Here is a 127,502-nt window from a genome sequence, read left to right on the forward strand (position 1 = left end):
ATTTGAACATCTTCTGAGTGCGGACATGCTCCGGAACGCTGAACTTATCCTTGACCGTGAAAAATAGGTTGCCGGGGATCTGTTTGAAGTCGGCCTTCACATTTGTTTCGTCGTCCATGATGCAGCATTCAACTTTCGTCAACATGTTGAGGTACAACTTCCGGGCACGGGTTTTGGCGGACTTGTTCTGCTTCTCGTCGTGATTAGGGGCCTGCCTATTGTACCTTTTACGTTCAAAGCCCAGCCTTAGTTTTGGACAAAACTTCGGCTTAGGTGCAGGTTCTTAGCCACATCCCGAACGGAGGCGTTCGGGTTTCGGTTGAAGGCCCCAACTTCGCGGTTGTGATTTTTGGTGTTGTACGGAATACTTTTCCCTTCACTTCTGGGCTTCCGATCGGTGGTCAATCGTTCCTCGAACCGCTTAACCACTCGCGACACCGTGGAATTCTCGATTCCCAACGTTTTAGCGATGGAACGATGCGAGAGATCCTTGTTCTCGTGATAAATGCGCAAGATTTTATCACGCACGAGCTGTTCTTTCGACTCCATTTCCGCGAGATTTGATCACAGGACTTTAAAACTTGCAGGATGTAAATAATGCACTATGAACTAAATCCACCCAAATTTTCATTAAATTCTACCCAACGGTTTAATTTAGAGAAATTTCATAGTGTGGCAATTTCATCGTGGACACCCTTTATTGCTATAATTTTCAAAACTTCGCATTTCATCTTGCCCCACCCGTTTCAACTTGCTCCGGTGTACCTTACTCCGGAACACAAAGTTTTAATTAACAAATGTAACAGGTCGTAACATTCAAAAGTATAATATTTGATAGAATATTTTACGAATTGTAAAGGGCATTTAATTTTGAATGTAACATAACGTTTTGATTCATATTAGGGACAGCTTCAAATTCCGCCTTTGTATGGTAGTACATGGTCGCTTGTAGACATCCTGGGCCCATAGTTGATGTTGGTAGTGACTCAGTTGATTTATACAACATTTTTGTTTTAGGGCCAGTCTAGTAGTGAGGTGTTAGGTGGCGATACTTTCGAAGTAGTTGAAAAATGTGTGTACCTTAGAACTCTAATGACTTGCAATAATGATGTTACACGCGAATTAAAAAGGCGTATTGCAGCTGGGAGCAGTTCCTTTTGTGGATTTTGTAATCAGCTTAAGTCCCGCGGCTTACAGACGAAGACCAAACTTGCGTTGTAAAAGACTCTAATTCTTTCGGTTGCACTGTACGGACACAAATCTTGGACGTTGAAAGAGATCAATTTTTGAGGTATTTGAACGTGAAATGCTGCGAACAATACACGGCAGTAAATGGATAATCGGCGTCCATGAATCACTAGTTATACCAAGTCTATAAAAAAAATTGATACATATTTTTAAGCGTATAAAACACGGAAAACTGCGGTGGGCTGGACATGTAGCTCGCATGTCAGAGGAACGTCCAGCTAAACTAATATTCAGCAGAGAACCATGGAGGTGCCGTGCAGTTGAGGAGGGTTGAGGAGGGTTGAGGAGGGTCGCGTCACGTTCAGGAAGACTGGAGGCGATTGTTACCGAACCGAGTTCAATGGAGAAAGCTTCTTCATTCGATGCAGATTCATTGCAACAGGAATTGTCTCAACGCCATATCTTTATCCAATATTTGACAAATTATTCTGATTTTTCTAGATTATTTTTTTTATATGAGCCTCTGTACGTACCATAAATTCTTTTGTTCTCGTGACTTTTACTGTACGCCGTGTGTTGGTGCTGTCTCGCTCTCACTCACGGGCAACAAACAGGGCGCACAGATATAGTCAAATGTATTATGCATAGGCTCATAGATTCTAATCATGTGCTATAAAATATGTTTATGTATAGTCGGTGCTTCACCGATGAATCCACCTTTTTACGAGCGCTACTGGCCGCCACAAAAAGCTCACTTTCTGGTAGGGACTAGGCGATCTGACATTTAGCTTGGGCCGTTTGATAGCAAATCGATAAGATCGATCAAAAAACTTATCGATTAGCTATCAAACGACCCAAGACAAATGTTAGATCGTTTGATCCCTACCAGAAAGCGAGCCTGCATTGTATGTTTAAATTATAAAAACACAATCAAAATATGAACACTTAAAACACAAAAATCATATCGGATGCTATTCTTTATTTTAATTTATACCGTTTTGTTTCAAATTCCAAACACACTCATATTCCGAGTACTCGGTTTTTGTATGGCGATTTGGTTGAAATGTTTCGCTGAAATATGTCACCTATTTACCAGGAAATTGCAGCCAATTTCAATTCAATATTAAATTCTTTAAATATATTTCACACTTTGGGAGTTGTGATGATTCTCTAGTTGGAGGTTAGTAAAACTAACTCAGATCAATGTATTTGCAAAATTATTCATTTGAATACGATTTATTCGTGCTGTTCGGAATTTGTATCAAGGTGTTCGGAATATAAGAAAGAATTAACAGTGTTCGACATTTGAATCAAAATGTTGTTCCACGCTATTATATAATACAAAAACAGTTCAAATCAATATGTTTAACCGCACACTTAACAGCTAACAGTTAGACTATGCCAAAAAAAATTGTCGCAAATATCTGCTAATTTAAGCCTACCGGATGCATTTGAAGGCATTGCTGATTATAAGTTTTCGGAATATGAGTCAAAATGGTACCATACTTGAGAGTTGTTGAAACTAGTTTTACTAGGATTTAATTTAAAATAATCAGGCCATAGACTACCATATATCAATACACAGTGTTCTTCGTAGCCAGGATGTCCCAGGCGATAAGTGAATATCGCCCACTGTCAGTTGTGACAGTTATGAAAATATAGACCATTGTTTTGTTTAATGTTTGTTTAGTTTGATTGTCAATTTTTGATATCGTTAAATTAGCGAAAAATGCACTAAAAAGTTTAAGCATATTCAATATTACGATAGTTTTAGAAGGAGAGCAAACATTTAGGGGAAAGTGTAGCAGTTTGGCCTCATTGAGGAAAAGTCGATTAAACTGCTGGAAATATTATGAAATCTTCGGACTTTTGCCTGATTTCCTACAATTTTTAGATCAAAACACTAGATCCGAATGATTTCCGTTGTCTCATAAAGTTCACGGATAAATTAATGATTTTTCAAAATTTGTCATTTTTGGAGTCGATTTTTTACCGATGGGGTGATATGATTATCCTATTTTTGGGTGTAAAATTATCTTATATAATCTAAAATTTAAATTTATTTTTTTCACTACACTTGAAATTTATAAATATTTATAAACACTCCTGTGGCATCCTGGTTTGAGTTAATAGATAGATGGGGGAGTTGAGTTGAGTGTGTGAACGACGGTGTAGAGGGAGGCAAATATTGTGCATCCCGATAAAATTCAGAAAAAGAACTTCGCTCATTTTCCTCTTCTTTATCAACAAACTTAAGGTAACACACGATAGACTCATCGTGGCATCCATGAACAATCTATGTTCAAACTATCGTTGAAAAGAAAATATTTCTGGTGTATATCATATCGATCATTCGGTGATCTATCCGGATCATATGCTTGCTAACAACAGGCATGTTGATGCACTTTCAGTTCATCTATGTCCTGTAGAACCGATATCACATCCCCAAAACTACAAAATTGATCATCATTTATGTATAGCAAACAGTTGCACCTTAAGCACCGCCAACACATTTTCAATCGGAAGGATTTTGGCGCGCTCGAACTGACAAATCCTCCGTTGTGGTGAAACTTCTTCCGTCGACGTGATGTTGGACAGTTTTCTAAAACAGTCGTGATAAAAGCCGAGCCGGCAGAGCAATGACAGTTAGTTCGTTCAAAACTTCGCTTCGGAAGTCCAACCGGCGAACTCCAGATTGGTGCTGCGAAGTCAATAAAATGGACATTGTTCGAATGTTTCAAGTTAATTCTTGGTTCTGTTATTAGTGAAAATACCGATTATCACATTGGCGATCCTAGCCATGACGATCAAGTGTTCTGGTAGTGAATAAGTAGGTGGAATTTCGTCTGCAGAGTGAAAAAGGTATTTCGAAAGTTTTGATTAGGAGCAAAAGCAAAACAAAGCGTTGAGCCGGTGTAAGACCATGGCCAACAATCAAGATTTTTAGTCGGTGTAAGTGCGAGCCCAAAAAAAAAAAACAAAATCCAAAGGAAAACGTTGAGCCGGTGAAAGACCATGGCCAACCAGAAGATGTTTGCATCCGCAAAAGATCGTTGCCAAACGATTAGATAGGAAGTTGAGTCGGTACAAGACCATGGCCAACGATTTTTGAATTTCTGTGACTAGAAACTAGTGACTGATACTGGAAAATGTTGAGTCGGTGTAAGACCATGACCAACACTTTTTCACAATTTATTCATTTAGGAAGCGCAAAAAAAGGCAGTTGAGTCGGTGCAAGACCATGGCCAACGTTTTAATGCAATGATGCTTAAGATAAGGTACGGTATACATAAAATACAAACTACTGTGCGGCATACGTGACTTTCCCTATCAGGTTAGTAAAAAAAAAGTAATGGATAAATCAACATACAACCATCATGCAATTACTGATTTACTTATAAGAGAACTTTTCTATTCTACATACTATTCTATTCTATATACTATTCTATTCTACAAGATGAAGAAAATAAATAATTGAATAATGCCACACCTGTATACCTATACCTCTTTGCTAACAAGATTGTGGATCCTACACGGAGCCACTAATCAACCTAAATTTGACTTCATTTCACCCAACCCGGCTCTTCTGTGGGATAACCCAAATTTGGCTTAACTGGCATGTAGTATTGAGTAGGTAGTTTTAGATTAGTTACGTGCGACATTTTTTTCTATCCTGAGTTAACTTTCGAAGTCTACCTAGTGGTTTAAAAAAAAACTTAAATATAGGAAAACTCGATAAAACCCTAATTTTACTTATTCGACGGGCATTCATCGCTGAGTCTCTCTGCTTATTTTAAAACATTGCTATTGCGAGAGAGGTGAAACATCCCAACTGATTATAAAAATTAAATGCGGTATACTAAAATCTGAGTTATTTATTTTTTTGGGTTGTTTGTTTTCTCCGTGCTTGTTTTGCAGATAATAACGTATGTCTGGTGTTAAACCACCAATGTTTTTTTATTTAGCTGTCATCTTCTTGCATCATAATCAAGAACGAAAAGTGAGAAATTGTTTGGCAAACGGTATTTTCTAGTGTATCGAGAAATTAGATTAAATTCACGAAAAATGAGCGGTCATTGGCACGAGAGTGATGTTTCATCCTCGGATTCCGATCTGAATGGTAAATCAGCAGCGGTTACAACGAGTGAAGGAAAATCCAAAGCATTATGTGTTGCTGCTGGCTGCTCACCAAACGATGGGGGTCAAAAGCGAATGAAAGCAGAATGGTTATCCGGATCATGGCCATTAAAAGTTTTCGACGGATCTCTACCTACACATAAACGGAAAGCGGAATGGGTGCGATTTCGGGACCGAAAGGATTGTCTCGTGCAAGGCCACTGTGGATCCTGTTACCAAGCTGACGGGTATGAAGATTTTTGCAGGAGATTCTCTGTTGAACATCATTGAGATGCAGGAGAAGCTGGTGACAGAACAGGCAACCGATGTTTATGCAGGTACAATTAAAGCTCTTGATAAGTTCTTCAACCAGACGTGTGATACCAGCAAGGAGCGGATGATTTTTCGTAAGATGCGAATGGATACCACCGAACCTTTCGTCGATTGGGTGCTTAGGTTGGAGAAACAGGCTAAATTCTGCGAGTTTGGAGAAGAACAACGAAAAGAAGAGTTCATTCAGGCACTCATAAGGCGATCAGTTCCTGTGATTGCTGAAAAACTGTATGAAATGTCGCACATCTGGGATAACGATATGGAGAAGATTGTGAACTATGGAAAACATTTGGATTATATGAGAGCTGAAATTAAGGAAGCGAGTGACAAGGCTAAAACGAGCTCTAACGCTAATGAGGCAATGGATACTGACAGCGAGTCCCCGTATAAGGCAGTCAACGTTTTGCACAACCGAGGACACAAGGCGTTTTCGAATCGCTTCGAGCCATATCGTCGAAGGGAAGTCAACCGTTCGAGTATTCTTCAGCGTAGGACGAATCTACACACTGGTCGCAGAAGTGATTCAAGCCGAACTTCAAGATGCAACAAATGTGGAACATCTCATCGGCCCGAGACTGCAAGGCGTTCCGAGCCAAGTGCTTCAATTGTGACATGGTGGGACACTTTGCTGAGTTCTGCCGGGAATTATTTTGTGGCGTTGAATACAATGCATAGTTCTGCTAAACCAGAACTGTTCCCCAAAATACCTATTGATGCGGTAAAGTTCAAAGTGAACGATTCTGTTACGCCGAAACAAATTATCAGTAACAACATTCCTAAGGCATTTGAGTCGGCAGCGAATCTACGATTGGCGGATATGGAAGCACAGGGAATCATAGAGAGAGCTGATAAGGAGCAAGACGTGATCTCTTTTGTGTCTCCTCTTGTGCTGGTTCCGAAAGGATCGACAGATTTTCGCATTGTCGTTGACTACCGCGCTGTAAACAAAGCCATAGTACGAGAACCCTATCCTATGCCGAGCTTGGAGAAGATGTGGACAACGATTCCGAACGGAGAAGGGAAATTATTTTTTACGAAATTGGACCTGAAAGACGCCTACCACCACATCGAGTTACATGAGCAAGTTCGGCACTATACAACATTTATGACAGCTAATGGTTTAATGCGTTTCACGAGATTGCCGTTCGGACTATCCTGTGCACCAGAGCTCTTCCAGCGCACTATGGAAAGATTATTAGCTAATTGCAAAAATGTTATCATATATCTAGACGATATTTTGATTTACGGTAGAACCTTGGAAGAGCTGAGGAGTTGTGTGGCGGCAGTCAAAGTTGTTCTAAGAACCAGCAGTTTGACAATCAACGAGCAAAAATCGCAATACGACAAAACCGAGGTCGACTTTCTGGGATTCACTATCGATGGTACTGGAATTCTTCCAATGAAAAAGAAAATCTCGGATATTCTACTTTTCAAGCGACCCAAGGATACTTCCGAGTTACGCAGTTTCCTCGGAATGATGACATTCATCAGTCCCTTCATCAAAAACTTCTCGCATCAATCGAAACCACTTCGTAATCTCGTCACCGCAGATGCCCGATTCAAATGAGAAAGTTTCCACCAGGAAGCGTTCGAGAGCTTGAAGATGGCAGCTGAGAACCATTTGGTGAAAAGGGGATATTTTGACGAACGGGATAAGCTGATTCTGTATACAGATGCGTCACCGTGGGGCTTGGGGGCGGTTCTAGCCCAAGAGAAAGACTACCCATATGAAAGACGAATTATTGCCTGCTCATCAAAAAGCTTGACGGGCGCAGAAAGCCGATATCCACAACTACATCGAGAAGCTTTGGCTATAGTATGGGCCATGGAGAGATTTTCTTATTATCTGCTGGGACGAAAGTTTGTATTGCGCTCAGATAGCGAGGCCCTTCTGTTCATGACTTAAAAGGATCATAACAGAGATATTGGAAAACGAATACTATCCAGAGTTGAGGGATGGCTACTGAGAATGGATCACTACCAATACGAGTTTGAGCATGTGATGGGTAAGGACAAAATAGCTGACGCGGCTTCAAAGATTGGTGGTAAGAGAGAAGATCAACTATTCGATAACGGCGAAGAGCTGCATGAAATTTGCGCTGTAACAGCCGACACGAAGGAAATCAACAGTCAGTTGCTGGCATTGACGAATGTACAGGTTAGAGAGGAGTTTTCTAAGGACAATGAGCTTCAGGAAGTCGCTCAGTGGATGAATGAACTGAAGAGATGGCCCAGCAACATTGCCAAGTACCAAGCTTTTCAGTAAGATCTGTACATGCAAGATGGACTACTTATGAAACGAGAAAAGATAGTGTTACCAACTGAATTACATAGTCGTGCTCTGTCATTGGCACACCGTAGTCATCCAGGAATGTCTACGATGAAACATTTCCTAAGGCAAGGACTCTGGTGGATGGGTATGGATCGTATGGTTGAGGAGTTCGTAGCGAGCTGCCCAGAATGCCAATTGGTTACTAAAACAAGCAAACCGCTTCCGATCAAGATGACTGAGCTACCGAAGAATCCGTGGGAGTATGTGTCTATGGACTTCGCATCGGCATCAGATTCCCACAATTGGAAGGCACTGGTGCTGACTGATAACTATTCCCGGTTCCTCGTAGCTATACCGATGGACAAAACCGATACTGATGCCGTAAAGAGAGTACCCAGGAGAATTTTCAATACTTACTACGTCCCAAAAACCTTGAAGTCTGACAATGGGCCGCCTTTCAACAGCACAGAGCTTAAAGAGTGGCTGAAAGACCATTGGGGTGTGAAACTGATCCACACTACACCATTGAACCCGACTGAAAATTGCCTTGTTGAAAGAAGCATGCAAGGCATAAATAAAATAACGGCTATTGCACATCTTCGGAAGGATAACTGGAAGGAGGCACTTGCTGATTACGTGATGGCGTATAACTCGTGGCCCCATCATGTCACCAAAATACCACCGGCCTAGCTAATGTTTGGAAGACCAGTAAGAGGTTTGCTACCAGATATACGGGCTGATCATCAGCAAATGGATGATGACGAATTACGCGAACGTGATCGAATAGCTAAGTTTGGCCGGAATATTCGAGATGACATTCGCCGAGGAGCTCATGATCTACAGATTAGTGTTGGAGATACAGTTCTTGTAGCCCACCAGAGGCAGTGTACAAGAATGCGCTACATAAGGTAGTTAAAATAACTGGAGAAGGTCGAGCTACACTGGGAGATATGACGACGAACAAAACATTTGATAGGAACGTTAAGCATTTGAAGAGATTCATGGAAAGACCCCCAGCAAAGGAAGTAGTAGATAATGTCAAGGGTAAAGTATGATAATGATTGTTACTTTAAAGCATGGTCCTAATATTAGAGATATCTCATGTGTTTCCATTATTTTTTTTTATCCGCAGAGACACCTGAAAAACAGAAATCAAGCGACTCGGTAAGGCGGATGGATGAGAGCTGTGAAATGGAGGAAGGAGAAGTGGTATGCGATACAACGGCCGAGATTCAGGCTGAAGAATCGATTCCTAAACGCCGAGCATACCGGATTATCAAGCGTCCGCAGCGATACCTGAATAATGTGAATAATTTTGAAAATATGTAATACTTGCAAAACCATTTCATTTCTATTTTGTTCATGGGGACCCGACTAAGGGTACATAACAAAATTATATCAGCATATGTTATTATGTTATAAGTTTTTTTCGAACATAGGTTGTTACAAACTTGATGCAGGATGTTGTTAAAATAACTAAAATTATAACAAAAAGTGTATGAATAGTAACATAAACATAACAAAATGTGTTTTAATTCTATCAAAAACATATCAAACCAAGTTATAATGTTTGATACAAAGAATCAAAATTATAATACTGTTCTATATACGATAATATTGTATATAATTGAAATGCATATAACTATCTATTTATTTCGTAATAAAGTTGTTAAAAATGAACAAAAAAATATCTTAAAGGGAAATAAAACACATTATGTTATATTTCTGTTTTATTATATTCTATGGATAACGGAGCCTAACAAAATTATATCATAATATGATATGCATATTATATTCTGATAAAATTTTATTATTTTTTTGTTACAAGCCTCTAGTCGGGGAGGATGTGGCATCCTGGTTTGAGTTAATAGATAGATGGGGGAGTTGAGTTGAGTGTGTGAACGACGGTGTAGAGGGAGGCAAATAAAATGGACATTGTTCGAATGTTTCAAGTTAATTCCTGGTTCTGTTATTAGTGAAAATACCGATTATCACAACTCCGTGGAAAAAGATAATATTGTAAGGAACATTTCAATAGTCAAACATCAACATTCTAAAATGATGAAATTTAAAAGAGCCATTCGGGGCAATATGGGCAGTTTTTTCGAACATCATTTTATTTCTTTGAGTTTTGAATATTGACTTATAACATGCCTATTGCTTCATTCCCTTGTCAGCTTTGGGGTTGCATGTTATTTCAGGAAAAATTTGGAGTTTTCAAAGTGTGCTCATTCCACCCTATTGGTCAAACCGCCCCGACTACCCCCAAATGCATCCTGCAAGCCTCTAAGCATGCAATAAGTTATTTTATTTCAACGCTTTTTCGATTACGGATCATAAAAATTAAACAAAACATCGCTTTATGATTGCACTCTCGATTAAATTTACCCAAAAATAGGTAAACCCATCAAGATGTTAACTACGCTAGAAGTCGTCCCTTGTCATGGGCCTGAAAATAATACACAACTGGAAACAAAACATACACCCAACCAGTGACTGCAAGCTTTCAATAAAATTCTGCATGAAACCCTTACAAATGTTGTATAATATCGTTGCAAATACAGAAAATGCATGGTCTTTATACAGTATTTGTATTGATATCTTACATTTTCTGTAAGAAAACTTTGCAATTCCTGTATTATCAACGATCTTATATAATTTTTGTATTGGGTAATGAGGCTTTTGATGATGCCTACTTTTTGTGTTAACATTTTTCTACCAGACACGCCGTGATGCAAATATGTTTTGGGGTGAACATACGATTTCACGACGCACTCCTTGCGGGAAAATCGATTTTCCACCCCTATTGCCTGTACGGCGAGAACAGCTGAAGCGAGAACAGACTCGGGGCAGGCAGGAAGCTGCGCGGCGCTGCTGCCTGGAGTGTGATAACCGACACCAACACGAGATTTCGAACGAGCGGGCGCTTGCACTAGTATTGGTGTGGTCCCCCTGAAATCTGGAAAAAGGCTGAGCCTTGTTCCTGATTTTTCTTCGGCACCGACTCCAATCCAGTGTATATTTTCCAGCGCTAGACAAGTTGATTTTTCGTCTGTTCGTGCATCATCTTAATTTCGTTATAATTTTTGCAATAGTAATATTTTCCAGTTTCGAGTGCAAATTTCGAGGCAAATTTCGAAGCGGAAAGATTACAACGTTGAAGGAAGTTGAGCCTGAAGCTCGAAATTTTGGGTTTTAGAAGGCAAGAAGTCGTCTGGTGGCCGGGATTTTCTCGAAATTTTCGGAACGCGGTCGACGACGGAACCATTCGAGCAGCCGGGGCGTAGCGCGACTTGCGAACAAGGCGAAAAGTGAAGATTTTCCTGTTTATTGGAATACAGAGCGCACACGGGGCGGAAGTGGATTCTGAGTGTTCACGGTTCTCAAGTTTCCTCTAGAGAAAAAAGCAGTCCTTTTAAAGTGGCAAAAGTTTTTTGAAGAGAAAGTTTGAAAGTTTTCCGTTTTCCCTAAGTGACTGGATTTTGAGTTCCTCGCGTCTTCTTCTACCACTGATCAATCAATCTACATAGTACTACCAATACTACTACTACTACAACTACTACTACTACTGGCTACGGCTACTAGCTATCGTTCCATCCGTGACTTGGTTAAATTTTCCATCGGTCCGGGAGTGAGAATCATCGACGACGACGGCAAAGACGTCGGCCATCGAGTGTTAGAAGATAAAACAAAAATTGATACATATAGCAAAACCAATTCCACCTTTTTCTCTAAACCAAAGTATTGTAAGAATCTAATCGGAGGTGCTTCAGAAAATAAAAGAACGAAAGCGCAGACGACGGTCCGGGAATTTTCCGAGGCACACACGCCCTTAAACCCGAGCAAAACGAGACGAGACAAGCGATAACACCAACTAAAACTACCAGAGTTAATCACGAAAAGCAGTTTTCTCCATCCCAGAAATTTCCCCCTGCGAAGAAGAAGAAGAAGCGAGACGACGCGGTTCGAGCAAAGTTGTGGAAAATCTCGGAAAATTTTAGAGGAAAAAACGGGATCATAGGTGATAAGGAAATTTTACATCTTGTAATCTTTTGGATGCACTTTCATGATATAATAAGATACTAGGGAAGAACAAAATACAACCACGAGGAAACATTTTTGGTAAGTACCCAAGCTATCGATAACCGATAAGAATCCGCCCACTCGCATTTTCCGATCCCAGAACCAGGACACACAGGAAGCATCACTCTAAATATAGCTAGCAGACCCCACCCTAGAAGTTCTTTTTTTTTTGCCTTCATCCTTCACCGACCACGCTCTCATTTTCCATCGAAGAGCCCACGTTTCTCTCTTTCCATCCGCATCAGCATTTCTCATTCGTCGAGAAGCGATCCCAGTAGCTCAGTGTACCTGTCACCCTGTCAGCTGTCAATCTTCAAGCAAGCAGTTTTCCTTTCCCGCGTGTCTAGAATTTTTTCTTCGATTCTTGGAAGAAAAACTTGGAATCCCCTAGACATGTCCTACTACTACCGTTTCGATCGACGATATTCGGGTTTTTTTGCCCAGGCGGTGTGCACGTTGCGTTTTCGGTCATTATGCAGCACACAATCCTCACGCCCTATCCCCATTAGCCGGCAACACTGGTTCACACAGTTTGATAATTTGCGATAGAAGTTAAAAGATTTTGGTCCACTCATTTTTAATTTGTTTTCAAATTATTTGTAACACGTACACTATTACGAATCGCAAGTGGAACCATCTGTAAAATCAGGCATTGAGAATACGGACTGAGTACCGTTTTGATTCATATTACGGACAGCTTCAAATTCCGGACACTCTCGTTTGTATGGGAAACATTTCACACGAAATGTTTCAATTTTCGCCGTCCAAAAGTTCTCATTTTCGAGGCTCGTTTTATTAGGTTTTTTTCCATAAATATCATTGCAAATTTATAATGCCCAACTACCTTAGACGTCTCTTAAGTGGTTGAACGATTTCAATTGATGATTTGACTGTTCCATTAATGATTATCATGAGCTGTCCGTAATTCGAATCAAAGCGTCCGGAATATGAGGCAAAAATGAGGGAGCGTCCGGAATAAGAATCATGAAAAGGCCACACGTTTTGATTTATTTAAAATTATTCAAGTTGCGGACGCGTATTCTTTACCCACCATCCGAAAGTTAAGGGCTTCCGACGCTCGATAACACTAAAAAATCATACAGAATGATTTATTTTGTATGGTCTAAACTGGGTTATACTTCACTGAGGCCTTAAGTGTCCGTAATATGAATCAAAACGGTAGTTTACACACTCGTTTTCCATACGAATATTCGGAAAATTCAAGATGATGGAAACATGTTTGAATTTTAACGCAACTTTCTCAATTGGCTTTTCGAGAAAAATAAAAGATGACCAAACCACGTTTCATATTAGTGTTACACGGCGTGGAACTCAGAAGTGGAACTGATATGCGATAACTTTTCAAGGGGGACAATCCGACTTGGTGTTTTCTCCTATTTTTACCGAACAGAGATAGGAAGATGAGACCCGTTCAAAATTTAAAAAAGTTTGAAAATTCAATCTCCGACATATTTTTTACCATACGATAAAAATAGTGTTCTGTAAAATTTTCAGCTTTTTCGGTGATGATTTACAAGTGGCCAAAAGACGATGTAGGTTTGTATGGAAATTACTATGGAGAAATTTTGGAAAATGTTCCTAATGCGTTTGTGTTGTAATGTTAGTAGGTACAAACTCTTAGGGATCTATTTTGTATATCGAGTGGATTCGTGTGACTTGTCTGTAGTCACTGTCGATCAAAGTAAGCATGCATATTTCAGATGTCACCCGTCGACCCCCATAGTAATCCAGTCACATAAATTCTTGAAATTTCATCTGAAATAACATGCAACCCCAAAACTGATGAGGAAATGAAGCAATAGGCATGTTATAAGTCAGTGTTCAAAACTCAAATAAAAAGAAATAAATGATGTTCGAAAAAACTGCCCATATTGCCCCGAATGGCTCTTTCAAATTTCATCTTTTCAGAATGATGATGTTTGACTGTTAGAATGTTTTTTTTTTTTAATATATCTTCTTGCACGGAGTGTTCATAAATACTAATATCTTTCAAGTGTAGTAACAAAATAATTGAATTTTTAGATTATATGAGATTATTTTGCAATCAAAAATGGATTGCTCATATCACCCCATCAGTAAAAAATCGACTCGAAAAATGAAAATTTTTAAAAATCAATCATTCATCCGTGAACTTTATAATACAAAGGAAATCATGCGGATCTAGTGTATTCATCTAAAAATTGTTGGAAATCATGCAGACATTCGAAAAATTCGTAATATTTTCAGCACTTTTATCGACTTTTCCTTAAGGTGGCCAAACTTCCTCACTTTCCCCTAGAGTGACAACTGTTGATAAACTGTTGACAGAGCCGAGCCGAACAAAATTTTTAGTCGACAGTGACTCCAGACGAGTAGTTTTTGGTCAACTCGACTTATAGAATAGGGCCCTTAATCTCATAATGAAAACTTATTCTTCTAACCACAATAAAGAAAGTTGCTGAAGCCACAAATCTTTTTTGAGCTAGTTTTGTTAGAGATTCTCTAACTAGAAAAATTCTCCAAATTACATGAATTTTTGACGAACTATTCAATTTACTTGACTTAAAATTGATTTATCCTAAATTTCGGGTTCAAAACACTTATACAAAAAAACCTATTGATAAATTTCAAAGTATTTAAACCAATTTGCTATTGAATCGTCTCCTTGATGTTACAACTATAATGTGACCAGATGTGTCCCGGAAAAATCCGGGACGCTTGTCAGAACTCATCCCCAATGAAGCACTGCCTACATTTGATGTGAAATTAACATTCATATTCCATCTAAGACATGTATTATATACTAAGTTGATTCAAATAAAAAGTATTAACACTATACTGTCAAGTTGAAAATTGCTCCGTCCCGGATAATCCGGGACCTCTGGTCACCCCTAGATAACTCTAAAATCCAAATTTCGAACTATTCAGCATTGAAAGTTTGATCGTTTCACAAGGTGATGGTTAATCACAATATGATTGAGAAGTAATCTTTGACTTGAACCACACGTTTATTTATCTTTGACTTTGAACCACACGCTTATGATCTATGAATATCTGGTACATTTAATCCTAGATGAATTTTTAAAATAAACCTCATAAATATGTCTGGCATGAAAGAAAAAATCGACAGATAAGTTATTGTAGGGTTTCTAGCAAAAATGCCGAAACGATTTTTTTAAAACTTTGAAATAAACTTTTGTAAAAGGATTTTTTGGAAAATCTCCTAAAAGTTACTACTAAAAAACATATGAAGGAAATCTTAGATGATCGTTAAGTTTTTTTTAGATTAATCCATGTGAAAATTAATGGAGGTCGTAGCTTCGGAAGGATTTTCTGGACCAAATCCTAAAGAAATTCCTATAAGCATCTGTTGAAAAATCGCTGATAGAATTCCTGGAGAAGTTTCCTTTTAGTCTTTTAAATGTATTCAAGAAGGAATCTCTGGAGAAATCACTAGAACTCCTGAAGCATTACGCGGGATTTGAAAAAATATAATTTATATTATTTACTAGTTGTCCCGGCAAACTTCGTCTTGCCATCAAGTAGGCTGCGTTACAACGTCATGTAATCTCCCATACAAAATTACACAATAGTCATCATTCATTTTCCCGAGAATTCCGGAGACTTTTTCAAACTTTATACTCGCACAATTACGTCACATTCCTTGTCGAGTGTAACAGTGAAAAACTCACGTCAATCCGTTGACCTGTTCTCAAGTCATTTCGTGACATACAAACACCACTCCATTTTTATTTATATAGATATATAGAAGATAGATAGATATAGACCAAACTGTGGGTCGCGACCCCCAGGTGGGTCGTGAGCCCATGTTAGGGGGGTCGCCTAAAAAACTAATTTTATATTTTTCTCACAAGGTTCGAATGGTACAGGAAACATTTTATTGTGTAATTTTGACAAAATAGTTTTATGTTTCAGAAGAAAAAGTAGATGGCATCTACTGTTTGTTATTCATTACTTATCTCCCTATTTTCTATTTTCTCTATCTAGCAAGTGATTTTAACATTTCGTAAATAGAAATTGTCATCCCTTGTGAATTCTTCAATCATTCAGTCAAAAAATCATAACCCCAAGGAAGAAAATTTTATCTTTTAAAAGAAATATTTACTTAGAATCTTTGTTAAATTTTCACCCTCGTTAGGAGCTCCTTAAACTAAATATTTCAACGATATCGAATTCGTCAGATATTTATGAATATTGAACAATACCAATCCAGTCTTTTAAGATTATTCTGTATGTCTCGTCATTTTTTATCTGTAAATATATTAATGAAATATAAAACTATTTGTCTTTAAATGTATTTATAACCTCGGAAGGCGAAGTTGAAATTTAATTTCGAAATTTCATGGAAGTGCCCAAGTAGCTCTGCACCCTATTGTTTCTCGTTTTGTTCTTTAGCTGGAAGACAAATATCTGTCTGTCGCTAAATCTTATTGAAAAAGGCGTACAAATCACGATCAATCGTTTTCCATTCCACCTCAACGATAAATATGAAAATTTCAGCCTTTTTACTCGAAGTGATTTGCTTGTCCTAAGAATCAATACAAAAATTTAAGCTTGTCCAGAAAATCCCGGAAATTCTAAGATTTTCAATAAAACATTTTTTTTAAATCGAAATCAAACGACAATATAATGTTTTTATGATGAATTATGGAAAGAAAGTAACTTTCAAGATACAAAAAAAAACAGATTATAACATTGTTTTTGCAATTTATCATAATAGGCTGTTTTATTTTTTATTACGCCAAAATGTCATGGAACAGCCTACTTTCTTGCACAGAATTATACACACTTAGATTTTTTTCACGAGCTCGGCTGTGCGAATCTCGGTTTCCCGATTTTAACCGAGACTCAGCTAACAATTTGTCCGGTTGCTTAGCAACAAAGCACGATTTACTGATACTCTGCTTTTATTTACTGAGATCCCAGGAAATTTGTTTGCCGACTTCTCGGCTGTGCGGATCTCGGTTAAAATTAGCCGAGATTCGGCATTCTAATTTAAGTGTGTACAGTGTTGTAATATGTACTCATCACGCAACTGAAAACAGCTGGATAATAACTATTACGTAATGTTTTTTTTATTACGGAACTGTTTTGAGTTGCGTAATTAACCATTACATTACAATTTTCGGAAATTGCTAAATGATGGTGAACGCAACCTAATATATCAATAATTGTTGGTACCCTCAAATAGTCTTCCATGAAATTGCAAAAAAAAAATGTTGCACGCAACTCATTGTAGAACTCAATTTATACAGCACTTGTAATTAAAAATGTACCGCAATCCTGGGGCAAATTGATTACTCATAACAGATTGATGTGATGGGAAACAGCCTATTACGATGAAAAATTGCAAAAACATAGTTTGATATAAAAAAAGATAATGACATACTAGGGCGAAATTGATCACCATATAACAAAGCAGGTTTAAGAATAAAAAAATCCCTATCTACTAAATTTGGGTCTCCTGAATCTGAAAATGATGTCAAAATTCTTACAACTCGAGTATTTGACCATTTTATTGCAAAATGAAACTTTAAAAACCTACCTGATACGCCTAAATGTAGGCAATTTCCCTGAAATATGGTTTTATGAGCAATGAACTTGCTATGCATGATATCAAAAATGAGTTCAGTAGTTCATACTCAAGCTTACACAACATTTTAGACACTTAAAGTTGACATGTAGGCATAGCACCAGTGGATTTCTAACCAGACATTTCTAACTGTATTGCTTACACCATCAAAAAGTGTGAATATTTGTATGCAAAACTGACCCAAATAAAAATGAAATAGTCGAACTAATCATCATTAGACATCTATAAACAAGAAAACATGGAATGTCTGTGGTGCCAATGAAACCTTCAGCATCCTTGAGACGAAATGTTTTTTGGTACCAACCTGGTCGAATTCGCCTCAGTGATCAAATTGCCCCCGTTATTATGGTACGACTCGTGCTGTTAAAATAATCATTTTGCTACTTGTTGCGTGAACTACTATTATCTTATATTTGACTGTTTCATTCAGACGAAGTAAGTAAAATAACAAATCTCACCTTGTCCAATGAGGGGTTTTCTGTTTTGATTTTCAAATTCTTTATAATATAAACGAAAATGTAGTAAACATTTCACATTCCATTAAAAAAAATTGCAAAGTCCTCAAAATTGTATATAACAAAAGAAACATTTAAAGATCATTGAAAGTATTGTAGTGCTAAAATACGATTACTGAAAATTGTCGACTTAAGTTCAGGTTTACTATCAAGGGGCTTTCTCAGCCTTGGCTAATGTTGAAGTGAACCACAATAAATATCTTTTACAACTTTTTTTTTGTATTTTTATTTTTCATAAAAATGACTCCCTATTAATTCAATATCATTTTTTTATTGATCGAAATAAGCTTGAGTCTGAGAAAAAATGTCACTGTTTTTCATTATTTCTTACGATGTTTTACATTGATATTACGTTTTCATCCAATTTAACGTTTATTTCGGGAATCCCTCCGTCAGAGCTTATATCCCGAAATTTCTCAAATTTCGGTATTTCGATTTTGTCACCTGGTGCAATCGGCCAGCGTTGAGTAACTTCTAGATCTGCGGGCCCCATTCTCCTTATCAAGGGTCGCCCTTTACGGGGGGGTTTGCATTGTAGTGGCAGGTGACAGCAAGCTTGGTGAAGCAGGAATGGCAAGCCAAGCAGCTCCATAGCAGCCGATTGTTGTGCCCTGTCCGGATCAAGTGTATGTGTGCGAGAGCTAAAAATATTCGCTCGTTCTCTCTCTCTCTCTCAGTTCGATTGGAGACTTCAGAACCAAGCGAAGCCTCGGGGTCGATGGGGGAGGGAATGCTTCACTGAATGCCACCACTAGCTGGGTCGAGGAAAAAAGTTGCTGATAAGTCTGCGACACTTTTCCGATCCGGCTTGGGTTTTCCTGCGGGCTCGTTAATCGCAAACGTGAGCTTGTTATAGGATGGGAGTTGCGATTATTGTCGAATCATCATTATTCGTAGATTGAGGGATTACAACAAATAGAAGTTGGGCCCAAAAACATGGCAAAAGAAGTCACGTGAGGGTTTTTCTTCAAGGAATAGCGTCATCGAAGATAGATGCTTTATTGCTTTAGACTCACAGAACGTGTCAAGGGAAAATCATTGTTCTATACCAGAAGATGTGATTTAGAAAAAAAAACATTACAAAATTCCTCGTCTGAAGTCGATTTAATGCCAGTCAGCCGATACCGACACAAATAATCATCGAGCGACTTCCAGAGTCTATAAATTTAACAGGATAGTCGTTTCGAACTGTTGAATTGAGCTGATACGTAAATGACCCGAAAAGATCTTCGACCAGATCTTACTAATGTAGAGTAATGCGTGGCATGAACCAACAAATTTTAAGGTAAATTCCATCTGAATATATTACCTTCAAAACGAAATACACGATTATCTAACATTTAATTTCTATTACAAAGATGCGAATACTGTGCATTATTTATCGCGACGGCGATCTTGAAAACTTCTTAAAATGCTTGTAGATCGTCGCAGCTACTTCAAATCGGTTTGGTGTCTTCTGCACGATTATTCTTGATTCTCCAAGGCATGATCGCGCAGAAGACACAAAATCGATTTGAAGTAACTGCGTCGATCTACAAGCGTTTTTTAAGATCATCTGCGTCGATCTACAAGCGTTTTTTAAGATCATCATTTTTTTCGCGCCACGCATAATTTTATCATGCGTGTAAAATACGACAGACTTCAGTGGGCTGATCACTTAGTGCGAACGTCGGAAAAAAAATTGCGAAAATAATATTGCCCAAGGAAGTCGAGGAAATTTCCATTACGAAAAGATCCTAGACCGACCGGGAATCGAACCCAGACACCTTCAGCATGGCTTTGCTTTGTAGCCGCGAACTCTAACCACTCGGCTAAGGAAGGCCCCATCTAACATCCAGTATTACACGTCAAATGCGAACTTTTATCCCATGGTGGGCTTTTACTATGGTTCTCTAAATCGATATCGAGATACGGAATATCGAGTAAGGGAGAGTTAAATTCCGAGTATTTATCCCACAGCGTCTGAGAACTTCTGCCCCAAAGCCGAGGTAACAACTAAATTGTCTCCTACAATGTACATAATTTTAATGTCAAATAAAATGCATCCTACAATCAATTATAATAAAAAAAATGTAAGAGGTTGTTTTCAAGATACGACCGCCAAGTTGCCGTTGGATAACGTTAGCCTCTTCTATTTCCTGACTTGAGACCGTCACGAACTTATGAAAGACTTCTACTGCTAAAAATCCTATTAATTTTCACACTATTTGTAGCATATCAATTCTGATTTATTATAGACATTGTGTGTCATTATTTTGTGTTAATTCAAAATAATCACTTTACATGTATTGAGCAGGTTAGGCCATTATATTGAAGAATTGATTTTTCAGTGTATACTTAATCATTGTTATTTGGAGCAATTAATTCAAAATAACATTCTCAAATTGTCGTTTTGTCAATTATTCATAACTAATCATATATTGTATGATGGTACGAGATGAATTATAGCAAGAATGTGGTAAACACATTAGCAAACATTACACAAATAACTCTTTAGTACACATTTGTTGGCCCTGAAAAGGGCCGAATGAACTGTGACAATCGAGTAACACGGACACATTTTGCCAGCGAACAGGTTGAAATCCTCCTCGCCCGATAAGGTTTACGATGGCGATGACGATGGGCGCTTGAACAAGCGGCTTGGGCTGATTTGATGGAATTGATTATGTTTATATTTGTGACCAGCTGACCTAAGAAGGTGTCAAGCCCGCATAGTGTTGCCCCAGTGTTTTTGTCTCGTGTGCTGAAAAGACAGTGTGCGAATCTTTGCTCCAAATTACTTGTTGAATAGCTATGTTTGTACAGCTACGGTTAAATGAGTGTTCTCAATTTCTTGCCTTAATGTTCAATGCATCGATATAAATCCAGGCATCTGAACCAAAAATCCCCTCTTTGACGTAGACGTGGTAACCAAACCGAATCAAGAAGCCCACAATTCATTCTTCTCTAACTATCCATGCTGATTCTGAAGCCAAATTACCAAAAGAAGATGTATTACAGAATTCTACAGGAAAGATGTTAAGATGTATAACAGAAATTACAGGATTGGAAAAAATCCGTTGCCGTATTCATGAACAAAAAGTAATATTAACATTTTATGTTTCATGATTTCATGACTACAAGTCATGAAACCAAGTAACTGTCACTTTTTGTCTTTGCGATCGGTGGTGTACACTGGAGGCCACGCTCTTCGGAAGCTTAAAGTTAAATATCCCTAAATATCCCTTTCTGGCGTAACGTCCCAACGCTTTTTGGAACTTTGTCATCATTTCGATGACATTCTTTGCAGCATTTTCAAGAGTTTCCAAACTGTCTCACGACTGCATTAATCTACCGGTGCAGGTAGATGCTCCAAAATGTACTTCCAAGCTTTTATCATGACTAAGCAGTCCCGGCAATGATTTTTTTTAATTCAAGGCACTTTGTGCTCGTGGCAACTACTGTGCCGGACTCAATTGATCTGTAGCTTCTTTACCGATACAGATCTATTTTCAACTTATCTATATTTACATCTACTTTCACTCTCTCCTACTCTTTTACTCTCACACCGAGCAGGTAGGAGAGAGCTCTGCTGTTAATGAGGCTAGCTGCCTGCGAAGAGGGTCAGTTTGTCTCAGTCACAGTGAATCAAATTATCATCAAAATAGACGAAAAACAAACAACAAAGCAAGCTCGCTCACAACCGTTTGTCACATCTGTTGCGGATTAGGACACAATTAAAAGCAGAATTGTCATGACAATCACAGATCGCAATATTGTTGCAACCTTTTCAACTCGCGATTAATCAGTAATTTTAAACACAAAACCAAATTTGTTTTATGGATGCTGTTTGATAATGTGTCAATGTTTACCAACACGGAGAAAGTTCTCGAAAATTGCAAAGCGAAGCCCAGAAAATCGCCGCGCATGTGGTGATCGATCTTTGTCATATTTTGTTCAGGTGATGACAAACTCATGTTGCGGAATAAAATTGTTGCAACAAGAATAGGAGGTGACAATGTCTTTGTTGCTGCGTGTTGGGTGACAATTTATTCACTGCTCAGTCACCATCTGGTACTGACGGAGGGCGGATGTGCTCCCCAAAGCACGGTCCTCCGTGAGGCGTCTTCTGGTGGCTGGACGGGTTTTTTGTGGAGGGGCTGGGAATCGAACCCATGACCTTCCGCTTATGAAGCGAAAGCGTAACCTCAAGGCTACGGACCCCCTTTCCCGGCAATGATTGACGTTAAGCAAAAATTTTGCTTGACAAGCTCGTCGGCGATTACAACTGTTCGGATGTGATACGCCCCCTACGGTCCAGTTTACTTCGCCAAAACAATTGACCAGCATTTTGTGAGCCCAGTTTGTCACTTCAATTGATGTTTGAAGTAACTAACATTTTGCAACAAACTTAAGCATTGAATATTCACGTTTCTGCTCAAGATATGGCACTCTTCATGGCACTAGTTTTGGTTGATATTTTTGGAATGTTTTTTTACGATTTATTCCAAAACTACCGGCACGAAAGTCGGAACGATTTCAATCTGCATGTTACTTGTTTGACAAATATGAATAACGAATAATGTTTGTTTTCATTAAATGAGTTCATGATTCAGCATCCTACTGCAAGATTCATGATTCAACTTGTCACTTTTCATAACCAAAATCAGAATCATAAATAACAAGTATCTAAACTCATGATTAGGGGTTATGTTTCCATGAACTGTATTCATGAATCCGGATCGAGCTTCATGACTTCATAACCTATATTATCACTTTTCATATCAATAATAATTAATGATTTTCCGTTTTTTTTTTTTGGTCACGGTTTATTTTCATTTTATAAAAACACACGTTTCTCCTGAAATCATGACTCTACCCCCGTGTAGAAGCAATAACATTTCGGTTCACAGCTCATCCCAACGTAAAATTTGCCAATCAAAGCATCTAAAACTTAGAAAATATGCTAATCAAATACTAAAAAAATGTTTGATTTTTATGAATTTACTGAAACGTGTTAACTATGTTACGCCACTTTACTCGGTCCATAGCTGCATCCCTCCAACTTAGATTTTGGCCCACGCTCTCCAGATCCTGTTGCACCTCGATCGTTGTGCTCCACGCCTTCTTGTACGGACCGGATTCGACGCGAACACCATCTTTGCAGGGTTGTTGTCCGGTAGTCTTGCAACATGACCTGCCCAACGCACCCCTCCGGCTTTTGCCACCTTCTGAATACAGAGTTCTCCGTAGAGCCTGACGAGCTCGTGGTTCATTGTCCGTCGCCACACACCGTTATCCTGCACACTGCCAAAGATAATCCTAAGCACCCGTCGTTCAAACACTCCAAGTGCTTGCAGGTCTTCTTCTAGCATAGTCCATGCTTCATGTTCATAGCAGACCACCGGTATTATTGGCGTTTTACATGCGGTACATATGAAGCGGAGGTGAATCTTTCTCAATAGTAGCCTCTTCTAGAGCTCATTGTAGACGCGACTTCCACTCCGGAATTTCACGAGAACGGTGTTTTCAGCCGTTAACAAGGATCCAAAGTAGACGAACTCATCAACCATCTAAAAAATAGCCCCGTCTATCGTAACACTGCTTCTGCCTTTGCATGCCTAAGTACATGCTGATACTTTGTTTTTGACGCATTCATGCTGTGAAATTCATACATTTTGCCTTATGATTATTGCAATACGAACGTATTATGTATCGTTTTAGCATCACTTCACATCAAGGCGTCGATAGGCACGTGGTGTACGTATGGGCATATTAATCGCAAGGTCCTTGGTTGGATTCCAGGTTGCCGTGAAAATATTTTTTTTTTTTTTCAAATTTTGGTTTCATAAGGCAAAGCTATGAATTTAAACCCGATTTATTGTGGCGATTTTTCATAGAGTAAAGTGGGGTAAAAGTTCGAGTGGGGCAAGAGTTTCTTTTTAAAAACTCTAGTTGATTTCAAAACAAAACTTATAAATGTCTTGGTGGTTGTTTCGAATGCTATTCAAGTAAGATACTTTCACTGCAAGTATAATAAAAATCGATTGAGATTTGGAAAAGTTATGGCTATTTGTTGTTTTTTGACATGAAAATTGTAATTTTTGGTCGAACTTTCAGCGTATGGAACCAAATAAAGATAAAATCTTATTCAACTTTTTATGTTTGGGCGTTTCTAGGCCCTAGGATGCTTTGAGGTGTATTAGTTTTTACATAAATGCTTGAAATCAAGTTTTGCCCCATAATTCGAATCAGCGGTGCAAAAGTTATGGCCAATGTGTTGAAGGTTCACTGTGTGGTATTTATTTCTTTTCAACTGCTTTTGTTTCTCTGGAAATTTTGAGTATACGACTAGGGTCGAACTTTTGCCCAACCTTACTCTAAATGGTTCCTATGTATTTCGATAGTCTATTTGCCTGAGTGTTCACCACCAAATCGACTTTCGTCGTTTCACGTTTCAGGCGGATGTACAGATCTGCCACCGTTCCAAATGTTCTGCCGACAATATCCATATCATCCACGAAGCAAACAAATTGGCTGGATCTTGTGAAAATCGATCATTAAACCCGGCTCTCCGCATGACAACTTCAGGCACGAAAGTCCATCACCCTGTCGAAGTTCGCCCGAAATCTACACGTTATTCTGCATACCGTCCATCGTTGCTCTTATTATCCCCGGAAAGCTCGTCCATGACTTTCCATAGCTCTTTGCGGTCGGATATCATAAGCCGGCGTTGGGTCTTGGTATTCATGGCATTTTTGGAGGATTTGCCGTACAATGAAGATTTGGTCCGTCATTCTGGGATATCACATGGTAGGCGACATTCATCGCACGACAATTTACACATTCCAGTCTGCCGCCCTTTTCATAGACGGGGCATATGACCATTTGCTTCCACTCTTCCGGTAGCTGTTCCGTTTCCCAGGTTCTGACAATGAGCCGGTGCAGACAGGCGGCCAACCTCTCCTGGTATATTTTGATGACTTCAGCTCCAATACCATCCGTACCAGTCGCCTTGTTGTTCTTGAGCTGGTTTATGGCATCCTTAACTTCTCTCAATATGGAAAAAGATTGGTTCATCCACCGAACTGACGTCCTCCGATGTCGCCATCCTCAGTGCCTGTGTCTTCCGTGCCACTCAGGTGTTTGTCATAGTGTTGCTTCCACCTTTCAATCACCCACGTCCATCCGTCTTATTCCTACATATTTTGGCTCGTCGTATTTTTGGAATGCGTTAAACTAGTCGTAGAAATTTCGCGTTTCTTGTGAACGATGCCACTTCCTTTAGTTAGCTGCTTTCAGTCAGCAGGTTTTTTGTCTTGATAGAATTTTGAGAAAAATAATTGAAGAAAATCCTTAAAGTAAATAAATAACTGCATAGTAAATACAATTTCTGAAGTAATTTCAGGATTTGATTTGAAGTAATCCCAGAAAGTTTTTTTTTTCTTCGAAATCATCAGAATATTCAAATAATCTGCGGAATTTCCTCGACAAGTTCTTAAAATAATTCCTGTACAAATACTTGAAGGTGGTCATGTCAGGAACTCTGGAGTGAGTTAAGTAACTTCTAAAGAAAATCCTGGAGGATTTCCCGTGGAACTATTGAGAAAATTATTACAGAAATCTTTGGATAGATTTCTGATGTAACCTTTGGAGTTTACATTATTTTCCAGAAGAACCGTGGAAATATCTTTGGTAATGATTGAAAAATATGTTTGGCTTCTTGGTGCAGTTAATCCTTGGGCAGTGTCGATTTATTACGTAACGTTAATATTGGAAATTTTCACTATCAATAATCTTTTTTTTTGTATGAGCCGTAACGCTTTAGCTTTCCCCTCCTCTCCTCTTCCAGCCTTACGTAATTTTTAGATGCCGCTTGTAGGTATTCCTAAAAGAATTTCTACAAGAAACCCCTTAGAAAACTTTTTTGATATATTTTTAGATGCATTTCAATAAATATCTCCAGAGAAATTATTCATGAAAGGAGGCTTACATGTAGTGTGTGAAGAAATATTTTGAAAATTTCTAAAGGATCCATTTGATGAATTTAGAAGGAATTTGTAAAAATAATCTTATACTAATTCAAGAAGATCTTTGGAAGTACAGTCGAAGCGCGTTATAACGACATCGCAAGGGACCATCGCAATAGAGAAAAGTTGTTCTAGAGAATAGTTATAACATCGAAATGTTTTTCATGGGACCGAAAAATATCGCTATAGAGAGCTTTTGTCGTTATAACGAGCTTCGACTGTACATATCTCTGTAACCTTTGAAAGAATACAAAAAAGTTTTAATGCTTTTTGATGAAGTAAAACTCACTAGTGAAGCCCAAGCAGGACAGTTCGGTTTTGCGTCGTCCGATAGATTTTGCTCACGGTTTCGCGCGTGTTTTCGTCGCCGGAGAATTTTTTTCCCTGTTTTGGAGCGTCTTGCTGGGTAGGTATTTAGGAAGGCCCAAGCAAGACGGTTTGTTTTCGGGACACCAAGAAGTTTTGCTGTCAGTGTCAGTTTTGTGTTCAGTCAAGAATGGATTACCAACTGGTGAGTTTGTTTCATGCTTATGATAACACATTTTTTCTTGAAAGCGTAACTTTTATGTAATATTAAACCAAACTTTGTATGGTTCGTCACTATAAGTGTCGGCATTATGCTTTTTTTTATACAATTTCAATATACATATATTTTTCTCTTTTTGACATTATTAAAAATTATCTTTTGAATTGTTCGACATTGTGAATGTTGACGTATTTTCTACACTACAAGTGTCGGCATTATTCCTGTTTCATATAATTTAAAATATATACATGTAATTTTCAGTTTTCGTCATTAATAAGAACGTCTTTTGAATTGTTCGACATTATAGATGTTGACGTATTTTTTAAAGCTTCTACCAAAAACTTCTCGAGACAAAAATACAAAACTAGCTTAAAATATAAGTCGTATACTTCCCCCTTGTCCATGGATCGCATCACCGACCAGAGGTGCCTCCCAGATCTTTTCCTCCTTCACTAATAAACACCCTTCCCGTGGTGATTGTGGAGATGCAGAGGTATTTTCGGTCTCTAGAAGCAACAATCATTACACCCTAACATTCCTTCCCCATTCCAACTGACTGTAAGGACTTTGCCGGCGCCGTTATTGATCAATAATATTAGATCTGCTAAAATTACACTTCGAGAGTAAGCGGAAACTCCCATCCCTTATTCATTTGGATCGCAGTGCAATTCTTACCAGTTCCGATCAATCACGGAGTAGTAACCATTGACATGTACAGTTAGTATATGCTATGCTATGCTATGCTTTTTGATGTAGTAAAACTCACCAAGAAGCATTTAAAATAAATCATTCTTTATGATGTCTTCACGTTATCGAGCCTTCAAAACACTTAACTTTTGAAGACAAGTTGTAAACCCTTTTTTGAAAATTATGCAAATGTAATTTATAAACCAAAGCTACTAAAGACTTGTTGAACTCCAATTTGGCTCTGATCTTCATATATTATACACTGGTCCCACAGTTATGAATCATTAAAGGCTATGTTTAAATTTGAAAAAAAATATAGAGAGCAAAATAAACAATATTCTTTGACGAAATCAATGCCGAATGGTGAAGTGGGATATATACCTGCAGTTCATGCACAATGTTGTCATTAAAATTGTTGAAAACATTTGAAATTTTCATTTATTTGAACATGGTCTAAAACCACAATTTATGAATCGGCTAAAAAGTTGTCCACAAACGTGAATCAATATGAACACGATTTATGAATCATTTGTTTACTTTCAATAAGTTTGCAATTAAATGCAATATAGTTCATATGTTTATAAGAACACCTACTCGGACAACTTTAATTAGATCCGGGGATAAACCGGAACCAAGTATTTCAAGAATCTGCATGACATTGCTTGACTTTTGATTTTGCTACTGAGCGGGCCTAGTGAACATTGAATTTGTGGATTTATTCTGGAGCATGTTTATTTGGAGAATGATGGCAAGTAGTGTAATTAGTCAATCATTAGATCTAGATGGCAGAACTCGTAAATGCTTGGCTCGTAAATGCTTGATTCTTCGACTGCCTTTACTGAGGATTCCAATATTATATGGCGATTATATGGTGGCACATTACGCACGTGAAAAAAAACGATACTACATGACCTCTGATTTTATGATTTTCTAAAAGTGTCATTACTTTTTTATTTCTCCATGTGTCTGATAGAAAAGACAACAGTTCAACCTGCGAGTTAATCTAAAGAAACTTAAGTGCAACATAAGATATCATAAAAAATAACAAACAATTGATATTGATATCAATCAAGAAGGATGCAAACCAGTTCTTTTGTTTCCCACTCATTGCTTTTGGCCCTTCTACAGAAGCAATACCCCGTTTTATAGCAAAATTTGGAAGAACCTATCAGGTGTAATTATTTGTTCCTTACAAATTTAGGATTTTTTATTTGTCCATAAATTATTGAACATAATAATCTTTGAGGCCTTACATAAACCACGTCCACAGTTTTTATGGCCAAATAAGACTATTTGGCTATTATATTTTTAAAACAAGTACTGGCACCAATTAATTCATAAAAGTATACTGTATGTTGTTCTTTGAAACATTTAAGCACGTTTAAAAAAATGTTTCAGTCAGTTTTTTGATTTTGCTGATATGGGGTAACATTAATCACTCATCTAAATAATGATCGGTAATATTCATAAGGTCGTTACATACTGAAATCATGGCCCCTGAAGCCGAATATGATGTCCAACCTCTTACAAGTTCTTTACTTTTTTAGTAATTTGAAAGCTCCTTGAACTGTGGAATACGCCTAAAGGTAGGCAATTTCTTAAGGAAATTTATCATTCGTTATAATAATTTATTAAATAAGCTTAGTTGAACATACTTATAAGAGTTTTGACTACGGAATCATTTTCGGTGATGCCATTTTTAGTAATAACCGCAATTTCTTTGACCGTGTCGTTTGCAGATCTCAAGTGAGACACGAATCTTCGGTAGTGTAATAGAATTTGATAGAAATCATTGTTTCTAACAGTTTAAAATTTTGCGTGTGAATAACCCTTGATTTTCGCAAAAACACGAAGCACCTTCATGCTTTGAAAATATTACATCAATAAATATTGAAACGAACCTTTTATGAGAGGAGTCATTCCTATCAATTTTACCCCGGATTACAGTACAGATTCAGATTCCTTCCTCTTGGCATTAACGTCCCCACTGGGACAGAGCCTGCTTCTCAGCTTAGTGTTCTTATGAGCACTTCCACAGTTATTAACTGAGAGCTTTCTTTGCCATAGTTGTCATTTTCGCATTCGTATATCGTGTGGCAGGTACGATGATACTCTATTATGCCCAGGGAAGTCAAGGAAATTTCCATTACGAAAAGATCCTGGACCGACCGGGAATCGAACCCAGACACCTTCAGCATGGCTTTGCTTTGTAGCCGCGGACTCTAACCACTCGGCTAAGGAAGGCCCAGTGTCCTTTTCTACAAAAAAAAATTGCGTAGTTAATGAACGGTCCCAAACCACTTTTTGCTCTCCCGTAACAAAACTTTACATTGGGAATTATTTGAAACTAAAAATCATTTTAAAAAATACTGAGTACTATAGTTTGAACGCTGACTCATAAATTGTGACTAGTGTGTATATTTCCCACAATTTATTAATCAAGTATTTTACTCAAAAATCTCAGCCAAATCCGTGAAATTACGCATTTATCTGTCATAGCTATGTTTACTGAATCTATAAATGTTGTCTGGGGCTCATTCTCTCACAAAAATCTTTGAAACAAACTTTTAAACGTCGTTACTAGCTAAGCGCCAATAGGCACACGGCTTGGCCAAAAATGCAGCTCAAATAGCCACAAAAAGAATTTAGTAATATTGTTGGTTCTTACCGTGATCAAGAGCTGTTTTACTGAGATAAAAAGTCTTGAAATGGCTGAACACTTTGTGTTGCTTATCAGTAAAAATGGTTCTGTGATGTTTTGTGGTAAATTTGATATTAATTTTGTCTTTTGAAATCAGCTGATTCATAAATTGTGGGTGATTCAACTGCGTGGGGTGACTGTATCAATATAACTCTAATCCAAGAGGAAACCAAGCGCAAAATCAGGATAATGCATAACTATCAGTTAAACTGTACGGAAATTGTTTTTTTAGTGATTTTGGGACAAAATTGGGCATATTAAACACTTTCTGCGTTCACTTTAACATTTTTTTTTCTAAAATCTGTATGAAACGTAGAATTAAAGTAATCAAGAGGGATTGTGCTACTCGAACCATATGTAGTTCAGTTAAATTGACTCATAGTTTCTGCAATCACAATTTAGTAAAAACTAATTTATCACAAAGATTTTGCAAACAATAGTTAACTGTAATTTACCTAAATTTGATAATTTTCGTATTAGTGGAAGGATTTAGATTTATTTCTCAGGTGTATGGATTTTAATTCCCCACGGTAGCAATTTGATTTTACTGAAGCGTTTTTCTGAGGTCGCACATAAATCCGTTTAATAGCCTCAATTTCACCTTAAATGTCAGCCACCGCCCTTTTTCCACACTCTTGAGGTTGTGCACCAAGAAATGCCAAAGGAGTAAATTGGCTAAATGATGTAATTATCGCGCGGCTCTTGGTATGTTGCCTCATCGACGGTTATTCTAGTGCACTCCAAGGATGCACACTACCTATTACAGCTGCTACAAGTACCACCAAGCAGAAGCCAGCTCTGCAAACGACGAGATATCCCTGTCGTTGTCGTTGCGCTTTTTCTTCTACATGTGAAGATGTGGTTTTCCACGGCGAACGATGCTAGACCGACAGGAACCGCGCTGTCTCTGGCTAGGATTGACCTATTTTCCTCGGTGCGAGAAAGGGAGTGCCACTGCTAGGCACTATTTCACCATCACCAGTGTGCATCTTGGCTACTGCTGCTACTGTGCTGCACTAACGAGGCTGTCATCCTAGGGCAATCAATCCCAAAATGGTGGAAATCCCGATAGCATTATTCAAATTATCTACCTTCTGAACAGCTACAACAACAACGGATCCTGGATTAAGTAACCATCCCACATTGCATTGGGCGTCTATCAGACACAAAATTTTCAAGCCAATTTTCGCTGACCTTATCAAAGCATAATCACGCACACCCAAGCCCCAGGCGGCGACACCTCGTTTTCACATGCAACCTTGCACGTTCGTTCTTCTCAGTGCGAGAATGATTCCCTCGCGTACGATTTCCACCTTCATTCGCTTTTCTTCGCCATCCACCTACAACCACCCACTACTACTACTACTGACTGCTGCGACGGGTGATTACAGTCGGGTCTCCTATTAAACGCATTCCTATAACGTGCACTCCTATTACGCTCACTCCTATAAGACACACCAGAACGTTATAGGAGACCCAGGGCTTATGGGATTTCATCACTTTGGGGGTGTCGTTGAATATCTCGTATGCCAAAAGAGATAGCACAGTACTGTCTTCGGCGAAGTTTCAGTGCTAAGTACGATCTACCTTTACGAGTTGAGGATCATCCTTTTAGTTGAGAACTTGGCCGGTAGGGACGCTTTTTCTGATTTGCACTATATGAACCATGAGGGATAAGAATGCAAAATTTTGTATCATATGATATCTCTAGATCCTGATGTTTTGGAAGGTTGGTGTCTTCGGAAGAGTTGTTCAGTAGCTCAAGGGCTGACATGCGGTGGTCATTCTGATACGGAATTATGCCACCAGGCGGCGCTAGTGGACATGGAATTTTTGTTTTGCGCATTGCTCAGTAGCCTGACCACTTAGAAAGATGGCGTCTTCGGCAAAGTTGTTCAGTATCACAAGGACTAACACTATTTGAGTCGAAGGTTTCGAAATTTTGCCACTAGGCGGCGCTAGTGAGCAAATAATTTTTGTTTCGCGGATAGCTCAGTAGCCTGACCACTTAGAAAGATGGCGTCTTCGGCAAAGTTGCTCTGTATCACAAGGACTAACATTATTTGAGCCTAAAGTTTCGAAATTTTGCCACTAGGCGGCGCTAGTGAGCAAAGAATTTTTGTTTTGCGCATTGCTGAGTAGCCTGACCACTTAGAAAGATGGCGTCTTCGGCAAAGTTGCTCATTATCACAAGGACTAACATTACTTGAGCCGAAAGTTTCAAAATTTTGCCACTAGGCGGCGCTAGTGAGCAATGATTTTTTTGTTTTGCGCATAGCTGAGTAGCCTGACCACTTAGAAAGATGGCGTCTTCGGCAAAGTTGCTCATTATCACAGGAACTAACATTATTTGGGCCGAAAATTTCGAAATTTTGCCACTAGGCGGCGCTAGTGAGCAAAGAATTTTTGTTTTGCGCATAGCTGAGTAGCCTGACCACTTAGAAAGATGGGGTCTTCGGCAAAGTTGCTCATTATCACAAGGACTAACATTATTTGAGCCCAAGGTTTCGAAATTTTGCCACTAGGTGGCTCTAGTGAGCAATGATTTTGTGTTTTGCGCATAGCTGAGTAGCCTGACCACTTAGAAAGATGGCGTCTTCGGCAAAGTTGCTCATTATCACAAGGACTAACATTATTTGAGCCGAAAGTTTCAAAATTTTGCCACTAGGCGGCGCTAGTGAGCAAAACATTTTTGTTTTGCGCATAGCTGAGTAGCCTGACCACTTAGAAAGATGGCGTCTTCGGCAAAGTTGCTCATTATCACAAGGACTAACATTATTTGAGCCGAAAGTTTCAAAATTTTGCCACTAGGCGGCGCTAGTGAGCAAAACATTTTTGTTTTGCGCATAGCTGAGTAGCCTGACCACTTAGAAAGATGGCGTCTTCGGCAAAGTTGCTCATTATCACAAGGACTAACATTATTTGAGCCGAAAGTTTCAAAATTTTGCCACTAGGCGGCGCTAGTGAGCAAAACATTTTTGTTTTGCGCATAGCTGAGTAGCCTGACCACTTAGAAAGATGGCGTCTTCGGCAAAGTTGCTCATTATCACAAGGACTAACATTATTTGAGCCCAAAGTTTCGAAATTTTGCCACTAGGTGGCTCTAGTGAGCAATGATTTTGTGTTTTGCGCATAGCTGAGTAGCCTGACCACTTAGAAAGATGGCGTCTTCGGCAAAGTTGCTCATTATCACAAGGACTAACATTATTTGAGCCGAAAGTTTCAAAATTTTGCCACTAGGCGGCGCTAGTGAGCAAAACATTTTTGTTTTGCGCATAGCTGAGTAGCCTGACCACTTGGAAAGATGGCGTCTTCGGCAAAGTTGCTCATTATCACAAGGACTAACATTATTTGAGCCGAAAGTTTCAAAATTTTGCCACTAGGCGGCGCTAGTGAGCAAAACATTTTTGTTTTGCGCATAGCTGAGTAGCCTGACCACTTAGAAAGATGGCGTCTTCGGCAAAGTTGCTCATTATCACAGGGACTAACATTATTTGGGCCGAAAGTTTCGAAATTTTGCCACTAGGCGGCGCTAGTGAGCAAAGAATTTTTGTTTTGCGCATAGCTGAGTAGCCTGACCACTTAGAAAGATTGCGTCTTCGGCAGAGTTACTCAGTATCACAAGGATTAACATTATTTGAGCCGAAAGTTTCGAAATATTGCCACTAGGCGACGCTAGTGAATAAATAATTTTTGTTTTGCGCATAGTTGAGTAGGCTGACCACTTAGAAAGATGGCGTCTTCAGCAAAGTTGCTTAGGGGCGATCCATTAATTACGTAAGACAATTTTCGGGGTTTTTCAACCCCCCTTCCCCCCATGGTAAGATTTTTTGTATGAAAATTAAAAATAAATTGTAAGGCGTGTATAAAATCTCAAACCCCCCCTCCCCCCATAAACCCTTACATAATTAATGGACAGCCCCTTAGTATCACAAGGACCAACATTATTTGAGCCGAAAGTTTTGAAATTTTGCCACTAGGCGGCGCTAGTGAGCAAAGAATTTTTGTTTTGCACATAGCTCAGTAGCCTGACCACTTAGAAAGATGGCGTCTTCAGCAAAGTGTCTCAGTATCACAAGGATTAACATTATTTGAGCCGAAAGTTTCGAAATTTTGCCACTAGGTGGCGCTAGTGAGCAATGATTTTTTGTTTTGCGCATAGCTGAGTAGCCTGACCACTTAGAAAGATGGCGTCTTCGTCAAAGTTGCTCTGTATCACAAGGACTAACATTATTTGAGCCCAAAGTTTCGAAATTTTGCCACTAGGCGGCGCTAGTGAGCAAAGAATTTTTGTTTTGCGCATAGCTGAGTAGCCTGACCACTTAGAAAGATGGCGTCTTCGGCAAAGTTGCTCATTATCACAAGGACTAACATTATTTGAGCCCAAAGTTTCGAAATTTTGCCACTAGGTGGCTCTAGTGAGCAATGATTTTGTGTTTTGCGCATAGCTGAGTAGCCTGACCACTTAGAAAGATGGCGTCTTCGGCAAAGTTGCTCATTATCACAAGGACTAACATTATTTGAGCCGAAAGTTTCAAAATTTTGCCACTAGGCGGCGCTAGTGAGCAAAACATTTTTGTTTTGCGCATAGCTGAGTAGCCTGACCACTTGGAAAGATGGCGTCTTCGGCAAAGTTGCTCATTATCACAAGGACTAACATTATTTGAGCCGAAAGTTTCAAAATTTTGCCACTAGGCGGCGCTAGTGAGCAAAACATTTTTGTTTTGCGCATAGCTGAGTAGCCTGACCACTTAGAAAGATGGCGTCTTCGGCAAAGTTGCTCATTATCACAGGGACTAACATTATTTGGGCCGAAAGTTTCGAAATTTTGCCACTAGGCGGCGCTAGTGAGCAAAGAATTTTTGTTTTGCGCATAGCTGAGTAGCCTGACCACTTAGAAAGATTGCGTCTTCGGCAGAGTTACTCAGTATCACAAGGATTAACATTATTTGAGCCGAAAGTTTCGAAATATTGCCACTAGGCGACGCTAGTGAATAAATAATTTTTGTTTTGCGCATAGTTGAGTAGGCTGACCACTTAGAAAGATGGCGTCTTCAGCAAAGTTGCTTAGGGGCGATCCATTAATTACGTAAGACAATTTTCGGGGTTTTTCAACCCCCCTTCCCCCCATGGTAAGATTTTTTGTATGAAAATTAAAAATAAATTGTAAGGCGTGTATAAAATCTCAAACCCCCCCTCCCCCCATAAACCCTTACATAATTAATGGACAGCCCCTTAGTATCACAAGGACCAACATTATTTGAGCCGAAAGTTTTGAAATTTTGCCACTAGGCGGCGCTAGTGAGCAAAGAATTTTTGTTTTGCACATAGCTCAGTAGCCTGACCACTTAGAAAGATGGCGTCTTCAGCAAAGTGTCTCAGTATCACAAGGATTAACATTATTTGAGCCGAAAGTTTCGAAATTTTGCCACTAGGTGGCGCTAGTGAGCAATGATTTTTTGTTTTGCGCATAGCTGAGTAGCCTGACCACTTAGAAAGATGGCGTCTTCGGCAAAGTTGCTCATTATCACAAGGACTAACATTATTTGAGCCCAAAGTTTCGAAATTTTGCCACTAGGTGGCTCTAGTGAGCAATGATTTTGTGTTTTGCGCATAGCTGAGTAGCCTGACCACTTAGAAAGATGGCGTCTTCGGCAAAGTTGCTCATTATCACAAGGACTAACATTATTTGAGCCGAATGTTTCGAAATTTTGCCACTAGGTGGCGTTAGTGAGCAAATATGTTTTGTTTTGCGGATTGCTCAGTAGCCTGACCAAAGTTGTTCAGTATGACAAGGGCAATCGATTTTTCTGGCATTGTCATGTTTAAGTAAAAGTGCCTAGAGAAAAATACATACATTATATTTTACATTCGGATAAAAGTGTGGCTAGTTTCCTAGTATTTTCGACGGATTGGGAGAATTTTTGATCAATTTTTTGATATGAGAAAGAGCGAGGATCCGTTTACTACTTAAATGTGTGATCGTTAGCTATTTATATGAACCAAAGAAAAAATATGTATTTTTATTTTTATTTCGTCATTGTATGAACTCCACATTTTCCAAGATATGGATTGGATAGAAATGAAGTTAGGTTGGAATGTCAGTCATTACTTACAAATTGGAATTCAATTCGCTAATAATCTCAATGAGATAACTAGGACTGGCCTTATCTCTTCAGTTACACAACACTCTTGTTTGAATATATATATAATATAAACCTTCTTTTTCATAACAATAAATCAATTCTATAAAAAAAAACTTTTTCTCCAGATTTCTTCGTATATATAATACAGTAATGACCCGATTTTGTCTGCCCCCGTTTTTATCTACCCCCGATTTTAGTACCTTTTTAGACCCGATTTTGTCTACCCCCGATTTTAACACCCTTTTGAACCGATTTTGTCAACATTCAAAAAATACATTATTTTAATGTGGAAATATTAGGTACAACCATATTGTAAAAAGTCAGATGTGACATTGGCCACGTCTATACGATCATCCAAAGTATGAATTCACTTTGTATCACACTTGTCACAGAATGCAGTTACGTTAGGGATCTTGTATATTATTACGGTTCATACAAAAATATAAAAAAACGCTGTAAACATCAACAAAAACATTAAACGAAGTCTATGGATGAGAATAAATATAAAAAGTAGTCGAATTTTTTTTCCCGATTTTAGCTTTTTCCCGTTTTAGTCAACCCTAAATGCAACATGGGGCTGACAAAATCGGGACATTACTGTATCTAGAAACTCTCGGCTCAAGTAATGTTAGTGCTTGTGGTACTAGACAACTTTTCTGAAAACTTTTTTTTCTAAATGATCAGGCTACTGAGCAATCCGCAAAACAAAAATTATTTGCTCACTAGCGCCGCCTAGTGGCAAAATTTCGAAACTTTCGGCTCAAATAATGTTAGTCCTTGTGATACTGACAACTTTGCCGAAGACGCCATCTTTCTAAGTGGTCAGGCTTCTCAGCTGTCCGCGAAACAAAAATTCTTTGCTCACTAGCGCTGCCTGGTAGCAAAATTCGAAACTTTCGGCTCTAATAATGTTAATCCTTGTGATACTGAGCAACTTTGCCGAAGACGCCATCTTTCTAAGTGGTCAGGCTACTGAGATATCCGCGAATCAAAAAATCTTTGCTAACTAGCGCCGCCTAGTGGCAAAACTTCGAAACTTTCGGCTCAAATAATGTTAGCCCTTGTGATACAGAGCAACTTTGCCGAAGACGCCATCTTTCTAAGTGGTCAGGCTACTGAGCTATCCTTGAAACAAAAATTATTTGCCCACTAGCGCCGCCTAGTGGCAAAAATTCGAAACTTTCGGCTCAAATAATGTTAATCCTTGTGATACTGAGCAACTTTGCCGAAGATGTCATCTTTCTAAGTGGTCAGGCTACTTAGCTATGCGCAAAACAAAAATGTTTTGCTCACTAGCGCCGCCTAGTGGCAAAATTTCCAAACTATAGGCTCAAATAATGTTAGCCCTTGTGATACTGAGCAACTTTGCCGAAGACGCCATCTTTCTAAGTGGTCAGGCTACTGAGCTATCCGCGAATCAAAAAATCTTTGCTAACTAGCGCCGCCTAGTGGCAAAATTTCGAAACTTTCGGCTCAAATAATGTTAGTCCTTGTGATACTGACAACTTTGCCGAAGACGCCATCTTTCTAAGTGGTCAGGCTTCTCAGCTGTCCGCGAAACAAAAATTCTTTGCTCACTAGCGCTGCCTGGTAGCAAAATTCGAAACTTTCGGCTCAAATAATGTTAGCCCTTGTGATACAGAGCAACTTTGCCGAAGACGCCATCTTTCTAAGTGGTCAGGCGACTGAGCTGTCCGCGAATCAAAAAATCTTTGCTAACTAGCGCCGCCTAGTGGCAAAATTTCGAAACTTTCGGCTCAAATAATGTTAGTCCTTGTGATACTGACAACTTTGCCGAAGACGCCATCTTTCTAAGTGGTCAGGCTTCTCAGCTGTCCGCGAAACAAAAATTCTTTGCTCACTAGCGCTGCCTGGTAGCAAAATTCGAAACTTTCGGCTCTAATAATGTTAATCCTTGTGATACTGAGCAACTTTGCCGAAGACGCCATCTTTCTAAGTGGTCAGGCTACTGAGCTATCCGCGAATCAAAAAATCTTTGCTAACTAGCGCCGCCTAGTGGCAAAACTTCGAAACTTTCGGCTCAAATAATGTTAGCCCTTGTGATACAGAGCAACTTTGCCGAAGACGCCATCTTTCTAAGTGGTCAGGCTACTGAGCTATCCTTGAAACAAAAATTATTTGCCCACTAGCGCCGCCTAGTGGCGAAAATTCGAAACTTTCGGCTCAAATAATGTTAATCCTTGTGATACAGAGCAACTTTGCCGAAGACGCCATCTTTCTAAGTGGTCAGGCTACTGAGCTATCCTTGAAACAAAAATTATTTGCCCACTAGCGCCGCCTAGTGGCAAAAATTCGAAACTTTCGGCTCAAATAATGTTAATCCTTGTGATACTGAGCAACTTTGCCGAAGATGTCATCTTTCTAAGTGGTCAGGCTACTTAGCTATGCGCAAAACAAAAATGTTTTGCTCACTAGCGCCGCCTAGTGGCAAAATTTCCAAACTATAGGCTCAAATAATGTTAGCCCTTGTGATACTGAGCAACTTTGCCGAAGACGCCATCTTTCTAAGTGGTCAGGCTACTGAGCTATCCGCGAATCAAAAAATCTTTGCTAACTAGCGCCGCCTAGTGGCAAAACTTCGAAACTTTCGGCTCAAATAATGTTAGCCCTTGTGATACAGAGCAACTTTGCCGAAGACGCCATCTTTCTAAGTGGTCAGGCGACTGAGCTGTCCGCGAATCAAAAAATCTTTGCTAACTAGCGCCGCCTAGTGGCAAAATTTCGAAACTTTCGGCTCAAATAATGTTAGTCCTTGTGATACTGACAACTTTGCCGAAGACGCCATCTTTCTAAGTGGTCAGGCTTCTCAGCTGTCCGCGAAACAAAAATTCTTTGCTCACTAGCGCTGCCTGGTAGCAAAATTCGAAACTTTCGGCTCTAATAATGTTAATCCTTGTGATACTGAGCAACTTTGCCGAAGACGCCATCTTTCTAAGTGGTCAGGCTACTGAGCTATCCGCGAATCAAAAAATCTTTGCTAACTAGCGCCGCCTAGTGGCAAAACTTCGAAACTTTCGGCTCAAATAATGTTAGCCCTTGTGATACTGAGCAACTTTGCCGAAGACGCCATCTTTCTAAGTGGTCAGGCTACTGAGCTATCCTTGAAACAAAAATTATTTGCCCACTAGCGCCGCCTAGTGGCAAAAATTCGAAACTTTCGGCTCAAATAATGTTAATCCTTGTGATACTGAGCAACTTTGCCGAAGATGTCATCTTTCTAAGTGGTCAGGCTACTTAGCTATGCGCAAAACAAAAATGTTTTGCTCACTAGCGCCGCCTAGTGGCAAAATTTCCAAACTATAGGCTCAAATAATGTTAGCCCTTGTGATACTGAGCAACTTTGCCGAAGACGCCATCTTTCTAAGTGGTCAGGCTACTGAGCTATCCGCGAATCAAAAAATCTTTGCTAACTAGCGCCGCCTAGTGGCAAAACTTCGAAACTTTCGGCTCAAATAATGTTAGCCCTTGTGATACAGAGCAACTTTGCCGAAGACGCCATCTTTCTAAGTGGTCAGGCTACTGAGCTATCCTTGAAACAAAAATTATTTGCCCACTAGCGCCGCCTAGTGGAAAAAATTCGAAACTTTCGGCTCAAATTATGTTAATCCTTGTGATACTGAGCAACTTTGCCGAAGATGCCATCTTTCTAAGTGGTCAGGCTACTGAGCTATGCGCAAAACAAAAATTCTTTGCTCACTAGCGCCGCCTAGTGGCAAAATTTCCAAACTTTAGGCTCAAATAATGTTAGCCCTGGTGATACTGAGCAACTTTGCCGAAGACGCCATCTTTCTAAGTGGTCAGGCTACTGAGCTATGCGCAAAACAAAAATTCCATGTCCACTAGCGCCGCCTGGTGGCATAATTCCGTATCAGAATGACCACCGCATGTTAGCCCTTGAGCTACTGAATAACTCTTCCGAAGACACCAACCTTCCAAAACATCAGAATCTAGAGATATCACATGTTACAAAATTTTGCATTCTTATCCCTCATGGTTCATATGGTGCAAATCAGAAAAAGCGCCCCTACCGGCCAAGTTCTCAACTAAGAGGATGATCCTCAACTCCTTAAGGTAGATCGTATTTAGCACTGAAACTTCACCGAAGACAGTACTGTGCTATCTCTTTTGGCATACGAGATATTCAACGACACCCCCAAAGTGATGAAATCCCATAAGCCCTGGGTCTCCTATAACGTAGATTCCTATTACGCCCCCCAACCATGTGTCTAATAGGAGACCTGACTGTATCAAGAATTCGCCGGATTTTCATTCAGTTTCTGCGAGCCGAGCCGAATTCGCTCCCTCTCTCTCTATCGCAGTCACTGAGCGCCGTGCGCTCACAAATACAACCGTGAGCGAGATAACACCGAACCAACTCACTCACACTTTGATGGCTTGGCAGCATAGAATACGGGTGCTGAAAGAACGTCGACAAGGATAAGGAGGAAAATCGGCATACCCGCCTAACTCCTAAAAGGTGCGGCTGTCAAGGAGAAAATCGATACCCAGCCGTTGTCGCTGGCTCATTTGGGGCGATCTCGGTCCTCTCGATTGGGAGAACACCCGGACTCAGATTTCAGTAGTTTGAGTGTGTGCTTAATTGACGTGGGAGTTTTCTGCGACATTTACCAAAACGGGCGGGCATCTGCCGGAAAAGGTCGAAGTTCAGCTGGCAACTCTGGTTATAATAGTAAATTAAAGTCTCTCATAATTTAGTATAACGCCCTAAAAGCCTTTGGTTATCACATGTGTAGCTAGACTGCTAGACATTTCAAAGTAGGTAAATTAACGTATTCTTGACAGTATAAGCAAATGCAGCGCTTCACTTGCAATTATCTCTGACAGACGAGTGCGCATCGTACCTTCCTGCTGTGCGTACACAAATTCTTTCTGCTCTCGGAAGTTTTTAAAACTAGCTAAAGCATTAAAAACTTACTTCTCAGTGCTACAAATACAGTACTGTGCAGTACTATTTTCTCTACTATTAATCCCGTTGCGATCCTTGTTTGAACCCGTGCATTCGATTTTTCGTTGGACCCGTTGGCGAAATCTTTCTTGGACACCGTCTTGGGAAAAAAAAAACCTCTCGAAGGTCACGTCTTCTTTCGTTTATTCATTAAACATTGTTGCAACTACAAACAAAAGGAAGGGTGAATCTCTGAATTCACAACTTCCTTCCAAACAAGTGGGATTTAAAACTGTCACTACACGTGGCAAGAATGGAAGAAATGACGTTTCTCCGGAATGCGAACTTTCTTCCAAGGGTGAAATGGATATTGTTGATAATTGCATCGAAATGAGCAATCAGTTCGATGCGCTAGACAAATTTTCCGAACACCAAATCGAAGCAGCCTCTAGCCCAGGCTCTTTGATTCAAGTGAGGAAGCAAAGAGTGCCGCCTATCGTGGTCAGTCGTGGTTGTTCCGAATTTGGTAGATTTAGGCAGGAGATCTTGAACTCCATTAGGGGAATCAAGATCTTGTCCAAATCGCGAAGAAAGGACACTGTCGCGTTTTGCCGGAAACACTTAAAGATCGTGAACTTCTTCTCAAACATCTTGAAGAGAAGAAGCACATTTTTTTTACTTATTACGACAAAACTGAACTGTTCAAGGTCGTCTTAAAAGGTCTCTCAAGTCACTATAAATCACCTGAAGAGATCAAAAATGGAATTAATGATTTACTTGGATGTTCATTATGAATCATTATGAAAAAAGAGAACCCAATCTGGCATTGTTCGGAACGGGCTTTCTCAAGAATATTATTTAGTTCACTTTAACAAAAAAGATCTGAATAATATTAAAGCTTTAGAAAAAGCTAGCCTTATGTTCGATGTCCGTGTGACATGGGAACATTTCCAGAAACCTTGAGGAAATTACCAGAACCCCATTCAGTGCCGTCAGTGTCAAAAATAGAGTCATGCTACAAAAAATTGTCGCATGGATGTTAAATGTATGATTTGCGATGGTTCTTCTCACGCCAAGGACGTTTCCAGTGAAGGAAGATACCGATAAGTTCATATGTGCCAATTGCGGGGGCAATCATAAGTCCATTTTGGGCTTGCCCTTCGCGTAGGCGAGTCGTCGAGGCTCGTGCCATGCAGATGAAAGATAATATCCGTTACGATTACGGTCGGTTCCGAAATTTGCCTGGTAGAGAATCGAACAATGCTCATTTTTCAGTTAACGATCGCTTGATCAAGAATCATACCCATCAGGAAGATCATAATCATGCTCATTGACAAACTAATTTGCCAACACCGTAGCAGGTAATTTGAACTCCTCCCCTATTCGTACTATGAGTACCCATTTTACTTGTTTCTAATCAAATGGAAAAAAAAACCCTGCCGCCACAGGTAACTCTTACTCAGCTTCTTCGTCTACCGAAAATTCTAATGGGAAATCATCAAATGGACCCACTACAAGTGATATGTCTGCCTCAGATTTTAATTTTCTAACTGAACAATTGAATCTAATGATTGATGCAATGTTCAAAGCCACCACTATGACTGAAGCAGTCCAAGTTGGTGTTAAATTTACAAATCAAATTGTTATTGGATTACGTTTTTCTAATGGATCCAAATAATCATTTAAATATTTTAAATTGGAATGGTGGTTCTCTGAATGGTAAAGAGGACGAGCTGTTTAATTTTCTTACAGCTAATAACGTGCATATAGCAGTTATTACCGAAACTTATTTAAAACCTGGATCCAAACTAAAAAAAAGATCCTAACTTTTTTGTTTATCGTAATGATCGACTAAATGGGGCATGTGGGGGAGTTGTAATCATCATTCATAGGCGTATAAAACATCAACTGTTTTCGTCATTTGAAACTAAAGTTTTTGAAACTTTGGGTGTTTCTGTTGAAACACAGCTTGGTAAATATACTTTCATAGCTGCCTATTTGCCTTTTCAGTGCTCTGGACAACAAGTAAATTTGCTCCAAACTGACTTGCGAAAATTGACTCGCAATAAGTCAAAATTTGTGGTCATTGGTGACTTCAATGCCAAACATCGGTCATGGAATAATTCTCAAAGTAATTCCAACGGCAGAATTTTATTTGATGAGCGCTCTTCAGGATATTTTTCAATTCAATACCCTGATAGCCCTACATGTTTTTCCTCTTCTAGAAATCCATCTACGATTGACTTGGTTTTAATCGACTCTAGTCATCTTTGTAGCCAATTAGTTACTCATGCTTTTTTTTTATTCTGACCATGTCCCGTTTCAAATATCCCATGAAGCGATTTTCAATCCTATCAGCTCCACTTTCAATTATTTTCGAGCCGACTGGAATATCTATGGAACGTATATTGACTCTAATCTTGATGTTAACATTTCTTTACAAACAAAACTTGATGTTGACAATGCTCTTGAAACTTTAACAAATTCCATTATTGAAGCCAGAAGCATTGCAATTCCAAAAAGTAAAATTTGAATCTGTGATTATAGACAATGTTCTTGAACTCTTCAACGTTTTTCACAATTAAGAAACAAAAATTTTCAAAATAAAATTTCTCAATTGGACCCTGGCTCTAAGCCCTTTTGGAAATTATCTAAAATCTTGAAAAACTCTCAGAAGCCAATACCGGCACTGAAAGAGGAGAACAAATCATTACTAACGAATAGCGAAAAAGCTCAAAAACTTGCTATGCAGTTTGAAAGTGCGCACAATTTTAATTTAGGACGTACTAGTGCAATAGAAAATCAAATTACTCAGGGCTTGGAAAATATTCTCAATCAAGAGAACGTTTTCGAAAATTCCTGGGAGACTGATTTGGAAGAAGTGAGAACTATTATTGAAAAATTCAAACATATGAAAGCTCCTGGCGATGATGGAATTTTCTACATCCTCATCAAGAAACTTCCAGAAAGTAGCTTATCATTCTTTGTTGAAATTTAACAAATGTTTTCAATTAGCATATTTTACTGACAAATGGAAAAATGTTAAGGTTGAACCAATTTTAAAACCAGACAAAAATTCTTGCAGAAGCTTCTAGCTATCGTTCAATCAGTTTGCTTTCCTCCATCAGTAAACCTTTTGAAAAGATTATTTTGAATAGAACGATGGGTCGCATCAACGAAAATTCAATTTTTGCCAATGAACAGTTCGGATTCCGCCACGGACATTCGACCACTCATCAACTTTTACATGTAACAAATTCGATTCGTTCCAACAAATATGAAGGCTACTCTACTGGTCTTGCTTTTCTAGCTATAGAAAAAGCAGTATTTGGCATGAAGGCTTGATTAAAAAATTTAAAAACTTTAATTTTTCAATATACATTGTTAGAATAATCTAATGTTATCTGTCAAATCATATACTTCAGGTTAATTATTAGAACTCCAGATCTGAAAGACTTCCTGTAAGAGCTGGTGTTCCTCAAGGCAGCGTTTTGGGACCAATATTATACAATATTTTCACATCTGACTTACCTGAGTTACCTCAGGGATGTCAAAAATCCTTGTTTGCGGATGACATAGGCCTCTCCGCCAAAGGACGATGTCTGCGTGTCATCTTGAAACATTGAAACAAATGTCGAATAAAATTATCAATAATTTTCGACAAAAAATGTTGCAATCTTCTACTACCACGATAAATGCTGTATACTTTTAGACTGATGACCTATGGTTGTAATATTAGATTAAAGCAGAACCAGATCCTTCTAGAATCGAGGGTTTATTTTTTTGAAACACATTGCACTTCCAATCAATTTACATTTTTAAGCGATTCTGAACTGATGATACCAACAATGGAGAGATATATGTACCCAACCGAACGAAAAACGGAGTGGTTGATGGGTAAATCGCGTGACGGAAACCAGTTTGATACGAGCGAACACACCGGGTGGTGAATTTCACCGAAAGGATTGGTACAGTACCTACTTAATTAATAATCGAATATCCTTCGTCTGCATGGTGCAAGGCGAGCCATGTTGGAGTGTTCATTATCACGATGCAGACGATGCGACCTATGGGCGAAAATTAGATTAGGAGGTTTAAAGCATTCATATTCAGGTGCATCACTCTGAGGGACCCCTTCTCAGGATTCTGAGCGATCCCTTTTCAAGATTCAAGGGAATACTTCTCAAGATTCTGAGGGAATCCTTCTTAGGATTTTGAGGGAATCTTTCCAAGGTTCCAAGGGAATCCTTCTCAGGATTCTGAGAAAATTCTTCTCAGGATTCCAAGAAAATCCTTCTCAGGATTCCAAGGGAATCCTTCACAGGATTCTGAGAGTATCCTTCTCAGGATTCTGAGAGAATTCTTCTCAGAGTTCTGAGAGAATCCTTCTCAGGATTCTGAGATAATCCTTCTCAGGATTCTGAGAGAATCCTTCTCTCAGAAGAAATTCCGAGAGAATCATTCTCAGGATTCTGAAAGAATCATTCTCAGGATTCTGAAAGAATCCTCAGAATTCTGAAGGAATCCTTCTCAAAATTCTGAGAGAATCCTTCTCAAGATTCTGAAACAATCCTTCTCAAGATTCTGGGGGAATCCTTCTCAGGATTCTGAGAGAATCCTTCTCAGAATTCTGAGGAAATCCTTCTCAGAATTCTGAGGAAATCCTTCTCAGAATTCTGACGATATTCTTCTCAGGATTCTGAGAGAATCCTTCTCAGGATTCTGAGAGAATCCTTCTCAGAATTCTGAGAGAATCCTTCTCAGAATTCTGAGAGAATCCTTCTCAGAATTCTGACGAAATCCTTCTCAGAATTCTGAGAGAATCCTTCTCAGGATTCTAAGAGAATCCTTCTCAGGATTCTGAGAGAATCCTTCTCAGGATTCTGAGAGAATCCTTCTCAGGATTCTGAGAGAATCCTTCTCAGGATTCTGAAAGAATCCTTCTCAGGATTCGGAGAGAATCCTTCTCAGGATTCGGAGAGAATCCTTCTCAGGATTCGGAGAAAATCTTTCTCAGGATTCTGAGAGAATCCTACCCAAGATTCGGAGAGAATCCTTCTCAGGATTCGGAGAACCCTTCTCAGTATTCGGAGAGAATCCTTCTCAAAATTAGGAGAGAATCCTTCTCAGGATTAGGAGAGAATCCTTCTCAGGATTCTGAGAGAATCCTTCTCAGGATTCTGAGAGAATCCTTCTCAGGATTCTGAGAGAATCCTTCTCAGGATTCTGAGAGAATCCTTCTCAGGATTCTAAGAGAATCCTTCTCAGGATTCTAAGAGAATCCTTCTCAGGATTCTAAGAGAATCCTTCTCAGGATTCGGAAAAAATCTTTCTCAGGATTCAGAGAGAATCCTTCTCAGAATTTGGAGAGCATCTTTCTCAGGATACGGAGAAAATCCTTCTCAGGATTCGGAGAGAATCCTTCTCAATATTCTGATGGAACCCTTCTCAGGATTCGGAGAGAATCCTTCTCAGGATTCGGAGAGAACCCTTCTCAGTATTCGGAGAAAATCCTTCTCAGGATTAGGACAGAATCCTTCTCAGGATTAGGAGAGAATCCTTCTCAGGATTAGGAGAGAATCCTTCTCAGGATTATGAGAGAATCCTTCTCAGGATTCTGAGAGAACCCTTCTCAGGATTCTGAGAGAATCCTTCTCAGGATTCTGAAACAATCTTTCTCAGGATTCTGAGGGAATCCTTTTCAGGATTCTGAGAAAATCCTTCTCAGGATTCTGATGGAATCCTTCTCAGCATTCTGATGAAATCCTTCTCAGGATTCTGAGAGAATCCTTCTCAGGATTCTGAGAGAATCCTTCTCAGGATTCTGAGAGAATCCTTCCCAGGATTCCGAGGGAATCCTTCTCAGGATTCTGAGAGAATCATTCCCAGGACTCTAAAACAAACATTCTCAAGATTCTAGTATTCTTAAGGAATCCGTACCTATATTCTGAAGGAATTATTCTCAATATTTTGAAGGAATTCTTCTTCCATACAATTTACGTTAACTAAAACTAGTTTAGGACATCATGACATATTAAAAGGGATAATAAGTATTGGTCCTGCAGGTGTAAACCGAAGGAGCATGTATTTCATCCACCTTAACTAACGATGCTATCGATTTCAGATTTATATATCACAATCCAATCTCCATAACGCCATTTCCCCCATTCAAGCAGATATTATCGTTTATTAACCTTCCACTCTGTACGCACGACGGCACTAGAGGTCGCATGAATAAGTCATGCACTCTTCATTTGGGAAACGAATGGAACACCCTTGATGTACGCCTACCTGTACGGAGCAATATTATGTAATACGCATTTCACTTTCATCTCGATCAATCCGCATGGAAATCAGATGATTTCGCCTAGCCCTTCTAAAAATGTGAAAATCTCAAGCAGTACGAAAAAAAATCAGCTTTCAACCAATACAACCAACTGGAGAAACACATGTTCGCCTCGCTGCGTGACTTCGAATCTCACCGAAGTCTTTATCCGCAACTCTACGCACGCACCGTAGGCTGCTTTCGAGAGCAGCAAGGACATCAGGAGTTTAGAGTTTCCCCCTTCTTGCGAGTGTTTGCAATGCCTATTTTCACCCCGTCTCGTTGGGCAGACGAGGACCAACATCCAGAGCCATCAGACATCATCCCCGAGCAGAATTTGATTTTGAAATCTTATCAAAATTAAATCAGATTTTTAATTTTGTTAAATACATGAAATTATAGGTATAGTAAAACCTCCATAATCTCTTAGTCACTATGATGGTCCATTCAAACAGCTTTATAAAGATAATCTGTTCCACATTCTGTTCGATTTTTCCCGGAGTCGATGGGTTTTTCGATACCAACTCATGGAAGTTTGACTGTGAAAATGGATTCTCAAGAAAGTGTTTAGTCAAATTTATCCTGAATGTTGTGTTGTGATTACAATTGAGGAACATTAAATCTCAATATTTCCTGAAATACCTACATTCCATCATAAGGATTATATAACAAGATTTCACCATTGAGCTTGAGTTATCAAATTAGTTTTCAACTAGTTATCATTCCCTACTCGGGACGTCGTCATCCCCTGTCGGTGTGTTACGTCTGGTTCGAAGTCGCACAGTCAGTCGCAAAACAAGAACATCTTCCGAACTTGATACAAGATTTGGGTGGTTGCTGCCGCGGGTAACAAGAGTGGGTGGGGTTCACTTTCACTCTTCAGCCAGATAGCTAGAAGGGTGGTGTTCAATGTGTTCAATGGTTGGCGAAGTTTTCCGCCCAGATGGTTCTCATTATAAACGTTCAGAATCGAACCATGATGGCAAGAGGCTGAGATGTTTGGAGCCCGACTAAGAACCGTCGACTTAGTCCTGAGTGAACAGCGACTGGATGTCACGGTTGATGATGTCGATGGGAATAATGGTGGTTTGTTTAGGGGAAGATATTTCAGAACGCATCATAAGAGTGAAATGGCCTACGATGGAGAGTTTCAACTTAAGTTTCAGATTAATTTTCCATCATATGAGCTGTACACAAAATATCTATTTAATTTTCTCGATTTCCAGCACATCCAGTAAGTGAACTCTTGGGGTGCCTTTTTCTCGACACAACTCAAATTGCTATTCATTAGTCATAACTATCATTACAAAAATCTTGCTTGAAGTGTATACGAGAAAAACTATTCCAATTAAAGTTTTGACCATAGGTGGCGCTATAGTCGATGATTTTTGTTTTCGTTAGCGATTTGAAAATTCTTCAATAAAATAAGATGAGCGGCAGCAACAAATAAAAACAAAAATATAGGACCATAACGACACTTACGACGAGAAACTGTTGTCTATTCATTGATTTTGAATACTTTTCAGATTATTCCGCAAAAAATTCGTGAGTTCTCTCCAAAGAACATAATATAACGAATCTAATGACACATTGTTTAAAAATTTTGGTCGATCCAATGCTGAGGAAATTATGGAAGGTCACCTCCAATGGGCTTTTCCCTGATCCATAAATGAAGAAATAAAAAAAATAAAAATAAAAAAATTAGCTATATTATTTTAGCCTATTTTTTTAAAAATGTCAAAACTTTAAGTAAAAATTTAGTATACAAAATTCAAAAAATGTTTTTGGAAAAATACATACGAAGTGAGAATAACTCTTTGCTCTTCGAATGCGGCTTGAAGAGTTTCAATTGGACGTGTAATCACAGAGATATGGACAGAACACTTTTGTATGTTTTTGAGGGGTTAAACCCAAAATTATGCACGGGAGTGTATATAAATGAAAAAAGAATAGTGTTTGTATGTCACGAAATACCTCAATAACGAGCCAACTCGATTTCTTCGCAGTTGCGTTCCTCATGTGTTGCGACGTATTTGTGGAATAATATTAGCGAAAAACTCACCGGGAAAGTAGGAAAAACGGGAACTCAAATTCTACCTTTTTTGTAGGGATTTTCCATGGCCCACTCCAAAGCCTACTGGGCAGTACGAAGTATGCCGGGACAACTAGATAAGAATAAAAAGCTCATTTAGGCAACTATAGCACTTATAAGAACTTCCTCGTGCATTACACAACGTATTAAACTAGTTATTTTGTTTTTATTTTCTTCAAGAATTTCATCAGAAACCAATTGGGTCCTAAAGCCGCTTAAGTTTAAGCCAGAAACATATGTTTTCTAACGATTTTCGCTGATTTAAGGCCAAAAAAACATTTTTTACGATTTTTGAGATTTTGTCACATCCTTTGGCTATAAATCACATTTTGGGTATATTTTGTTTTCCGTGTTCCTTCCGAAATGTCAGACAGGAACAACTCCAGTGTTAAAACTAAAACCCCTGTGGTATTTTTGTCGACAAAGTGAACGTCAGACATGATCAAAACTGTCAAGGTTCATATTTGGAACCATTTTTAAAATTAAAGTTAAAATATGTTATAGCCGTTGTTTGAGCTGGAAAAAATGCTAAAGTAGTTGGAAGAACATGCTCTTTCGTATTATTAAAAAAAAAGAATTCATTAAACATTTTAGGACCCACTTCAGGCATCTGCCAAAAATTACGTTCAGCTATAAATCCGAAGTTTTTTTCAGGAACCTATCCAGTGATTCTTTCACAATTCACAATTCAGTAGAGCTTCCAAAACTTTCGTGTAGAATATCTTTAAGAATTCAACGAGATTTTTTTAAGGATATCCAGAAATCACTCCAAAGCTGAATGATGAATTTAAAAATGTTATAATAAACCGAAATTTCACGGATATCACTATTATGAGATATGACAAAATAAAAGATCAATATCAAAACTGACCAGAAAAATCGGTTAAAAACAAATAATGTCAACTTAGTAATAATCAATATACCTCCTTTCGCATTGATGATCGCCTGCAGTCGTTTTGGCATGCTTTTCACTAGGTTTTGGAGGTATCGGGAATCCAGTTCGGGGATCAATTGTTGGTTACGTCAGTTTTCTCCACTTTACTATCCAGAATCTTCCATAGTAGATTCTAGAGCGGGTTCAAGTCAGGGCTCTGAGGTGGCCATTTCAAGGGTTTAATGTGGCAGGATTCTTTTTTAGCCGTATGCTTGGGGTCATTCCCAAGTAACCAATTATGATATCAATGGTTCAGTCGCCACGACTTGATGTGTCAGTGAATCATAGATTTGTTCTCGCTGAAAACAAATCGATGATTCCCTGACACAAGTAACCAATTAGCACTTTAGTTCATCCTTTGTGCTAATATAGGGCTATTATAGAACTGACATGCCCTTTAGCTGTATACCAGCCCTTTCAGCCCAAAAAGGCGATTTAGCGGGCTGGTGGTTATGGTAGCTAGAGTTGATATGTTAGGAATTTATCTTTGTTGTCAGTGTACAATATATTGGATATGAATTTTTTGAGCGTGCTTTTGATAGACAGATCGAAAGAGAATGAGCGCGAAAAACGATTCGAGCTTCATCGCGTGGTCGAGAACACGAGAAGTCAATTTAATGAAGGATTTTGTCGCGGATGGTTGTGCTGGTTCAAACCCAGCTCATGTTTATTCGGCCGATTCCGCCATCGAGTGTGTTTTAGAAAATTCGGTTACTTGGGTTATCTTGCTGAGAGGTGTAGTTGTTTTCCAAACCTATTTTCAGCAATGATTCCTCCAGGTTTTTGTTCAGAATATCGATGTAGCCAACTGCCATCAATGAAATCATCATTGATTAGCGCCAGGTCTCCCACTCCAGACCACGTGAAACAGCCCCAGACCATAAAATTACCTCCACCGTGTATGGTTGGCTGGAGATGCTTGTCCTGCAGACCTTCATCACTTTTGCGCCACACTCTCTGCCATCGTTTCCTGTTAAACAGCTCAAACTTCGATTCGTCCGATTATACAACATGTTTCAAGAACTCCAGGGATTCATGTAGAGCCTGACTTTACTTTGTTGACCTTGATGATAAACGGACGCATCCAGGCAAAATTGCTCTCCAACTCATGCTCAGCGATGCGTCGACGAATCACACGGTCAGAAATCGAAAAATTCAATTTTTCTTTCGTTTCTCGGATGGTGACCAACGGATTTTTTTTTTGATCGCTCGGATGATTTTGCGGTTCTCTCGGTGATCTGTTTTACGTTTTCGTCCACGTCCAGGCTGATAAACAACAGTTCCAAGCCTCTGGTGCTTCAGAATTAACTTTTGAACTGCACCGCGACTCACTCCATATCTCTCATTAATTGCGTGCTGGATATGATTCCTGTTGCAATCACGTACGATCAGGTTTCGGACCTGCAGCGAAATGTTTTTGCCATTCATGCTTAACACTTTTAAAACGCTGGAAAACCTGGAATTCTCAGGGAATTTTATTCAACCTGAAAAAAACCTGGAATTCTCAGGGAATAACACTCAGGGAAATAATTTTTAAATAGTAATTCATGGTTGAATATGTTTACGATTAACTATTCCAAAACTATTTTTGCACACTTTATTTCATATAAAAAATTTCTTCTGCGCCGCTCAATTGCTACTTGAACGATTTAATTCATTAATAAACTTGGAAGTTTTCCGTGAAATGCTTTCAAATTATTCACCATATATTTATCATAAAGTACTAAAATCATCGATTATTTGTAGTTCCGAAAAAAAATGTCTGTTTGTTGCAGGTTATGAATCTGTATGATTAAAATTTTCAAAGGTAGCAGTAATATTACGCAGCTTAACAAAGATAACATTTTTGCGTGTCTCAAAGATCAAATCATGTGCCTAGTAGGTAAATTTGTAGTAAATGTTCCAGCACATTACAATTTTGAGCTACGGGCCCTCAATGTTTTAAAAAATGCTGTTTTTTAATGTTGAAAGTTAAACTATGATTGGTATAAGTATAGTGATCTAACCCACCAATAATCATCACAGGATTATGTAGGATTCAATTTAGTTTGAATACACGAATAAAAATAGTTGAATAAATCGATTGTTTCAACATGCCGTCATCGTTATACAAAATTGTTCGTTCCCATTATATGGCAAGATACCATTCTTTTACCATACTTTTGAGATTTGAAAGTATTATGTAATTTGTTGAAAAGTATTCTCTAACTCATTAACTTTGAATTATGTAGTAAACTAAGCAAATAAATCTTCATATAAGCAGGTTCTTGCATGTAAGTTGACTTTAGTCGTTAAACAATGCATTTCAACACCCAGTATCTCAAAAACAAGAAAATAAATTTGAAAACGGCCATGGTTTCAACAACTCTAATTTATGTAAATAGCAGTATTTTGATGCTTTTTTATTTTCTTTTTTTTTCTTTTTTTTTTCTTTTTATAAGGCACTCTGTGCTCGTGGCCACTACTGTGCCGGAATCATTTGATCTGTAGCTTCTTCTTTATCGATACAGATCTATTTTCAACTTATCTATATTTACATCTTACTTTCACTCTCTCCTACTCTTTTACTCTCACACCGAGCAGGTAGGAGAGAGCTCTGCTGTTAGTGAGGCTAGCTGCCTGCGAAGAGGGTCAGTTTGTCTCAGTCACCATCTGATACTGACGGAGAATAGAGGTGCTCCCCAAAGCACGGTCCTCCGTGAGGCGTCTTCTGGTGGCTGGACTGGTTTTTTATGGAGGGGCTGGGAATCGAACCCATGACCTTCCGCTTATGAAGCGGAAGCGTAACCTCAAGGCTACAGACCCCCCTATTTTGATGCTTGAAACAAAGAAAATGTTGCGCAGTGTAATCTATTAATGTAAAAGATTGACGCATACACTAGTAAAATGAATACTTTTTAATTGAACTTTTGAATTAACCTTTTTCTTCAGACCAGACTAGCTGTTAAGAGCTCGCTCTCAGAATATATTTTAAGCATTCCTGTTTGTCTTAGAAATTCTAATGAAATACAAAGTTTTATGTCCTTTGCAGAGTTGGTAGCTGGTCTCTTTTAAGATAATTGGTGCCTATTTCAATGCATGTTTTGGAAAGGTTTCTATTTTTGAAGGAAGATCTCTTAAGTCTCTGTTTTGAACAAAATGGTCTTAAGGCGAAGTAGGCCGTCATTGAAATTTGTACGCGTCGTTGATGATTGTTGCTAATTCATCTCACGATTTCGAATCAAAGAAAATCAGTTGGTTTTGCCACACCTGAAAAAGTATCAGCATACTTTATACATGTAAGCGTGTACAGTGATACTTTTTCAAGTCAATATAAACTATCAAGGCTGAGTTTTGTCACTTTGAAATGCAAGCAGAAAAGTCGTCATTGTTGCCATAACGAATGACGGGCTACTTAGCCTTAAAAGTCACTATAACATTGCTGATGCAAAATTATACACCGTAGCGTTCAGGGACTATAATGCGACTATTCAACAGGCTCATCTAGATTTTTTTTTCTCAGATCCCTCGAGGAAAAGCTTCAAGAAATATCCCAGTAATTCCAAGAGATTTGATCTGGAATGCTTTCAAAGATGTTCTCTAAATTTTTTTTGTAGAGTTCTCTCTAGCAATTATCCCAGAAATCCGTCCAGCGACTTCATTTATTTCTTTGATTTATTTTTTCGAAAGCTATCCCAAACTATGCACTAATTCTTCAATCGGTTCCTCAAGTTGTTGCTCTAAAGAATTTTCCAAAGATTCATATACTGAATTTTCTTTAAGAAAATCCACAAAGACGTTTTCCATAGTTTTGAAGAAATTCGCTTGGATATTGTACCAAGGAATTCCACAAGAATTCCTACGCTTTTTCATGTGAATTCCTTTAGTGTTCATCCATAGTTACATCCAGGAATTGCTCCAACTGTTTCTCGAGGGGTTATTCGAGGAAATCTATTAGGAAGGAAGGATTTCCCAATAAAATCGATTCTCGATTCATCATAATGCTCCTATAGATGTTTTTCTAGGAGTTTCTTCAGCATTTCATCCAAAAGTTTGCTAATGAATTTCTCGAATAAAATACCCTTGGAATCTTCAAAAGTTTATTCAAGGTTCCACACCAGTTAAAACCACTGCAAAATTTCCAGTAAATACTCCGATCATTCTTATACAAACTTCCTTGGGTATTCCTGCCGATGTTTTTCAAGGAATTAGAATTCAGAAAATCCTACGGGATAAGCTATTCGATTGTTTTTTGTTTTTAATGTCTTAACAATTTATCTAGGAAATCTTCTAAAACTTCCTCAAGTATCTAGGAGTTCTTTCAGGGATCCTTGTTCATCAAGAGTTATGTACTTTGAACCTTACACAAGCTTCATCAGAGTTTACTTTAGGTTTTCTTTTAAAATATTACTCGTCAAGGTTTTTATTAAAGTTTATTAAAAAATTTCTGAAAAATTTTCACGAAATTTCTTTGGAGATATTATTTTAAAAATGCCTGAAAAAAATATTTGAAACTTACTTGGGACATATCTCAAAGAATTTCTGGAGTATTTCCTTAAGAAATCTTAGAAGGAATCTCTAAGGTACATCCAAAAAGTATCCATAGAGAAATTTCAAGTTGAAATGTTAAAGATATCCTGAAAAACAATGTTGTAGGGGATTCTAAGAAAGACCCAGAGGTGCTTTCTGGAGAAGATACTGTATTTTAGATGTTCTAAACGGGTATTTTTGAGAGTGCCCAAAAGGAAGCGATGGAAGAATCATTGCATAAAAGTCTGGAGGATTTAAGATTTAGTTGGAGAATCTTTGGAAGAATTCCTAATGAAATCTCTGTGGTTCTCCTTCGAAAAATCCATGCTGTATTCTTGAGGTTTCTAACATGAAATTGAAGGGGGAATTCCTTGGGAAATAATCACTAAAAAAATCTCTGTTTTATGTTCAACTGTTTTGAAGCCATTTAATGCCTACTGTTAGAAATGAGTTCAAATTCATTCAAAACTAGTGGTCCCGGCAAACTTCGTCTTGCCATCAAGTCATCAAGCAGGCTGTTGAAAAATGTCATGGTATCTCCTATACAAAATTACATATTAGTACTCCCCCGTTTTACCAAATTTTCCGATAACTTTCCTGAAGTTTTTCGACACACGAACACGTCGTAGCGTTTCAAGAAGACAACAGTGAAAGAATTGTGCAAATCGGATGACAGCACTCCATTTTTATTTGTATAGAAGATTAATAATTTGATAATCATTAGTATTTAAGAGTTTTTCTTGAGCATGGAATTATTTCTTAAGACCTGGCAATTTCAGGGAATTTCATTTCAGTAAACGAGTAGACACTCTGAATGATCTAGCCCCGTAAATGGATTCTACACGGAAATTGTTTGTTGTTGTTGGATGCTGTTTTTTTCTGCCATACATCTAAAAAGAGATAATTTTGTATTTCGTCAGCGCTAAATTGAAATCAATGATTATATTGAAATAAATGCATGAATCTCACTATATGGGCCAATATAAACTGAATGTGTGAAAATTATGATTCTTATATGTACAGGACTAATAAATAGAGATATACAGTGCTGTTCTGAATAATAGCAGCGCATGTCGTTTTTCATACAAAATGCTCAACTTTGACATGCTGTAGTTTTGTTCCCTTTCAAGCAATCGAGTTGAAATTTTCTCCACAGAACTACAAATATGCCCAATTTTGTAAACACAAAATTTCAAAATTTTCTAAGCCCCTGCCGGAAAGTGAAATACTAGGTGAAATTGTTCGAAAAAATAGCAGTTTTTAAAATTTTGAATTTCGGCTTGACATTATAGTTTTAAATTGTATATCACTTACCATTGGAACAATCTCCTCCTACTTATCAAACCTACACCTAAACCGAAAATGTTTAAAATATTTGTAGAAGAAAAATTTTAAAATGAAAAACTGCTATTTTTTCGAAAAATTTCACCTAGTGTCTCACTTTTCGGCAGGGACTCAGAAAAAACTGAAATTTTGTAGTTACAAATTGATCATATGTGTAGTTCTGTGGAGAAAATTTCAACCCGATTGCTTGAAAGGGAACAAAACTACAGCATGTCAAAGTTGAGCATTTTGTATGAAAATTGACATGCGCTGCTATTATTCAGAACAGCACTGTACATGTATATGACCATATTGACCTTTTATTTGCCAGTCACTGTAGTCCAAAGATTATTTCTCGTTGTTTCCCAGGAATGGTGAAGTTCTTTAAAAATACTTCTAGCAATATCTTCCCATCACGATTGAATCAGTAAGTTCTAGAAGATTTCTCCAGGAATTTCATCAGAGAATCTTACAGAAAGTACTTCGTGAGTTTTTCAGGATTTTTCCTTGAATTTTAACATAAATTGTTTAAGTGGCTTTTTATAGAATTTTCTACAACTCCTCGAGAAGAGAAATCGTATGAAGAAGAAACTTTCAGAAATTCTTGACAATGCGTTGGTAACCTTGCACATTGATGGCTACAGTTGAGCGTTACGCCATTGCACAATGGTCCGAAGGCGCCCAAAACCTCAAAAATCAAAGTTGTTTTATCCGAACAGTTATATTTTTCCCGACTTTCTTAACACTTCTGTGGTTCAAATCCAAAGTTTGAAGCAGATTCATTGGGTTTTGAATTTTATACAGCTCCTTGAGTGGACCGCGGACATGATTTTTCAAGAAAATTAATATTTGCAATCCATCTTTCACAAGCTATTTATGAATTTAAAAAGAGCTCAAGCCGCAATGGTATCTTCAGAGAAGTTGTTTGTATATACATAAAGTACATCTGAGTTGAATAAAAATTTTCATAAAATTCATACAAAGTGAATTAAAGTTGAAATTGTTCAAAAACCATATTATTTTTTAGAAAAGTACCCTAAGACATAAGTAGCCCGCGAATGCCCGCGATGGGAATAAGTTCATTGGAAAGCTAAAAACAAGAGCTTTCAAGTAGGGTACAAACTATTTGCGAAAACTTGCGATAGACCACTTTCAACGCGTTTGAAGGTGTACGGAGTGCAATTCTAATTAAATAATAATAATCCTGTGATACGCTAGTTCGTGCATTGCAATCGCAGTAGCCATGAATTGCATACCGAGAAGAAACGAAAAACTTGCTGTTATCTTCTTCTTATTTTTCTGGCGTTACGCCCCAACTGTGACAAAGCCTGTTTCTAAGCAGGCAGGGGTTCTTATGAGCGCTTCCGCGGTTATTAACTGAGGAATTTTTTGCCGATTGACCATTTTTGCATGTGCATATCGTGTGGAAGGTACGATGATACTTTATGCTCTGGCAAGTCAAGAAAATTTACTTTACCAAAAGACCCTCGGACTGGTGGGATTCGAACCCACGATTCTCAGGTTGGTCTAGCTGAATAGCTGCGCGTTTACCGCTAGGACTCTGGGACCCTACGTATACAATATTTTGGTATTATACCTTAATTAAATATTGTCCACACCTATTATAATATTTGATATTATTAGGGTATTAAAATACTTTGAATTCAAATTTGAACTGTCACTAAATAATAAAACACAAATGTGGGCTTCGTAGCCGTGCGGTTAGTGTCACCAGGCATTTAGCCGCATCGTGCTAAGGAGTGTGGGTTCGATTCCCGCTGCTGACCGGAAAACTTTTCGTGAGGAATGTTCTCCGACTGTACCATTGGGCGTTGCATGCTAGTCCGTTGTCTAGTGTGGTGCTATCTTCAAAGGGCAAAATGTCCACTGGAAGCATTAATGTGTCGGTGTCTTGTAAAAAAAAAATATTTCGGCTTATTTAAATGGTTGAACGGAACTATTTCCTTCGCCGTGCAGTCTCCACATAAAATGAAACAAATTGGAAAAATCATTCCCTACGTGGACTTGCTTTTAATTTTAAAACAAGTATGATAACAGACTGAAACTATAGACATGACAATCATGCTGAAACTGATTAAATGGATGATACTTGCATCAAGGCAGGGTTAGATCTGAGATATTTATGGACAAATGTGCATGAAATTTTCACAATTGTTTTCAGACATCACATGAATTTCAACATATATTTTTGAGTGATTTGTTCAATCACAAGTTCATCGTAGTGATTTATTTTACAAATCTGAAAAATTGGCGTAATAAATAAATAAGGTGGACATTTAGACGATCATATTTACTTATGATGGTTTTTGTGTAGAGTTTCCATATCTTTGGATGAATAGTTGATATTTTTTTATCAAAAATTTCACTTTAGTCTAGTTGTTTTTACTATTGAAGTTGTGCATGGAAAAATTACTCAAAAAAATATGTTGAAATTCAAGTAATGCCTGACATGCTGTGAAAATTTCATTTCAATCCGTCAATAAATAACTGAGAACTAGCCTGTCCGAGTTGACCATTTTGTATAGAAGTTGAAAAAGTTGAAGATGTATTGTCCTAACCTGAATATTCTAATTATCAGTCCAAAACAAGAAAAAAATGAAAACAAAAGTCCGTAATAATTAAATATGGCATAAAATATCTCAAATATATAATTTCAGCTATATGAAAGAAAGTTGGAGGTTTTGTCCGACATTTGTTCTAGATCGAACCACTGTGCATTGCCAGGCGTATTGTAGAGCTCCATATTCGTCGGTCTTGGGCGAAACTTCTCCAGTTGCCCCAAACGTTTAGGATCTCCTGGTTCTCTTCCCCTGCCTATTCAAACGATGTCGCCTACTCCTGCTGAATATTATTTTCGCAATTCTGTCATCCGACATGCGCACTAAGTGACCAGCCCACTAAAGTCTGCCGTATTTCACAAACTTAATAATATTCGCATCTTTATACACTTGATACAACTCGTAATTCACGCGTCTACGCCGCACACCATTTTCTAGTTTCCCACCAAGTATTGTCCGCAGCACTTTACGCTCGAAAATACCGAAGGCTTTCCGGTCTGCCTCTTTCAACGTCCTCGCTTCGTTTTCGTAGAGAGCCACCGGAACAAACAGTGTTTTATACAGGGCAAATTTTGTTTCCGTTTGCAAGTTGCGGGTCCTAAGCTGGTTACATTCCGAACACTGTGTTTCAGCGTATCAGCCTAATTTGTTTCGCCGGAAAATCATGTTCAGACAAAATCTAATACAGCTCATCTCTCTTCACTGAAACTAGCTTGGTATTCGCCGGCGAAGGACTCCTCGAGCGGTTTCAGTCTGTTAAACGGTATTGTTTTATTGGTATTCAACAGGGTAATTCCTCTGTAATTGGCACACTCAAGTCTGTACCCTTTCTTGTAGATTGGGCGTATGAGACCATCCAACCAGGAGGTAGGCATTTTCGTCCTCCCATATCTTCAGAAGTACTCTGTGGATCGACCTGTGATCTCGTACTTTCCAGCAGTTTTACAGTTCTTCATCTCGCTGATAGTCTTTATAACCTCTTCTCTGGTCGGTGGGTCCACAGCTAGGTCACCTGGAAAAATATTCTGGATAAATTTCTGGAATAACCATTGTGAAACTTACTACACGAGACCCTGGGTATGACTACAAGAGCTACTAAATAAAACCGGCGGAGGAATTCCTAGAGAGATGTTCTTAGGTTTCTCTGGAGGTTCTTTCAGATCCCTTTAGGAATCAATGGAAAAATTGAGAAATCGATGAAATAACCAATGGATATAATGGTGGAAGAATCCTTGAAAAAATCGCATCAAAACCTGTTTGAATTACATATCAACGTTAAATTACTGAAGGAATTTCTGTAAGAATAACTGGGAGAATTGCTGGAGGAATTTGTCTGGACGGATCATTAGATGTGTTCTTGACTTTGGGAATCTCTGTAAGAGTTCATGAATCTCTTGGAGGAGTATTGTAGAAATCTCTGGAACCTCTAGTATGTACATCAGGATCCTCTGCACATATTTATCTACGATGGGATTTCAATGAATTCCCGTGAAATTTATCGAAGATTTATCCAAAATCCTACGTAGAATTTTCCGAAGGTATTACAGTAGTTCCTAGATAATCCAATGCAGCATAACATGAAAAAAAAACATTTGAAAAACTCGATTAGAAAGAATGGAGATATTTATTAAGAATTTATCGGATAATATCTGGAGATGTGATAACCTTATATTATCCAAAAATCATACATCATACCGAACTCAAGTTGACCTCTGGCTACTTGACACACTAGACACACTAGACCACTTCCAATCGATATACTAGCATTATTTCAATAGAAACCAACAACTTGTCCCGCCAAGAAGTTGTAACGTTTTGAACTTAACTGTGTACATTGTTCAAGGAAAAAAGCAGTGGAATGTACGATTCATAGTGTTACGTTCAATACAATAATTTGGCATAACCTTAAAAACTCTGTAGCGTTCAAAAGGTGTCAAAAATAATAGTTTTGTTTGTAATTTGGATAAAGACTTTTCTGGTAATTTTGTCTAGCAAATATCAAAGGACAATTCCATCAATAAATGTAAAATAGTGACTTTAGGGACCATATTCTGCAAAAAACTACTTTTGAAAAAAGAGATCCCCTCTAAAAATAATGCATTGGAAAAGTAACCAAGTCTCTGCAAAGAGACCTGCCACCAGTCCTGTAAAATGCAAATCACTAATTTCAAGAAAAGCTCCCTCGGTGCGTTCTAGAACCTTCTCCCATACGGGTAGGTATAGAGGAACAGTTGCCAGCAGCCAGTGCATTCAACTCTTGAACAGAAATCGATTTTCCGCTCGGTTGTTTTGCCCCCGACCGGTTCACGGAATAGAAAATACCAATGTCACAGGTAAGTGAGTAGCCGGTGGAATCATTGTGCGAGAGAAAAGTAGCTTTCTATTCATACAGCCATTATTTCAAGACTCTGTCTGATGTAATCGGATGCGTTCAATGAGGGTTCAGATTCCAGGCAATGACCTGATGCTACGTTAAGGATGATGTGGTTTGGTAAAGTATAGTAATGATTCTTGCATTTGTTTGTCATATCGATTTAAAGACAAAGTACATTTAAACAGATAGAAGGTGTCGTTGATCCTCTGCACTCATTATTTGTATTTGAAAGATTAACGGTCTAATCAACGTTTTGTAGATGTCCCTGATACTTGGACAACGCACATCACTTGTCCCATCGTCGCTTTGATCAATCATGTTAGTTTGTTCGGGAAACTGTTTTCGTTGATAGCATTGATTGTATCGTAGGCCGATTTAAAATCGATGAACAGATGGTGTGAATGTTGAACGTTTTGTTTTAGCTCGTTCAGCCATAAATCTCACCTTATATGCCTCACGAATGCTCTTGCACTTGTAGATGAGTACTGTACCACTCTTTCTTGTCGTTTATGAAGACCTTCCCTGTTAGCCGGAGCTTTTGCTTTATAATTGCCCAAAACTGTGGTGATTTAGCGAATTTTTCTCTTTCGGTGCAAAATCATTGGTTTCGTACTACTCCATCACCGGTTTCGCGTAATGGCATGATGCAAGAACCGGCCAAAACAGAGTGTCGCCTTTATGGGATCGTATGAAGCGCAGTAGGCGCTTCTGGAGGCATTCTTCATTATATATTTGGTCGTTGATGGTGCCGGTACTATGCACGGCTTGCTGAGTTTGCCACAGCCACAGATCGCCTTTCGCAACAAGTACTTCTTGATTAATTTATTGACCTTCTTCTTAAGGAACTTTTCAAGAACATCCAGATGGGACCTGCTGGCGAAAAACTCCAGGCCTGGGATTTAATGTACGTCTCGTCGTCCATTACGATGCATTTCGGTTGCACCAACCACTCGCGGTACAGCTTCCTAGTGCGGGATTAGGTCACCGTATTCTGTTTATCGGTTTGGTTAAGCGACTTCCTTACCTTGAAAAAATAATTCTGTCCCGCTTCATTGTCTACTGGGCGAACCAGAAGGAAGAATGGACCTTCTTGGCTAAGTCCAGAATCGAATGCTTTGGATTGCGCTTGAAGTCTTCTCTCTTCTTCTGCTGCCAGGTCGTCGATGAGTCGTCTTGGTCTCCTTTAGCGATTTTACCACACGAGACACAGTCGAATACTTGATCCAGCAAGGATTCATCTACGTTTTCCATAATGATGTTGCTAGGGTTCTAGCAGAAATTCTTCTGCTTGACTATCTGAAATTTAAAAAAAATCATGACAATAATGTCTATCCAGTAGCATAGTAGGCTGTGCTGAATCAATGCATAGTAACTTTAACTGAAATCTGATATTCTACTCAAAAATAGTTTGAACCAATCAGGAAGGACGTCTTTGTTTTAATTTATAATTGAGTGATGCTTCCATATAAATCCAATGTAATATAGCTCATTCATTTAGTGACTCATAATCAAATTCACTTATCATTTACTAAACCTATTTCTTTTTTTCTATCTCTTCCAGATATTCGGATTTGGATCTCTTTCCTTGGCAACAACGCGAGATATATACAAGAGAAATAAGAAAGTCAAGAAAAAAAACAATATACAATATTTATAGCGAAAAACCAAGATAAGAAAAGGATCAATTGCTTCCTATTTACAATATAAAACCAAACTTAGCGAATAATTAGCAAAAGCGTCGACAACAACCGCAGCAACAAACTCGGAAAGACGAGGACTTTAATCCCCCGAAGAAAAAATAGGAATTCCGGTCACTCACCCGCGACGCCATCGTACGTCATCCAACCAAAAAATTGACCGCTTTCGAATCTATACCCCGAAGCACTTCGTTACCAAAACCCACTGAAATTAAAACTTTTCGCCGCCCGTTTCCTTGAGGATTTCGCACGAGTCAAACTTGTATCCAGAAGTTGCACATCCCGATTCCGAAAAAAATATAAGAAATACAAGAAGCAAACCGAACGCGTGTACCTATACTTGAGCATCCAGTAAAAGCAACAAAGCAAAACGGAAATAACTTCAAGCAACCAAAAACCAAGAGTCAGATTAACGACAATCAACACTTAGCAGCACTACAACAAGAACAACAACAACAGCAACAAACACCCAAGGCAAACCAGGAGTGAAATTTGAAACCGCACTACAAAACAACTATAACACAATACGAGCGTAACGCCCCGCCATCTTAGATTCAGATTCGCCGGTCGAAGCTCCACCTATTAGGTCGCTATTAGCAACGAACGAAGGAATCCGGCCGATTCCCTTGATCCAGGCGTTTTCCGACTAAAAAAAACCTAAAGCAAAAGCAGATTTAAGATTAAAAAGAGAATTTCCTTTATTGTAAGACAGAGAGAAAGGACAGAGTTTTCACTTCTTTAGCTAGAGATTACAGCGAGTGCATAGCACAACATTCCCCCTTAAGAAAAACCTGTTTAGAGAATCAACAACCTACTAAGAGAAAGAAAAGTTGATAGTGATTTACCTTGGCGCTAGCGCTACCACGTTGTTAGAGCAAAACAATTTGTATCTGATTTAGGGCGAAAGCAAAAGCAAAGAGCAACAGCTAATCCATCCAACAATACAGTACCAGTAAGCTTAAACCAAACAAAAAAGAAGAAGACCGCACGGCAAGCAGACGATGATGGCGAACGGTTTGGAGACAGTACAGCAAAATGGTCGCTCCGGTTCCATTGGTAGCGGCCAGGAGGACAGCAAGACCAACCTGATTGTCAACTATCTGCCACAGACGATGACCCAGGAGGAGGTCAAGTCGCTCTTCTCCAGCATCGGCGACGTCGAGAGCTGCAAATTGATTAGGGATAAAGTTACCGGTAAGTATCGAAGGCGTTGTTGGGATGTTCAGGAGTTGGACTAATTCGGGGTCTTTTCTTTTGTTCGACGTAGGACAAAGTCTTGGTTACGGCTTCGTCAACTACCACCGCGCGGAAGATGCGGATAAAGCAATAAATACCTTTAACGGATTAAGACTACAGAACAAAACGATCAAGGTGTCGTTCGCACGGCCCAGCTCGGACGCCATCAAGGGCGCCAATCTGTACGTGTCCGGCCTGTCGAAGAGCATGACCCAGCAGGATCTGGAGGCGCTCTTCCAGCCGTACGGCCAGATCATCACCTCGCGCATCCTGTGCGACAACATTACCGGCCTATCGAAGGGCGTTGGCTTCATCCGGTTCGATCAGCGCTCGGAGGCGGAACGGGCCATCCAGCAGCTGAACGGAACGACGCCGAAGGGCGCCTCCGAACCGATCACCGTCAAGTTCGCCAACAACCCGAGCAATAACATCAACAAGGCGATCCCGCCGCTGGCCGCGTACCTGACGCCGACGCCGAACCTGCGACGATTCCCACCCGGGCCGATCCACCCGCTCAGCGGACGCTTCAGGTGAGTCAATCTAAATAGTTTCGACAACTAGCACAGTAGGCGAGACATTCAGTAAACTCTACGTAACTCGAAGGGACCATCGAATTGTGGAGGCATCGAAATGAAGAACACAAATTCGGTGCAACTGCGGTTCAAGGGATCGTCGAGATAGCCGTATAACTCCATATCAAGATAGATAGCATTGATTTATGAAGAGTTGACAGAACTCCCCTTTTGGTTAACCTAATGAGCTCTATTCGCTAGCTTGAGGATCACGATGACGGTTTCAAACTGATCTCCATGGGATGCTTACGGTTTGTTAGGGGGTTCATGTCCTTGAGCACGAAAGTGACCCCGTTGGCTTCGTACCACTCCAGTACAACATTTGAATAGTGGCACGAAATCCAGATCCGGCCCGAAGATCATTGGGCGCTTGTTTTGCTTCAACAGAGGAAGCAGAAGCTTCTGTAGACACTCCTTAAGATACATCTCCCCGATTAGTCCCGGTAGCCACGAACGGCGCACTCAGTTTGTCACATGAGCAGATCGCTTGCCAATTCACGAATTTCATGGCATACTTTTTAAGTCTCTGCTTCCTTACCTCTTCCGGGACATCAAACTTGTGCTGAGCGGTAAAGAATAGTAGCCCACGAAGCTGCCGTAAGTCCCTTTCTTACTTATAGGTCCTGGGCACCCATTCTGGTACATAGGGCCGACGTGAAAGATTACCATCCTGGGCGATTGCCAGCTATCGCCTTGATCTGCTGCCAAGTGAAATTGTCGTCGACTTCTTTTATTTCTTTGTTGAGGCTGCGCCGCCATGGGCCTATGGGTCTGCCTCTGCTGCGATGTCCTGCTAGATTCCAATCCAGCAACCCACCCCCACTTTCGTTGTCGAATTTCACTTTGTAACGGTTACTGGTGGCACCGACGATGGAGCTCAGCATTAGAGATCCAGTTACAGTGGCGTAGCTAGGGTTTTGGGGGCCCGGTGCGGAGATAGATTTGGGGGCCCCTCAAATAGAGGTTTGCTAAATACGCCTTATTAGCTTACACATACCTACATATTTTTGTCAAAAACGTCTAATATTAAAAAACGTGATTTAAAGGTCAAAATATATTCTGCTAGTAAAAATTAATCCATACGAGGACTTAGCCAGGAAGTCCGTCAGGAAGTAGTTTTTGATGTTATGGAAGTGGTTTTTGAATATATCTATGAAGCAATTGCTGCATAAGTTCCTATAAATTTATGTTTTAAAGGATGTTTGAAGGAATTCTTGGATAAATTTCTGTTATGATGTACGGTATTTAGTAGTTTGCTTACGGTTATACCTAGACGAACGCTTTGAAGGCTCGTGGAAAAATATCTCAATTCATTAGAAATTAGGCGATGAAACGGCTCTATTTTAGTATTGCGCAAATAATTGATTTTATTTGTGGTTTTTGATGCAGATCTAGGAGGCAATCAAGATGAAATGTTTGATGTTATTATTGATGTTATTTTATGAGGAATCCCAACGAAACTCATAGAGGTATCCTGAGATAAAATTTTGAAATATACATACCTTGAAAAAAAAACATGCAGGAAATCTTCTGAAGTAAAAATATTTTCCTTGAACTGTGTCAAAATTCCAGAAATGTATGTATTCTTTTTTTTTAAATTTTTGGCAAAACTCCTTATAACAGAAGTCTTGTAAGAATGTATAACAAAAATCTAGAAGAAACTGTAGAATCGCTTAGAAGTTTCTGGGAATATTACTGCTTTTATCACTTGAAAAACTCATTGTAGGAATAGAGCCGGCTTAACAAATGTGGGGGCCCAGGGACCAGAGTCTTGTGGGGGCCTTTAAAAAAACATTTCCTATAGTACATTTGATTGATTAAAGTTTTGGTGATAATTGGTAGAACGAGATAAAAAAATGGGAAATGTAGCACGGATATCTCGTATTACCTTAATGTTTTAGAAAAGGTTCTAATTACCAGAAGTTACACGGAAAAAAATCTGATCCCCATATCATGATTTACAAATCATGAAATTCATAAATTGCTTAGGTCATAATATCAGGATCACAAATCATGGTTCCTGGAGTCATAATCATGATTCCTCATAAGCGTAACATCCAGTGTGAAAACACTAAGCGGCGCACTTTGCTTCAACTCATTCGTATCGATCACTCTTAATTTAAGATGACGAAGAGGATGGGTGGTAGAGTAGGTGGCTTACAATCGGAAGGTTCGTCTCAGTGTATGATATTTTTTTATTATTTTTATTTTTTCGATCATAAACGGATGCGCGACTTAGCATTTTTGGCATTTTAATCATGATTCCGAGAAATCAGCAATAAAAACCTTACGCGTGTGTTGCGTTACGGCAATCTGACTCATGATATCATGAGTATGTCATAATCTTGTTTTTGGATTCTGATTTCTACCCGTGTAGTTTTGAACTGCTTTGAACCTTCCATAAGCGCGAGTAGAGATCAATGGGTACACTAAACTTACCTTTGAGGAAAAACGGTTTTGAAACTTTCCAGCCATAGCAACTCCGTACAAATTGTATGAGAGCCAAGAAGCAAACCAATCTTCTATAAATTCCCAGGTAACCAATAAGCACTTAAAAAAGCATTTATTTAGCAGTATATGCGCCTTTACTGCAGGTCATTTAATGCTAGCAAGCCGTATATGCGCCATAAATGCTACCTAAATGCAGGTTTTGGCCCGATATACGGCTGCTTAAATGCTAGGCCTTCAGAAATTTCGTATCAGGTTGTCAAAAATGATAACGTCCAGATAGTAACGTCTCACGTAGAGCAAAACAAAAATATATCTCTCTCTTCCCGCCCTCCTTCCATCTTTCGTACCCATCTGTCATCTTTTAATTCTATTTTTGTCTTCGTCTCAGATCGCTGCTGTTCCTACTCCAACATGTTTGTTGATACTCGACTTTTTGTCGTTCCACTGGGATTCGGAACCTATGACCCCCTACGATTGACGAGTGGTGATTGGTGGTACGTCGCGCTACAGGATGAGCTATAAATGAAAATGTAATGCGCGTAGATTTTTCGCAATACTTTAACTTTGCTTCTACATGATTTCATTTCTGCTTTGCAAACATTTGCAGTCTGGGCGATCGAATGAAATAGGTGTTGGCGTGAGAAAGATCTCTCTCCTGTTGGTTTAATCTATCATAAGTGTAAAAAGGGAAAAGGAATGGTGTTGGGTCGATCGATAGTGTTGGGTATGAACGAGACGCTCATGTAGGCCACCGGCATACCCTCTCTTGTCATTCTAGAAAATGACGTAAAAAAAGCTACGCATATTTTCTTGTTTTTGTTTGCAATTTAAACATGCTGCAGAAATAAGAACACAAATGTACCAAATGTAGAGAAGAAATTTGAATTTTACAATTAATCTAACATAAAACCACTGCATACGGGATTTTGCCCTTCTCTTATTTGAAAGAAATTAAAATAGTTTCAACAATTCTCTCTGCGTGATTAAAAATTTACACAAACACATGTTTCAGATTTGAATGTGATTCCAGTGATCATAATATCCTTTTTAAGTTTTCAAATGTTGTTTCATCAGCTATCATACAGTTATGTTCTCACGATTCCTCTTTAAAGGCGTGAAAGGGTGTCCTGTTGGCCAGCGTGAGAGATAAAAGTTTGGTAGCTTACGAAAACATTCGCCTCTCTTAGCAGTTTCGTGGCAGTATACAAGCAACTGAAATGTTCGGAAATCGAAACATGTTGTGCATTTGGAATGCTGATTAACAGTCAACAACTTTTGAATGGCAGTCCATTTGCTATTTTAAGGCAGCTAAGCAATCTGTCTGCTGTATTAAGGCAGTTAGCATATGAAATGCAATCAAAAGACTGATTTACGGCTTATTCAAATGCTTATTGGTTACCTGGGTTATCTCTTTTTCAAACTGAAAAATGGCTTAATATTCCATTGGAAAGCATGGAAACAGTACAATATTTTAGGCCATGGCCCCTATGGACCCCCCGTAAATACGGCCCTGAATGGATGAATCCATGAAGAGCTCCCTGGGAAAAATGAGGGACGTATCTAAAAGAATTCCCAATTATCTGAGGAATTCAAACTTCTAATATAAATACCAGAAGAAAAATCATCAAATAAATTTCAGAAAGTATATTTGAAATAAATAAAACAAAGAATCCCTGAAGCTAGTGGTAAAGGAATACTTAGGGAAAATATGGGATTTCTTGGCCAACGGTACGCCAAGAAATCCTTCAAATGGTTTTCAGAGGGCTCCTCAATGGAATGTGGTTGAAACCTTGATAAATTCCTAGAATGATTTCTGTAGGAGTTCTTGAATAAACCTTGAGAAAATCCGAGTATACATTTTTGGATTTCCTGTGGCAATTTCATCAAAAATCACTTAGGGCCGATTTCTTCACCTTCGCTTAAGCCGTAAACCACGTTTACCCATACGATTAAACCAGGTTTAAGGCCTAAGCGGTGGTGAAGAAACCGCTTATTAATGAATTTACAACCACATAGGAACGCCAGATAGATTATCTAATGAAAGCGCCGGAAAAAGTTCCATGGATTTGTTGCTTTTGTTTATTCAGAAGAAATAAAGAATTTCTGCAAAAAATCCTGAAAGAATTCCTAAATGAATAATTGGAAATATTTTCTCGTTTTTTTTTTCAACATTATCTTAAAGGAATCTCTGGATACGTTTAATAAAGAATAATAATAAATCCATGGCATAATTTTATATAAATTACCAGGAGAAATGTTCTAAGAAATGCCCTGATGAGTTATTCAAGGTCACTTGAGAATAAGTTTGGATGATTTTTGGTAGGTATTTTTGGATGATTTAAAAAAAAATTCTGAAAAATGTAGATATACATTCAATGTTTAAAATAATAAAAATAAATTAAAATTTGTAAAATTAACTTTTTGTGTTTTATCTGTTTTACTCAAGTTTGTGCCCTTAATATTTTTTCGCTCAGTCGGTAGTGGTCTTGGATTTACAAGAAAATTAATATTTGCATCTGCCTAAATAGTCGACCTGAAGTCGTAAGCTTACTCATTCTACAAAATTCATGCTTTTGAGAATATCTCAAACATTTAAATTTGAACAAAATGTACACCTTTAGCTTTTAACTCATGTATATACCGTAATCCGGGGGCAAATTGATCATTGAGGTAAATTTGATTAAATCGGTACCAAATAGCATTTCCATTCAAGGATGCTTAATACTTCGTTGAAATCACATACATTCCATGTTGTCTAGTTCATAGATGTCTAATGATGATTTTAAACTATTTCTTTTTTTTACGTCAATTTTGCATAAACATATTCATAGTTTTTGAAGGTGTTAGCAATACTGTTGGAAAAGTCAGTACTGAACAATTCGCTGGTGCTAATCCTGCATGCAAACTTTGAGTGTCAAAAATGTAGTGTAAGCTTCAGTGTGAACTGCTGAACTCATTTTTGAAATCGTACAGCATTACAAAAAAGTGTTTTGGTCATAAAACCGTTTATTGTTGAATAACTAGCTGATCGAGCAAGTGGCAGGATAGGCTCGATGGACGACATTTCTTACAGATAGTAAAACATTTATTTCACATTCTTAATTTAACAAAGTGTACACTCAATCGGACTAGACTACGTTGTGTTATTGATTAACTATGTAATAGAATGATGCAGTAGTAGATGCTGTAGAGGAAGAGCTCAGAGCCGATCATACGGTTGGATGTGATGGTGATGGTTTGCCCAAACATACTCCCCGCCTTGAAGTATTGACTTCAACATAAGAATAAAAGATACACTCTAACATAGATCCTGCAAATGTTCGAACTGATGCAAGGTTCCGATAAGTTGATTTTCGTCGTCAGAGATTTCCGCTAGGGGCCCTTTACTGACGAGACTTCAAGCAACATGGTCGTCTTGATTTCCGAACACGGCGCAGATTGAAGGCTACGGGGGACGTAGAGTCCCGCCGAGGTACATTGTGTAACCTCGGAAAGAAACGCTGTTAGAAGCACTGCACACATTCACCTTCAATCGAAACCGTCCAAATACAGGATAATAAAGCGATCCTCTTCATCGGTTGCGGGAGCTGTCAACACGATCCGTTGATGATTCCATGGAGCTGTTATCCATTGTTCGCAAATGATGAGGATTATTCATTGGTGAAATGCTTCGTTATCTCACTATCCTACGTAGATTTGTCGCACTGCAGGTCACGGCACCATTATGATCGAGCAAGTGGCAGGATAGGCTCGATGGACGACATTTCTTACAGATAGTAAAACATTTATTTCACATTCTTAATTTAACAAAGTGTACACTCAATCGGACTAGACTACGTTGTGTTATTGATTAACTATGTAATAGAATGATGCAGTAGTAGATGCTGTAGAGGAAGAGCTCAGAGCCGATCATACGGTTGGATGTGATGGTGATGGTTTGCCCAAACACTAGCTTATTTCAAGAAGAATTGCATACATATAGGCGTATTATGCAGATTTACAAAGTTTAATTTTGCAATAAAATGGTAATATACACGAGTTGTAAGAATTTTTACATCATTTTTAGATTTAGGAGACCCAAAATTAGTAGATAGGGAAATTTTACATTGTAAAATATGCTTTTTTAGATAGTGATCAATTTCGCCCCAATGTGTCATTTTCAATTTATGACATTAAAACTTATTTTATGAAGTGTTAAATTTTATTTCATAAAAAATCGATTACATTAACTGATAGACATCAATGAAGTACTGGTTGTACAGAAATAAATTTAGGAAAATAACTTACAATGAAAATATTCGTGGAGGTCCCTAAAATGTGGGATAGATTTAGGGTGGGCTGAGGGCTCAAGTAGGACCGTGACTGTGAGCCCCACATTTTAGGGGCCCCCAGTCACGGTCCTCCCGGAGCCCTCAGCCCACGCACTCTAAATCTATCTCTAAAATATTAAAAGTCAGGGATAATCAAGGGGCCCCTGTACATCGCAGATCCAAGTCTGCTTGTCATGCTCAATTTTTTTTTTTTTTTTGATCTTACAAACTGCCAGTTTCTCAAAGCTATGTCGAATCTTTAATGCTATAAGATATCCGTACTGCAATTTTGGGGCCCCTAGAAGCTCGGGGCCCGGTGCGGACCGCACCCACCGCACCCCCTAGCTACGCTACTGTCCAGTTATGTAGCCACCATGCCGGAATTATATACCGTATGCATCTGTTGATGAACACCTGCAGCCGTTGAGTGTTCTCCGCTGGTACACACCATGTTTCACTGGCGTATAGCAGCAAAGATTTGACATTGGAGTTGAATATTCGAATTTTGGGGCGTTGACTAATCTGACTGTTCTTCCAGGTATTTCTTAAACTCGCAAAAGCAGTCCTCGCCTTCTAGATCCATGCACCTATGTCGATCTTGGTACCACCGTCAGACGCCAATTGGCTACCAAGATATTGGAAGTTCTCCGCTGTTTGCCTGGCTACTGTAAATCTAGAATGGCTGGCCGTGTCGATATCCAACGATTTGGGCTTGTTGACGTTGATGGTGACACCTGCCGCTGAGGAGCATTCGGCAAGATTGTCTGCATATCAGAGCGCCGTTGAGCTAGGATAGCAATATCAACAGCCAAATCGAGGTCATTTAAGTGCTCAGGATCCGTCTGGCACGGAATCCCGCTTGCTGCCGACGGAGAGTCGCATCGATCTTCTCCTGGATCCGGTATAGGATCACTTTGCATAGAACTTGGAGAACAATTCATAGCAACATGATGCCCCGCCAATTATCGCATACAGTGAGGTCACCCTTTTTGGGTACCTTCACTAAAACGCCTTGCTTCCAGTCAGCCGGAAAAGTCGCGGTGTCTCGTATATTGCGGAATAGTTGATGCAACAGTTGAGCGAATATTGCGGGGTCTGCTATGAGCATCTCGGCTGATACGGGATCGACCCCAGGGGCTTTGTTAGATTTCATACTTTGAATGGCTGATTCTATTTTCTGCAGTGTTGCAGTTTCGGTGCCGACGCGACTAATACGCCGAACCCTTGCCGGATCATGCTGAGAAGTTGGTGGCCGGGTTGGTACTTGAAAAAGATGTTCGAAGTGCTCAAACCAGCTTCTGCAAGAGAAACTTCCAAGCTTCTGGAAGGGAAGCTTCCAAGCTTTAAGAAGAGAGGCTTCCAAGCTTCTGGAAAAGAAGCTTTCAAGCTTCTGACAGGAAGCTTGCAAGCTTTTGAAAGAGAAGCTTTCAAGCTTCTGAAGGAGAAGTTTCCAAACTTCCGACGAGAAGCTTCCAAGATTGCGAAAGAGAAGTTTTTAAGCTTGTGAAAGAGAAGCTCCCAAACTTCTGTAAGAGAAGCTTCCAAGCTTCTGAAAGATAAGCTTCCAAACTTTTGAAAAAGAAGCTTCCAAGCTCCTGAAATAGAAGTTTTCAAGCTTCTGAAAGGGAAGCTTTCAAGCTTCTGAAGGAGATGTTTCCAAGCTTCTGAAAGAGAAGCTTCCAAGCTTGTGAAAGAGAAACTTCCAGGTTTCTGAAAGAGAAAATTCCAAGCTTCTGACGAGAAGCTTCCAAGCTTGTAAAAGAAAAGTTTCTGAAAGAGAAGCTTCCAAGCTTCTGAAGGAGGAGTTCCAAGCTTCTAACGAGAAGCTTCCAACCTAGTGAAAGAGAAGTTTCCAAGCTTCTGAAAAAAAATCTTTTAAGCTTCTGAAAGGGAAGCTTTCATGCTTCTGAAAGAGAAGTTCCCAAACTTCTGAGAAGAAGCTTTCAAGCTTTTGAAGAGGAACTTCCAAGCTTATGACGAGAAGCTTCCCAGCTTCTGAAGAGATGCTTCCAAGCTTCTGGTGAGAAGTTTTCTAGCTTTTGAAAAATAAGCTTCCAAGCTTCTGAAAGAGAAGTTTTCAAGCTTCTGAAAGGGAAGCTTTCGAACTTCTGAAGGAGATGTTTCCAAGCTTTCGTAAGAAAAGCTTCTAAGCTTCTGAAAGAGAAGCTTCCAAGCTTCTGAAAGAGAAGCTTCAAAGCTTGTGAAAGAGAAACTTCCAGGCTTCTGAAAGAGAAAATTCCAAGCTTATGACGAGCAGCTTCCAAGCTTCTGACGATCAACTTAAAAGCTTTTGACGAGAAGCTTCCCAGCTTCTGAGTGAGTATCTTCCAAGATTCAGAAAGAAAAGCTACCAAGCTTCTGAAAGAAAAGCTTCCAAGCTTCCGAACGATAAGCTTCCAAGCTCCTGAAAGAGAAACTTTCAAGCTTCTAAAAGCGGATCTTCCAAGCTTCTGAAAGACATCTGAAGAAGAAGCTTTCAAGCTTCTGAGATAAATTTCCAAGCTTCTGAAAGCGAAGTTTCCATAATAGGGTCCTAAAGACCTGTCCCAATTTTAGTGCCAAACGCTTAAGTTTATGCCAAAAACACACGTTTACTCAATTTTCTAATGTTTTCCGTTGGTTTAAGCTCAAAATTTTTTTTTAGATTTTGTCACATCCTTTGGCTTAAACTCAAATATTGGGTGTATTTTGTTTTCCGTGTTCCTTACGATATGTCAGATAGGAACAACCCCAGTGGTCGAACTAAAACCCCTGTGGTGTTTTTGTCGACTAAGCGAACGTCAAACATGATCAAAAGTGTCAAGGTTCATTAATGGACCAAATTTTTAAGGGCCTTATTTTATAAGTCGAGTCGACCAAAAACGACTCGACTGGAGTCACTGTCGACCGAAAATTTTGCTCGACTCGACTCTGTCACTCGAGTTTATCGACAGTTGTCACTCTATGTTACTGGATTACTATGGGAGTCGACTAGTGACATCTGAAATATGCATGCTTACTTTGATCGACAATGACTATAGACGAGTCACATGAATCCGTTCGATTTACAAAATAGACCCCTAAATTAAAGTTTAAACATGATATAGCCATTATTTGAGCGGGAAAAATTGCTAAAGTAGTTACAGTAACAGGCGCTTTCGTGTTATTAAATAAAAACAAGATTTCATTAAAAATTTTAGGACCCAATTCTGAAAGAAAAGCTTCTAAGCTTCTGAAAGAAAAGCCTCTGAAAGGGGTGCTTCCAAGCTTTTGAAAGGGAAGCTTCCAAACTTCTGAAAGGGAAGCTTCAAAGCTTCTGAAAAGGAAGGTTTCAAGCTTCTTAAAGAGAAGCTTTGAAGCTTCTGAAAGGGAAGCTTTTAAGCTTCTGACAGAAAGCTTCCAAGTTTCTAAAAGCGAAGCTTCCAGCTTCTGAAAGGGAATCTTCCAAGCTTTTGAAAGAGAAGCTTTCATACTTCTGAAAAAAAAGCTTCCAACACGCTAAACTTCATCCGCTCAAAAATGAGTGCCGAGTACACAAAATCGGCCTCTCTTCATGCAGCACAGATTCTGTGCAAAGGGGGCTGTACACAGTTTTGTGCAAACGGTGGTAAACAAACAGAATGAGTGAAATGCGCACAGAGGAGGAACGCTTGGAATGCGGAATTCGCTTCCATGTTTGTTTTGCTTCTGAAAACATTAAAAAAAACATGCCGATTTTAAAGTTTTTCAGAGATTTTTTCATTCGAATAGCCGAAACGGAAGCAAATGGGGAAAAAACTTTCTCATTTGCGACCATCTTCCGGCTTTTCGCTGGAAAAAATCCCTGAAAACTCTCCATCTTACCAACGGCCAACTGTTTGCTGCCGCGCGAGAGATGGCTGACAGTTCCATTTCCATCGATCCGCGCACAGCCAATGGCCAACACATCGGTTACACATGGCATGAGTGCGACTTACACAGAATTTTCACTCAGCCAGAGAGTCCTGCATTGGTTGCCTCATTCTGTGTAGTTTTAACACATGGGCTGCGTTGAGCAGGCTTAGCGTGAAGCCCCTGGAAGAGAAGCTTCCAAGCTTCTGGAAGAGAAGCATCCAAGCTTCTTAAAGAGAAGTTTTCTAGCTTCTGAAATAGAAGCTTGCAAGCATTCGGAAAGATAATCCTTCAAGCTTCAGACGAGAAGCTTCCAAGTTTCTGTGTCGGTGTCGGTTAACAGCTGTCCAGGCGTGTCTTCCACGGTCATCGTCGAATTCATCTTTGCCTCGCTAAGGCGTCGTAAGATATCGTAGAGGAGACGAATGTCGCCGGTCACTGCGGCGTTCGCACCTGTCGAGTATCGTTGACGGGAAAGTTCCTCGACCCCTCTGGTTCTCGCCCGCTCTATCACAACTTTGGCTTTTCTCCGATCCTCTATCTCCCTCCAGGTTTCATCGGTAATCCACTGTTTCTCCGAGTGCGTAGCTCACCCAGATTATTTTCGCTAGTAGTAATAAAGGCATTCTTGATGGCGATTCATTGCTCTTCTACGCTGCCACCTTCTGAAATATTTGCAGTATGAGTCTCCCGTTCTTCGACGAAGGACCTTTTCACTGTGGCATCTTCCAGTCGGCGTGTGTTAAATCTACGTCCGATTCTTGCCTCCTGTCGACGAATCCGCGCAATGCGCAGAAGCAGCGTTACTTTTTCTACTTTCGGCTGATACAGATATGGTCGATTTGATTTTCAGTAAAGCCGCACGGGAGACCCACGTGACCTTGTGAACCGGACGATGGGGCAAGAGCGATCCCCCGATCACCATGTCGTTGTTGCCATGGCTTGCCATGACGGGCTCGAGTTATTGGATCCAATCTTCGCATTGAAGTCGCCCACGTAGATCTTGATATCACCCTTCGGAATCTTATCCACGACAGTATTAAGTTGACAGTAAAAGTTCTCTTTGTCCTGCAATTTGGGAGCATCGGTTGGCGCATAACATTGGACTATTGCTAGGTTTCGAACCCATGTTCTAAATCTGGCGACCATTATTCTCTTATTTCATAAGCGAGGCGTAAGCTTAGGCGATAAACAGAAAGCCAACTCCACGATGCTGAGGAGCGTGTTCACCTCGCAGGTCGGAATATAGCAGAATCTGTCCCGATGGTATTCTGTGTTCTCCAAAGTTTGGCCAACGGACTTCGCTCGGTCCTAGGATTTCGAGCTTCATGCGACGCGCCTCGTTGGCGAGTTGTGCCAGTTTACCCTGATGGGCTAGGGCTAGTACGTTCCATGTTACAATTCGTATTCGTTGTTTCGCGCGAAAAGTCGTTGCCAATCAGTTCGTATCCTTTCTCTGTCGGTGTCTTGAACACTTTTTTTAGTTTCGGGGACAGTAGATTGTTAGCCTATTCCCTATTCGCTGTGATGCGGCTGCCATCTTAGGTGTAGCTTCTGGGGAAGAGCATTTCTTATTCGACCGCTGTTTGAGCCACACCTCTTTGGTTAACAGACGCTCGGTGGACGCACATTCTCAATCTAGCTGAAGTCAGAAGAACAACAGAGCCCAGGCTGCACTACCAGCTAAGCACGCAACGCTTAGCTGGCGGTCATTTGTCATCCGTCGACCCGTGGAAACATGAGTTAGAAACTTGTGAGAACTTCGTCGACTCACCATTTTGCATCCCCGTAAGTATGACGTAAGACTCATCATCCATGATGAGACAAGAAAGCTTCGTCAGCACCTTGGTTTACAGTTTCTGTGACTATGACTTTCCCTCCGAACTTTGCCATTGTCATGATTTGGAGCCTTCTGCACTTTGTACGTATGCAGTTTCTCCCGGGCTTTGGCAGTCTGAACGAAACACTGGGACAGATTCAACTATTTGACAACATCCCTGACTAAAACATTGGAATTCCGCCTAAACACGTGCATGACGCGCTTGTGATTCTGATCACTAATAGAACATCCATACTGACCGCATTGCTCCTTCCGTTCGATGCTAGATGTTGTTAAGTTTAATCACACTACTCACCGTTGACTACACGATTTCAAGCTGTTTCCAATGTCCCGATGAGAGTTGAGAATTTTACAGGTGCTTGCGAACAATCGATTCGCGACGACGTGGCTTTTCGGATGACGCATTTTTTTTCAAACTTCTAAAAAACTGACAGCGATAAATATACGGTGTAAACAATACACCCTAAACCACTTTTACCCAAATTTTCACAAGAAAATACCCAATCCTACTTTATCGATCATGTCCATTTTTGGATCTTATCCGACGTTACCTCTTTTGTACTCTGCTTCCGCCAGTAGATGAAGGAGCACGATATCCGGGTTTATAAGAGTTTCTTCGCACGGAAGAGGGTCAGTTGTCAGTCCGTTTTCAGTCAGTCATGGCGTTGGACGGGTTTTAGAGGGACTTGTAATCATGATCATCTGCATACAAAGCGAATGTGCGGCCAACTACGCTACGTTGACACTCCAAGTTGACGCGTGCTCTTATGCAAAAAGAAAAATTAAAAATTAAACTCAGTACTAGACACTATTAGATTTCCATAACAAAGCTTTTACGAGATGCGTTTGAACTGCTAATAAAGTTACCATATTTTGCTATGTCACTCTGTTCAGGTGTTTATTGCAGTAACGTTCTCACCTTTCAATTACCAAACGTAGTTCCGACCAAATAATGCCAAGTTCTTATTGTCATTTCTGATTTACGATGGCTATATGTTACTCCCGGATATTTGTATAAATGAGCATGTATTCCCATGTTTTGATGAATAATTTTGAACATGATGTGTTCTTAAGCATCTTGATATGTCTGATACAATGAACTAATCTCATTGTAATAGAACACTGCATAATCAAAACCAAACTGACACTAATTCCGTGCATCTTTCTTTCCAGCCTTCCTTCCAACTTCAGTCGCTACTCGCCGTTGACCGGTGACCTAGGTACTTCAGTGCTCTCGGCCAACGCCATCAACGGATCCGGCTGGTGTATCTTCGTGTACAACCTGGCCCCGGAAACGGAGGAGAACGTCCTGTGGCAGCTGTTCGGCCCGTTCGGTGCCGTGCAGAGCGTGAAGGTCATCAAGGATCTCCAGACGAACAAGTGCAAGGGCTTCGGGTTCGTCACGATGACCAACTACGACGAAGCCGTGGTCGCTGTCCAGTCCCTCAACGGATACACCCTCGGCAACCGGGTGCTCCAGGTCAGCTTCAAGACGAACAACACCAAGTCGAAAACGAACTAAAACTGGGAAAAATTCTAAGTTTGTATTCTTCCCACTCACACACCAAGCACACGGTTTTTTCTCGAAGCTGAATCCCACGTGAATGACAGATCAAACAGAGATACGCCCCGCCCTCGACCTTCTCCCAATTCCCTCAATCCTTCTTTCCTATGAAGAATACATACAGAATGAACACGGTCACAAAGCACTTGCATTTGTCAACTCATTTTTCCTGATAGGAACCACTTTAAAAGACAACACCTGTTCCTTATATAGAACGAAGAAAACCCAAAAATATGCAGTGTAGGAAAGTAGCGTCTCCTGTGTTGTTTTCCCGAGGATTCTGATTTACTTTGAGCGCACGCAGCAACACTCGACAAAAACCGAAAGGAAATATCATTCGTAAAGCTATTAAGATATCAAGTGAATCAATGGAATACTCTTATAACAAAAATTTATTAAGGAAAATATACGAAGACGAAGTGAAACAACAGAAAGGTGCAATAATATTTCAAAAATATTGTATATAGATGAATACAGAAAATAATTTGATATTTCCTAACTAGCAAAAAAAAAATGCGAATCAAGCCGAATTACTGAGGAAGAACAACAAATAGCAGAATCATTTAAAACTCAAAGAAAAGCCGAAAATATAATTGTTATTAGCCATTTGCCGAGGCGGTTGCAGCGCGTTCGGTCGTTCCCTGGCGACACCTAGCGGCGAGCACGAACCTACCGAAGCCAACCCGCTTGCTGTGATTCCACGCACGAATCGAAGGAAATTAGCGAATTTTACCGAACGCTCAATGTTTACTCCGTGACGATGATGAAATGAAAGCAAAAGCGAAACTAAAAAGTCGAAGAATCCAAGTGAAAACAAATATAAATGTGCAATAATGTATTAGAAACATGGTACTATCTCTATATATTTAAATGAATATATTAGCCAAATTGATTCGCGCGGGAGAATGGCAAACGGGGATGGCCGTCCGGAAGCTTGCCGCAACCGAACGACCGAATCGCAGCCAAACCGTGTCCACTCGGCAAAACGCTGAATGATCTCGTAACTAAATTGAAGCTAATCTAAATATAACGCAAACAAAAAACTCTATTTATTTATATACTAATTTATTCTTGAATGTTTCAATATGACGTGAATAGTAAACACAGCAAACAAAAAAAAACAAGTGAAATCATAAACAACGCGTAATTTTTAAGAAGGCAAGCGATAATGACGAAGGCGAAGAAGCAGAAGAAGAAGATCATAATAAACCAATGGGAATGGTGTAATAAGTTCATTTAATTCTGTAACCTTATAATTGTAATCTCACACATTGTATATTTATTCAACGGATAATTTATTTAATCAATATTATACAAACTTAACGCATCAAGCAAACAAACGTAAACGCTAATTATCGATGGATTTTTGAATTTTTAAAAACATCACAACCTAACCACAACAACGCAAATGCAATTTTTAAGTAAAACTTCTCTTAAGCCGTATTAATCTTAAAACTCTTCTTTCAAACTGTGTACACTTTTAAATCGAATCGAGAACAGAACCCTGGAATCGATCATCTATCGCTCTCTATCTTTCTAGTTGTAATTGTTCTCCCCCATTTTCCTAGCAAAACAAAACAAAAAAAAAACGATAACAAAACATGCAATTTGCCCGAAAGAGACGAACTTTGACACTTCAACACACGAACACACCGAGAACGGCAGTTTGATTTGACAGACACCAACACACCAACTCACTCACAAAACAACTGAATCTAGTCACCCTAATTTGTAGGAGCGTATAAATGGTTTTAAAACATAATTCTCTCGTGTTTGACTTTGTTTTTGACGTTTGTTCATTGAATCCGAAGACGAAGAGGTAGATGAAAAATCAAACCAAAAAAAAATATGAAAGAAAACGTACCCGTACTGCAATTGATTTAGTGTTATGTTTAGCGTTTAAGCAAAGGAAACTAACTCAAAGAATGGAAAATACTTTTTCGTCACTCGTACTCGTTTACCAAAACCAAAAGGAAATTGAATTTAAGCAAATTTGACGTCTACTAAGTAAAGAAAAATATTCAAAAAAAAATACTCTTACAAAATGTTGGTAGTGAAATTTTACTTCAGTGGGTTTTTCTCTCTCTTATAATCCCTTATATCAATGTTTATATTCGTGATCAGTTTTTAAACTAAATTTATATTAGTGGAACTAAGTTTAAGGTGAATTCGATACTAACTGGACTATTGCGCTTAACTCAAATTAAAACTAACTAACCGAAAGGGAAGCCATCTTGTGTGACGCGTCGCGGTAGGCGGTGAGACGGACGGAAGCAAGGTCGATGAAGAAAAAGACAAATAAAATCTGGTACGCACACACAGAAGCGATCTTTGATCTTTGTTCAGATTCCTATTTTCAAAACGCTGTCTTTGTTATTTCTCCTTGGCTACTTTAAATCAATTGTGTAAGCTAAAAACAAATAATAAAGTATTAGTCAACCGAAGCAAAACTTACGTAAATTTAGTAGACAAAAAGTAAACGTATTGATGATTTTATGCATAAAAAAACTACTTTTCTCGATTTTAGTCAAAATTTTATTGATTAGATATTATATTCATATAAATTATTCAAATCGCAGCATACGCAATATGTTTAAGGGAAAGTATTGTATCAATTATTGTGCAAGTAGACACATCAGAGCAGCGGCCATCATGGGAGAACAAGAAAGAATTGAGTCATCCGCCGTTTGACAGTTAGCAGAAACAAGAAAACAAACAATCAGAGCCATCTTGGCCCACATCACTTGAAGTGACAGTTCTTAGTACCGAATGCTTCACTCACACACAGCACAAACAGTAAGTTCAATGTACGATCACATTCAGCAAGATAATTTTACAGCATAGCCTACTTGTTCGGGTATTGCAAAACAGATAATTTAATCTATTTTCTTACACTTGACGCACACAAACATAAGAACGCAAACTCACAGAGACACAAACGAACGAATTCGTCACAGATTCGCGCATCAAGAACACACAAACACAAGCAAAAGCAAAGCGAGCAACTTGTCACTAGTATTGATATTAAATTTTATGTATTCGAAACAAGAAAACTAAAAGAAATTAAAGAAAATTATAAGATACATGTTATATTTGCATATTATTATAACGAAAACAAAAAACTATTCTATTATCATTCATTGAAGAACAACTGAAGCAAAATACAAGCGCAAAACTGTTCCAGATTAATCCAGAACTCATTTCTCAGCCGTGATGTAGCCATTGTAAACAACCAAACCCGAATCTCCCATTCTGCAAACAAAGGACAAGCTAAATCCATTTACAGGAAAAGACATACCGCAATTTTTACCCCCCGTTGTACTGAATAAAAAACACGAAAGCGAACGAGCAAAACCTGTTATTTTACTAGGCAAAATATTGACCGAAGCAAATAATCCCCGAAACAGCAAGAATAATAATAATTAAACAACATAAGGCAAAAAACAACTGTTGGTAAACAATGAGACTGGATGTAAAAGTTTTTAAAACGCTCAGTGTAAGCGAAGCATTTGTATTCAGCGCGCAAACTTAGGAAAAGAACGCAGAACCGGATCTCCCGGAGCAACTTCCACATGGGAAAACAATAACCGACGATAAACGGAAGAAAAGAAGAACGGCAGCACAAGTGAGTCGAAACGTCAACGAATACAACGAGCAAATCATACGGAGAAAAACATTAACAGATTAATAAAGCAAAACATACAAAAACCACACACAAACAAATCGATCAATCATTAACATTTCAGTCCATTGTGTGTGTGACCAAAGGAAGAAGATGGCGCACACGCCAGAGCAAAAGAGAGAAACACCAAGATGACGCTTTTAAGGACCTACCATCTTCCCGGTTTGTTTACCTTTTCCAGACCTCAAGCAGACAATTTCAATTCCACAAGCATTTCCTCCACACCACAGACTCCATTTTGACTGAACGTCTACTTTTCGCGCAACAAAACAAACATTGAACAACTAAACAAAACTAATCTCCATCCATTTGTTAGACGACATTGACAACTATCAACAGAACAACAAAACATTGACATTTAGAGGGAAAAAAGATATAAAACGATAGCGCAAAATCTACCACCAAAGTAGGCCATGTGATCCGTTAGAACAGACAGAACATCGCGCCGAGGGGCCCCTCGAAACAAATTTAGCGCATATTTACTCGATCCCCGCTGCTCTACTGTTAGCCGTCGTTCGGTTGGGGCAAGCACCCATACTTACAAGTAGGAAATTTTCTCGCTCATGTGAAAAACAAATACGCTTATTTAGACCCGAAAATTGTCCCTCAACTCCGAAAGAGAGCCATTTTCCCACCTTGGAGATTGAGAATGTTAACCAATCGATGCGAAAACTAACATCCGACTATCTGAGGGCCCCTCGGCGCGATCAGCCGAATAGTAATCAAAGCAAAGTAAGACCTATTTGGAACAAATGCTAGACCGAAATTCAATATAATTGTTTCAGAACCCTTAACAAAGCAACCGAATCTATATTAATGGCAACTGTAAAAGGGGAAAGAAATTAAAGTTTTATGAAACACACAACCGATGAAGCATTTTATTTCCGATTCACTAAAAACATTCAATGGTCGCAGGAAAGAAAATGGAAGCGCAAATCATCGGACTGTCTGCGTCAACAACAACAAGAACAACAATGGCGACAGCAGAAGCAGCAAAACCAGTGAAATATGTAAAACTTAATAATTAACAAGAAAAAAGTAAAAAAATATTATCAGTATTCAAAAAAATCCCCAAATTAATGGAAAACTAAGCTACAAAACCTATTTAATTGATTTTTATGTCATTTTAGAAAAAGAGGAAAAACGGTAATAAAAGCAAATAAAACAGTTTAAAAACGATCTCTCCGTCTCAGAGTTTTAGTTTCCTTGTACCGAAGCATGAATGAACATCTTCCCAACTCTTGTGGCATCGTCAGTAACAGTGCTATTAACCTACACCATCGCAAAAATTCTATTCCAAATGCCACCCCCAAGTCAGCGGAAGGAAAGAAAAAGAAGCAAAAACGAGGTCAATGCACCCCTGTATCACACTTGACTTGCACACGCGATGACAACCCTGGGCTCACCGACAAGAAAAGCGGCGACGAGTAGGCACGTGTTTGCCGTTACCTAGGCTATGGCGGGTAAGATAGGGTGCGGAAGAAGTCCGAAAATTTAGCGCCGCGCCGCTATCTTTCGGATCCTGATTGGAGGGGCAGGCGAACACACCCTTTTTTTCGGGTGTACCGAAAATTATGACACGTGCGGTGCGGAGGATTAGTGACTGTAATCTACGCATACACATGTACTTGACGGGTTGTTGCGACAAGGCTTCCTCTGCGTGGTGTTACATACCAAGTGGGTCAGAGCTTGCCTCTATAATGTTTAATGAAATTAAATGAGAAATATATGCATTCGCGTAACAGAATTGACGTTGACGGGTACTATTTAGCTATTCACACCTGTGTAGATATCTACATAGATAGACATAGCGGTAAACGCGCAGTTATTCAGTAAGACCAAGCTGAGGATCGCGGGTTCAAATCTCATCGGTCGCGAGTCTTTTCGTGTAAATTTTTTTTCTTGACTCCCAAGGGCATAGAGTATCATCGTACCTGCCACACGATATACACATTCAAAAATATTAGTTTTTGAAGAAAGCTCTCAGTTAATAACTGTGAAAGTGCAAGCTGAGCAGTAGGCTTGGTCCCAGTTGGGACAAAACGCCAGAAAGAAGAAAATATTTAAGGCGAAGAAGGCCGTCATTGAAATTTGTACTGGGCATCGATGATTGTGGCTAATTTGTCTCACGATTGCGAACTAAAGAAAATCCCTCAGATTTGCACTGACATAGCTGAAAAAGTATCAGCATGCTTTCTGCATGTAAGCGCAAGTAGTGATACTTTTCTGAATCAATATAACATAAGATGACTGAGTTTTTTTCACTTTGAAATTGCAAGTTCCAAAATCAACATGGCTGCCAAAACGAATGACGGGCTACTTAGCCTTAACAACAATTACGTTCACTGTATCATCGCGGTCCGCAGCCGCAGTTCAGCCAGGTCCGTCACACTCGGGCTCAGATTGGGTACCACTTCTAGTACTGCATTTGGTCCCTCGGTAGTGCAAAAGGTACCCAAGTTTGACAGATCGCAGTACACTTTGAACGGCATTCTAGATTACCTTATGAGCCATAAAATTTTCGGCAATTGCAAGGGACATGGGGGTCTTTAATTTGTCTTTGGTTCAGCCGATTTACTGAAAATTCCCACAAACAAATCTCGAAGACTTATTCAAACAGACTCAAGTCAGAAAATTTAACAAACTTACTTTATCAATCCTACGTGTTTCGAAATTCTACACGTTCCGCTTTAAACCAACTCGATTTTTCATTTTTAGAACGTTTAATTTCCGGATTTACAAAACGACGAAAGTAAGATTCTCCACTTTCGCAACCTAACCGCTACTTTCGCCGCTCTCTTGGATGGGAGACAAAGTGACTTAACCACGAATCAAAACAAAACACTACTTGAGTCGATTTTACACTGGTACAAATACGTCGTAAGTAACTGATTGGAACGGCTTATCATTTTGTCATACATTTTTTGTGGAAAATGATAAGAACTCCCTAGTGTTTTAGCGGGAGCTGATTGCATGCAAAATTTAAGCGAAATACACGGTAAAAAATAAAAAGGTGATTTATTTTAAAAGAAAGGTTGTGATTCTTCTTAATTAACTATGAAAGTTACTTACGTCGATTTAAAAAGTAAACGACAAATGTTGTTCTTCTGTGCCGTCGACGTAAAACGAGCTCACATCATGATGGCCCAATTTAAAGGTGCATCTTTTCCGGCTTAGCTATAGGAGGCCTCCGCACGCAAACACTGGAAACTGAAACTTGAAACTGGATCTTGACAGAAAATCTTTTAGTTATCTCGACATAAATTTATTCAACAATTCCATTGTATGTTCATGGATATTTATGTGAATTGTCAAATTGCCTCGCAAATCTAGAGATTCTAAGTGATTCCACCAAGAATTTTCTTAGAAAAACGTCCCAAAATCCACCCAAGAGATTCATGCATGTTTTATAGTAGCTTAGCTTAGACTGACTACACATATCAATGGTTGCTATTCCGTGATTGATCGAATTCAATGGAGATGCACAATGAATCAACTAGAAGTTCGGCTAGGATTGGCCATAATCTTCTTCAGTGTGCATAATTCAGTGCCTCTATTTATACAGGGTCAATAACGGCGCCGGCCACGTCCTTGCAATCAGGTGGGATTGGGGGAAGGAATGTTAGTGTGTAACCTTTGCTATCTGGAGACCATGTTTACATCTGTATCTCCACAAAGGTTGCTGGAAGGGATGTTAGTTAATGGGGAGGATCGTTGAATCACAGATTTCACTTTGATAAGCGATTAAACCATGATAAACAACAGGATCCTAAAACCTGTCCTAATTTTAGTACCAAACGCTTAAATTTAGGCCAAAAACACATGTTCACTCAATTATTAAAATGTTTTCCGTTGGTTTAAGCCAAAAAAAAATTTTATACTTTTTTTGAGATTTTGTTACACCCCTTGGTTTAAACTCAAATTTTGAATGTATTTTAATTTCCGTGTCCCTTCCGACATGTCAGTTAGGAACAACCCCAGTGTTAAAACTTCAACCCCTCGAGTGCTTCTCTCGAAAAAGTGAACTTCAAACACGATCAAAAGTGTCAAGGTACATACTAAGAATCACTTTAAAAATTAAAGTTTAAATATGATATAAACGTTATTTGAGCGGGAAAAATTGCTGAAGTTGTTACAGGAGCATGCTCTTTCGTGTTATTAAATAAAAACAAGATTTCATTAAACATTTTAGGACCCTATTATTTGTAAGATACAAACATGCTTATAAATAACATGTTTTCAATTTATATGAAAAATTTCCAAGTCTATTGTGACGAACCATTCAAAGTTTAGTTGAAAAATCATATTTACGTCCCATAGTTGTAATGATTAAATGTGCAGTCATATATATTTTACAGATTAGAGATAAAAACATGAAACGAGCTCACCAGTTGATCCTTCATCCTTGATTTAGCAGCCACAATCCACTTTCAGCTTCATAAAGCGCATAGTCTGTTTATCGAATTCTGCAACTCCTGATAATTGCCTGCCCATGTTTGCAGGGACAATTTTAACATTCTAACTACATTATTCAGCGTATGATTGATTGGGTTTAAATTTTTGAAAACCGATAGGCATAAGGCATCGTTTACAAATAACGTAACGCTCAAGGGGGAGGGGGGTATATGCTCAAGCGTTACGGCTCATACAAAAGTTCCATATTTTCCATACAAAAAGCGCTACGGACGGAAGGGAGGGGATTACGAGGGTGTCACCAGATAAATCGCATTTAGAATCCTCGAATATCATAAAATTTCGCACTACTTCAGGGTAACTCACAGAAACTTTTTTGTTTTCGTTTTGTTACCCAAGTGGAACTTAAACATGGATCTGACTCATACAAAGCGCGAAGAAAAACGTCATGCAAGTTGGCCTCTCTGGATCGTTCACTTGCATGGTGGGTCCTAACTTTTATCAAAAATTGATGCTGACATTCGGCAGCTTCTTCAGATAGTGAACCTAAAGGTGCAGTTGAGTGAAGTATTGTTTCACCAGCTTCCTTCATCAGTAAACTTTTTGAAAAGGTCATTTTGAACAGAATGATGGTCCCCATCAACGAAAATTCAATTTTGGTCAATGAACAGTTCGGATTCTGCCATGGACATTCGACCACTCATCAACTTTTACGTGTAACAAATTTGATCCGTTCCAACAAATAGGAAGGCTATTCTACTGGTCTTGCTCTTCTAGACATAGAAAAAGCATTCGACAATGTTTGGCATGAAGGTTTGATCGTAAAATGTAAGAACTTTAATTTTCCAACATACATTGTTAGAATAATTCAAAGTTATCTGTCAAATCGTACACTTCAGGTTAATTATCAGAACTCCAGATCTGAAAGACTTCCTGTAAGAGCTGGAGTTCCTCAAGGCAGCATTTTGGGACCAATATTATACAATATTTTCACATCTGACTTACCTGAGTTACCTCAGGGATGTCAAAAATCCTTGTTTGCGGATGACACAGGCCTCTCCGCCAAAGGACGAAGTCTGCGTATCATCAGTAGTCGATTGCAAAAAAGTTTGGATATTTTTTCTTCATACAAGCAAAAATGGAAGATTTCTCCTAACGCTTCCAAAACTCAACTAATAATATTCTCACATAAACCAAAAGCTCTTTATTTGAAACCTTCAAGTAGACATGTTGTCACGATGAGAGGGGTTCCAATAAATTGGTCAGATGAAGTTAAGTATCTAGGGCTCATGCTAGATAAGAATTTAACTTTCAAAAATCACATTTAGGGCATTCAAGCCGGTTCTATCACGTTAGGCCGAATGTCGTTAGGCCGAATGCCGTTAGGCCGAAAGGGTCGTTAGGCGGAAAATGGCCAATAGTTCTAATGAACCTAGAAGCCCACAATAACTGCTGTGAAATATAACTAGAAAGAACAGCCTTCGATTACAAGAAGGAAAAAACCCTGATTTCAGATTCACATTTGTGTCGTATGCCGCCTTGAAATCGATGAAAAAGTGATGCGTTGGGACTTGGTATTCACGACATTTTTGGAGGATTAGCCGTACAGTAAATATTTGGTCCGTTGTCGATCGGCCGTCAACGAAGCCGGCTTGATAACTTCCCACGAACTCGCTTACTACAGGTGACAGACGACGGAAGATGATCTGGGATAATACTTTGTAGGCCGCATTTAGAATGGTGATATTGTTTGACAGGTGATATATTTTAATTTCTCCATATTCTTACCAAATTTCATTGATAAGTATCTGCTTGCCAAAACTGCGGGTGTTCCTCTAAGACGTTTCTTCTAAAATCCTGCACTTCGGAAGGTCCATCTGAAAAGTTCCTCCTGGTATCGAGAAATGTTCCACCAAAAGTTCTTAAAGGAAGATTCTACAGGAAGTTTCTTCAGAATGTTCTCTTGGAAAATACCTTCAGGTTGCTCCTTTAGGAAGTTTCCAAATGAAATAGTTTGAAAAATTTCCTGGGCAATTCAAGGAGAAATCAAGGATTTTCTTGAAATACCCTTTAGAAATCCTGGAGGTGTATTTTCGGAGCAATTTTTGGTGAATTCTTGGAGGACCTCCTAAAGAATTTTTTGATGAATTTTCAAAATAATATCTGAAGAAATTCTCTGAAGAATTCTGGAGGTATTCCAGGAAGAATTTTTAAAGGAACTCCAAGAGTAAATCATGAAACAATATTCGGAAAAACTTATAAAGAAATATTCGAAAAAACCTAGGGATTTTTCTGAAAAAAAAGTATTCTTGAAATGATAAATAGAGAAATTCCCTGAAAATACCTCAGGAGGAATTTTAGGGGGAATTCCATGAGAAATTTCTGAACGAATATTTCGAGGAACTTCTGAGGTAAATTCGTGGGGGAATTCTTGGAGAAATTTCTGACAAATTCACAAAGTATCTGGGGGAAATAACCGAAACAATCCTAAATAAATTTCCGGTATGATACCAGAAAGTTCCTCCGTGAAGTTCCACCTGAAAGTTGTTGGAATAGAGGTAGTGTCGCACCTCAGGTAGAAGAATCGTCGGTTGAGAAGCATGCGTCGTCGTAGGTAACAGTGTGGAAGATTTGTTGAGAGAGGTATGATATTTGTGTAGAATTATGAATTGTAAATGTATACCTGGTTTGAATAAAGAGAGTTGCAGCTGCTGATTGAGGTATCAGTCAGTTAGCTGCCCAGTTGAAGGAGACATCTACTGTATTGTATTTCTTTATGATTTGCAATCGGATGTGGACGGGCTAGCCTCGCTAGGGTCCGCGTGGTCTTAGTGGACTAGCCTTTCAACAAAAGTTCCTTCGAGAAGCTCATCCAGGAAGTTCCTTCAGTAAATTTCTTCCAGGAAGTGCATCTAGAAGATCTCCGGAAGTTCCGCTACAAGTACTGTGGGAAATTTATCTAAGAGATCCTCCAGAAGTTTATCTAGGATTTCCTCTAAAATTTCCTTCAGAAGTTCGCCTAGAAGGTTCTCTAAGAGTTCCTCCGGACATTCCTCTAGGTTTTTTTTGTCTGAAATTACACCAGCGTTTTCCAATCTACGGATTTATTAGGAAATTCAATTTGGAATTCCTTCGAGGATTGTTCCAGGGATTCCAAAAAAATTCTATAGGAATACCTCTCATAATTGCTTCAAGATTTTCACCAGTAGAAATTTCAAGAATAAAATCTCGATGAACTCTGGAACAAATTCACAGGGCAATTTCTGGTGAAATTCCCGTACAAGTTTCCTAAAAACATCCTGTAAGAATCCCTTAGAACTTCCTGGAGTGGAATTCCTCCTTGGAATCTTGAAAGAATTCATGAAGGATGTTCCTAAGCTATTCCTGAAATAATTGGATCTTGAGAGATCTACGATCGAAGAACTCCCGAAGTAATTCTCTAGAGGAATTCCTACACACTCAATCTGTTCGGTAAAAATAACTGGGTTTTGGAACTACCGAAAAAGTCAGTAAACTAAAAAAAAATGTCAGAAATCGAAAAACAGAGATTTTTTACTGAAATTTTGCAGAGAGCTTTCTTTTTATATCATACATCGATAAAAAATAAAAAATGGTGAAATTTGCTTTTCAATTACGCGTGGCGACAGTTTTTATTTTACTGACTTTTTCGGTAGTTCCAAAACCCAGTAAAATTTTACCAACCCCAGTAATTTAATCTAAAGCTAAGTATGCTGTTTCGCTCAAGAAAAGTAAAGAAATTCCTTGACTGAAAGGGTCAAGAAATTTCCTACAGAGAGCCCTCTTTGAAGTGACATTTCTTTTCAACTGCGTACTGCGATCAGAAAAATGTGATTTTCTTGACCATTTCTTGGGAAAAATTTTCCACGCATCGAGATAGGCGATTCCTTTTCTTGTCAGTAGCAAACCGGCCTTAAGTGTGTAAAATAATTCTCTCAGGAATTTCTGGAGTAATTCTCTTAAGTTTTACTGGAATGATTCACTGAGAAAATCCAAGAGGAGAGAACTTCACAGAAAAAATCGTGGAGAAATACTCACAGGAATCGTTGGACAAAATTCCGAAATATTTCCTGGGGGAATTCATAGAAAAATATCCAGGTAACTTTCTACAGAGGTTACGAGAAGAATTATGAAATTCACTGTTGATTTTTTGGAGGTATTCCTAAAATTTTTCGTGAACGAATTCCCCGAGCAACATATAGGAGAACTTCTGGAGGGATTCCTGAAGAAATTGTCAGGCAAATTCCTGATGGATTTTGTTCTAATTTGTAATAAACCAGGGAACTCTTCAATAAACGAAATTAAACACGGCACTTTATCAGTCGATTACATTTATTGCGTCCATTCATATCCGCGGCGTACAACTCACTGCTTCAGCCAAGCTTGATGCACGCTCAAATCAAAGTACCCAAATCTGGGTTATTTATCAAAGGGGTGATACACTTCAATATAATTAATATTATAACATCTTCCCCGTTTCATAGAAAATAAAAATCACTTCAAATTCACTATATAATCTTTAAGTTTCTCCGGCAATCGAACTTCTCTTCTGGGACGTCTTGTTGTTTCAGTTGAATTGGTTACCCTGTTGGGTGTAACTGCTTTCGAAGTTTCAACTGCTTCACTCCTGATAGATGCTTGTTCCGAATCTTCCGTAGTTGTCACCAACGGTAGTTGTATTGTTTCCTGTTGTTCTGCTGCAAGGCTTTCAGTGTTCGACGATTGCCTGATCCGGTCTGAAGTCGCAGTGGGTACACTACGGGCTTTGACATTCACTGCATCACGACGAAAATTGCTTCCTTCTACGTCTACCACATAGGACCGGTCGCTAAACTTGTAGCTAATAACACCAGGGGTCCAAATTTTTGAAGACTCTGGCCTTAACTGAACGTATACTGGTGATCCAATCTCCAGAGCTGGCAGTTGTTTTGACTGTCTGTCGTAATAATATTTGATCCTTTGTCGATTCTTAACGATAGATTCTGGAACGTTTTCTACAACGCGTTGCATCAAATTAGTAGCCGGAATGGGTATTCCACAACGGATGCTGCGGGAGAACAACCTGGATGCCGGGCTACTTCCAATGTTGTTAGGGATATTACGCCATTGCTGCAATACAAACCACAAGTCCTGGCCGGATTCCTTAGCCTTCTTTATCAACCGCTTGGCTATCTTCACTGTGGCCTCTGCTTTTCCGTTTCCTTGTTGATGGTATGGTGCTGACGTAGAATGTCTGAACCCCCAAGCTTTGGCAAACTCGTTCATTTCCTCGCATACGAAGTTTGTTGCGTTGTCTGTTATGACCAACTGTGGAGTTCCATGACAGGCAAAGTTCCGCTTGCACGCTTTTATTACTGAGGCAGGTGTTAGATCATCCAAAATATCGAGCTCAAAATAATCTGAATAATGATCTACAGTTACTAAGAACTTTCTCTGTTTTCCTCGGTACTCCTGGAAAAATACATCCATAGAGACGAGTTGGAAAGGGTATATTGGCGCAGCGTGAGTCTTCATGGTTGGGTTTGGCTGAGAAGCGCCGAATTTAGCACAGATGGTACATTCTTGCACGTTATCCTTTATCTGTCTATTCATCCCAGGCCAAAAGATATTCTCTCTAGCTAGTCTTAGGGTGGATTCGATACCGGAGTGAGTAGTGTGTAACTTTTCAATCATGATACGATGAAGCGATGAGGGAATCACAATCCTGTCTCCACGGAAAACTAATCCAGATTGCGACGACAGTTCATGGCGGTGTTTGAAGTACGGCTTCACTTGAGCTGGGACTCTATCTACCCTATCTGGCCAACCTTGCCTGATGTAACTTATAACGATTTGCAATACTTGGTCGATGGCGGTGTGTTCAATAATCTGGTTGATTCGATCATCTGATACACTGAGGAATTCTCGAAGTTGAATGTCTTCTACCTCTCCGGATATTCGATATATGTTCTCATTACGATACTTTGAGGAGTCGGAAACCTGTGACTCTGGTGCACGAGAAATTGCGTCAGCCAAAACATTATTCTTCCCGGTCACAAATTGAAGCTGGACGTTGTACCTTTGCAAATTCAAAAGCATGTGCTGAAGCCTTCTTGGAGCTTTCACGAGCGGCTTTTTGAAAACGTTAATAAGCGGTTTGTGATCTGTCTTGATGACTACTTTGGGATTACCGATTATCATCTGGTCAAACCTCTGGCAAGCGAAGAGAACTGCGAGAAGCTCTTTCTCAATTTGCGCATAGTTTTTTTCTGTTTGCGTCAACGTTCGAGAAGCATAACCAATGATCCCGTCCTCCTGGTAAACGGCAACACCTAGACCGAAGGAACTTGCGTCGCATTCAATCGTCAAAGGCCGTTTGAGGTCATAGTATTTAAGAGTTTTGACATTTGTCAAGAGTTGCTTAATGTTCTCGAACTCGGCTTGTTCCTCCTGACCCCAAACCCATTCAACTTTGTCTGAAACCAGTCGACGAAGAACTTGGAGCTTCGTACTCAGGTTGGGTAGAAAACGACTGAGGTAGTTAATCATACCTATGAACCGAAGCAAGTCTTTCCGATTGGACGGTGAAGGATAGTTCTTAATTGCCGTTACTTTTGTTTCATCCACTTGGAGACCCTGATCAGACAGGATATGGCCAAAGAACTTAACCGATGATTGGAACAAAACCAGCTTGGAACGATTTAATTTTACATTACACCGCTGAAGACGAGCCAACAATCTTTCCAGACACCTATTATGATCTAACATTGCCTCATCCAATGTGTCCCCTCGTCCAAAAATCAGCAGATCATCGGCGAGACATTCTACTCCTTCCAAACCCTCAATAACTTCACGCATCTTTGCTTGGAAAATCTCCGGTGCCGATGAGATGCCAAACGGCAGTCTGGTCCAGCGGTATCTGCCGAATGGAGTCCAGAATGTTGTAAGAAGACTGCTAGAATCGTCGAGAACTACTTGCCAAAAACCCTTGCGTGCGTCAACTGTTGAGAACACTTTTGTCCTGCCTAACTCAGGTAAGATCTCTTCAAGCGTGGTGAACTGGAGATTCGGTCGTTTGATAGCTCTATTCAATGGTATGGGGTCCAGACAAATGCGGAAAGACTCACCTGAAGACGATCGTTTCACTAGCAGTATGTTGCTTACCCAAGCGGTGTGGTGGGGCTCCTTCACAACAATGCCATCCTTTTCCAGCTGGTCCAACTCCTTCCTCAGGTTTTCACGGAGCGCAATCGGAATGCGCCTTGGATGTTGATATTGGAGCGGGAACTGTGGGATCAATTTCCAGTGTCACTTGACCCTCCATTCTTCCATAACCTTCGAAGACACTCTCATAACGCTGCACAATGCGTGACGCTTCAACTTTGTGAATCTTCCAGGGGTCACATTGTTGGGTTGTTTCAGCAGGTTTGTACGATACAGTATTACAAAATTTCACTAAACCAAGAATGCTGCACACATTTGCTGATAGCAAGGGACGATGGTCCACATCCACCACCTGAAGCACCAGTTTGTACTTCTTCTTCTTGTGTTGGCACGGAAACTTAATTTCACCCAAAACCGGAATTGACCCACCACCGAAGCTTTGAAGCTTCAGCTTCGAAGGTAACAGGGCCGGATTGCTGATTCCAAGCATTTTCTTGAGCCAGCTGTAGCCTACCAGGCTTGTGTTGGCCCCAGTGTCTAACTCACATTTAACTTTTTTCCAACGACCTTCAATCTTCAACTTCAAATCTGCCAACACATGACGTCCACGCGACGCATTGTTGTAAATTTTTCCAATTTCACGCTCCACATCTGACTCATCAGATTCGCTGCTCATGTCTGATGCACTGCTCCCACTGTCACTGTCGTTTAGCACTTCATTCACTCTTCTGTTTTTCTTCGTTTTCTTCATCGGGCACATTCTCTCAAAGTGGTTCTTAGCTTTGCATTTTCTGCACTTCTGTCCGAGGGCTGGACATGAACCCTTTTCGAAAACGTGACGTCCTCCGCAGAATTTACATTTTTTCTCTCTTCTTTCACTTTTTGAGTCGATCTTCATCACTTCACTGGTGCCTTCAGCACCCAATTCCAGCATACTTCTTGCGGACACTTCTTCTAGTCGACAATCATTCACCGCTCTTTCGAGAGTAATCTCGTTGTTTGTTGTCAACCTCTTCCGCAAGTGCGGCCACTTATTGGAGGTAACAATCTTATACGTAATAAAACGATCCTCCAAATCACCAAGCTGGCAGGGTTTTGCCAACATCTTTAACCGCGTATGAAACTCGTCAATTGATTCCGTTTCGGAGGTTCGAGGAGGTCGAGATTCATGTTTCGCGAACGCACAACCTTCACTTTTATAGCAGCCAATGCTGCCTCTGGTGATTGCCTCTGATCATCCGTTAGTTGGAAATTGAAATATTTTTTCAATGCCTCAAAACCAATGACCGACAACAGGTATCCCACTTTTTTCGGGTTGTCGGCATCCGGCCAACGATCCATACCGAGAGCACTAGCATAATTCTCCCAATTGCGTGGAAAAAAAATCAAAATTTTGTTCCATGTCTCCCTCGAGACACAGCGGAGGGGGCTGCGGAACCGGCTGCGCAGCATGTTCGTTTTGATTCACTGCTTGAGCGCCGGGGACGGCCATCTTCTCTACCATCGCACTGAACAACTGATTTTGCTGCTGTAGCAGCGCTCTTATTTCTTCCATGTTCACGTATTAGTTTGCACACTTCACCGCTATACACAAACAGGCCTTTCTGCCCGTATGAGCGCGTCAAAACACACTACAACAGATAAGCTGATGTGATCTTCCACACCACGAGCTACGCCATTTTGCTGCGAGAAAGAGCATGTCCCGCATGGACCAGCCAAACTTCCAAACAATTATTATCGGAGGAATTTGCACTAAAACGTGGGTTGAATCACTGAAATTTCTGACACCATGTTCTAATTTGTAATAAACCAGGGAACTCTTCAATAAACGAAATTAAACACGGCACTTTATCAGTCGATTACATTTATTGCGTCCATTCATATCCGCGGCGTACAACTCACTGCTTCAGCCAAGCTTGATGCACGCTCAAATCAAAGTACCCAAATCTGGGTTATTTATCAAAGGGGTGATACACTTCAATATAATTAATATTATAACAGATTTATAGAACAATTCCAACAAGTGTAACTACTGAAGCAATTTCGATAGGAATTTCCGAAGTAAATCTCTGGAGAAATTCCTAAATTTTCTGGAGGAAGATTTTCAGAATTCCTGGAGAAATTCCTAGAACAACGCGCGGAGTAATTCTTGGAGGGACTCCCGGAAGAGTTCCGGATAAAAATGTATATTTTATTCAGGAATATGTGGGAGAATATCCGGAGTAATTGTCGGAACAATTTTTGGATGAATTGTTGCAGGCATAATTGAAAAAGAAAGTCAAAAACATTCCCTGGCCGCGATGAATTCCTGGTGAAAGGCGTGGAAGACTCTTGAGAAATTTCTGAAAAAAAACCTGTAGTCATTTGTAGAAGTATTCTTGGAGGACTCATTGTTACATTCTAGGAAATTCCATAGAAAAATCGTTGGATATTTTGCTGGAGAACTGGAGACTTCCTTGAGAAATTTAAAGAAAAATCTTGGGTGGGATCACAGGAGTAATTTTTGGAGATGTCTTAAAAAAATCATGAACTTCCTGATTGGTTGCAAAGTTGTGTAACAATTACTAAATGAAATCCAGACCAGATCTCAGGAGTAACCCTGAAGATGAGTAAACCCTGAGATTATTCTTTTTGGTAGATACCTGAAATAATTTCTGATGGAATTTCTGAAGAAAATTATGACAATATACCGAGAGAAATGCCTGGTGTAATGTCGAAGAAAAATAAATAGAAATGTTCAATGGAAAATGACTTGTTTGATTCTTTAATAATTACTTTTGAGGTATTCTCCGATTAAAACTCAATCGTTTTTTTTTTGGTTCCCGATGCTTTTTTTTTTTTTGGTTTTCGTTTGGTCTCTTTCCGTTTGGCCTCTAAAGGCGTTTTCATTTTAGATACTCTTTCACTGCAACCAAAACTATGATCATCCAAATACCTTATGAGTTTGAAATCTATAAAGAAGGTTTAAAAGATTTGCAAGGCTTTTTTACTAAAGCACAATGCCTATTTGTTGATAATAATCTGAAATAAAATAGAATTGAAATTTTACAGCAGCATAGCTTTTGATCAGAAGGGAATCCTCTGCCTAATACTATTTTCCAATTTTGTGCATAAAGATAATAACATGAAACGAGCTCACCAATTAAAATCCGATCTGATTACTTGCGAACTTGCCACAAATTTCGAGTAGGACTTCCAATACAACCCATAGCACATCTGGTTTATGCTTTCAAAGTTTGTTCCACATCCTTGAAAGTGAATTACACGAGCTGTCAAAATAGTTGCTTTTGCTACAAAATTGAACGTTACTGTTGAGCTCCAAATTGAACGGCATTTTCAAGCGAACGACAATGTTGCCCATCTGTCGTCCATTCCTGCAACCACTGATAACACTCAATGAAATCGCGCACATGCGCTTCAGCTTCCGTTCTCTCGCCTATCCGTAATCAACATTCCACCACCCAACAATAATCAGCATGTGATGTTTACCACCCTTTCTTGGGCGCCCAATTACGACAAGCGCGAAGCCACATGTCGTCGATAAACTCCACTTCTTGAGAGAGCACAACTCTCTCAACGGTCATCCATTCACCATCCGGATAACAGAGCGACCCCGCAGAGCAAGGGAGCGATACTCCAGTATGAGGAAAAATCGATACCACAATCATCGCTCAAGATTTACTTTGTCAAAAAGTTGCAACTCAGTTTAGAACCTAGTCGCTGCTGCGTAAAGGGAACGATAAAAGTTCGCGAGCTTCCACTAAATTTATCCACAATTCGGTTCGATTTCGACGCCTAAAAGTAGCCTAATTTCCGTTCAGACCATTTGTGAATCAGATTGTGTCGAGTTGAGGGGAAAATGTCCAGATAATCCACGCAGAAATCTGAATCTGTTTTGTTTCCTCCCAAATACATAGCGCGAGCCCTACTAGCGACCTGCAAAGGCGTTTCCCCGTTGTTACATTGGATACTACACATCTTCGACGATTTTATGGAAAATGTTCTGAACGTTGCGTAATTTCAGGGTGTAGGGAAATTTAGGCTGAACGATGCGGTTCAAACAGTTTCTGCTATCGCTAACGATAGCGATTCAGTATTATTTTGGAATTGGTAGGTTTTCACACTTCGATTCGGTTTTGGGATGCTGCTGATGGGTGGTGCAGAAAATCGATAACTCTCTTCCGTTCGCGGATGGGGGCTTGGATTCTCTCGCTCGCTCGCACTAGCACTAGCTAAACCTAACCGAACATCAATCATGCGATTGTACTCCCAAACTTTGTTTCCAACAGCAAACGGATCCGAAGATGAGGAACGCCTGGTGCGAGATCTTTTCCGCGGGTACAACAAACTGATCCGACCCGTCCAGAACATGACCCAGAAGGTGGACGTACGCTTCGGGTTGGCTTTCGTGCAGTTGATCAACGTGGTAAGTGTTCAGCAATCTGAAGTCTATTCAGATTATTAAAGACTATTCATTATAGAACGAGAAGAATCAGATCATGAAGTCCAACGTGTGGCTGCGATTGGTCTGGAGCGATTACCAGCTACAGTGGGATGAAGCCGATTACGGTGGAATCGGTGTGTTGCGTCTTCCTCCGGACAAGGTCTGGAAGCCGGATATTGTGTTGTTCAATAAGTAAGAGTTCAAAGCTCTTTGAGGTCGATGTAACATCTAAGAATGGTTCTCTCATTCCAGTGCCGACGGTAACTACGAAGTGCGGTACAAATCCAACGTACTGATCTACCCGAACGGTGAAGTCCTGTGGGTACCACCGGCCATCTACCAGAGTTCCTGCACGATCGACGTCACATACTTCCCGTTCGATCAACAGACGTGCATCATGAAGTTCGGTTCGTGGACGTTCAACGGCGATCAGGTTTCACTCGCGCTCTACAACAACAAGAACTTTGTCGATCTGTCCGACTACTGGAAGTCCGGTACGTGGGATATCATCGAGGTTCCGGCCTATCTGAACGTATACGAGGGTAACCCAACCGAAACGGACATCACCTTCTACATCATCATCCGCCGGAAGACTCTGTTCTACACCGTTAACTTGATCCTGCCAACTGTGCTGATTTCGTTCCTTTGCGTTCTGGTGTTCTACCTGCCAGCCGAAGCCGGCGAGAAAGTAACCCTAGGCATTAGTATTCTGCTGTCACTGGTTGTGTTCCTGTTGTTGGTATCGAAGATTTTACCACCGACCTCGCTCGTACTGCCACTGATTGCCAAGTATCTACTGTTCACCTTCATCATGAACACCGTATCCATCCTGGTGACGGTCATCATTATCAACTGGAACTTCCGAGGACCGCGCACCCATCGGATGCCCATGTGGATTCGGTCCGTCTTCCTGCACTACCTGCCGGCCATGTTGCTCATGAAGCGCCCCCGGAAGACCCGTCTGCGCTGGATGATGGAGATGCCCGGTATGAGTATGCCTCCGCAGCCACATACCCATCCATCGTACGGTTCCCCGGCGGAAGTGCCGAAACACATTAGCGCCCTCGGCGGCAAGCAGTCCAAGATGGACGTGATGGAGCTGTCCGATTTGCACCATCCGAACTGCAAGATGAACCGGAAGATGAACAGCGGAGACATCGGGCTGGGAGACTCGTGCCGCCGGGAGAGCGAAAGCTCGGATTCGATCCTGCTGTCGCCGGAGGCGAGTAAGGCGACCGAAGCTGTCGAGTTCATTGCGGAACATTTGAGGAACGAGGATCTGTACATCCAGGTAAGTTGCCAGAGCCATGTTGATCTTTGGACCATTCGAAAAGTGCAGAAGTTTCACATGGATCCAAGATATATTAGAAATCTGCTGATGCTTGATGAGCCACAATTCGATACGTTATATCTACGCCAAATTGATGATTCTCCTACACTGGAATCGGTCCAGGGCTAATCGCTTCCAGTCCCCGTGAATGTTAAATGCCCTTAAGTCCAAGACCTGGTCCAGGTTCTCTGAGAAATATTATATATAGTCGAAGCCTGTCGTGCTCGGTTGCACGACGTTAGGCATAAATACGTTTGGCATAAAGACGTTAGGCATAAGTACGATAGACATAAATACGTTAGGCACTATGGACGTTTGGCATAATAGATGTTTGGCATAATGGACGTTAGGCATAATAGACGATAGGCATAATTTTCAAAATGAAAATAGAAATCGTTTACTGGAAAATTTTATTGACTTTTTTGATATTTTTTTTTCCTATCTTCATTAACGAGATATTTAGCCCTGGGCTTGTTCATCTCGGGACCAACGGCTTTAATTCCCTTCCGAAGGAAGTCCTAACTATGACTTTCACGTCATAAGTGACTATCTCGGGGTTGGGATTTGATCCCAGGTCCTCGGCGTGAGTGTCGTGAGTTCTAACCATAGAGCAAAGCCATGCTAAAGGTATCTCAGTTCGGTTCCTAGTCGATTCATGATCTTTTCGTTTTCTTCACTTTCTTGGCCATGAAGCATAATCGTGTATCGCGCACAAATGAGATAGCCAAGAATAAGAACTACGCTTTACATGATCTGTTGCTCATCTTTTGGGTTTGGTTCTACACATATACCTGGCAAATTTGTCATCAGAGATTATCCCTTCTTTAAATTGAAGGCTGTTCTTTATAGTTTTGATGTCAACAAAATTATTGGAGTTAGTGCTGCTAATGTCTTAATCAGAAAATTTCCCTTCTTCTATAAATAAGCTGCTTAAGCTCTTTCGAGACATTAATGTCATTATTGCTTTTAATATTTCCATCATACATTTTCCCTTCTTTGAGTCATAGGCTTTTCTTTATACTTATACGGTTAATTAAATGGTTGGAAGAAAAGACTGTTCGAGAAATCGCCTTCTTCCAATATATGTTGTTATTTGTATTTTTATAATAGTTTTTGGAATTGTAGATGTAAATATTTCCATCCGAAATTTTCGTTTCGACTTGCTATTGATTGATTATGAGTAACACTGGGTAATCAAATAAGTTGTTGGAGCTCTATGCAATAACATTGGGAATATCATTTTTCTCTCAAATACACGCCATATTTAATGCTGGATACTGTGCTATGTTGAATGTGAACTTGACTTTTGTAATTAAAATAAATATCTAATCAAATTTGAATTTTAAAACTCGACGAATATCGAGGAAATTGATTGAAAATCATCGAACATTGTTTGCACAAGTAGCAAAGAAACCGTTCTAATGTCACCTATCATAACATAAATTCTTGACTTGCCTCTCGATTATTGTCTTCAAGGTACTCATTTGCACTATAAGTATTAATAATTATATGGAAGATTTCCCTTCTTTAGAATTAACTCACTAATGTAAGAGAAATATAACAAAAAATGTCATATACTCATTTAACAACAAATAACACTTAGAACATCGCAAATTTAAATTGATACTTACAAAAATGGATTGAGCTGGATTTTAGAATGATAACAATAAAAATGACAACCAATTTTCCTCCATATCTGTCATTCAGTTCATGGTCACATTTCATAGCACCGAAAAGAGTAATTTAATACCAACCAATCAATCCACCCTTTCGTAACGCTATTTGTATGAACATCGCACTTTATTATGAGCTATCACACCTTAAGGACAGATACCCACCCCCATCAGCGTAATTGAATTTGTAAATGGGCCCGAAAATTTTTCGATATAAGGCGAGTTTCAAATGACACACGCGCAAGTTATTTTATGCCAAACGTCCATTATGCCTAACGTATATTATGCCTAACATCCATTATGCCTAATGTCTTTATGCCTAACGTCCATTATGCCTTACATCCTTATGCCTAACGTCCTTATGCCTAACGTCTTTATGCCTAATGGGGTATACTCGTCGTGCTCTATAGCCTACCTTGTACCTTGATAGCTACAGCGTAGCGTCACATCATTGCCAGGCATATTGTAGAGCTTCATCTTCATTGATCTTAGGAGATACTTTTCCAGTTGCCTCGAACGTTTAGGGTCGCTAAGTCCTTTTCCACTGCGTACAGCCAGCGTATTCGTGGTCTTCCACGAAGTCGCCGATCTCTACCAGGTTCCCTGCTGAATATTATTTTCGCGATTCTTTCTTCCGCCCACTGCCCACTGAAGTCTGCCGTATTTCACACGCTTAATAATATTTGCATCTTTACACACTTGATACAACTAGTGATTCATGAGTTTGCGCCACGCAACATTCTCGAGTTTCCCACCGAGTATCGTTCTGCAGCACTTTACGCTTGAAAACACCGAAGGCTTTCCAACGTCCATGCTTCGTCAAAAGGCCCTATACGCAGCAGCCACCCGTCTTTTCACTTCACGGGAAACGTCGATGTCACAATTGTGACAAGTGACAACGACGTCGTGCTCTATACGCTTAGAAGTATCCCACTCTTCATACATTTCATACAACTCGGGATGCTTTTTCCAATTTACCGGCGAGTATGTTGAAACCGCTAAACACAGAGAGGATATTTTTTCTAGAAACAGACTTCAGACTGAATCCAACTCTTAGCCCCGAGCTCCACTTGGCCAACTGCACCGTGCTCCATGCTCCTCATGACTACCCAGCAAACCAGAGATCATATAAGGATGTTCATTTCAAATTGTATAAATGTACAATTTTCGTTGGAATTGGATACGATACAAAACTTAATTGATTGAAATCGTTAATCGAGTCATAAATTTCATCCGACTTGAGTTTGCATCTTATAGAATTCTAATTTAATCTGACCAAATATGTAACTTCATACTACCATTCCATTACGATTTCTTTTTCACTTGGTATGACTCTATTATAATCATCAATGTAAGATTACAAATAATTTCATCTGATGTAGATTTAAAATCATATATGGAAAGAACCCAACATAAACAGAAAAAGTGGAATTCATAAACATAGGTTTTGACTTACCGGTTAACTCTTTCTTTCCCACGACTGTTTCAAATAAATAAAAATAGAAAACAGTCTTTTTATTCGAAGTTGTTGAACAAATATCTTTTATTTAGGTCAAAATTATTGAACAAGCAGACAACTATAAAAAAAACAAATGGAGCTCCTGAGCTCCATCGGGCAGGTCTGCCCGCATCCGGCCGCCGGCCTCATTCTGTGCGGCCCGCGAAGAGTTTGAAGACCCTCCTCATAACTGATCCTCCAACGTAATGTGAGATCATACTAAGAGCTATTTTCAACTAAAGTCAATTTCAAGCTAAAAATTCAGTTAGGTGATTTCTTACATTCTTTTATTCTATTAATTTTTTCAATAATAACACACGAATCATTGAAAATTTTATTTAAAGTAATTTGAAAAGCATCTTATCAACTTTGAGCTAGACTGATCTGGGTAAGATAATGACAAATATTAGGTAGATTCATTTCATGCAAAATCTTTAGCATGATTCTAACAGAATTCTAGACATTATTTTAAAGAAAAATCGTCCGGATTCTCATGGAGAGAGTTCTCAAAGAATCTTAGTAGAATTCCATAGGTTGTCAAGGATTACCCGATCAAACTCGGTGCATAGTTGAAACATCTCGTAAACAGGGGTTTTGCATAATAGTAGGTGAATTTATGACAGAATCCTGAGTAAGACTCTAATAAATTTCTGGAAAATATTCTCAAGAGTCCAGAATTGTGAACATTTCAATGCGTTGTTGTATTTTATAACACTGGTTGTGAAACCTCGCTTGTTATACACAACATTTGCGGAGTACGCTTTGAAATTTGACTTAAACGTCTGACCATGCAGACATGCATAACAGGAAACATTTTTGTGACATTTGAAATATTTATGTATTGCTATTGGATGCTTAAAAACCTGGATATACAAATTCACGAATGAAAGAAATGTTTCAAACGTGTTCATATCGATTTTAGATAGCGAAAAAGGTATTTAGATAAAAAATAAAAATTTGAACATAAGAGGGTCAAAAAATCATGCCTTCCAATTACGCCTACGCGTGTTGAAAATTTTCATTTTACTTACTTTTTTGGTAGTCCGTAAACCCAGTAATTTTTTACCGACCTAAATAAAATGTTCAGTATAAATCATCATTTAAAATATGCTGATTGTTTTTTGTTCTACATACACACTTAGATTTTTTTCACGAGCTCGGCTGTGCGAATCTCGGTTTCCCGATTTTAACTGAGACTCAGCAAACAAATTCTCCGGTTTCTTAGCAACGAAGCACGATTTACTGATACTCGGCTTTTATTTGCTGAGATCCCAGTTAATTTGTTTGCCGACTAATCGGCTGTGTGGATCTCGGTTAAAATTATCCGAGATTCGGCATTCTGAATTAAGTGTGTAACCAAAACCTAGGAATTGTTTGTGCTCTAAAAAAGTTTGGCCCGCCACACAATTTTAATTCTGGGATTTGGCCCGCGGCTCAAAAAGGTTGGGCGGGCCTGGCATACAGCGTACTAGACTAGACAATAAACATGCTACTATTTCTAATCTATAAAATATGTATGACTGCACATTTAATCGTTACAATTGTGGGACGTAAATATGAATTTTCAACAAACTATGTATTGTTCGTCACTGTGAGTGTCGACACAAACTCTAATTCATGAATTATTTATGTTTCACATTTTTTTTTTATTTTCAGAACACCCCTTTTTACCTTTATTTTTGTAATTAAAAAAAAACTTTGAATGGTTCGACACTACAAGTGTAGACTTGCGAAAAGTTCACTTTATTCAACAAACTTTGGATGGTTCGCCACTGTAAGTGTCGGCATAAGAATAAGAGTGTTCTATGATGTTCCAACCAATCAAGTTTTTTGTTTCTTTTCAAATAAGTAATATATAATAACACATGCTTTCGTCCTGACAGCTGTAGGAATGTTACATTTAGGCATTTGTTCAACAAACTTTGAATGGTTCGTCACCTCAAGTGTCGGCATAATTTTCCACTACATAGAAATTGTTCATCTCAAATGAAAATATTATATTTACAAATAAGCATGTATATATCTCATAAATCATTATTTATCATGGTCTAATCGCTTATCAAAGTGAATCCTGTGACCCAACGATCCTTCCCATTAACAAACATCCCTCTCAGTAACCTTTGTGGAGATGCAGAGGCAAACACGGTCTCCAAATAGCAAAGGTTACACACTAACATTCCTTCCCCCAATCCCACCTGACTGCAAGGACGTGGCCGGCGCTGTTATTGACCCTGTATAAATAGAGGCACTGAATTATGCACATTGAAGAAGATTATGGCCAATCCCAGCCAAACTTCTAGTTGATTCTTTGTACATTTTCACTGACTTCGGTCAATCACGGAATAGCAACCATTGATATGTGTAGTCAGTCTAAGCTAAGCTAAGCTAAGAAAAAATCAGTATTTCTCGAACATTTTTTTTATTTTGTTTGGTTTTTGAACAACTTTCAACAGTTTTTTGTCGAAATTATTATAAATGACGTAGGAACAAACCATTTTGAGAAAAAAAACTTCTAAAATAATCGGATATATCAAAAATTATATTCGTGCAAAGTTGTGGAGCTCTGGAGCTACCATGGGAAAGAGAGGGTTAAAAGAACATGACCATTCATCGGATTAAAAACAATGAAATCACTTTGCATCAGTATTTTTGTAAGATTACAATAAGACAAATTAAGTCATATAAACTGCAATACACAATCGTACATAAATTATAGTGAACGCCAAATCAAATTGTTTGGAGTTGTATTGACCATGATAAATTCTCTAAAATGTACGTATATGGCCTCCAGATTTGTGTGAATAGAGGGAATGTGTGCTTCTAATACAATCTGTTTTTACCGCATAAGTATTCACTTTATTCGCTTACAGTCTCAGTTATGTGAGTACCGAGTTCCAAATAATCCCAGTAACCATCCTCTGACACTCAGTTCCTGTCCTAGCTATCTCCTCCAGCCTACACCTCAGCGTTTAGGCCAGGCTATGCCTCCTCGTCCAGGTATTGCCTCTTCGTTCAGATTCTGCTTGCCTCATCGAACTGGCCTCAGCATCTTCGATCCACCCCTTCGATATCACTACCAGTTCGATACTACTCTTTTATTCAAGCCTGGGTCTACATGTGTAACCACTTTCACTTATAGTTCGATAAGTTTACTTACAGATATATCCAGTACAGGTATGTGACAACAGCACTTCACGTTCGTAGACGTCGAAGGCTCACTGGTCCACTTCCTTTTGTATCTACGATTCATAGCCATGTATGTCAGCCGAATAACTGTATAACTCAAGTTATGTTCTTGTATGCAGACTACGTAACTTAAGCTGTTTGCGAAGTTCGTAGAAAGCTCAACTCGCAACACCTCACTCACTTTACTTTTGAGTCCTTCAAGACATGACCTGCACCACAATGTTACGCCATGGCTGCTTACCTCCAGTTTCTCGATCGTCCAACACTTCCAAGATCCTGCTCCACTTAGTCGAACCACAAAGCTCGTTGCGCCCCTTTTTGCGCTCGTCTTGTACTGGCCGGATTCGCTGTGAACACCAAAGATCGTGTTAAGCACACGTCGTTCAAAAACTCCTAGTGTTTGCAGGTCTCCTTTGAGCATTGTCCACGTCCCATGCCGTAGAAGACTACCGGCCTTATCACCGTATTGTACATGGTACACTTAGTACGGAGGTGAAGTTTACCAGGCCGTAAGGTCTTGTGGAGTCCGTAGTAAGCACGACTTCCGGCAATGATACGTCTTCGAGTTTCTCTGCTGCAGTTGTTATCCGACATTACTAGTAATCCAAGGCAAATTACAAACTCAACAAGGATTTGTCACAGCAAAAACGTTTGATTCGTTTTTGATCGTTTCTTTAGAAAACAATTTTCGTATTCATCGAAGAGGAACTTCACTAGCGATTTCTGTCACGAAAGGTCGAAAAAGAGGAAATGATTTTTGAGCAGAGCCCCATTGATAGTTGCGTAGTCTAGCAGAGCTTGAATAAAATAGGTGCTTCTGGTTCGAAGGTTGGAAGACTAATGAATATTTATTTTAAATAACAAGCTTAGGTTTCTAAGGTTAATGGCGTAGCTAAGGATCTGAACCGGTCCAACGTCGGTGAATTCCGACCGAAGATTGCTCCACCACATGGCTTCTTGAATGCTCCGGGAGAGCGCCATATACTCCGCCTCGCATGACGAAAGTGCTACAGTCGGCTGTTTCTTCACATTCCAGGCTATGGCAGCACCCTGCATCGTAAAGACGTAGCCGGTTGTCGATCTGCGGCTATCTGGATCTCCTCCCCATCTCCATTTCCTCTCTTTCAGTCTTCGGGGCCATCGACTTTTCCAGTCTACTGCTCGGATCCGCCGGAGCTGCTACCGGATTCGCATTCGTCATTCCAAAATGACGAACGATCTCCTCAATATACGACTGTTGGTCCAACGAAAGCTTGCCTTCACGTCGATCCCGCTGGATCCCAGTGCCAAGGCAGTGTGTGGCCTCACCCAGGTCCTTCATTTTAAATCGCTGCATCAAAAAATCCTTTAGCCTCTTCTTCAGTCGTCGGTCGTTTGTGAATATCAACAGGTCGTCTACGTATATCGTCATGAAAAGCATTTTCTCTCCATCCAGCATCCAGTACAGGCAGGTGTCTACCCGCGATCTTTGCAGGCCGAATTCTCGCAGCACCTCGTCCAGCTTCGCATTCCATACTCGGCTCGATTGCTTCAGACCGTATAAAGCCTTGTTCAGCTTGCAGACCTTGCCATTTGGAACCGCGAATCCTTCCGGCTGGACCACCCAGCTCGCCTTGCAAGAATGCGGTAATCACGTCCATCTGGTCTACATCCAAGTCGAACTTCGTTGCTACCACCATCAGGTACCGAATGGTCGAATAGCGTACTACGGGGGCGCTCCAGGCTTCCATCAGGTCCTCGCTTGATAGCAAAAACCCACTTGTTTCGGATGGCTTTGCGTTCCTCTGGCAGATTCGATAACGTCCAGGTCTGGTTTTCGCTCAATGACGCCATCTCTTGCTTCATCGCCGCGATCCAGCAATCACGATCAGGTCGCCGCATGACCTCGTCGTAGCTCTGTGGAACGTCCTCCACAAGCATCGATGGAGCAGATGGCTGGGGGGGAATAACTTCGCCAGAAAACGTACCGTAAGTTACAAAATCATCATACTTGCCTGGACAAATGCGCTCCCGACCGCTGCGCCTCAACCCTTGTTGACTTTCTTCAACTGGTCTTAATTGTTGCGGTGGGAGCGCGTGGTCGCTGCAGGCGTCTTCAAAATCATCGCCAGACGTCTCCAGCGTGTTGTTGATTGCTGCACCTTCCTCCTCATCATCGGAATTGTTGGCGTTCACATCTGGACATTCAACGGACACAATGGTCTCTTCAGTTAACAGCTCCATGAATTGCACCGGTCGAACCTCTTGAAGATTCTCGGTTCGAGGAACCTGCCCGTCCTCGTTAACCGCTTCCACGTCACGACTGATCTCGAACTTGTAGCTCTCCGGGAGGTAAACCCGGAATCCCTTCGTGTCCTCGCAATAGCGCCCTTCACCGCCTTCGGATCGAACTTCCTACGCTTTACCTTGGGAACATGGACCATCACACTCGTACCGAAAACCTTCAGGTGCCGCAAATCGGGCCTCTTGCCAGTCCAGAGCTCTTCCGGTGTCGTGTTCCCAATGGACCTGGCCGGTGTTCGGTTCACCAGGTATGCTGCCGTCGAAATTGCCTCCGCCCAGAATTCTTTCTGCATGCGCGCATCGTTCAGCAGACATCTAGCCTTCTCCACAAGGGTTCTATTCATCCTCTCTGCCGTACCGTTCTGTTCCGGAGTGTATGGACACGACCTCTGATGACGGATGCCATCTTTCTCCAGTGTCTTCCGGAATTCGTCGTTCATGTATTCACGCCCATTGTCTGTCCTGAGGATTTTTAGCTTTTTACCTGTTTGCCGCTCCGCCTTCGCTCGAAACAACTTGAACGCCGCCAAGGCTTCACTTTTTGCCTTCAGGAAGTAAACGGCCAAAAAAATGGTCTTCGTGATTGTTTCCCTTCCAGACACACCGTGCAATCCTTCATCTTCTCGCCTTGAAAATCCACGCCATCGGACACATTCTTGAGCTGCTTCAGACTTGAATCGTTCAAGTGGCCCATACTCTGATGCCACAACTGAATTCCATTCGCCAGAAACGTTCGCTCCGACCGATTCAAACGGTACAGGCCGCCTTCTTCCTTGCCGGAAACGACCAGCTCACCGTCCTCATTCAGCACTTAACATTTGTCCGCAGTGAATTTTATGGTATGGCCTCTCTTGCAGTTCGAACTTAGCGACAACAGGTTAGTTGCCAAATTGGAAATTTTCAGCACTCCGTGAACATCGATCGTGCCATCAGACACTTCCTCTAGACATGGCCTCCATGCTGCCATTGTTTGCGGTCCCCACCGCGTGCTGTAGTGCTGTTTCGTCCATGAAAACCTGGTTCGGTCTGGCCATGTGACACGTCGCTCCTGAATCAAAGTACCAGGCGTCTGCTTGAACATCGCCGATCGCAAAAATACTGCAGAGCCCGCACGACTTCGATTTCGTCTTGCATGACCAACTTGTCCGGACATTTCGACGCAAAATGGCCTGGCTTGCCACAGTTGAAGCACGTCTTCTCGGGTTTCTTCTTGGCTTGCCCCTTGAATTTGGTCGAATTCATGCCTCGCGTGTACAGTGCACCTTCATCGTTGCTGTTCGTTGGTCCCCTCTCGAACTTCACATCTTGAAGGATTTTTGCTTACACCGCATCCGAGATCAGATTTGCTCCGGAGGCCTCCAATCCCATAAACATGGGCTCGTAATGTTCTGGTAGCCCCATCAGCAGCAACGCCACCAGCCACGAGTCGTCCACCTTGAACCCAATCGAAGCAAGCTTGTGGGTGGTTCTTATCAGCTCGTTGACGTATTCCTCCACGCTTGAGCTACTCATCAACCGGATGGACGTCAACTTCCGGAGTAGGCCGATTTTCCGTGTCAACCCGGTGTCTTGAAATGCTGTACCAAGTTTCCTCCATGCTTCCGCTGCATCCGCCGCGTCCTGGACGAGGCTATAATTATAGCTCTCCAGACTGAGACAGATTGTCGCCAGCGCATGCATCTTGACATCAGCAGCTACAACTTCACCTTCCGCCGGTTCGATGGCACACCAGCTTCCCTCTCGAATCAATATCATCCGCATCGCGAATGCCCAGGTGGAGTAATTTTCGCGTCCCTTCAACTTCTCTATGGCCGACATCGCCACGGACCCCGTCGTAACTCGAACGCTTCCTGCTTCAGGTCGACTGCCGTTTCCGCCGCCAGCTTGAGATCCGGAGCTTGCTCCTGTTGGTGGTGCCATCTTGAATTTTTGAAATCTTCTTCCGGCTACCGGCTGGGCCCATAACCTCTAACAGAGCTTGAATAAAATAGGTGCTTCTGGTCCGAAGGTTGGAAGACTAATGAATATTTATTTCAAACTAGTGGTCCCGGCAAACTTCGTCTTGCCATCAAGTAGGCTGTTGAAAACCAGTACGAATCGTCCCATACAAAATGACAGTTCCGTTCACTCTCGTTATTCCGACTTTCCCGGTGAATATCCTGGGATTTTTATACACACAAACACGTCGGAACCCTTTACGAACAAAACGGTGAAAGAATCGCTCAAATTCGTTGCCCCGTTCGTAAGCCATTTCGTGACATACAAACACCAATCCATTTTTATTTATATAGATAACAAGCTTAGGTTGGCGTAGCTAAGGATCTGATTGCGTAGCTAACATAAGTCGCGGGTTACTACACATCACGTAGAACCATTGCGTGTAGTTATGTTTCATAGCTTCTTATGTGCCTGAACATGCGATGGATGCTCTTTTTTCTGCGATGGATACCTTTTTTGGCTATCCTTGCTGTAGTATTCGAAGAGAGCAATACGAAGTAGTTTCGATAGAACAAGGAACAAGTTTTTATTGAAAACGTCTTGATTGATTGGTGGTTAGTAAAAGAGTGAAATACCAATTAGCTCCTAAATTTCCAGTAACAAACTGGTTGCTACGCGAGACTTCTAATCAGTCATAGATTACTTAGTTTCTCAACACCACCTCTCAATCGGACAGTCTTGCGTTCATTTACAACAGCAAACTAGGAGCATCGATACTGATTGTGAAGATTGGATCTGCTGTCGCAACACATTTCTCTCCAGAATGTGGTGTACCTCGAGGGAGCAACTTGGGACCTCTTCTGTTCGTGTTGTTTTTGAACGATGCGTCGCTGACGAATTGCTGTGTTTTATTTTAAGCTGACGATTTGAAAATCTTTCTTGTCATTCGTCGTATTGAGGATTGTCGACAGCTACTAGAGCAACTGAATCTGTTTTGCGAATAGTGCGCACTCAATTTTCCAATGATTAGTGCTTTAAAGTGTTCTGTAATCACCTTCAGGCGATCAGAGAACCCTATTTGACACAACTACACGAACAGCAGTGAAGCTAAGTATGCTGTTTCGCTCAAGAAAATTAAAGAAATAGGTCAAGATATTTCCTACAGAGAGTCCTCTTTGAAATGACATTTCTTCTCAACTGCGTACTGCGATCAGACCATTTCTGGGAAGAAATTTGTCACGCAACGAGATAGGCGATTTCTTTTCTTGTCAGTAGCAAACCAGCCTTGAACCGTTAAATCGAGTGGAACATGTCAAGGATATAGGAATCATCTTGATTGTGATTCTGACATTCAAAATGCACTTCTCAGCGATAATCGATCATGCCTATCGCCAGCTTGGATTCATTTTCAAGATTGCGAACGAGTTTGATGACCCACTGTGTCTGCGATCCTTGGTTCGATCCATACTTGAGTTTGGTTCCGTTGAATTAACATTTGTTACATTTTCCATGGAATTTGTAGATCTTCTGCGTGGATGCAACAAATGCTGCAGGTATTTTGTCGTCAACATCTGTCATGTCTTTTGTGCGCTTCGTAGCCGTACGGTTAGTGTTCCCAAACATTTAGCCGCGTTGAGTCAAGGAGTGTGGGTTCGATTCCCGCTTCAGTTCGGAAGACTTTTCGTCAGGAACGTATTTCGACTGTGCCACTGGGCGTTACATGCTAGTCCGTTGTCTAGTGTGGTGTTTCCTTCAAAGGGCAAATCGTCCACTGGAAGGATTAACGTGTCGTTGTCTTTTTCCTTTTATAATCCGATCATTCTTCTGGAGCTCTTCTGCTAGCAAACGTTCTCGCACTAGAACCAGCGTCAGCTTGTCCTCATCAAGATTCTCTAATGCGGTCACCAGGGGATCAAAGGATTCCGGAACTGTGACGAACAGTTGTGAAACTAAGTCACCCTCTTCCAATTTAGCGCCAGCCGATTTTAACTGCCAAATCAGTTCGTCGGAAGTCTTCAGGTGGTCCTTTACCGACGATCATTCAGCCATTTTTAGCTTCGCCAATTACTTCCGGATTATCGTTTGAGATGAAACAGATTTCTTCGCATATACGTTAACCAAAGTTGTCCAGATTTCAGTTCGATTAGGTCAAACCTGAGAAGGCGGCTCTGTCCCAGTGAGGACATAATGCCAAGAAGAAGAAGAGGCAAAATTAATCATAAAAGTTCCCCTTGGGGGAAAAATCTGCTTTGGCTTACAGTTACATAAAAATAATTGATTTTTCGTCGAAGTAATCTACACGCTATGCTATAAAGTACAGATTTAAATGTTATTGATCTCTCCTGTTTCCCTCATCAGACCCGCGAGGACTGGAAGTATGTCGCGATGGTGATCGATCGACTGCAGCTGTACATCTTCTTTATCGTAACCACTGCCGGCACGGTTGGAATTCTGATGGACGCGCCGCACATTTTCGAGTACGTCGACCAGGACCGAATCATCGAAATCTACCGCGGAAAGTAAGGAGCCGATTGGCGAAGTCGCGTCATCGCCGTCGTCGTCGGCGTCGTTGTTGGAATGTTAGGTTAACATTTGCTCAAAACCAAACCAGAAAAATGGGTCACTTTTTTACTGTAACGTACTCGAGTAGAATGCGAAACGTGCCGTGGGGTTGAGCAGGATTTTAAGTGTAATCGTTGATAGAGAATTTTCTGAAAGGAAGGTAGCAAACAAGCACAGCAGTGTTAGATAATTGTATTTTCTAGGGAAAATTGTTCTTCCTTGTGTTTCCAGTGTTGAGTTTATTACACCGTTTCTAGGCTCATTCAAGATTAGCACAAATGTTTGCAAAACAATTTTGACAGTGACGTCAGTTTGAAATGCCAAATTTTGTTCTAGAGGCCGCCACGAGGCAAATCGAAGAATTTTTTGAGCTCACTTTTGAACTAGGAATTTTTTAAAACGGTCAATTTGCGTTATCCTGTAAATCGAGGGGATTATAAGAATATGATACCACTAATAGTAACCAAATGAAAATATATCGCAAAGCTAAGCCATTTCTCAGAAATAAAGTAAAAAAGGAAACATTGACTTGGAGTAAAGATGAAAACCACTACTGCAACGAGAAGAACTAATCTTTCAGTGAGATACGTGTTTTCGAAATAGTATTAGAAAACAAAACACACTTACAAGAGGAAATATAAAAGGCATAATGAAAAACAAAAATGATAAAACACTTATTCGAAAACAATAACTAGAATACAAAACAAACTGTCGGTAATAATTAAATGGATGAAAATCAACTAATCTCATCAATATCAATCACAACCAAATCATTCACCAAGCGACGACAGAAACTGACAATTTTCAACATAAAAAAAATCAGTAAAAAAGGAAATCTCGGAAGGATGATATTATTACAAACTACCAATTAACAGTAAAAGCAAACCTAAGAAGCAAAACGCAAGCAGTAAACGATTTTTGTGCACAAAACCAACTAAAAATTAACAGTAAACAAAGTGTAAAAGCATTATAGGGAGAATGCACCATCCCGAATGGAATGTGGAAAATAACTGAACACACACAACATTTGATGACAATTAACATTACACGTTGTATTGGTAAGCATTTTTAAGAAAAAGAAAACACAACAGCAGCAACAACAACAAAGGGTATAATAATAAACTTTAAACGATAGTTCGTATTAATTGTTCACTTTTTTCTTTCGACAAGACATGACAGCCCTCTTAAAGTTCGTTCAAATTTTGATTTTCGTGTTTCTCTCCAAACGTTATTTGTTCTCAGATGGTCTTCTTTTTTGGCATTAACGTCCCCACTGGGACAGAGCCGGCTACTCAGCGTAGTGTTCTAAGAGCACTTCCAAAGTTATTAACTGAGAGCTTTCTTTGTCGAAATTGCCATTTTCGCATTCGTATATCGTGTGACAGGTACGATAAAACTCTATGCCCAGGGAAGTCAAGGAAATTTCCAATTACAAAAAGATCATGGACCGACCGGGAATCGAACCCAGACACCTTCAGAATAGCTTTGCTTTGTAGCCGCGGACTCTAACCACTCGGCTGAGGAAGGCGCCATTCTAGAGATTTGGTCTCTATTTTAATGTAAATTTCTTTGAATAGAGATAAATCTTTTTTTTATCAAAATGATCTCTAGCCACTATTTTGCTTTTTCTGCTTGCGGTGAATCCTAGTGCATTATTCTAAAGGTTCTATAGAATCGTTCAGATAATCTAACGCGACTTTTCTACAGGAAATTATTTTTTAAGTTTCTTCGAGGAATCTCTCAAAACTTCTTTTAGTGGTGTCTCCGGATTTTTTTTTCTGGGATAGGAACAGGAGCCCGCCCATAAATCTTTCAGAGATTTCCAATAAACTCTAGGAAATCGTTCATAGATCTTCTTCTTCTTTCTGGCGTTACGTCCCAACTGGGACAAAGCCTGCTTCTCAGATTAGTGTTCTTATGAGCACTTCCACAGTTATTAACTGAGAGCTTTCTTTGCCGATTGACCATTTTTGCATGTGTATGTCGTGTGGCAGGTACGAAGATACTCTATGCCCTGGGCATCGAGAAAATTTCCTTTACGAAAAGATCCTCGACCAGTGGGATTCGAACCCACGACCCTCAGCATGGTCATGCTGAATAGCTGCGCGTTTACCGCTACGGCTATCTGGGCCCCTTTCATAGATGTTTTGAGGAATAATTAAAGGACCTCATTTTTTTCTACAGGAAATTGAACGAAACGATCTAAGACGTTTTCCAAAATACTATTTCAGGATTTTTTTCCAGAGAAGTTTCCACTAGTTCTTCAATCGGCTTCGGTAAAGGGACGGACCTGCTGTAGTAGTTAGAACACACGCCTCTCACGCCGAGGACCTGGGATCGAATCCCAGTCGTGACTTAATAAAAAATTATAGTGACGACATCCTTCGGAAGGGAAGTAAAGCCGTTGGTCTCGAGATGAACTAACCCAGGGTTAAAAATCTCGTTATTAAAGCTAAAAAAAATCGGCTGCGCCAGTAGTTGCTCTAGCAGATTTTGCAAAGATTTCTACTGTTCTTACAAGAAAATCATCGAAGGTCCATTCTAGAGATTTTGAAGAAGTTTTTCGAGAGATTATTCCAGCAAACCCTGCTAGAATTCTTCGACAAGTTTCAGTCGCTTACATGAGGTCATCAACAATTTGTCACACGAATTCCTCCAGGGATAATTTTAGGAAATATTATTCCAGATTATTTCGTCCACGACATACATTTACACTTCTCCCAGGCATTTCTCATTTTTTTAAAAGAAATCTCAATGTATTCTTCCAAACATTATTTGAGGTTTCACACCAGCAAATGCTACAGCATATTTTTCGATCATTCCTATGCGAATTTCTTCCAGGATTGCGTTCGTTGTTTTCTAGATTGTTTTCAAATTATTATCCAGGGATTCGTTTGATTATTATTTCAGTGAACATTTTAGCAATTCATTAAGAAACTCCATCATGACTTCCTCAGGAAATAGGAAGCTCCTTCATAGATCTTTTCAAGATTCATACAGAAGTTTCTTCCGAGCTTACTGTATGATTTATTTAAAAAAATGTCTCCCGAATTTTTAAATGGAATTTTTCCAACAGTTGCTAAAAATACGATTCCTTGAGGACATTCCGGGATAATTTTTTTGAGTACATTCTTTGTAAAATGTCTCAGATGTCCAGGAGGACTGCCAAAAGGAATCTTGAGAGGAGTACCTGGAACAAAGGACCTGGAAAGTGTCCTGAAAACAAAATTCTGAATGATATTATTAGAAGAAATATAAAGAATTCAGTGGAAACATTGCTGCAGAAATTATTGTTTTAACTCACGAAAATGTCCTAAACGGAAATCTTGGAAAAAATGCCCTTAACGGAAATCCTCGACATCACTTCATTAGCTCATGTAAGACTTTTTCCAAGAAAGTTTCCTTAAGAACAAATGGAAGAATCTTTGGAGGAATTCCTGGAAAAGTTAAAGGTGGAATCTTGGAAGTAATTTCTGGAGTTAAACCCAAGTTAAAAAAAAAACTGACAGGCTGTTCTGAAAAATTTTATAAATACTATCATCTTCTGGTTCCTTTATGGTCTCTATTTGATTCCTTATTGGTCCATTTTTTGTTTAAGTTAGGCCTCTTTTTTCCAAGTATGAGGTCTTCTAAAGTTATAATCATCGAGTACGTGTACGTAATTATTACTCTCGTTAAACTCTGATGTGGTCAAATTTAAATTCTTGTGTTACAAGTTGTGGATCAACCAAAAATCAATTTCTGGTATGCATATTACTCATTTAGCTGCGGAACGAAACGGGTGGTGGGCTCCCCGGGCACTTCAACCCAGGTAGTAAGTCCCCCTCCGCCATTAGCCCTACTCGTACCAGCACAGCATCCTACATCACCTCCTTCGATTTGATCGCCAGGCCTTCTGCAATTCCCAGCTTGGACACCATCTTACCTTAACATTCAAACCGGGGTACCTCTGATGTAAGCACAGCAGTCACAACTTTGCCCACTAATGTTTCAGCAACAGGGGCTCATTCATTTATTTCATAACGCTGAAAATGACCATTATTGATACCCACCCACCCCTTCGTAACGCTTTTTGTATGAATATTCTACAAATTTTGAATGAGCCGTAACATCGCGAGGACACCCACCCACCCCCTTCAGCGTTATGAAATTTGTGAATAAACCCCAGCTCATTGTCAGTACACCATTTGGGCGACAGATGCTTTCTACATCAAACGTCTCCGAACTCCAGCGGAAACTCATCGATTTCTCGGACTTTTTTTCCCACGCCAACTCTACCAAAACCAATTACCTACCGTTCTTCTTCAATGGAACATGATTGGTTTCTATTATAACCTCGCAAACCTCGAAAACTTCTAGTTCATGATACTCCACCGTGATGCTTAGCTCTGCAGGAAGTGAACAGGGTATCGGTCGAGCAGCTCAACTGATCGCTTTGTGGCCAAAATCATTGGACTATGCACCGTGGCAGTAACTTGAGACACTCAGGCCCCCTGGGTGTATTGACGTCCATCCCTTTAGAGGTCCTCAGGCTCGACTCGGACCTACCCGTTGTAGGAATACGCCTCAACTGGCCTATTAGGATTTCCTTTTTGGACCTCTATATCCCTTGCGGAAACTCTTTCCCTAACCTCCGTGAGCGGATTATCGAATTCTCGTAGTGATACCCGGACCTACCCTTTTCGTTGGCGACATGAACGCTCATCACCCTATTTGGGGCGGGCATCGTTTCGACACAAGAGGAATTACCCTACCAAGTATTTTCGAGGAACTTCACCTTATTGTCCTTAACAACGTTGCAAAAGCCTTCTTTAACGGGCATACCTCCTAAGCCATCGACGTGGCCGCAGTAAGTCGCTCCTTCATTAACAGTTTTCGGTGGAGTGTTGGCCCCGATGTGTACGGCAGTGATCACCATCCCATTCGAATAGGATCCAGCACCTCCCCGCCGGCTTTGGGCCGTGGGCCTAGATAGATATACGAGAAAGCAGACTGTAACGAATACACTCAAATCTTTCGCGATCTTTCCCGAAATCATGCACCCACCAAATTCATTGATTTGGCCAAAGTGATCCATAATGCCGCGGAATCATCCATACTTCGTACAACCAATCGACCGGGCAGGAAAGCTCTACACTGGTGGACAGATGACACCAGGAAAGCAGTCAAATCTAGGAGGAAAGCCCTACGCGCGTTTAGGCGTATTCCCATTGGCCACCCTAACAAGGAGAATGCACTAAACCTATTCGTGATCAAACGTCAACATCCCACCGCAAAATCGTTAGTGTTTGGAGGTGATTTTAACCTCCAAATTGCCAAATAACCTCCAAAACATCACCTCCAAGCTAGTTCTAATAACCTCCGCTATATGAAATATGGTGGCGCGTCGATCGTCGCAAGTTTATCGTTAAACAGTCAATATCGGCGGCGACCATGGAATGCAAAAGGATAATTGCCGATGTCAAGCGTGCAAACTGGGAAAATTTCTTGGACAGCATCAATCCAACACAAACTTCCTTTGACCTCCCGAGCAAGATAAATGCTCTCAGTGGCAAGCGTAAAGCAACACCACTTACACTTCAAATTCAAGGCTCTGATGTATCGGAACCTCCAACAGTAGGCGGATATATCACAAAACAACAAGCCATCGATAGCTACAGCGATTTCTTTGAGTATTCAACCAACTCTCAGTTCTGTGGCTAATTTTTCCGTTCCTGATGATCATGATAACGCGCCAATCAACAATCCATTCACTCTCAGTGAGCTAATTTTCGCAATCAAATGTAATACCGGTAAATCTTCTGGCCCAGGTGGCATCGGTTATCCTTTCATGAAAAATCTTCATCCTTCCGGCAAACAACAACTCTTGAATCTCATCAACAAAACATGACTCACGGACAGTTTTCCGTCAGAATGGAGTGAAAGCCTTACCATCTCCATACCGAAGACTAACAGTGACTCACGTGGCCCATCCAAATTCCGGCCATTTGCACTCGCGTGCTGTATGTCAAAGGTAATGGAGCGGATGGCGAACCGTCGACTGTAATAGTTCCTGGAATTTCATGACCTCTTGGATCATAGACAACAAGCCTTTAGATTTAATGCGCTAACTGAGTAACAAAATCTGTTGCAACCCTTTTGCAATCCACTAGTCGGGTTGTCTTCAGGGAAATGTCAAGAAAAAAATTAATATTTAATTGTGAAAAATTTTGAAAAATCCGCGAAGAATTTCTAAAAAAGTCCTAGTGTATTTTCTAATGAAACTTGCGTGAGTAATAATGATGAATACATACGATGATCTCTGAAAGATATCTTGGATTCTTGAAGAATATATTGTTATGATAATAAAAAATGCTGGAGAAATTTCTAGAGAAATCTAATGATGAATCCCAGATGCCATTAATCGAGGAATTCTTGGAAAAGATTTTATCCAATAATACCTTAAACTTGCTTAACTAGCTTGAGCAATTCCGCAGAGTAATTGTGGATGAATTTTTGAGAGAATCCTTATAAAAATGCCTGGATCAAATATAAAAAGACGTAGGAATTATTGTAAAGTTTCTTGTAAAAATGTCGAAAACTCTGCAATAAACCTTTGGGGAAGAACTTTTGTAAGACCTGCGGGAAGAATCCTAGAAGTAACGCTTGGAGAAATCTGTGAAAGAATCAGTGGAAAGACATCTGGAGGAAATACTGAGATTTTTTCTTCAGAGTAATCTCTGTGCAAATTACTGGAGGTAGTAGCGTAGGAATGCTCTAAAATGTTTAGTACCAAATTCAGAAGAAATTCTTCTAAGCTTCTATTGAAAAACTGGTGGCGTTCCTGGTGGAGTTCTTGAAATTATTACAGAAGGAATCTCAGGATAAATAGTTACGTAATATCATGTAAAGGTTTCTCTGGAGCCTCTAGAATGTTGCACCAGAATTCACTGCAAGCAGATTAACTATCTCTTTCCGACGAATTCAATCGACAGTTTCTTTATAAAAAAGCGTTTTTATAAAAAGTAATTCAATAAACAATGTTTCAAAGAGTCTACTTTTTCAAAACCAGTTTAATTTTTTGGTTGTTTTGCAACAGTAAATTGATTGATTACCAATAGTTTTACAATTCAAAAAAGTTAGTTGACTTTGGAAAATATAGAAACATAATCTAATAGTATTCCTGTGGTTCGGTTTGCTTCAAGTTCGTCAAAAATTTATGGAGCTCTGGAGCTACCTTGGAAAAGACAAGGTAAATGCAAAAAAGTGGCTGTAGATACCATATTGATTATAATATCTTTGGAGACCTTAAGGACTGTTCATTTAAGAAAGTGGACACCTAAATATTAGCATTTTGGTGTCAAAATTCCATTCCATAAAAAAATTTTGTTTCAGTGTGATCTCAAGTGTTTATTTTGACAGCAGACAAAAGTTGACATAAAAAAATTATAAATTTTAAACGATGGGTCGAATTGACATGGCGACTCTCAATTTTTTTCTGCACAAATGGTGTACGGAAAAACTGCCGTTCCGAGATTTGGCTTAAATCGCGAAGTGTCCAAATTGAATTTTTTCAACGCTGTGGCCAAAACAGATATTCCTGACGACGTACGATACATCCCAACAGAAAAATTTGGGAAAAATGATTTGGTATGGCAAGCAATTTGCTTCTGCGGTATGAAAGTACTACATATTTCACGACGGGTTCAATCAACGGCGAAAATTACAGAACTGAATGCATTAAAAAATGGCTTCTGCCCATCTACTGAAAGCATACCATGCCTCCATTGTTTTTGCCAGACCTAGCATCGGCTCACTATGCTTCAGCTACTTTGGAGATGCTCAAGAAGGATTAAGTCGAATTTGTAGAAAAATGATCGAATCCATCAAATTGCTCAGAACTACGCCTCATTGTAACATATTGGGCAATAATCAAACGGCATCTTAAGAAGGATGGAAGAGAAGCAAGCTCCATCGATTTTTTCAAGAAAATGTGGTCAGCAGTTCAAAAAGCAGTTCGAAAAGTTCCGAAAAAAGTTGTGCAGAATTTTATGGGAGGTATCAACAGAAAAGTAAGAGCATTCTGCAGCAATGCTCAATAAATGTTCAAATTTATGTGAATTTGATCAAAATTACGTTGATTTCCATGTATTTTAGGTAAACTCATGAATTTGTTCGAAAATAAACAGTTTACTGTAAAAAACACGTGTCCACTTTCTTAAATGAACAGTCCTTAACTAAAAATAAACACTTTTTAGAGATATGCATTGAACTAGTATCCAAGCCTTAAAAAAGATCTGCTTTTCTGAAAATATACTATTTTTCGAACCTGTTGTAAGCTTTAATCATTTCCTATAAAATTATTTATTTCATATGGAACTGGGAATCGTACTTGCCTTTTCCATTTTTGCAATTCTAAGTCCTACTTCCTTATTTAAACAAGTCTTATTCGGAATAATAAAAATAACTAATAATTAATTGACTGAATATCTCAAGTAGTGTTGTGATAGCGGCACAGCCGAAAGTTTTTTTTAATTGAACAAATTTTGTTTACAAAAAGGACATATTCTGCCATAATAATTACTGGCTCGACGTAATTTCCCTGCATATAGCCGGAATCCGATGATAATTCCAGGTTGAATAAAATTCCCTGATAACTCCAGGTTTTACCAGGTAGTAGACACCCTGCTAACTTAAAACTTAGCTTAAATTAAAAAGGCCGATTTATAATTTTCTCCCGAAAATTTAGCTCAAAATAGTGGAAAAAAGTGACTTTTTGACGAAAAAAGTGACTTTAGTTGAAATGGCTTCAAAAAAGAGACTTTAAAGTGACTGGCCTCAAAAAAGTGACCAAGTCACTAAAAAGTGACTCGCTACCAGCCTTGTTGTCAATAGGACATGGAGTTCATTAGTGCTCCGTCGACTAGTTCAATGGAATTTGTCGGGGCACATCATGCGTTTTGTTCAGAATTTTTACAAAAGCGTGTCTTCCGAGTCATTGTTTGCGACTTCTCTACCTTTCCAGTGGCATATATGTATTTGTATTCGCAGACGTTATCCTTCTTGTCGTTTGCGGGAGGACACCAGTTCGTGTTAGAATCAAAGCCCAAGCAGCTGTCAACGCGGTATACAAATGGCGTTCTGCAGTCGGCTTCGAACTGTCCGCACGTCACGAGTGTCCATCTAACCATCGGAACCCAGTCCAAGTTGTGGTCAACGGGGCAGTTATTACTAACAAAAAAAACGTCAAGATGCTTGGAGTAACTGTTGACCATGGACATACCTTCCGTCATCACTTTGACTCGGTGAAGCAGAGTTGTCCGCCTTAATATAATCCGGACGATATCACGCATCCACCGAACGAACAATCGGACAATGCGCTTCCGGGTTGCGCAAGCAATAATCGATAGATCGACTTCTTAGCACTCTCGCTCCCGTATACCACAGGTATATACGCATTATATCAGGGTTACTCCCATCAACTCCGGCTGACTGCGTCGAAATAGGTCTTCTCCTCTTTCGCTTTTTCATTTACACGACTGTCCACAGAATAGCTGCCGCTCTTACCGAAAAAAACATCCGGAGATGACTACCGTCCACGACTGGCTACATACCAAGTATCCCAGACACGAAAAACGCTCTCCAACCTTGTCGTCGGTGTGGTAGTTTCGGCCTTCGACATTTCACTAGGCCTTACGTCTCCGTTTCTCTGCGGAAGCCGCTGCTATTTTCATAGCAGCCACCATACCATCCGACCGACCAGTATCAATCCTTACAGATTCATGAAGCTTTGTTTCTGTCTTACAACATGAAACGCCCATACATCCATAGATTCAGGGAACCCTGGAGAATGCTTTGCCGAACACAACCTACGCATGGATTCCCGGACATTGTGGGATACCCGGAAATGTAGCTGCCGATAACCTCGCCGGTTCTGGCAATTCTTCTCCTCGTTTCGAAGAAACGGTTCCTTTCGATGACGTCAAGATGGATTTCGAAAACCTTCAAGAACGTATGGGGTACTGAATGGGCTCAGTCTTGCTCTCCGCACCTACGGAAAATCAAATCTCAACCGAAAATTGGGTCGATTGTCCTCTTCTCCACGATCAACGAGTCATCTCCCACTTGAGAACCGGGCCTACGCGGGTTTCTCATAACATGGATGTACGTGGTCCTTTCAGACGGATGTGCTCTATTTGTGGCGTTCAAAATTCTGTCTCGCACTTTAAGTATATGTGCATGACCGGAATACGAATCAGCCCGGAGATCCATCGGAATTTCGGGAAGTATCCGCAGCGCCATATGAAACGATGCAGCCACCGTGTCAACTTTAATAGGGTTCCTAAAAGCTATCCACCTGTACGGACAAATTTAAGCCAATATCCAAAAGCCACATCTTGGTCCAACTAAGTAGATGTCCACCGACAATCTCGGCAGGTACACGCAATTAGGTTATGGATTTATTTCAAAATAAGGAGGTTTCGCACCGCATAGTGCGCATTTTCAATTAAGATATTTCAAATCAAGACTGTCTGTGGGTGTTACAAGTATAACAACGACGGGACGACTATCCAGCGATTCAGCTAAAATAGCTTCACTCTATGTTTGACGAGACCCTTGGTTGGGCTCGAAAGGGGCATCCCTTCTTCACAATTCACAATTGTGAGAAATCCAGTGATCTCTCCTGATAAGTGTTGAACTAGCTATAAGTTAAAAAAACACTAGAATAAAGAAAAAAAAAAACAAACGAGTGATGATAGGGACGAAGGACGTGTCGACTGAGGTCAACTTAGCTAATGTCGATTGAGGCTTTGAAGTAGAATGTCCAAAGGCAACTGATGACTGACTACCTTAGACGAAATCGTACCGGAAGCGATGTTCTTCTTATTTTTCTTCTTAACATTACAACCTCACTGGGACAGAGCCTGCTTCTCAGCTTAGTGTTCAATGAGCACTGCCACAGTTATTAACGGAGTTATTCTTTGCCAAAATTGCAAATTTCGCATTCGTATATCGTGTGGCAGGTACGTTGATACTCTATGCCCAGGGAGGTCAAGTAAATCGAACCCAGACACCTTCAGCATGACTTTGCTTTGTAGTCGCGCACTCTAACCACTCGGCTAAGGTAGGCCCTAGAAGCGATGTTACTTTCTAGTAAAATAATCGATACCGTTATCGTACCGTTTTATGTTTACATTTACATTCTTCTCAAAAATTATCAAAAGGTTTGTTTATTTGATATTTTGAAGAATGGTTTGTTTGATAAAGTTGTGAATCTAAGAATTTCTGCAAACCACGAGAAGCGACGCGACACATGGCAACACTTTTGGTTCTTACAAACCAGTGTTGACCAGACTCATTTCCCCGAAATTCGAGTTGTGAAGCCATGAACTGTTATAACTGTGCGTTATGTTCCTGAGATGGAGGGGGAGGTGGTTGGGCTTGAGTGTTGCACATGGGATCCGACAGTTTCGATCTCGGTGGGCCGCAATTCAAATTTCGGTGAAATGATTCGCACTCACTCACTCACTCATTTCATTTCACCGAAACTTGAATTATAGCTCTCTGGGATCAAAATTGATCGATTTTGTGTGCAGTACTCAAGCTTAACCATCTGCTTTTCTATCTTAGGAGGATAGAGCATGGTTGTAGTAGTTCGTGGCTTCGTAGTTCGGAAAATGTTATTTTCGGGGAAATGAGTCTGAACAACACTGTTACAAACGATAAAAAAAAAGATATAAACTAACTTTTAAACGACCGATTTCAGACTTGATGTTGAAAAACATATTCAGCATCATGCTTGAATTAATGCTCGTCGAATACTGGAGCATAGCATCATTTGATGTTCCGTCTTGTCAGGTGAAATAAGCATGATGTTATTGGAGCTTCATCTTCGGTCATCAATGGCTGATCAGCAGTAGCGATGTACATCGATTTCCATGCGTTTAGATCGGAAATCTTCCTCACAGATTCCAAGAGCTTGTCATTTATTCATTTATTTATTTAGGTTTACATCAACAGACTATGTATAGTCCCAATGATATTAAAAATAAAAACAAAAATACATAGTATATAACAAAACAACCGTGACAAAACATTGAATATAAAAAAGTCAAGATCGTAAAACATTTTAAACTTAAAATATGTCTTCAGTTCCTCCGGCCAGCGAAAAAACTAGAAAAGGCGAAGCATATTTTGTGTCAGGTGGAAATCGAAGATCGACGCCACACGATTAAAAACACGTTGTAGACCATGAACAGCATTGCTCAATGTCGAGTCCGGAACCCACCTTCGAATTCTGGCAAAAAAGGTCGCATGGGCATGATGGAGATAAGAGTCGTCTGTCGATCTATCCATCCGTAGCCGTCTAGGCATAGCATGGACTGCGACGACCTATTGTCCCTCCGTCGACTACTACATCGGTTAAACAATGGGTCACTGCACAAAAATCATCCTCTCTCTTTCACTCTTACGTAAAATTTGTAAACAACAAGGCCAGTAAACGTCAAAATCTTATACAAAATCAAAACAGTGCAGAGCCCCATACCGTCTGCACGGAGACGGAATTCAACTCAATTTTGGGTTGTTTCAACGCAATTCCGTAGTTGAGCCCAATAACTCAATTTTGGCTAAATTTCCAAGGTCCCCACTAGGTAGGTTGGATTTAATTCCATTAGAAAAATATACTCAATTTTGGGTTGATTTAACGCAAAATTGAGTTCTTTCGACCCAAACATAAGAAAAGTTGCATTTACCCAAATTTGGCTTATTGGGCCAAAGTACCCCCATTGGTTAGATGCAGCTCTCTCTATTTTTGACAACATTCGTGTGGGAGAAAGAAAAAACATGGAGATTTTGGGTTGAAACTATAATCGATATACTTAATTTTGGGTAAAGTAAACTCAAAAATTAGGTAAAAATATTTCTCCGTGTGGGTTTTGGGCGAGCTGTCTGGATGGGCAAAACAGCAGAAACTTCCACTGGCGTGTCTAGGAGCGATGCGCCTAAACACTCAATCCATAATTGGTGCGACGAAATGGAAGCCTCATCATCGAACTATTCCGCAGTGGACGAGGTTGCAAGTTGAGATGCATTTGTTGCAGGATAGCTTCGCAATCGATTCTTCCGTTTAGTTTAGAGTATCGACGACGGTTAAAGCTCTACAAACGTCTCTTCGAATTCGCAAAGGTTGCAAGTCGATCAGTTGGCAGCGGCTCTCGTAACTCAGAAGGCGTAAAGGGTCTCTCCAAGGTAGCCTCCGAAGTGCAAAAAGAAGTAATCTTCGTTGAACTGATTCGATTCGCTCGCATCCGTTGTTGTAGTTCGGACTCCAGACCGCAGACCCATATTTCAATGTTGTTCGAACGATAACGCTTTCAGGCAATAGATGTCGTTAAAGTTCTTTGCAGTTCTAAACACGAAGCAAAGCGTTCTTGATACTTTATCGACAATATAAGCGATATGATGGGAGAATGTCAGTTTCGAATCCAACAGAATACCCAAATCCTTAACGCACTGCACTCGTTCGATTGGCGTAACAAAAATGCTATACTCGAAGATTATCGGCTGTTTCTTCCGTGAAAAAGTGATTACGGAGCACTTTGCTGGATTGACGACTAGTCGATTGAGATCACACCATCCAGCGAAGACGTTTATCTGGTCTTGGAGATAACGACAATCTTCAATTGAGCATATTCGCAGAAAAAATTTTAGGACGTCTGCGAACGTCAGTCGACGCCCTTCCACAACAAAGTGTACGTCGTTAAAATACAAAAGGAAAATTAACGGACCCAGATGACTGCCTTGCGGTATGCCTGATGACGCGTAAAAGCAGGGTGATCGATATTCTCCTAAAGCTACAACTAATGGATCATTAAAATAACCAAAACGGCCGCTATGGAAAGCATAGATAGCGCCACCGTAGTCTTGTGTGCTTGACAGAACAGCAATGCTATCACAATGTTAAATCCCATATACAGTGGCGCCTTTGTTTAGATGCGGTGAGCACTTGCAAAAACTACCTTCAATGACCCATTGACGATCAGTGAGGTAAGAGTGGAACCATCTCAAAAGGCTACCTCCAACTCCAAGCCTATCGAGCTTGGTGATTGCAATATCGTGGTTTAGCTTATCGAATGCCGCAGATATATCGGTGTAAGTCCGTCTGGACCCGAACATTCATACTCTCAGTGATGTACGACGTAAGGCATAGCAGGTTGGTAGTAGTAGAGCGGCCGATAGTGAATCCATGTTGATCAGCACTCAAATATTTTCTGCAGTGTGCGCTTAGCGAATCCATGACCACCACCATGACGTCACGCTTGCTTCCTTTCTTATACACGGGAAACATTTCGGCTGTTTTCCAGCAAGTCGGAAATGTACCGCTGGTTAGCGAAAGCTGAAATACCTTGAGAAGCGGTTCCAACAAACTGCCGATCATTCCACAGTGATTTTTTTTGCTGATTTTGTGATCGAAATGGAATAGCGTCTAAATCGTTGGTTTTAGCGAAAAAGTTTGTTCAGGGAAGTTTGTTGATTTGTAAAAGCGCTTCTTTTGATACTAGCGGCCAGGTGATTAAAT

General features: G+C 39.9%; 2 protein-coding genes across 2 annotated transcripts; both read left to right on the forward strand.

The window, feature by feature from the left end:
• Positions 1-10,876: 10,876 nt before the first annotated feature.
• LOC5573531 (ELAV-like protein 2) lies at positions 10,877-83,463 on the forward strand. The gene is made up of 4 exons (XM_021847257.1): positions 10,877-12,031; positions 62,815-64,144; positions 64,218-64,716; positions 78,382-83,463. Exons 2-4 carry the CDS (start codon positions 63,952-63,954, stop codon positions 78,728-78,730), a joined length of 1,041 nt encoding a protein of 346 aa, XP_021702949.1. The 5' UTR covers positions 10,877-12,031; positions 62,815-63,951; the 3' UTR covers positions 78,731-83,463.
• Positions 83,464-97,639: 14,176 nt separating this feature from the next.
• LOC5573524 (acetylcholine receptor subunit beta-like 1) lies at positions 97,640-113,873 on the forward strand. The gene is made up of 5 exons (XM_001660871.2): positions 97,640-98,138; positions 98,318-98,454; positions 98,510-98,664; positions 98,725-99,763; positions 112,739-113,873. The coding sequence occupies exons 1-5, from the start codon at positions 98,078-98,080 to the stop codon at positions 112,901-112,903; spliced, it is 1,557 nt and encodes a 518-aa protein (XP_001660921.1). The 5' UTR covers positions 97,640-98,077; the 3' UTR covers positions 112,904-113,873.
• The last annotated feature ends 13,629 nt before the right edge of the window (positions 113,874-127,502 follow it).

This window comes from Aedes aegypti, chromosome 1 (assembly GCF_002204515.2).
Source record: "Aedes aegypti strain LVP_AGWG chromosome 1, AaegL5.0 Primary Assembly, whole genome shotgun sequence".
Taxonomy (NCBI): Eukaryota; Metazoa; Arthropoda; class Insecta; order Diptera; family Culicidae; genus Aedes; species Aedes aegypti.

What these genes read in the sequence shown, in the direction of transcription:
- LOC5573531 (XM_021847257.1), top strand. Translation starts at nt 63,952, where the DNA reads ATGATGGCGAACGGTTTGGAGACAGTACAGCAAAATGGTCGCTCCGGT. An exon ending in GATTAGGGATAAAGTTACCG is followed by an intron (nt 64,145 to 64,217) that starts GTAAGTATCGAA and finishes TGTTCGACGTAG; the next exon opens with GACAAAGTCTTGGTTACGGC. An exon ending in CCGCTCAGCGGACGCTTCAG is followed by an intron (nt 64,717 to 78,381) that starts GTGAGTCAATCT and finishes CTTTCTTTCCAG; the next exon opens with CCTTCCTTCCAACTTCAGTC.
- LOC5573524 (XM_001660871.2), top strand. Translation starts at nt 98,078, where the DNA reads ATGCGGTTCAAACAGTTTCTGCTATCGCTAACGATAGCGATTCAGTAT. An exon ending in TCAGTATTATTTTGGAATTG is followed by an intron (nt 98,139 to 98,317) that starts GTAGGTTTTCAC and finishes TGTTTCCAACAG; the next exon opens with CAAACGGATCCGAAGATGAG. An exon ending in ACGAGGATCTGTACATCCAG is followed by an intron (nt 99,764 to 112,738) that starts GTAAGTTGCCAG and finishes TTCCCTCATCAG; the next exon opens with ACCCGCGAGGACTGGAAGTA.